Source organism: Echiichthys vipera (assembly GCF_963691815.1).
Source record: "Echiichthys vipera genome assembly, chromosome: 14".
NCBI lineage: Eukaryota > Metazoa > Chordata > Actinopteri > Perciformes > Trachinidae > Echiichthys > Echiichthys vipera.
The window spans coordinates 29,978,211-30,122,389 of NC_139839.1; the positions used below are offsets into that span (position 1 = coordinate 29,978,211).

General features: G+C 40.0%; 2 protein-coding genes across 2 annotated transcripts; both read right to left on the minus strand.

Moving 5' to 3' along the window:
- Positions 1–24,350: 24,350 nt before the first annotated feature.
- LOC310956355 (uncharacterized protein) lies at positions 24,351–86,599 on the minus strand (the record flags this gene model as incomplete). The annotated part of the gene is made up of 8 exons (XM_083926552.1): positions 83,867–86,599; positions 82,227–82,477; positions 77,637–77,930; positions 62,031–62,324; positions 54,687–54,980; positions 49,179–49,472; positions 44,592–44,882; positions 24,351–24,552 (listed from the first exon to the last, which is right to left on the minus strand). The coding sequence occupies exons 1-8, from the start codon at positions 86,285–86,287 to the stop codon at positions 24,351–24,353; spliced, it is 4,341 nt and encodes a 1,446-aa protein (XP_083782678.1). The 5' UTR covers positions 86,288–86,599.
- A 10,518-nt stretch (positions 86,600–97,117) lies between these two features.
- Positions 97,118–107,449, minus strand: LOC310956356 (uncharacterized protein; the record flags this gene model as incomplete). The annotated part of the gene is made up of 4 exons (XM_083926553.1): positions 107,387–107,449; positions 107,213–107,280; positions 97,825–99,683; positions 97,118–97,123 (listed from the first exon to the last, which is right to left on the minus strand). The coding sequence occupies exons 2-4, from the start codon at positions 107,238–107,240 to the stop codon at positions 97,118–97,120; spliced, it is 1,893 nt and encodes a 630-aa protein (XP_083782679.1). The 5' UTR covers positions 107,241–107,280; positions 107,387–107,449.
- Positions 107,450–144,179: the final 36,730 nt, after the last annotated feature.

Consider the following 144,179-nt stretch of genomic DNA (forward strand, 5'->3'; position numbering starts at 1 on the left):
GGAGGAAGCTGGAGGCCAAACTCCAGCAGAACAATGTGAGATATGTGTGGACTGGTATGAAGCAGATCACTGGGTGTAAGATGAGTGGCAGACAGTCATCAGGCAGCCTGGAGAGGGCAAACGAGCTGAACAGATTCTTCAATAGGTTCTGCTCACAGCCTTCTGTCGTTTTACACCAAAATTCATCACATATCACCTATTATGGAATTAACACATTATGCCTAATTTTATTGTGATGCCCCACTGGATGCATACATAAATGCAACATGGCTTTTCAAATGTAAACACAGTCTTTGGAAATAAGTTATTGAAAAAAGTGACATTCATTTATTTGTTTGTGTTTTTAGAGAGATATTTTGCCTCAAACAAAATTACAGACAACATCACAACAAGGAAGATGCATAGCTTCAGTCCAGAGTAGTAATCAAACTTAGTTTTCTTTTTCCAGACTGAGTAACGACCGAGCCGTAACTTGGCAAATAATACAATCAATAAATTAGCATTTAAGCTCAACATGCTAACCTGTATTGGATCTAACGGATACAGCACCAGAAATTAGCTTCTCAACGTGACTGTAAACAATGCTGTGCAATTCGGGTCAGCACTGGTCTGAGAAATACTTGCGCCTGGGCACGAGATAACGGGGCTCGAGGAACTCCACACGTTTGGTGAATCCGGCATCTTGAACGATAGAAAAAGGTTTTTTTCTCGGTGTCGGCTGTTGCTTCTGTTCATCACTTTGCTGCACAGATGTAGCGAATAACTCCGCATGATTCTTCTTGAGGTGAGTGATCAAATGTGATGTATTAAAGGAAGACGCCTTGTTTCCTCCTCTCATAACTAACGCCTTGCAGTCATTGCAAAGCGCACATATACTGTTAGGAGGTGACACTTGGAAATACTTCCAAACCACGGACATCTCATGCACCGGGAGAGCTGAAGCTTGTTAGCCACGGTTAGCAACCTACGAGTCTAGCGTGTTGTTGTTGTTATACGTCATCAAGCACGCGCCTGTAAACGGCCCGTGTTGCATTCAGGTACACTCGGAAATGCTGAAGCCCACAGAACTAACATCGGTTGTAAAAAACCTGCTACCGATAATTCCCGATATTACATTTTTAACTCAATATCGGCCGATAATATCGGTGGGCCGATATTATCGGACATCCCTATTTGGCACCAATCAAAATGTGATGCGCCAGAAGGAGGCGTGGCATTCACGTTTCACTGAACGTCGTAGCATTGGTAAGTCCGTCACGTTTGTGTACTCAATTTATGTGGTTATGTTGTGTTTTGTGCGTGAGCTATCACGGTGATTGTCTGCAAATCATGTGTGACTAAGTTAGTTCAGTTTGACGTTTAAGTTACAACTCAGTTGGGAATGCCACGGAGGTCGTATGTTAACTATCAATAAGGCACTAAGGTTAGCGCACATGCTAACACGTTTTTTATTTATGCTATCTTGACAAAAAAATGCTCCCTTATGTGATTTTGTGTATTTCCGTCAGTATTAGGACATCTGTTAACTATTTATTTTAGTAATAAACAGGTGAAAATGCACTGTAAGAACTTAGAGAGCGCATTTTGATACTTAATAATTTCTCAAATACAGAGCCCTGATAGTTTTAATTAGTGTTAGTGTACTCATAACTTTTGTAGGCACACGTTTCATTTCTCTTTTTATTCTTTTGATAATTTACTCTACATTTTGCTAAATTTTTATTTTTAGTGGCAATAAGTAACATTTATGGAAGTGCAACTAATCCTGCTTCATTTTTTTTTATTTTCCAGGTCTTTGTACATCAAAAAAACTCTCTTCATATATCACAAATCCAACGGTTCTTTTAAGAGCCATTTTCTTTATCCTTCTCCCTGTTACACTAATTTAATTTTCTGAGCTTTTGCTTTGTCATTTTGTCTCTTTGTCTTTGTCTTTACTTTGACTGTAGCCTTTGTTTGTTTTTCTGGTTGTTAGTTTCTTCTCTCTCTCTCTCTCTCTCTCTCTCTCTCTCTCTCTTTTTCTCTCTCTCTCTCATCTAAAATGGCATCTGGGCCATTTATTGACTTATCAATCACTGAAATGTACACTTCTACACATAACTGAAAAGGATGTGTGTGCCTGAGTATAGGCAAATGTATCACCTTATTCTTTTTACTTTTAGCCTCCGAAAAGAAAACAGAAAGGGACTAAAGTTTCCAGAGTTGCCTTTAGGAAGAGGGACAAGAATGGGAACATTATAGCTCAAAACTTTAGGAAGAATCGATCTGGTCAGTAAAATATAATACAGTTATACTGTTAATCACAAGTTGGTCAGCAGTAATGTTTTCTACATTTTGTTTTGTGTTTATAGTTAAACCTTGTGGCGCTAGGAAGCCCCCAGAAGTGGAGGAGTTGCTGACAGATGACATTCCTCAAGATGTCCTAAGTCTTGGTACGCATATTGACATCTGATAGCTTAAATAGCTTAAAGACGACCTTTATGTTTCCATTTAAAAATGTGAAATTTAGGCAACTGACTAAAGTAGTGGCTGTGATTTTTTATGCACATGCAGTAACAAAGCCATTTTGGAAATTACTTTTCTGTCTTTAAATACACTGTCCTTTACATCAATTTTTGTGTTTTTATTATTTTAGATCAACATCTTCAGAGACTAAGTGGAGGAGACACCCACAATATCAGCATGGACAAGAAAACAGTTAATGTCTGAAAAAGAATTCAGAGCTGCAATGCCAGAGCTCTTGAATTCGAAATTGGGCGCAGAGACTGTAACTTCACATTGCTGTCAGCAATGTAAAACAGCTGATGCTGGTTGGTGTGTAGTCAGAAAAGGGTAGGCTTGACACGGTACCAGATTGCAAAATTTTTCTGAATTTTGATATTTTCTGGGGGGTTTTGTGTGTGTGGATACAACAGGAAGACAGAGAGTCTGCACAAGACCCTGGCAAAAAGATTTTTCAAAGTAAGAAGTCTCTACTGCAAGTTAACATTTGTCATTTCATGGTTACTTTCTGTGGGCTTGAATACTGGCATCACAGGTTAAAGGAGTGACAACTTTGTTCAGCTCATGTCCTGTGACTGGTGTGGTGTGGAGGCATGGCAGAGCCATATGCTGGTTGGCTGCTGGCTTGCTGGATCGCTGTGTTTTTGTGCTGCATTGGCTACAAAAAATGAGCAGAACAATGGGCTTATGGTCCACTGACTCACTGCTACTGAGTTTTAACAGTCCCTTCTCCTCACACCTTCCCGCTCTGAAGAACATCCTCCCAACTAGCTGTGGCACACTTGACGGCCCCACTGGCGTGTGTTTTCATCATGACAACTCACAAAAATCACCATTAAGTGTTTTTGACATCAAATGACTGCAGCAAACAACTCAATGTCCTTTCTATCCAATTAGCATTCTTATATACGTATTGCATTCTTTCACCATAAAATAGCCTATGTTATAACAAGGAAATAATTGTTTCATGAGGCACATAGTCTCTTTTGAGGACATACTTTTAAGAATATCCTCATAAATTTGTGCTTGAATGTTTTGCATGTTGTCATTTAGGTTTTTCAATCATGATTAGAGATACACTCACTGATATTGTCCCCTTTTTTTTAAAATAACATATTTTGTCTGATACTATGAAATACTTTTGGTGTATTAAATTCCAATAGATAGTTGTCCTACATCTTAAGCCCCTGTCACACATGCACTGCAAACCTGAAACTATCTGAACATTTCCTGGTACAGCTGTGTGTGTACACAAATATCGGATTCAGTCGGATCGGGCATCAAATGGAGTTTACCCTCCCAGCTTAATAGTGCAAAGACTGGGTAATTCCAGAGTGTGCACATGTGTGAATACAGCTGCACGCTCCCCTTGCCTAAACCAAACTAAGTAGTTACACTAAGTGTGAACACATCTAAGTGTGTGCTGCATGTGTGAAAGAGAAACTCGGGACTATCTCCGGACCTGATTCTCTGACATTATTCTGGGTTCAAATGTGAAAACATCTTTATTCTCTTATCTCTAATGCCCTATGTTAACATACCTTTTTACGGATCACACCATGACTTATCTATGTTTGTTTGTTTTTTTAAACATTCTAAATGGACTAAACAGAGAGCAGAAATCGAAGGAGCTAATCTTGAGAGTCTCAAGCAGGAGCTCAACATCTCTCTGGAGGACACGGAGGAATGGGTGTGTGACGTCCAGCAGTGGGCAGCCACTGGTATGTGTTATGGTCACGGGTGTATAGATTTGGTAGTCTTGCCATACATTTCGCTATATGTTTTACAGTACTATTTTTTTATGGTCAATTTTGCTTGTTTCTGTTTTTCAAAAGAGACATGTAGCTCATAGTAGTAGTACTTGGGAGCTGGCCAGGTAAATTCCACTTGATGTCCAGTCTGACTGGATCAAATATTTGTGTTTTCACATACTGATTGTCTAGATCATTTTATGTTTGCAGTGTATATTTGAAAGGGGCTTAAGTGTTTTACTTTTGTCCCATCTGTTCTCTTTTCCAAAACAGTGGTGAGTCTTCGCCTGAAGAGGCGACTTTTTGACCAGGTTATGCTGGTCAGGCCTATGGAAGAGGAAAAAGTTATAATTGTGAAGGAGATGACCCAGCATTGCCAGTACCTGAGAAAGGCCTTGGACAAAGTATACAGCTTCCTTCGTCACACTCAAGAGAATATCACGAAACATAGTATGGTATGTAGTAGTACAGTCTCAGAGCTGGGCAGACAATCTGCATTTTAATGTTCATAAAGAGTTGCCTTATTTTCTATCTAATTATTATTATTATTATTATTTTTAAATTTTATTTTAGCACCTCCCAGAGAGCTGAGAGAAGAGGGATACAGGGGGCTGCTCTGTTGTCTGCTGCACAAGACTTAGAGACTTAGACTTAGACAAACTTTATTGTCATTCACACACATTTTCATGTATACAAACGAAATTCCGTTGCAAGGCTCCAGAAACCACCAAAAAATATACAATATAAAAGGTAAATATAAAATATAAAAGGAGGCAAGATATATACATATCTACAACAAATAAAATATAAAATAAAATAAAATATAATATAACATCTAAGTTGACAGCTGTTTGAGTGAGTATTAGCAGCAGAATATTAAGTATAAATAATAAATAAACAGTGAACGGTGAATATAAACAGAGAGTAACAGAATGGAATGAGGTAGTGCATAGTGTCCAGTAAAGTGACGCAGTGTCCAGTAAAGTGACAAGTGAGTGTGTGTGTGAGGGGGGGGGGGGGGTTATTTGGAGTTTAAAAGCCTTATTGCGTGGGGGATGAAGCTGTTGTGGAGTCTGGAGGTTCTGCTCTTGAAGCTGCTGAACCTCTTACCAGAGGGCAGCAGGGAGAACAGAACATGATGGGGGTGAGAGGGGTCCTCGATGATGGACTCTGCCCTGGTCAGGCAGCGTCTGCGTGCAGTCTCCTGGATGGCAGGAAGAGCTGTACAGATGATACCCTCCGCTGTTCTCACCACTCTATCTACACATTTCCAGTCTGAGGCGTTGCAGGCCCCAGACCAGAGAGAGATGCAGCTAGTTAAAATGCTCTCTATTGTCCCTTTGTAGAAGGTGGTGAGAATGGGAGGGGGAAGGAATGCTCTTCTCATCCGACGCAGAAAGTGCAGACGCTGCTGTGCTCTCTTCACGAGAGCAGAGGTGTGAAGGGACCAGGTCAAAGTGTCGGTAATCTGCACCCCCAGGAATCTGGTGCTACTGACCCGCTCCACTGCGGCGTTATTGATGAGGAGGGGGGTGTGACTGGGCTGTTTTTTCCTGAAGTCAACGACGATCTCTTTTGTTTTGTTGACATTCAGGATCAAATTGTTCATGTCACACCAGTCCACCAGATGTTTCACCTCCTCTCTGTAGGCCAGTTCGTCGTTGTCCCTGATGAGGCCCACCACTGTCGTGTCGTCCGCATACTTAATGATGTGGTTTGTGCTGAACCTGGCACGGCAGTCATGGGTCATCAGGGTGAAGAGCAGTGGGCTCAGGACACAGCCCTGGGGGGAGCCTGTGCTGAGGGAGATGATGCTGGAGGTGTTTCTGCCGACCCGCACAGACTGGGGCCTGTCTGTGAGGAAATCTAGCAGCCAGTTGCAAAGGGGGGTGTTGAGTCCAAGGGGGGCCAGTTTGCTCACCAGATGCTGGGGGATGATCGTGTTAAATGCTGAGCTGAAGTCCAGAAACAGCATACGCACGTGGGTGTTATTCCTCTCCAGATGATCCAGGCTCAGGTGGAGTGTAGAGGAGATGGCGTCCTCTGTGGAGCGATTGGAGCGGTAAGCAAACTGGAGCGGGTCAAAAGAGGAGGGGAGTTTGGAGATGATGTGGTCCTTCACCAGCCTCTCGAAGCACTTCATCATGATTGGAGTCAGTGCAACAGGGCGGTAATCATTGAGGGATGAGATTGTGGGTTTTTTGGGCACAGGTATGATGGTGGCAGTCTTAAAACAGGAAGGGACGACAGCAAGTGACAGCGAGGTGTTGAATAGATCCGTAAGGACGTGAGCCAGCTGGTCAGCACAGTCTTTGAACACCCGACCCGGTATGTTATCAGGGCCCGCTGCCTTCCGCGCGTTGACTCTACTCAGTGTCCTCCGGACCTCAGCTGTCTCAAGTCTGAGTGCCTGTTCATCGGGGTGAGGTGGGGATTTCCTCGCAGGAGTGTGGTTACGAGCTTCAAACCGACCAAAGTAGAAGTTGAGCTCGTTGAGGAAGTCTGTGTTGTCGTCGCAGGGTAGAGGAGCAGCTTTGTAGTCGGTAATGGTCTGGATGCCTTTCCACATGCGCCTGGTGTTTGTCGGGTCGTGGAAGAATCCCTGGATTCTCTGACCATAGGCACGTTTAGCTATTCTGATGGCACGGTTCAGGTTGGCTCTGGCTGATCTGAGCGCCTCACCGTCCCCGGACTTGAACGCTACATTCCGTGCCCTCAGCTTAGCACGTACCTCATTGGTCATCCAGGGTTTCTGATTAGCCCGTGTGGTGACAGACTTAGTGGCAGAGACATCCTCCATGCATTTCTGGATGTAAGCCGACACAGATTCAGCATACTCCTCCACATCGATGGTGTTGTCTACAGTTGCAGCTGTCTTAAAGATGTCCCAGTCTGTGCACTCAAAACAGTCCTGTAGTGCTGACACAGATCCCTCAGGCCAGACCCTCACCTGCTTCACAGTGGGTTGTCCTCTGGTGAGCAGGGGCCTGTATAAAGCACAAGCTGCACATTCTGCAGCAGAAACTGAGCGCAGTCACCAGCACTTACACCCATTTTGACACTGAACCCTCCTTTTTCATGTTGGAGGAAGACAATGAGGACGTTTAAGAGGACAGTGACCAGGAGGACAACAGCACTCCAGATATTTCAGAGGAAGAAATGTAAAGCCTTTGAGGCTGGGATTCAGTTGTGGACATAAGGCTGCAGGCCGTGTGCCTTTTACATATTCACAGCTGTGATGATGTTCAGCACAACATCACTCCCTCTCGTGTGATATTGCTTTTATACATCCTTTCTACAAAGCACCAGACTGGAACTGGACTGTGGCTAAGCAACACATAACCATTTGTCTGTGCAATAGCTTGATACTTTGTGTAAGCTGGAAACTAACTGTTGTATAAAGTTAACATAACAGGTGACGAAAGTTGTGCTCAGTTTCGGGCAGAGTGCTGTACTTGTTACTTGTGGAAGTTCAGTAAATGGCTGCATTTATGTAGTGCCTAGTGCTGGACAGTGTGACCAATTATTTGTTTAAATATTTTAAAGATTCTTTAAGTTTTACAGTATATCACAGTGGGATGTGTTTTATTTTGCATGAGAGTGGCATATTCTAATGTGAGTACATAGAATATAAAAACATAGCGTTTTGAAATGTAACATTATTCGTGTCACAAAATGTTGTGCCATGGTGTTCCGGTTCATCCAGTATACCGGTGGCTCATTCAAATATTACTGTTATTACAAACGAGGTATTTTCATACATCTAACATGTCTGGAGATAATCTTTAAAAATATTGTATTTTGTATGTAATAACAACGTAGACATGAAGAATTAAGCCTCACAAATAAATGTCTAATCTACAGCTTTGTCTAGTGAATGTTTATGATATATTATTTATGAGTTATTACAAAGCGAACAAATAGTTGGAATGCACAGATGCATCGTTTTCTATTGTTGCTATGGTGGTTGCCACGCACGCTGCGGAAGCCGGATGTGGCTATAGAGACGGAGCCAGTCCGCTGCATGCAAAGCCTAATTTACTTAAAACTAATAAATATTGTTCAAACACCTAGCATCTGGACTGTTTCTTAACATAAAGACCATATATATGAAGAGAAATCAGGAGTTAGGCTATATTCAATATTTAAAGTATACGGCACATTATTTACTACCCTTTTTGCAAACCAGAAAACTGCATACCTATTTCAAGAATACATCTTTACTTTTTGTTGACATAGATCATCTTTATGTAATCTAAATACTAATCCAGCTGTTCTAGATATATGATATATGTAATATATATATATATATTATTTTTTTTTGTGAACCCATTTATTTACAAACCGGAAGAACTACAGAAAACTACAACTATGGCAGATAGTAGTACTTAGCGTTATTGCACGGCTCATTGGAGTTTAAGGGCATAGTTAACACATTGATGTAATCAGATTTTTAAAATCAAATTATTTCATAGGTGAAAATTAATTTGACCCATAATTGACGAAACCCAAAATTGTTGATTGTACTCATGTTATAGCTGGGGTCAAGAGCTCTCTATAACAGTTGGTCCCATTTCTGTATTTCTTTTTATTGCAGAATTATAAGCCCTCAAACAGGCCCTGATGTCAAGGTTCAAAGTTCATTATTATTAATTATTATTATAAACAGGAGCCATGTAGAATATTAATACTAACATATTGTTACTCCCCAGGTCGAGACCTTTCCAATGATGTATTTGGTTTAGCTCTACAGCTAATTTTTTATTTTTTCATGTCATGGACTCAGGTCATCCAAACCCTACATCCAGACAGCACTTTGAAGGCTCTACACATAAAAGTTTGTTTGTTTGTTTGTTTGTTTCTTTGTTGACTGACATGAGTCACCTTCATATATCACAATATTCACTGTGTACATGTTATTATTAGCCAATGCAAGCATTAAGGATGATGTTTTATGTATGACGCACAAATGCCACGCGCGTGCGCGCGCACACACACACACACACACACACACACACACACACACACACACACTCACTCACTCACTCACTCACTCACTCACTCACTCACTCACTCACTCACTGTCAGGTTTAAGCAACCTAAAACACCCAAAACTTAACAAAAGAGAGAAAGACAAGAGTTATTTTACTTGCAAGGAGAACGGACAGAGATGTGTTCAGCTACAGTCTCCTACCGCTCTGAGGTAATCTCTGCCGGACCCATGATTTTATTGGCTTTTGGTGGTTACAATGTTTACAATGAATTACCATTCTTAAGGTGAGGGTCACATAGCTGCAACTCAAGACATATGGACAATTCATTGTCTTTATGACTTTACAACTCTAAAGAAGCCTTAAAACATGTCTTGTCATTAATCAGTTGAGCAGGGTCTGTGTTTTCACAGACCCCCCCCCCCCCCCTTTTTGGTGACTCCTCAACAGTCACGCTTATCTGATTTCCTTGACCTGCATCCACTCAGCACGAATTGGCTATACACACACACCAAGTAATGTTAGTTTAAATGTAAAGATAATTGGAGTAAATATGGGATTACTTTATGTACAATTATTCTAACATTTCCCTCCTGTTTATCACATATTTGCTCAAATTCTCACATCACTTTCAGTCAGCCACGTGTTTGATTTTCAGCTGTAAGATCATTTTCATGAGCACAAATACATTTACACTCAGAAGTTTCTTAATACATGTCAGAGTCATAGTCAGTTGGATCAGGACACAGCTTCGTCAAATCAAAAGGAGTTTCCTGGTTGTCGTCATCTTTGCTTTCATCATCACTTCGGGGATCGCTGTCAAGCAAAGGATACAGCTGCTCCATTTTGTTCTTCATGGACGAAATAGCTGTAGTAATGAGACGGTTAAGCAAAGCACACATACAGGAAACACAACCACATCCACACAAGGTTAAAATTGCAGCAAAAACTGCTATTGAGACTAGGATAGAGGACACCAAAGTTCTATACTTCCCAAAAGCATCTATCCAGGAGTCCCACATAGTGGTACAGACTCCAGAATGCTCCTTCATCTTACTGTTGAGAGTACGGAGCCCTGCTACGGCCTTGGTGAGGCTGCCATCAGCAGCAGTGTTGTTGGGGATTTAAATGCAGCACTGTTCACCGAACATTGCACATACCCCTCCTTTCTCGGCCAATAGCATGTCCAGGGCTCTTCTGTTTTGGAATGCCATGAGGGAAGTTGCAGCTAATTGATCATGAACTGCTTCGAACCCACTTTGTCTCCAATTACCTAGCTTTTGCACATTGTAGTGGATGTAATTGATTCTGTCAACGTTCTTGTTAACTGTACAACACAAGCAAAAAATAGATTCAAAACCATTAGATATCTGATCGGCTTCTTTATATTCCTCTTGCACCCCTCGTGGAACACCTATATCATCAATGTATGTTGGATCTCTTACATCTATCATTTTGCAGATCTTTTCACACTGTTCAGGCATTTCGTTGGATCGAGTAGCTGCTAAATCTGCAGCAGACATAGGATGAATAGATATTGGCAAGAGCAATGTTATGAGAGCACAGTATCCCGTCATATCTTTCGGTAATTTATCAAACAATCTCTCGTCACCACTGCACCAGCAGATGTCGCTCTGTGACACAGATTTATATTGTCCATCTATGGGCACAATTACTTGACACCATTCTTTTGAGAGATTGCCTAGTCGTTTTTCTCCTTCTGTCATGTTTATACATGTAAAGTTGCATGGTGCTACTTTTTTAGAAAACATTACTTTCTTAAGGTCGATCGCAGTGATCGGGAAAATTGAATCCCAGTATCTACAATTTTCCCTAGGATTTGTGTTATTCATTATGTCAGCTACACATATTTGGGGAATTATAGGTGGGATTATTTGTAAGAGGGGTCTAGGACTCATACATGCTACACAATTCTGTTTAGACATGTTAGCAGCTTGTTCAACCATTAATAACCAATTGGTATTATGTCCAGATACCCCTGTTGCCGCCTGAAACCATTCATCTGGAGTATACGCTACTGTAGGTTCTCCAAATGCAAGAACTCCTTGTTCACTACATTTATACATGCATAGACTTATTAGGAACAAAGGATCATTATTATTAAACAGAGAGATGTCACTCAGCAATAAATGGCATCTCCTAACCATCTTTGGATCATTTTGGCTAAATCTCCTCTACTTGGTTTGGTGTCTTATAAACGCTTCACTGACTTTCAGGTCTATCCAGCCTCTGTACGTCTGAATCAACCCTATTATCAGATTTTGCTCACTCCCCTAACGGAGTCTTTAACCAAAATGATCCTTTTGCAGTGTGTTAAATGGATCCACGTTAATCATTCTGCTATTTTTACTGCTGTGGGGTTTGTCAGCAATACGTGACAGACCCTTCACACTTAGGTGAATAAATACCAATGTTTCTTTTTACGATTCTTATTAACACCCAGTCTCCCAGTTCCACCAGGTGGAGTTCCTGCTGGGGGACAGAAAGGTTTTTCATTAGTTTGTTTCTGTTTTTGTTTTTCCAACATGGACCTCATCTAATCAGCTAATTTAACCTCATCATCCATTTCCCATTAATATTTAAATTGGGGTAGTCTATATGGTCTTCCAAACAACGTTTCATAAGGTGTCAATCCAGAAGTACAGGTAATGTTTATGTATAATTTCACTAAATCTAAACATTGTGTCCACGGTCTTCCTGTTTCTTCAATGCACTTCTTAAACTATTTTAATCGTTCAGTTAATTCTTTCTACTAGGCCAGCACTTTGTGGTTGGTAAGCACAATCATTCTTCAGATCAATATGGCACATTATCACAATCTTCTTTACTATCTGGTTTACAAAATGAGTTCCGTTATCACTATAGATTTTCTCACGTATCCCGTACCTGGAAATGATGTCTTTACAGAGTGCCTTTGCCACTGTCAAAGCATCTGGATGTTTAGTTGGAAAAAGTTCAATCCATTTAGAAAATGCATCTATTATGAATGGACTACTTTTTCCCACTTTTTCCTTCACTTTGGTTTAATTCTATAAAATCCATGTGGATTATTTGGAACGGATATTTAGGTGTAGGAAACCTTCCTTTACGCGGTCTTAGATTACCTTGTGGATTGTGCCTGGCACACGTCAGACATGCTCTACAGAAAAAAATTTTTTGAATAAGAGTTAAATCCATAGGTAGTATAATATTGGTGTATCTGCCCTACCATCCCTCCTGTTGAGACATGTGTTAACCCATGGCTCAATATTGCCGGCCATTTATACAAGTTTCTTGGTAGGATAGGTTTGTATTCTAGTCATATATATGTTGCCTTGTAATTTTGCTCCATTTTTTTTTATCCAAACTTCTCTTTTAGTTTGTGGACTTTGTTCTCACATTTATTTTAAAGTAGTTTGATCTAGAGTTGTGCATTATTGCACTGTCAACACAGTTGTGTCACCTGTTGCTGCAGCTTGTGCTGTTTCGTCTGCAAATGCATTTCCTAGGGAAACACTATCTGTGCCAGACGTATGTGCTGCACATTTACATATTGCTAATGCTTTTGGAAGTTGCACCGCTTTCAATAGATTTGTTAAAAGTTCAACATGTGTTACTAGTTTCCCTGTTTTCATGCCTCTGTTCTTCCAATATTGTGCAAAAGTATGAACTGTAGCATATGTATATTGACTATCAGTATAGATAGTTACTTCTTTGTTTTTCATTAATTTACATGCTTCAATTAGGGCTATTTATTCAGCAGCCTGTGCTGAATAATATGATGGCAGTTGTTCTGCTTTTAGCACCGTCGTGTGTGTTACAACTGCATCTCCTGTCAGGGTTTTACGTAGTTCATTCTTTTTAGAAGAACCATCTACAAATATCACTTCTCCTTTTTGTAATGGTTGGTCTCTCAGATCGGCTCTGCTTTAAGCTGTCTGTTTTGCTAGTTCCTGGCAATCATGTTGTACACAATCCTCTAGGAGGGGTAACAACATAGCAGGATTCAGAGTTGTACATCTTTCAATGGTCAGATGGGGTTGTGACAGCAAAGTAGACATGCAAGACAGATGTCTAGCCGGTGATTTGTCTCCATGTTGTTGAGCTAATACAGAGGTCACAAAATATCCTTTGCAATCTACCATTTGAACAAAGGGTTTCCCATAATCTGGTAATGCTAGTGCTGTGCTAGATACCAAAACTTGTTTTATTTTACAGAATGCTTCTTCAGCCTCTGCATTCCAGCATAATGGGGATGTCATTTTTAGATCTTCTTCATACATTTATTTACTCAAGGGTGCTTTTATTTCTGCATAGTTAGGCACCCAAGTTCTACAATAATTTGTCAATCCTAAAAATGACATCATCTATTTTTTCAGTCACTAGTTTGGGAGCTTGGAGGATTGCAGTTTCTCCTGTCTTCCACTATTGTTCGTCCTCCTGCACTAAGATTGTGTCCCAAGTATTTTATCTGTTCTTTTCACATCTGCAGCTTGTTCTTTACTTGCTTTGTGACCTTCTTCAGCTAAATATTTTAGGAGTCTCCATATCAGGGGAGGCTTGTAAAATATCATTTACATACAGGAGCACTTGGCTTCCCCCTGGAGGTTGGAATTTAGCCATACTTGCACTCATCACTTGACAGTAAATAGTTGGACCCTCAGTCTTGGGAAGGTCTGGTATATGTGTATCTTTTCCCCCCAAAGGTGAAGGTGAACCAGAATTGACCTTTTTTTTTTATTTTATTTTTTTTACTGGCACCAAAAATAATATTTTACTGATATCTACTACAGTGAACACTTTTGCATCTGGTCTTAAAGTATTTAGCAGCGTATGAGGGTCAGGAACACACGGAGCTCTTTGAATTACAGCATTATTTACTGCTTGTAAATCTTGCACCATGCGCTGGAAAAATAGGAGTGTTGCAGGGGGAGTCTTCGCATATAATTATTACTCCTGCAGCAATTAAATCCTCAATTACAGGTTTTATTCCCTCTTGTGCATCCTGTTTTAATGGATATTGTCTCACACATGGTCTGTACTCAGTTTTAGGTCTTATTTGCGCTGATAATGCTCCTTTTACTTGTCCCACATCAGTTGGTCCTTTAGACCATAATTTATCTGGAACACTTTTTTAGCAGTTCTTCCTCATTTTCCACTAACATAATGTTTCACTGAGCTGTTTGGTCCAGATGAGTACCTCCCTGTACTGGTACTGTCCAAAACAATGCTTTTCTGGTCAGACCTGTATTTGAGCTATACCACGTGTTCACTGATGTGGCAATCCAGTCTGTTGCACTCTCCCCCATTTGCACTATTTTACCCAAATCTTTCCATTGTTGATTTTTTATTTCATATAGGGAGATGTGAGGTGGGGTCCACATCCGATACAGGTTGGAATTTTCACCAGACTGCTGTACTTTCTGAATCTCCATACAAATAAGTTACAGTGATTTTAGCAGGAGTGTTTTTCCCTAGTTTAGCTTCGTATTCTCTATCTGGTCCAGGTGTAGGTATACGTGCTAGTCCTAACAACAACAAGCGTCTCTGCCCAAAAGGTTGACTGGACATTCTGGAAACATTAAGATGGACAGCTGACAAGACAGTCCAGATGGATCTGGGTCTCTTATCCACATGGGTTCTGTCTCTGGCACCTGAGTCAGCTTCTCACTGGCAGATCTCACAGTGACACTTGTTTGATTTGTTTTAAACCCTGGTAACCACATAGTATATTGTAATATAGTATGTATCTGCGATACAGTACTCTTATTATAGTTTATATTTTGTATTTTATATTGTATTTTATTCATTCTTTATTATTAATTTTTTTATTTATGTTACTTCTGATTGTTTTGTACCGCTGCTACAATGACCTTATTTCCCCTCTGGGATAAATAAAGTTATCTATCTATCTATTTATTTATCTATCTATTCATCTATTTATTTATCTATTAGTTATCTGCAGGTAGTCCTGCAGGCACCTATGTCACATAAAAAGGTAAAAGGTTTACCGTTCACATACAAAATGACCTCTGGTTTTATACTATGCATATAGAGCAGGTCCTGATCATTTAACAGCACTTCCCCTGTGTCCCTGTCTTTTTCGCTCTCTCTGAAACCTCCTCTACCCCTACCTTCTAGGTAGTAAATCTCCTCTTCCTGTCCTGTCCTGACATATCCCTGCACTACGACCTTTGGCCCTGCAGCAACCATTGGCTTTGCAGCAGCTCCTTTTTCTTCACTTTCCTCATCCCTATGTCTCTCCTTTCTTCCTGTCCGTATCCTCATACCCTTCTTGTTTCATCTTTATGGGATTCTTTTTGGTCTTTGTTTTTTTTTTAATTGCATCTTGTAGTGCAGTTATTTTTTGTGTGTTCGGCCGGCCTTCAAATTTTTACTGTTTTATCCATTTATTTATTTAATTTTATCAGGATCCTGTTTTTTCTATGACATTCCAATCTTTAATTAACAGTTCATCTTTTAGTTCGATTTTGCTTCCCCCTTTTTCCATTTTTGAGATTTTGGTCCAGTCCTATTAACACATAGGGTGTTCTAAAATCTGGTTTTAGTCAGTAGGGTAGCGATTAAACTACCTTTTGTGGTAACTCTCACTTCAACTCTTTCGAGTGGAGAATTCTTGCCTTTGCATCCACAATAGGCTCGCTACTTGTATTCCTACTGTTTTGCATGAGGTAAAATACCTAGTGGTATTTTGATCTCCAATTACACTCACATTCACACAATTTTACCGTTTTTTTCTTCTGAACTTTTAAGACGTCCGGACCCCACTTGTCCTTTTACACAGAGCTTTCGGGTCTCTGTCTCCCAGTGGGTTTAGCGTCACAGGACCCCGCCGTCCTTTACACGGAGTTTTTAATTTTCATTTATTATCATTTTTTATTTTTATTTTTTGTTTTATTTATTTTTTTGCGGACCTCCGTTGCCTCTACGGGATTTAAGTGATCGCTTTTACCTGATAGTGTCTAGAATTGTCAGGGCTTTATACACGCAATGATCCTCAGTCATTCGTCAGCTTTTTAAGTGAAAATTCACTCACCACTGTGGCACCACTGTTGTCTTTCCCCTTCACGGATTACCGTCAGCCGTCGGATCCCAGCGGGTGAGCTGATTTCCAGTCCTGGAAAAGGATCTTAAAAGACTCACTCTATGGAGTCTGCCGTGGCCACGGTCTTTCCTGGAGTCCCCCACACCCGCTGGAATCCTTCAGGCGTGTTGGTATCCGGCTCGAAGGACCAAATAAATGTCAGGTTTAAGCAACCTAAAACACCCAAAACTTAACAAAAGAGAGAAAGACAAGAGTTATTTTACTTGCAAGGAGAACGGACAGAGATGTGTTCAGCTACAGTCTCCTACCGCTCTGAGGTAATCTCTGCCGGACCCATGATTTTATTGGCTTTTGGTGGTTACAATGTTTACAATGAATTACCATTCTTAAGGTGAGGGTCACATAGCTGCAACTCAAGACATATAGACAATTCATTGTCTTTATGACTTTACAACTCTAAAGAAGCCTTAAAACATGTCTTGTCATTAATCAGTTGAGCAGGGTCTGTGTTTTCACAGACCCCCCCCCTTTTGGTGACTCCTCAACAGTCACGCTTATCTGATTTCCTTGACCTGCATCCACTCAGCACGAATTGGCTATACACACACACCAAGTAATGTTAGTTTAAATGTAAAGATAATTGGAGTAAATATGGGATTACTTTATGTACAATTATTCTAACACTCACTCACTCACTCACCTACTCACTCACTCACTCACTCACACACACACACACACACACACACACACACACACACACACACACACACACATACACACACACACACACACACACACACACAGTGCTTTATTTAATGATGTAGATCAAATATCCTCAGCAACATATTACAGTTTTTCTCCATTGCTAAGACACATTTCTTGAAAGCTTCTCTCCTTTTCTCTAAACTGTGAACACAAACCCCAATTTTCAAGCTACATTCACAAAACCTCAGACTCTTCTTGCAAAACCAAACTTTCACCTCAAAACAGCTTTGTTGTCAAATCGTGCCCCAAGTCAATCAAAATTAAAAACACTACTGAGCAGCCACTAAACACTACATAGAAAAATAGAAAACACAATGCTCAGGACATGAAGCTGAATGCATGTTGCAAAACAAAAAAACTTGCATTTAGCACTTTACACAACTTTAGTACAAAAAACAAGGATCTTTTGCATTTACAGTACACATATTATTTGTTCAAAACAAACAGAAACCGTATGCATTTGCCACTTGTGTACAGTTCGGCATTGTCCTCACGGACCATATCAACAATTAGGGTCTCTTGGTGTGGGGAGAACATACCTGTCCTCACACCCTTATGTGGCAGTCTTTCAATTCTACAAAAAGAGAACATGCAGTTACAAAAAATATACATGGAATACTAGGCCTACAGACAGTTAGACTAACCCTCCATTACAATACTACAGTACATTGGCACAGGGATGTACTGAAACATATATTTACTTACAGTATATACTGTGGTACAGTATATACTGTAATATGCCATACAGTAATTTGCTCTCAACATTTACATACTGTACTATAATGTCAAAAAAGACCTGGGGCCTCATGTACTAAGAATTGCTTGGCTTTCTTACTAAAACATGGCGTACGCTAGAATCCAGAAACTGGCGTAAGCACAAAAAAATTCAGATGTATCAATGTGTGCGTACGCATGGATCCAAGCACTTTTCCTTTGTACATCCCAATCAACGTGGAATTGAGCGCACATGCAGAAGTGCTAAACTCCTCCCTGTCCACGCCCCCATTTAAATATGCAAATCAATGTAAATAGGGCCTGCACCGGGGATTCCCTCTCTGCACTATCAGATTTAAACGATGAGTAAAGGTAAGAAGCGCAACTTCAACGAGTCTAAGCTCGAAATTTTATTAAATGAAGTGGAGACCGAAGAGCGGTTTTATTTGGTAGCCTCTTTACAGGGATAAACACAAAGAAAAAGACATTTCTGGGGAGTGTGTGTGTGAGGCAGTGAACGCTGTTGGGTCGGAGCAGCGCACAACCACTGAAATAACTAAAAAAATGGTCCGACGTGAAGCGGAGGATTTCGGCCCACCGCCAAAGTATCACCGCAACGGGCGGGGTGACAGGAGGGGAGGAACTGACCCCCTTTGACCAGAGAGTGGCGGCTATTGTGGAGGGAACAGCTCTAAGCGGAGTTGTGGGGGGCCATGAAGGCGACACAGATCATCCTCAAGGTAAATGTGTTAAACTCAGAAATGTCATTATACTAGGCTGCTCACATTACACATGCTCGTGCGTTAAGTTGCCAGGATATAAACACATTGACTCATGTTTAATTACTTCATTTTTTTAAATTATTATTTCTCAATAGACGATGAGACAGGAGAGGGCTCCTCCCTCTGCACCGTGCGCCCTGGCGTCTCCACCGGCACCTCCAGCACCTCGCGCCCCGGCGACTCCACGCCAGCTGACGTCCGCCCGACTGGCCGTGTCCTTTCACAAGCTGTGCTGGAATCACAGGAGGAAATATTGAGAGCCATCCGTGGCGTCAGTGATCTTCTAGATCAAATTGTCAATGCACTGGGAGATATTTATCATGCAATAAATGCACGTACTAAGTAAATCGTGTCCTTGCCTCTTTACATCATTGAAATCAGACGCTGACGGGCCCGTATCGCTTTGCGGGGTGGGTCGAGGTTGACGGGTCCGGCATCCGGTTCCTCCGGTGTGGGGGGGGGGGGGGGGGTGCTCTGGCAGTGGTATGCCATGGCGGTGTGCCAAGTTGTGCAGGACACCATAGGCCAGCACGATGCGGCACACCTTCTCAGGTGTGTACAGCAGCACCCCGCCCGACCTGTCTAGACAGCGCCAGCGCCCCTTCAATAGGCCAATTGCCCTCTCCACCACTGCCCGAGTTCGGGAAAGGCGGTCGTTGTATCTCCCCTCTTGGTCGGTGCCGGGGTTAGTGAGAGGGGTCAACAGCCACGTTCTCAGGGGGTAACTATATATATATATATATATAAATCACACTACTGTTCGCGGGAAAACAAACAGGACAAAATAACTGCATTACAAGGATTGACAAGACTGATCCCACTTATATTAATGACTGCAGAGGTTCCAACTTTACGCACGCGTTTATTGAGACGAATAATGAACACAAGGAGACATTCTTTTTTCACCAGGGAAAAAAACAAATACACATATTTGAATGCGCGTGTCCAAACGGGCATTGTGCTGGTTTAAATTCGGGGCGCATTAAACGGATAAATGATTTACTCACCGAGAAGCCACCCATCGCGCACCGTGCCAGCCTCCAACCTGTTACCTACCATGCTATTGTTTAGATTGAACGAGTCATGCGTTGCCAGAAATCCCAGAGTGGTCAGCACCTGTGTGGGAATGGACAACCCCTGGCTCCTGGGCGTGTGTCGTTCTAAGTCTGGCCGCGGCTCCGCGCACAGCTCCAGTAACACTGGCCTCGGCAACCCGAAACGACTCATGAGCCAGTTGTCGTCATTTGCAAACAGATCTTCCCGCTCTCTAAACACCCTCTCACGGCTGACATAACCATTTGCGATGTCTTCTAACAAGGCCAAGGCTGCCATTGTTAATTCCATTTTTTATTAAATTGCGCATGCTTTTATATCCTTCTCCTTATTTTATATCCTTACGATTGCAAACACGTGTGTGTTAATTGTCCATTAATGTGTCGCTGATGCGCACATTACACTGAGGATGAATTGTTTTCACATAACTAACAGTTTCCCAGCATCACCTCTAAGTGTCGCCAACGAAACAATAGCTGTAGAAACGTGCGTACGCCAGCCATGAAGTTTGCGTGGCGCACCGCACATTTCCACGGTCATTTCACTTTTGATACATCCGAACGTTGGCGTGGAAAATGGCGTACGCCACGTTTTTGTGCGTACGCAACATTGATACTGTTACACCTCTGAGCTGGCATTGGAGCTAGTCACAGAGACGCAACAACACAGAGTCCACGTCTGTGTAAATGGGAAATTTGTATGGGGGGAAAAAAATTGTAAATTTAGGTTTAATTTGACTAAAGAATGTATTGCCAGTATGAATCTTTTTTTCTTCATGTTTTTGGCCAAGTTAAATCTTGCAGTTTTGTGCCGTTTTATGAGGAATGTTTTTTTCTTAGATTGCATTAGACACCAGTCCAAAACTGAGAAAATTGTGGCGTTCACTTTTATAAGGTGATACAATTTTGAATCATTTCACATTATAGTGATATTGCACAGGGGGTTTCTTGATTATGTTATATACTGTGAATTTATTTCAAGTCCAATGCACAATACTGCCCAAAACATTTGACTGCTATGTGACTTGCTTGACCCTCAGACTTTGCTGTCCCTTATTAAATTGCAGTTAAAGTTGAAGATATTTTACTATTTTTATTAGTGGATTTTCCTCATCTACAGTAAAATAAACTTAAGAACATACACACCATCCAGAGCAAGGCAGCCACTGCACCAACACCTCGGCACGGTCCTTAAAAAAGAAAGAAAGATATAAGGAACAATAAGTGTGTGACACTTGATTAGAGCACAAAACAGTTTGCTGTACAATAACATGTCCACCACTATGGAATCAATCAAGATTCATTATTCCGCATCAAATTGTGGAAGGACACAGTTAAAGACTGATGGGTAACCAGGTCTGCATTTTCATCCTAAGCCATGTTGTTCACATGTTAACAAAGAAAAAAAGACTTTGCTTTGCTATATGCAGAAATATGTTGCAAAGGCAGTATTTCAAAGGAGTCTTGAAAATATAGCATGCACTGTGTACATTACCGCTAAGAAGACTTTCATAAATCCTCTTAATTGTAATAAGGGCATTCCTGGCATCTTCAGTGTCCATTTCCCATGGACAGACACACTCGGCTGTAAACCCATCTGGAGTTCTGCTGGCAAGGAGGATGGGATGTCGATTGTGGAGCTGAAACAAAACTGGCAAAAAATCACAAGACAGAAAATTGGATACATAAATGGAAGGTCATAATACATAAAAAAATATATTTTATGCTTTGATACCTATGCATATAAGCTATACATTGAGACTCAGAGTGTGGTCACTATAAACTGTTTTAGTAGCAATGTAAAAAACAAAAAACCTTGGTAACAAACACAGCTATTCCAATTCAGTGTGAGACAAGGGAAGCATCACATGCTTCAATATCTAAAAACACAGCTAACGCTACAAACTATCCAACTATTCATGGTATCTAATCATAACAGAAGTAGTCTCAGGACACTTTTCATAAAGAGCAGGTCAAAACCACACTATAAGATATCAAATACCTTCAGATATGCGTTAAGGAACAACTTCCGAATTCTAATCCCGAATGTAAATGTTCATTTTCAGGATATTTTATCCAAAATTGATATATAGCAATGTGTTTATATATACGCAATAACAGCAGGCTCTGATCTAGTAGTACATAACCCTGTTCACCAGTGACTTAGGGCGCACTCACACTGTCCTTCCGCACCGCGCCTCGGGCTTTAGGGTACTTGTCCCCCCTCCCTCTCCCCCCGCGCCCTATGCCCGTTTGTACTCACACTGCCTGGGCCTCGCGCAAATTCTTCACATGTCACATGCATTGATTGACGTCATCGTCATGCGTCTCTTTGTTTACAAATCTTTCCATAGACCTCGGAGTTTTTGTGCGTCTTGTCAGACTGTTTTTGAATATTTTCATCGACCAAATCTGCAGTAAACACTCCACCTCCGCATCACACCACCGTAAACCTTTTGCCACCATTGTTGTTGTTGTTAAATGTCCGCGCATGGTCCGTCCTTCTATTTACTATGTCCGAACAGGCGCACATAAATGACGTCAGAACCGCCATAGGCATCGTGCTTGGCTCGTACATGTGCAAACGGCCTCTACAAAAGCCCACCTCTCTCAGACGGGCTGTGGACGGCCCACTGGCCGCAGTTATACCCGCAGCGGGTGTACTCACACTGGTCAAACGCACTAGGCTTTAGCCGAAAAAACAGTTTTGGCCCGGTGCGGAAGGACAGTGTGAGTGCGCCCTTAGGTAGAGTGAAAACAAGACAACAAGACAAGACAATTGGGAGTGGTACAGTAAATCAAGAATTCAGGATTGTCTTGCACAATAAAACCATCTTTGTTTTATTGTGCAAGACAATCCTGAATTCTTGATTTACTGTACCACTCCCAGTGTACCACTCCCAGTGTTAAATTGCTGCAAAAGCAAATAATGTAAGAGAAATATAGCAATGCAAATGTAAAGATCAGCAATTAATTACTTATTATTTATGACAACTGTCTGAAAGTCATACATTTTGTTGATGCTGCAGTTTTTTTTTGTGTGTTTCCAATCATGGCCAAATTTCTTCTTTTGATTTTCTAATTTTTTTTTGTAAGGCTGCTTGGCCCCGCACTGCTTACACATCTTGCTGGCCACACCAATCGTTTCCTTGCATGTGATGCATTGTTTTTGAGTAGGCATCTGGAGACAGAAACAGAAATAAGAAATGAGAACACTGCATGCTGTGTTACCAGTGAATAATAAATTAACACAATAAATACAGTGCTCTTACATGTTGGCCTTCAAAGAAAACTGCTACAGCATAATACTACTCAGGACCTGTGTCCCCAAATTAGTTTTGTTTCCCAAGTCAATTTATAAAAACTGTACATGTGATAGTTTCTTGAGGGCTCTAGAAGGTAACAATAAATGCTTGTTATGAATTAAGAAATACCTATAGACCTTTTCAAAGATGTAAACTTAAACATTCCAAAACAGTCCTAGTTTATTTCTTGCAGTGTATGTGAATGACACCAGCTGACAGGAAGTAAACAAGGAACAAGGCTGTTGCCTAGCAATGGAATTCCGTTGAAAAGGTCTATTGAAAACAAAATATGTTAGGTGGTATATTAACAAATGCATTCTTCCTTAAAACATGCACAAATAGTCACAAACATAGTAAATGGGTCACATATTTGACGGTACACCTGTTTTGTCTGTCCTCTACCGTGTCTTATGTATTCCTGGCTTTGCACCTGTACGTGTCTTTACGTAATCTAGGGTGTCTAAAAATATATTTTAATCTCAACTAGACAGCCTGATTAAGAGAAAAGATTAAATCTAAAATACATAACATTTTAGCTTACCATTTCATATAACGTAAGACTAATTGGGAGCGTGTAAACGCATATAGCGTTAAACACCTAAAACAATAACGATGAGCGATCTCTTTCAATATTTAATATTAGCTATTGTGAAAACGGATATTTATACAAAGCATCATCAAAGTTAAATATTACGTTAGCGGTTGTCCGCACTAGCTGACTAGCTTTATTGCCTAGTTAAATGAATGTTAACTGAGCTCTTAAAACATTATACAGCCAATAATAATCTAGTTTCTATTACATTAATAGACGGCGAAAGGACATAGAATGCAATGATTTACACATTTGATCGTTCTCAAATCGTTTTTAGCACTATTTATTACTAGCTACTTACCTTTAATAGTCCGTGTGTCAAGCGATGAAAAAAGATGTAATCAAATAGACCCACAATGCACCATGGACACATGCGAAAAGAGGCATACGTCCTGCCTACGTTCAAACCCGACGCAGGGGGCTTTCAACTCATTATAGGACTTCCCTGAGCTTCAAATATAAACGTTTAAGGAGAGCCCAAAACTTCAAATATGGACGTTTAAGGAAAGCCCTATGCTTCAAATATCGCCGCGGACGGGCTTACATTGGAATGAGTTGAAAGCCCTCTGCGACGGGTTTGTACGTTTAAGGAGACCTTTTTAGTCCGTAACTAACGCCAAAGGCCCCTGACCAATCGTCAGTTTTTGACGCGTTGGGAGTGAGACTGTGTTGGAAGTGAATGTAGGTGTCTTCCTTTGTGGAGGCCACAGGGGTGTCCTGCACTGGGTTCACATCTACACCGTTCAAATCTCTAACACAAATAGTCATGTATGGATTGATGCACTGCCCTGCATCCTTCAACCCAATTTTTCAATCTTTAGTGTAAGCACCTACTCCTGCATCCTCCTCCAGTTCCAGGTTCTCCTCTTCAGCTGCACGTCAAAGGGAAATTCTTTGTTGTAGGTCAGAATAGTTTGAATGATGATTTCCAGTTTCCTCAGCTCTTCTAACTTTAAGTCCTCCGTTGACTGTGTGCACTGCAAACTAGCACTTCTCATCTCCAGGCATGTGGCAATCTTACCTAGAGGTTTTCTGTGATAGAAATTTGCAATATTCATAAGCCTTGCTTTCTTGTTATTGTGAACCTGTTGTTCCAAACTTGTTTTGCTGAATCATTACTCTCCTTTGCTCTTTAAATGTGTTTGCCTCAATTGAACTGAAAAAACCCAAATGGACTAGCTAAGTTTCACAGGGGCTCAGACAGCCTAGAACAAAGTTCCTGCGCAAACAACTGAACAGTGCCTGTGCGTCATTCCACGTCTAGAGCACATGGAAGCTGTGTATTAAAAGGCCTGCTAAACTTCAAGAAGTTGAAGACTCTGAAACCAACCTTGTACTCAGCTGAATAGTATTGCATGACTCTGTCTGTTTGACTGTCAGCCTTTTTGTTGGCCTGTGTAATTGTTGACTAAACCTGTTCCTTATTAAATCATTTCCCTAAATATTCCTGGTTCGGAGGCCTCGCCCACTGAGGTCAAACACGGAGAGAAGGAACGCAGGTTAGAAAATAAACTTTTCTGACACACAGATCGGCATCCTGACATCCGAGATGGAGCAAAATAAAGATGTGCTTTTAGTCAGTCTTAAGTGTGGAATAAAAGGGGCCCATAAAAACGCTGTATGGAAAAGAATAACGGAGGCGGTCAAACCGAAGCAGCGCTCCACTGTGACCCGAGTGCGCCTGTGCGCACTGTTGGACAGGTGTAACCAAATTAAAAGCACACACCTTTGAACATATGAATTGCAAGAAAAGCTGGGATTATATTTTGGAAACGCTGAGTCAAATACATTCAACTTGCTCAAAAGATCCATTTCATTCATTTTGTAATTATGGCTGCAGCATATTTCCACAGAACATACAAAAAGGTGTTGTTTTGTGTTCGCTATTATCCAAGTTTGTGATTTTAAACTCTTTAAAATAGTTTAAAGACTGTAAGTAACCAATGTTCTGACCGTTGTGGGTTAGCTGTATATAAACTACTCCTTTAGGTGGAAACAACAGCCTTCTGATCCAGAATATCACCTATAATGCAAGGGGGTGCATTTCAAGGTAGGGGTGCTGAATACGGCACAACACCGGCGCTCTTGCTCTGTAGCGGGGTTTCCCGTCGGGGTTATTAGGTATTCCGTAAGAGAATACCTTTGTCACCTAGAACCATACCAAGATGTTAATCATCTGATACCTTGTTTGATTTAATGCATTTATCTAGCGTAACCACTAACCGAGGAGATGAGTTTGGCTCTGCAGTGCGTCTTGCTGCAGCCACGCGCCGACACATTCATTCATTCATTCAATGAAAAACTGCCGAGCTGCTTTGAAATATAAAAGAATCGTGTGTCCCCACCTGGCCACCACGTTTAAAAGCGACAGCTTGCCATCACAAATCACCTGTACATTTATCTAGTGGTAGTTTTTGCGATTGATGAATGCGTAATCATTCATGGATGGTGCCTTCAGATGCACATGAGTACAATCAATTGCTCCAACCACAATTTTGATTTTTTTTAAAATTCGTTTTAAGAATCCGTTTTGATCTGTTCTTAATATGTGACTGCTTATGCTTAATGACAGCTGAGGTTTATTCATTATTTTCAGACAGATTTTGCTGTGCTGCACCACAAATACACAGGCTCAAATTTGTGTACACGATCTCAGACCAGACGTGAGATTTGATCGTAGCTCACGCTCACGTCCAAATTGATAAATGCTGACGTTTGCCAGGAAATGGTCGTAAGCACGTTTTTCTGCCGTATGTTCGTTTGATAAATGAGGGCCACTGTGTCTCAGAAAGATGCAGAAAAACTAGTCCATGCATTTGTTACTTCTAGGCTGGACTACTGCAACTCCTTATTATCAGGCTGCTCCAATATGTAGCAATATGAAGAGGAGGAGACACAGACCGGCTGTACCGGCGATCGTCATGGGAAACGTGAGGTCTCTGGGATAAAAGACGAGCTCGCCGCGCTGATAAAGGCTCAGAGGGAATATCGTGAGTGCAGTGTGTTGCGTTTCACGGAGACATGGCTTCACTCACACATCCCGGACCACAGCGTGGCGATTCCCGGCTTCAGCACTGTTCGGGCGGACAGGAACGTGACAAGCAGCGGAAAGAAAAGAGGAGGAGGGATTGCACTGTACGTGAGTGAGAGGTGGTGTAATCCCGGGCATGTTCACGTGAAGAAATATCTTTGTACCCCGGACATTGAATTGTTGACTGTGGGGATGAGGCCTTATTATTTGCCCCGGGAATTCACGTCTGCCATCATGATCGGTGTGTACGTTCCTCCTTCAGCTGATGCGGCGCTGGCCTGTGACGTCATCCACTCCGCTGTTGCCCAGATACAGACGCTGCATCCTAATGCAGTTATTGTCATCACTGGGGATTTTAAAGACGTCTCACTGGATAAAACCCTTCCAACATTTCACCAGTATGTTGACTGCCACACCAGAGACTGTAACACACTGGATCTGTTGTATGCAAATACTAAGGATGCATACAGTCCCACAGCCCTCCCACCTCTCGGAAGATCTGACCACAACCTGGTTCTGCTGACCTCTAAGTATATTCCCCTTGTTCAGCGGCAGCCTGTCCACACTAGGAGCGTGGGGAGGTGGACTCAGGAGGCTGCTGACGCACTACAGGACTGCTTTGAGTCGACAGACTGGGATGCACTTGTTGAGCCACATGGAGAGGATCTGGACAGCATGACCGACTGCATCATAGAATACATTAGGTTCTGTGAATACACCACCATGCCAACCCGGACTGTACGCCCTGTACGCCGCTTCCCTAATAATAAGCCGTGGATCACCAAGGACCTGAAAGCCCTTCTTAACAAGAAGAAGAGGGCGTTCAGGTCTGAAGACAGGGAAGAACTGAGGAGAGTGCAGCATGAACTCAGGGATATGCTGAGGACCTGTAAAGACGTCTACAGGAGGAAGCTGGAGGCCAAACTCCAACTGAACAATGTGCGGGATGTGTGGACTGGTATGAAGCAGATCACTGGGTGTAAGGTGAGCGGCAGACAGTCATCAGGCAGCCTGGAGAGGGCAAACGAGCTGAACAGATTCTTCAATAGGTTCAGCTCACAGACTTCTATCGTCTCCATGACACCTCCAGACCCCCACACACCCTCACTGCCCCAAATGCTTCCTCCCCTCCCCTCTCAATCCCCTGCTGTGAGCTCTCCTGTGCAGCACCTCTCCTCCTCCTCCACCTCTTCCTCCTCCACCTCTTCCTCTTCAACCTCCTCCTCCTCTGCCTCCTCCTCCTCTGCCTCCACCTTCACCTCCTCCTCCACCTCCTCGTCCTCCACTGAAGACACCAGCAGCCTCCCTGGCATGACTGTGACTGCAGGCCAGGTTAGGAGACAGCTGGAGAGACTCCACCAGCTTAAGGCTGCAGGCCCTGACGGTATCAGCCTCAGGATCCTGAAGACATGGGCCAGCCAGCTGTCGCCTGTCCTACAACATCTCTACAACCTGAGCCTTGGTCGGGAGAGAATACCAGTGCTTTGGAAGACTTCCTGCCTGATTCCTGTTCCAAAGAAGTCGACACCATCAGACCTCAATGACTGTCGACCAGTGGCCCTCACATGTTACGTCATGAAGGTGCTGGAGAGACTAGTTTTAGTCAACCTGAGGCCGCAGGTGAGAGCCCTGCTAGACCCTCTGCAATTTGCTTACCAGCCCCACTTGGGAGTTGATGACGCTGTCATCTACCTGCTGCAATGAGCCCATTCGCACCTGGATGGTGGAGGAGGTACTGTAAGAATAACATTCTTTGATTTCTTTAGTACTTTTAACACCATTCAGCCACTGCTACTGGGGGAGAAGCTGCAGGCGATGGGAGTGGATGACACAATGATCTCCTGGATTACTGACTACCTGACAGGCAGGCCACAGTTTGTCCGTATGGGCAGTGTTCTGTCTGATGTGGTGGTTAGTGATACAGGAGCTCCACAGGGGACTGTCAGCAAGACCAGAGAGATGGTGATAGATTTCAGGAAGAAGAGGATGACAGCTTTCCAACCTCTGTGCATTCTGGGAAAGGATGTGGAGGCGGTGGAGGATTACAAGTACCTGGGTGTTACCATCAACCACAGACTGGACTGGAGATCTAACACTGAAGCTGTTTACAAGAAGGGGATGAGCAGAATTTACTTCCTGAGGAAGCTGAGATCCTTCAACGTGTGCAGCAAGATGTTGGAGATCTTTTATCAGTCTGTGGTGGCCAGTGTACTCTTCTTTGCTGTGGTTTGTTGGGGAAGCAGCATTGGAGCCAGTGACACCAACAAACTCACAGGCTGGCTCTGTGATTGGCTGCAAACAGGACACTCTGGAGGCTGTGGTGGAGAGGAGGACACTGAAAAAACTGTTATCCATCATGGATAATCCTCTCCACCCTCTCCAAGTCACACTGGTCAGACAGCGGAGCACCTTCTCCAGAAGGCTGCTTCAGCTTCGCTGCCGTAGCAACAGATACAGGAAATCTTTCCTGCCACAATCCATCACTGTATATAATAACTCTCTCACCTCTGCCTGACAGAAAACTCTGCTCTCTCTACTGTTTTTTTTTTGTATATATTATTATGGTTATAGTATATTTTGCATATTTTGTTGTATAAATTATTATTGTTTATAGCACACTGTATACATACACTATGTATATATTGGATTCTATTTATGTTATGTACAAAGTGTTTATTTGCTGACCCAATACTGCTGTTACAAAATAATTTCCCAGTCTGGGATCATTAAAGTAATTCTATTCTATTCTATTCTAAACTATAACATTTGTAGCCATAAAAACACCACCAGTGGTATGTCTCGTTGTATTGTAGCTGCTATTGCCACTACTCATCATTGACCATGTTTGCCACCATAATAATTATCATTGTCATAAACTATCACCTTAGCTGTGCTTGTTTCTACTATTCTGCTGTATTAACTGCCATAACATATAAGTCATATTCACATTATTATAGATATTATTATAGTTACTGTTACGCTTTGGTTTCTTGCATTTCTGGAAGTGTGTCTGTTTGTCTTTCTCTGTCCATTTTTCCACCTTTTCTCTCTTTCTCTCTACCTTTCTTCCTCCCCAACCGGTCAAGACAGATGGCCGTCCTCCACAGAAAAAAAGCAGCTATTTTTGCAGTCCTTGGGGGAAACCAGACTGTTCCTATGGATATAATATAATGGATACAACTATGAACTGTGGGTGGCAGTGAAGTGCCTTTAGGCATCTGTTCTGCCAGAAATCCAGAAGAAGAAGAAGAAAGCTGTCTGTGAAGAGTGAAGTGTATCACGGTCTGATATAGCGGAGATTGGGCAGCACCTGTACGGCTACTGAGGTTAAATCACTGACGGTCTGATCTCACTACAACACAACGGGTATTTTAAGAGCCACACACTTCCTCTGAGAGCAGTAGGCTGAGCCGGGGGTTAGCTTGGCTGCTACCTGCAATAGATGCGATGAAGCGATGATCAAAAATGTGACAAATTTGAGCAAGCGACACGATACTCGCGTTCCGGGCGATTTAATCGCCTCCATCACTTTTGGTGTGGATGCTTGGTTACTCCCTCTGTCTTTCTATCTCCCTGTCACAGTGATGAAAAGTGCCCTGCAGAAAGCGTTTCCTGCCACAACTGTCACAGAATGGGACACTGGGCCAGAGTATGTCGCAGCAGGTCAGTGAATGAGGTCACAGGGACAGAGGGTGTACTCACATTGTCTAACCGTACCATGCCCAAGCACGTTTCACGCTAAAGTCTAGTTCGTTTGACCAGTGTGAGCATAGGCGCGGTACGCTTGCCGGCCACGGTCCGTTTAGGAGAGGTGGGCTTTTGTAAAGCACGTTTGCACATTAATGAGCACGAGCGTGCGCACGTGTACAAGCATGAGCACGAGGCCTACAACGGTTCTGACGTCCTTTTATGTGCGCCTGTTCGGACATAGAAAAAAGAAGGACGGATCATGCACGGACATTTAAACAATGGAGTGTTTACTGCAGATTTGGTCAGATGAAAATATTCAAAAACAGTTGGACAAGACGCACAAAAACTCTGAGATCTATGGAAAGATTTGTTAACAAAGCGACGCATCGCGATGACGTCAATCAATGTGTGTAACGTGTTACGGCGTGATGACGTATAGGCAGGCAAGAAACATTCCGCCAAGGCCCTGGTAGTGTTAGTACAAACGGCCCTGTCCCGCGGGGGGGGGGCAAGTACCCTAAAGCACGGGGCGAGGTACGGATGCACAGTGTGAGTGCGACCTGAGAGAGATGAGCAGACCTCTTATTCCCTGGGTTCAGTGTGTGATGCTAATGAGAAAAGTGAACAGTGGACTGTGCAACTACAAGTTCATTCCTCTCCAGTAGAATTTAAGGTTGACACGGGAGCTGATGTCACTGTCATAAATGAGGGCACGTTTCACACACTAACCCCTGAGAGAACACACACAACCTGACATTCCTCTGGACAGCCCTGGAGGTGAGCTGCTGCGTCTGTGTCTGTGGATCAGGAAAAGGCCTGGGTGACACCAGTAGTTGTTTCTAAAGAGTGTGTGACTCCAAGGTCATACATCATCAACCCACCACAAGGAGCAGTGTTGAGGTGGAACCGCTGCCATCTCCGGGCAGATCTGTCTTAACAACCTGCCCAAAACACCCTACTTTTAGCAGCTGAGAGTACAGGAGTGATTTCTCAGCCAGAGACTGTTTCTTCTAGTCCGAAGGAAGTCACAAGCCTCTCACACACCGCTGCACAGACATCAGGACAGTATCGAACCAGAGCTGGATGACTGTGCAGACTAGTCAACAGGCTAGTCCTGTAGACAGATACTGATGTGTCAACCATACGGCCTTCGGGGGGATTGGGGAAACAGAAGGACTCAAAAAAACGAGAGAGAGAAAGACAGTTGTTTATTTATTTAGTTATTGATAATAACTTTAAAGGGGGATATGTCATATATAGTTTTAACTTTAAAGGGGTAGATGTCATATGTAGTTTATGTAATGGGACTAATGTTGTCATAGCAACTGGAACATTGTAATGCAGAGCAGTTAATGTATTGTTGCCTTGGTTCCGGAAGACGCTTTTCTTATGCCGGTTTGTTTAGATGTTTGTGCCGTTATTAAAGTGAATATTAAAAGATCAAGCTGAACCTCAATCATTTTACAGTGTCCAATCCTGCTACTCCTTGTTTTGGGTTTCTCTCTGCTGTAACACACCTGAGTCTAAGGAGAGCATTAGACTCAGGTGTATTGGAGCAGAGAGAATCCTAAAACATGCAGGACAGTAGCTCTCCAGGAGCAGGATTAGGCATGTACTACTACAGTCTTTTTACTGCTAATACTAATACTAATACTACTACTGCTAGCCAATTTCTATTTTTACTATTTTTGTCCTTAGCATGGGGATTTGCACCAAGTACCAGAAAGGTAAAAGTCAAGCCCACAGTTAAAATATCTTGTGGAATTTTCTAGTTTTGCTTCTTGATCTAGTTTTTCTAAGGACAGTGTTCATCATATAATGATTTAAATATTATCAGGAATGTTTCATATACTTTGCTGGTGTCATTCTCTTTAAACACTTGTTTCCATTGCTGCGCATCTCTAGTACACAGAGCAAGCACACACAAGGAAACACATCTCTTTCTGGATGCAAAGAAAGACCACCGTATATGTGGAAGTGTGTTTTCCCCTTCCAGTGTCATGAAAATTATGCACATAGACCATTACAGACAGCATTGTAGGAGAAGAAGGAAAGGTCCTATGACTTTGATTAGGCTAATTCATTCTTCCTTGTTAAAAAGGGCACCACGCTAATATCTACAGGATTTTATTAAACTTTGGCGAGGGTATAATACCTGTTAAAGTATAATAGGTTACTTTTTATCAACTTCTCATCAATTGTTATATCAATCTATTTGATTAATCTCAGTCTTAATGATGGTTCTCATACAACAGTGACCGCAAGATTCTTTGCAAAAATGAAATGAAAGATCACAGACAACATGGGTTCTTGGTTATTTACAAAAATCTAAATATGTATATATACATAAATAAACAGAATTGAATAGGTTATAACATGAAATGGCACACAAAGAGAATAACACAGGAAATTAATGGGCTATGGCAAAGCTATGATATGGAAATACTATTTCTAATCATACCTTTATTGAAAGTAAAGTTTAACATCAAATGGCCAGTGGTCAACAGATCTGCCTATAAAGTTTACCAATTTCAAGTCATCTCACCAGACACTCAGCTTTGAAGAGGGATAATCCAAGAGGAAGGAGAGTCGTGTCTCACGGCTGCAGAGGAGCTTCCAGGCGTGCAGAACATGGGGTCTCTCCTGAGGTGCAGGGCTGGCAGAATCAAGTCGTCAGAGGTGCAGGCAGCAGGACTGGTTCGTCGAGGATTTGTCAGAGGCCGAACAGGGTTTCACACGACAGTCTCTTGAGGGGGGGCGCTGAAGGCCTTTGGCAACAGGGAATTCAGTTCCCAGAGTTTAATGGTTATTCTGGATAACTAAATCCTCAGCTTTTAGCCACACAAAGGATCTTTCTGGATTCCTCAGCAGGGACAGCTTGATTTAGGTGGATTAGAGTCAGTTGGTCATTTTTTCAACCTCTCTGCGAATACTGTATTTAATATTAACTTTAAAGGCTAACTTAAAACTGTTGAATAAAGCTTAATTTAACCGGCCAAGATAAAATAAGGTTGTCTCAAATAACACAAGCACTAACTTAAAACAACGTTTGACTGATTAAAAAAAACAACATTATATTATATTATATTATATTATTATATTATATTGTACATAAAAAATATTATATCAATCAAATAAAACACTGAACTTCTTTGAAACTAAGCCTGGCAGAAAATTACTTGTAAAAGATAAAGACAAAACTAAATTAGATAAATGTTACAAAAGAAATCACTGTACAATGGAGAAGATACACGACAACTAAACACGACAGCTTGGGTCTGCTATCTTTAAATCCAGTTTTCAATGTGTGGCTGGAAGGGGGGAGATGCATTCCTTTTAACGCTCAAACTGGAAGAAACACCCTCTTTCTTTTCTCTTTATTCTCAAAGAAGAGATCAGTTTTCACTACTTTTAACTGACTCTTAATATTTAAAACGAAAATGAATATGGCTAATCAATAAACATTCAAACAAATGTAACCTTAACAATATTAAACCATTCAGGAATAAAATTAACTTCAGAATTAAGCATCAGTTTGGGGCGGCAGTAGCTCAGTCCATAGGTGACTTGGCTGGGAACCGTAGGGTCGCTGGTTCAAGTCCCTGTGTGGACAATATATGGAGCGTGGACTGGTGGCTGGAGAGGTGCCAGTTCATCTCCTGGGCACTGCCGAGGTGCTGTTGAGCAAGGCACCGAACCCCCAACTGCTCGGGGCGCTGGTCACTGGCAGCCCCCTAGCTCTAACATCTCTCCTCAATTGCATGTAAAGGTCCTGGTTGTGCATGTGTGTATTTCGGGCCTGTGTGTGTGTAACATGTATGATAATAAGAGTGAAAATTGAATTTCCCCGTGTGGGATAAAAATAAAGTAATTCTTCTTCTTATTATTATTATTAATAAGCACAGTAACACAATGTGAACTTTAGTGAAGTAGTTGTTATGGAAATTCCACACATTCATAATAACAGTAACACATTCATATGTTAAAATAATCTGTAGTAATTCTGTGATGGTAATCTAAACATATTTTGATAACCTGTTCAAATATAATTCTCAATGATAATAAACAGGATGATGGCCTAACACATTCGTATAGACTGGGACAAACCTAAAATAAAGTAATTATTTTAGATTTTACCTTCTTCATGACCATATTATAGTATTATGTTTAAACCTTCATATTTCTTTACAGATTAATAAACTTTTACATCATAACACAGTTTACACTTAATTCAGTTGTATTTTAGAGCATACAAAAGTGTGTCTCGTTTGGTCTTCAGTTAAGTAGTCCCACAGGTTGTTCTCAGTGAGAAGGAAAGTTGGAGTCTCCAGAGAGCAATAAAACTCTCACTTTGGAGAAGAAAGAGGGAGAGAAGGGTCTCTTGTTCATTAGCAAACAGGTTAATCTCACTTTTTGACAATGTCTGTTTATGCAACAGCATAACTATTACTCTTTTGGTAAGGGAGTCTCACAAAAAGCGTTATTTATGAGCTGACGTTACTCTACTAGAGCTGACCTTTAACATGTTTCAGTTCCTCGTAAAGGTCAAAGGGTCAAGAGAGTTGAGTAGGCCATAGCTGGGCCAAGTACAGAGAGAGAGAGAGAGAGAGAGAGAGAGAGAGAGAGAGAGAGAGAGGAAGTTTAGGAGCGAGAGAGATTAAGGCCCATGCGCAGTTTCCTGGTTGGCATAAGGGGTTTCTGATATATCAGACTAGTATTTAGGGGTCTCATCACAAGTGGTGTCCCCTCCTCGTTGCCGAGACGAAAGGGCACTAAGGATGTACACCGTATGTATAGTTAGTGAACTGTGGAAGAGACTGAAGAAGAATGTACAGAGATCAAACCAGAGCAGTGTGAGAAACTGATGATGTCCTGTGGGCACAGATGTGCTGAAGTCAATCAAAGCTGTGGCCTCTACATTTCCTACTCATTTTTTAATCCTATAGCCCGAATAAAACATTGTTGAAATCTTTTCTTCTGACACAATGGTAACTGTTCTCTAATTTTGATCACTGTTTTTTTTTTTTTTTTTACAAAATAAAGGTTTTTGGTGAAAAACATGCTAGTACAGCAGTGGTATAACCACAGTGGATATCCTATCAAATTCAACAACAATAAAAAAATAACAATACTTCAGAATAAATCAGTATTAATACTTTATCTAATTTTGATCTCAAGTGTATAACATAGGTATAGTCGTTTTTTTAGACATTTAAATACGAAAATGTTACATATTATATTTTAAAATTAGCTCTGACCTTGAGTCCAGTAGAGAGATAAAATCAACTTGTTGGAACTTATCTATAACCTAATGTTAATGGTCTCTCATCAGAGGTACACCTCCTAGTCCTGGTGTGTGAGACATGCAAGTGAATTGGGATGTCTGACATGCTTGCGGTCTAGACACTAAACCCAGAATCAATAGCTGAAAAGTTACATATTACAACTGTTACATTTACATCCCTTTTCTTGTGAAATTCTCATTTTACCATATCTTAAATTATTATATTATTTGAATGGTAATAGTTTAACTGGGGAAAAAAATGGTTTATAATGATAGTGCACAGTAGTAGACTGATGTAATTTATGTTAATGTTAGTAACAAACAACTTGTACAAGTAAATAAATACGCTTACAGAAAAATGTTGGAATGATATGGACAATTTTATTTGACAAAGAAAGTTTTTTTTTCAAACAAATAACTGATTTAACACATTTAGTTTTCTGAAATAATTGTGACAAAATGAGGTAAACAAATTAATACTTTTAAAAACAGCAAGAAAAACAAGCCAGTAGTGGCAACAACAACAAAAAATAAGTTTCTAAATATTAAAGATTTTCTGTAATTAAGTGTAACTTGATTCTTAAATTTAATTGATTGCAAATAATATTGTGATATGAAGGACTGCTGTTTGGCAAACTCCCAAACGAAAAGTTAAGCGCTCACTTAAAAAGGTTTACATATACTATTAAATCTTATTTTGCTTACAAATAATGCATATGAACATGGTGTAATACCCAGCAAAGGTAAAGCATTTTTCAAGACGTACAGGCCTCACACATAAAACATTCTGATATGTAGAAATACCTTGACATTTTGAGTTATTCATATTACTTTTTGTGAAAAGAGTAGTTTGATTTTACTTCAGCAATTCTTATATATTAAGAAAAAAATAATTTTAAGATAACTGGGGTTACATACATAAAACTGTATAGATTCAAAACTAAAATTGTGTACGCACAAAGACAGAAATTTGAATGCATCCTTTTTGTCAGAGTTATAAAGTTGTGTGTATGCAGCTTGTTGTGGAAATAAGTGCACGTCTACAAGCTTTATTTCAGCAGTTCACCATAAATTGGTGTTTTAATGGGCTTAAACACATATAAAATATTGTGTCCTGCTCCCTTACTCATTAGAATAGTCAATAAGAAACATGGTGAAGAACGCAATTTCATCATTCCTCATGTTTCTGCAAACCATCATTATGGTAAAATCTCAAAAAAAATAATTATTAAATATCTGATGGATGGCCAATGACTCAGTCATAGCGCTTCAGGATCAAATGAACCATCATCTACAGGTAGATGATGGCTCAAATGTGAATAAATAATAAAATGAATCACAAATATCGATAATTTAAAATTAAGTTTATAAATTTGCCTTTTAAATTCTACAGATCACTGTATAGCCAGTATCTCAACTAAAACAATGTGTATGCCTAGTCTGTGGGAGGTGCACACAATCTCAACGTACGTAATAAATATCAGTTTATGAGGGAAAAGGCTTATGCATGGTTTTTGTGGGTAACCATCTTTTATACATACTCCCGGACTGCCAAAAAATTTGCAGTTTGCTGCCAATGTGACACATACTTGCTGAAATAAAAAAAATGAATGCTTGAAACTTGATTTGAATTTGAACTGATCATTACAGTGACAGAGAGCTATCTCTCATTTCTCCTCCTGGCAGAATTGCTTGCAGCAGGCACAGCACTTGCGGCAGCATTGACAGCAGTAATACCTGAGCTGACAGAGAGGTCCGCTGGATGTCTCTGGAGCTGCCTCACTTTCGTCTACCTTTATCTGCTGTTGAGACATTTTGGTAGAAGCTTGTTGTGTTTCCTGCACTCCTGCCTGGAATGTTTGATTAGCTTTGACACAAGTTGTCAGCATCCTAGACACTTGTTCTTTGACATAGAGTTTTTCAGTCTGACTGAACATCTGAACCTTAAATTTTTGGAGTGCTTTCTTGCAGTCACTTTTAGATGTCATATCCTTACCTAGTCCCTGTTTCATTTTCTTCTCCAATGGCTCCTTTTCTTTCTGTAGCCATGTTCTCTTAACAAACTGATTGATCACCTTTAGTCTTTTCTCAAGGTTGTTTCTCATTTCATGGCTAATCTGCTTCATCTGATCGATCTCCTTCCGTTCAATTTTTGTATCCTTCCAAATCTTTTGCAAACGATCTCTTATTATTATTTTCTCATCTGTAAAATAATCTTGCTCTGAAACTGACTCAGACAGCATTGCAAGCTTCTTTTTCTGTTTATATTTCAGTTCTTCATCCTCTGCTACAATCAGCAGACCCTTGCTCTCAGTTGTCAAGTATTTGCCTTTTCTTTCAATATCATGTTTATCTCCCTCTAACTGTAATAGATGTCCAATTTCTTCCATCTGGATGATGCTATCTGTTTGTAGAACAAACTTCTCATGTTCAAACTCTGTAAGGTTATAAACATTCTGTTTTTCAACATCTTGCTCCTGAAGCCATTCTTGTACAAACTGAGTTTGTACCGCTTTGTCAAGCTTTATTGTCACCATGTTTTTCTTCAATTTTTGTATCAGATAATAATAACCAGTAATCTCATTTTTCTGTTTATTAAGTTCATCACACTTATGTTCCAAAATTGAATTCAATTGGAGCATGCGTCCACAGTTTTGCCCTAATATGTCCATATTCTTTGTAAAGTCGTCATGTGTCCTTTGGTTAAGCTGTTTGAATTTTGCTCTCAGACTACCCATGATGTTCAAAGATCTGGTGAGCTTGTGCTTCAGCTCAGACAATTCTTCCTCCATCCTCTTCTTTTCATTCAACAACATTTCTCTTTCACTTTCAAGAGTCTGCATTTGACACAGTTCTTTCTCTCGGTTGATTTTATAAAAAATTACGTTATCTGTCCTCTTTTGTAGCTCAGACTTTGTGGCTTCTATTTTGTCTCTTTCTGTGTGAAGCTCAAGGGTCAGAAATTCAATCTTGGTTTTCTCTGAGTTTATCACTTCAAACTGGCTGTCTGTATGTTGTTTCTTCTTTTTTAGCTCAGACTTTGTGACTTCCATTTCGTCTTTTTCCTCTTTAATATCTTGTATCAATTGTTCTAATATGTCACTTTGTTTCAGGATGGCAGACCTCATGAGTTCAAGATCCAGTTTCTCTTTGTTCATCATCTCACCCTGTATATTCAGATTATAACTGTCTTGTTTCAGCTCTGCCTTTAGTTTGTTAAGATCTGGTTGGTCCAACTCAAATTTCTGCTTCCATTGATTTTCCATGTCTTTTCTTTGGACGAGCAAGTCTGACAGTATTTTCATCAGAATTTTCTTGTCTCTCTCTAACAGCTCAGTGTAACAAGCCATGTTGTCTTTCTGTACATCTAGAGCTGCAAGCTTTTCTTCAAATTCAGTGTGCAATCTTATTGCATCTTCATTGTTTTGTTCCATTCTGAAGATTTTGTTTTTCACGTCTTCGGTCATTCTTTCATTCAACTGTTGAAGTCTTTCCCTCAGAGTCTTCATTGATTTCATTGTATTCAAGAGTTGATCTTCTCTTATTTTCAGCTCTGACCTTTCTCCTTCCATTCTGTCTTTTTCGTTCTCCAGCTTTTGTCTGTCCATGTCAGTAATACTCTTGATCTGATTGAGTTCTTCTCTATTTCCACTGATAGTCATCATGGTAGCTTCAACCTCTTCTTCCTTCTTGTTGAGATCGTTTCTCAAAACTTCCAGTTCCTGTCTTTCTGCCAGTAGATTTCTCTTACTGGTCTCCAGCTCTTCTATTTGTCTTTTGAACTCTTCTTCCTTGAGTACTTGTTCTTCCTGTTTTAAGACAAACTTTTTCATGATTATCTCAAGTCTGTCTCTTGATGTTTGTAACTCAAGGGTTAGATGTTTAATGTTGTTTTTCTCTCTGTTTATCACTTCAAACTGGATGTCTGTATGTTGTTTCTTCATTTGTAGGTCAGACTTTGCGACTTCCATTTTGTCTTTTTCCTCTTTTATATATTGTATCAATTGTTTTAACATGTCACTTTGTTTTAGCATGACAGACCTCATCAGTTCAAGGTCCAGTTTGTCTTTGTTCACCATCTCAATGTGTCTATTCAGATTCTCTCTGTCTTGTTTCAGCTCTGCCTTTAATCTGTTAAGATCTGGATGGTCCAACTCAAACTTCTGCTTCCATTGATTTTCCATGTCTTCTCTTTGGACGAGCAAGTCTGACAGTAATTTCATCAGACTTTTCTTGTCTCTCTCTAACAGCTCAGTGTAACAAGTCATGTTGTTTTTCTGTACATTTAGAGCTGCACGCTTTTCTTCCAATTCAGTGTGCAGACTTATTGCATCTTTATTGTTTTGTTCCATTCTGAAGATTTTGTTTTTCACATCTTCGGTCATTCTTTCATTCAACTGTTGAAGTCTTTCCCTCAGAGTCTTTATTGATTTCATTGTATTCAAGAGTTGATCTTCTCTTATTTTCAGCTCTGACCTTTCTCCTTCCATTCTGTCTTTTTCGTTCTCCAGCTTTTGTCTGTCCATTTCAGTAATACTCTTGATCTGATTGAGTTCTAATCTCTCTCCACTGATGGTCATCATGGAAGCTTCAACCTCTTCTTCCTTCTTGTTGAGATCTTTTCTCAAAACTTCCAGTTCCTGTCTTTCTGCCAGTAGATTTGTCTTACTGGTCTCCAGCTCTTCTATTTGTCTTTTGAAATCTTCTTCCTTAAATACTTGTTCTTCCTTTTTTAAGACAATCTTTTTCATGATTATCTCAAGTCTGTCTCTTGATGTTTGAAACTCAAGGGTTAGATGTTCAATGTTGTTTTTCTCTCTGTTTATCACTTCAAACTGGCTGTCTGTATGTTGTTTCTTCATTTGTAGGTCAGACTTTGTGACTTCCATTTTGTCTTTTTCCTCTTTTATATCTTGTATCAATTGTTTTAACATGTCACTTTGTTTTAGCATGACAGACCTCATCAGTTCAAGGTCCAGTTTGTCTTTGTTCATCATCTCAATGTGTCTATTCAGATTATCTCTGTCTTGTTTCAGCTCTGCCTTTAATCTGTTAAGATCTGGATGGTCCAACTCAAACTTCTGCTTCCATTGATTTTCAATGTCTTCTTTTTTGACAAGCAAGTCTGACAATATTTTCATCAGACTTTTCTTGTCTCTCTCTAACAGCTCAGTGTAACAAGTCATGTTGTTTTTCTGTACATTTAGAGCTGCACGCTTTTCTTCCAATTCAGTGTGCAGACTTATTGCATCTTTATTGTTTTGTTCCATTCTGAAGATTTTGTTTTTCACATCTTCGGTCATTCTTTCATTCAACTGTTGAAGTCTTTCCCTCAGAGTCTTTATTGATTTCATTGTATTCAAGAGTTGATCTTCTCTTATTTTCAGCTCTGACCTTTCTCCTTCCATTCTGTCTTTTTCGTTCTCCAGCTTTTGTCTGTCCATTTCAGTAATACTCTTGATCTGATTGAGTTCTAATCTCTCTCCACTGATGGTCATCATGGAAGCTTCAACCTCTTCTTCCTTCTTGTTGAGATCTTTTCTCAAAACTTCCAGTTCCTGTCTTTCTGCCAGTAGATTTGTCTTACTGGTCTCCAGCTCTTCTATTTGTCTTTTGAAATCTTCTTCCTTAAATACTTGTTCTTCCTTTTTTAAGACAATCTTTTTCATGATTATCTCAAGTCTGTCTCTTGATGTTTGAAACTCAAGGGTTAGATGTTCAATGTTGTTTTTCTCTCTGTTTATCACTTCAAACTGGCTGTCTGTATGTTGTTTCTTCATTTGTAGGTCAGACTTTGTGACTTCCATTTTGTCTTTTTCCTCTTTTATATCTTGTATCAATTGTTTTAACATGTCACTTTGTTTTAGCATGACAGACCTCATCAGTTCAAGGTCCAGTTTGTCTTTGTTCATCATCTCAATGTGTCTATTCAGATTATCTCTGTCTTGTTTCAGCTCTGCCTTTAATCTGTTAAGATCTGGATGGTCCAACTCAAACTTCTGCTTCCATTGATTTTCAATGTCTTCTTTTTTGACAAGCAAGTCTGACAATATTTTCATCAGACTTTTCTTGTCTCTCTCTAACAGCTTAGTGTAACAAGCCATGTTGTCTTTCTGTACATCTAGAGCTGCAAGCTTTTCTTCCAATTCAGTGTGCAATCTTATTGCATCTTCATTGTTTTGTTCCATTCTGAAGATTTTGTTTTTCACGTCTTCGGTCATTCTTTCATTCAACTGTTGAAGTCTTTCCCTCAGAGTCTTCATTGATTTCATTGTATTCAAGAGTTGATCTTCTCTTATTTTCAGCTCTGACCTTTCTCCTTCCATTCTGTCTTTTTCGTTCTCCAGCTTTTGTCTGTCCATGTCAGTAATACCCTTGATCTGATTGAGTTCTTCTCTATTTCCACTGATAGTCATCATGGTAGCTTCAACCTCTTCTTCCTTCTTGTTGAGATCGTTTCTCAAAACTTCCAGTTCCTGTCTTTCTGCCAGTAGATTTCTCTTACTGGTCTCCAGCTCTTCTATTTGTCTTTTGAACTCTTCTTCCTTGAGTACTTGTTCTTCCTGTTTTAAGACAAACTTTTTCATGATTATCTCAAGTCTGTCTCTTGATGTTTGTAACTCAAGGGTTAGATGTTTAATGTTGTTTTTCTCTCTGTTTATCACTTCAAACTGGATGTCTGTATGTTGTTTCTTCATTTGTAGGTCAGACTTTGCGACTTCCATTTTGTCTTTTTCCTCTTTTATATATTGTATCAATTGTTTTAACATGTCACTTTGTTTTAGCATGACAGACCTCATCAGTTCAAGGTCCAGTTTGTCTTTGTTCACCATCTCAATGTGTCTATTCAGATTCTCTCTGTCTTGTTTCAGCTCTGCCTTTAATCTGTTAAGATCTGGATGGTCCAACTCAAACTTCTGCTTCCATTGATTTTCCATGTCTTCTCTTTGGACGAGCAAGTCTGACAGTAATTTCATCAGACTTTTCTTGTCTCTCTCTAACAGCTCAGTGTAACAAGTCATGTTGTTTTTCTGTACATTTAGAGCTGCACGCTTTTCTTCCAATTCAGTGTGCAGACTTATTGCATCTTTATTGTTTTGTTCCATTCTGAAGATTTTGTTTTTCACATCTTCGGTCATTCTTTCATTCAACTGTTGAAGTCTTTTCCTCAGAGTCTTTATTGATTTCATTGTATTCAAGAGTTGATCTTCTCTTATTTTCAGCTCTGACCTTTCTCCTTCCATTCTGTCTTTTTCGTTCTCCAGCTTTTGTCTGTCCATTTCAGTAATACTCTTGATCTGATTGAGTTCTAATCTCTCTCCACTGATGGTCATCATGGAAGCTTCAACCTCTTCTTCCTTCTTGTTGAGATCTTTTCTCAAAACTTCCAGTTCCTGTCTTTCTGCCAGTAGATTTGTCTTACTGGTCTCCAGCTCTTCTATTTGTCTTTTGAAATCTTCTTCCTTAAATACTTGTTCTTCCTTTTTTAAGACAATCTTTTTCATGATTATCTCAAGTCTGTCTCTTGATGTTTGAAACTCAAGGGTTAGATGTTCAATGTTGTTTTTCTCTCTGTTTATCACTTCCAACTGGCTGTCTGTATGTTGTTTCTTCATTTGTAGGTCAGACTTTGTGACTTCCATTTTGTCTTTTTCCTCTTTTATATCTTGTATCAATTGTTTTAACATGTCACTTTGTTTAAGCATGACAGACCTCATTAGTTCAAGGTCCAGTTCATCTTTGTTCATTATCTCAATGTGTCTATTCAGATTCTCTCTGTCTTGTTTCAGCTCTGCCTTTAATCTGTTAAGATCTGGATGGTCCAACTCAAATTTCTGCTTCCATTGATTTTCCATGTCTTCTCTTTGGACGAGCAAGTCTGACAGTAATTTCATCAGACTTTTCTTGTCTCTCTCTAACAGCTCAGTGTAACAAGTCATGTTGTTTTTCTGTACATCTAGAGCTGCAAGCTTTTCTTCCAATTCAGTGTGCAATCTTATTGCATCTTCATTGTTTTTTTCTATTCTGAAGATTTTGTTTTTCACGTCTTCGGTCATCCTTTCATTCAACTGTTGAAGTCTTTCCCTCAGAGTCTTCATTGATTTCATTGTATTCAAGAGTTGATCTTCTCTTATTTTCAGCTCTGACCTTTCTCCTTCCATTCTGTCTTTTTCGTTCTCCAGCTTTTGTCTGTCCATGTCAGTAATACTCTTGATCTGATTGAGTTCTAATCTCTCTCCACTGATGATCATCATGGAAGCTTCAACCTCTTCTTCCTTCTTGTTGAGATCTTTTCTCAAAACTTCCAGTTCCTGTCTTTCTGCCAGTAGATTTGTCTTACTGGTCTCCAGCTCTTCCATTTGTCTTTTGAACTCTTCTTCCTTGAGTACTTGTTCTTCCTGTTTTAAGACAATCTTTTTCATGATTATCTCAAGTCTGTCTCTTGATGTTTGAAACTCAAGGGTTAGATGTTTAATGTTGTTTTTCTCTCTGTTTATCACTTCAAACTGGCTGTCTGTATGTTGTTTCTTCATTTGTAGGTCAGACTTTGTGACTTCCATTTTGTCTTTTTCCTCTTTTATATCTTGTATCAATTGTTTTAACATGTCACTTTGATTTAGCATGACAGACCTTATCAGTTCAAGGTGCAGTTCGTCTTTGTTCATCATCTCAATGTGTCTATTCAGATTCTCTCTGTCTTGTTTCAGCTCTGCCTTTAATCTGTTAGGATCTGGATGGTCCAACTCAAACTTCTGCTTCCATTGATTTTCCATGTCTTCTTTTTTGACAAGCAAGTCTGACAGTATTTTCATCAGACTTTTCTTGTCTCTCTCTAACAGCTCAATGTAACAAGCCATGTTGTCTTTCTGTACATCTAGAGCTGCAAGCTTTTCTTCCAATTCAGTGTGCAATCTTATTGCATCTTCATTGTTTTGGGCCATTCTGAAGATTTTGTTTTTCACGTCTTCGGTTATTCTTTCATTCAACTGTTGAAGTCTTTCCCTCAGAGTCTTCATTGATTTCATTGTATTCAAGAGTTGATCTTCTCTTATTTTCAGCCCTGACCTTTCTCCTTCCATGTCTTTTTCGTTCTCCAGCTTTTGTATGTCCATTTCAGTAATACTCTTGATCTGATTGAGTTCTAATCTCTCTCCACTGATGGTCATCATGGAAGCTTCAACCTCTTCTTCCTTCTTGTTGAGATCTTTTCTCAAAACTTCCAGTTCCTGTCTTTCTGCCAGTAGATTTGTCTTACTGGTCTCCAGCTCTTCTATTTGTCTTTTGAACTCTTCTTCCTTAAATACTTGTTCTTCCTTTTTTAAGACAATCTTTTTCATGATTATCTCAAGTCTGTCTCTTGATGTTTGAAACTCAAGGGTTAGATGTTCAATGTTTTTTTTCTCTCTGTTTATCACTTCAAACTGGCTGTCTGTATGTTGTTTCTTCATTTGTAGGTCAGACTTTGTGACTTCCATTTTGTCTTTTTCCTCTTTTATATCTTGTATCAATTGTTTTAACATGTCACTTTGTTTTAGCATGACAGACCTCATCAGTTCAAGGTCCAGTTTGTCTTTGTTCATCATCTCAATGTGCCTATTCAGATTATCTCTGTCTTGTTTCAGCTCTGCCTTTAATCTGTTAAGATCTGGATGGTCCAACTCAAACTTCTGCTTCCATTGATTTTCCATGTCTTCTTTTTTGACAAGCAAGTCTGACAATATTTTCATCAGACTTTTCTTGTCTCTCTCTAACAGCTCAGTGTAACAAGCCATGTTGTCTTTCTGTACATCTAGAGCTGCAAGCTTTTCTTCCAATTCAGTGTGCAATCTTATTGCGTCTACATTGTTTTGTTCCATTCTGAAGATTTTGTTTTTCACATCTTCGGTCATCCTTTCATTCAACTGCTGAAGTCTTTCCCTCAGAGTCTTTATTGATTTCATTGTATTCAAGAGTTGATCTTCTCTTTTTTTCAGCTCTGACCTTTCTCCTTCCATTCTGTCTTTTTCGTTCTCCAGCTTTTGTCTGTCCATGTCAGTAATACTCTTGATCTGATTGAGTTCTAATCTCTCTCCACTGATGGTCATCATGGAAGCTTCAACCTCTTCTTCCTTCTTGTTGAGATCTTTTCTCAAAACTTCCAGTTCCTGTCTTTCTGCCAGTATATTTGTCTTACTGGTCTCCAGCTCTTCTATTTGTCTTTTGAACTCTTCTTCCTTGAGTACTTGTTCTTCCTGTTTTAAGACAATCTTTTTCATGATTATCTCAAGTCTGTCTCTTGATGTTTGAAACTCAAGGGTTAGATGTTTAATGTTGTTTTTCTCTCTATTTATCACTTCAAACTGGCTGTCTGTGTGTTGTTTATTCATTTGTAGGTCAGACTTTGTGACTTCCATTTTGTCTTTTTCCTCTTTTATATCTTGTATCAATTGTTTTAACATGTCACTTTGTTTTAGCATGACAGACCTCATCAGTTCAAGGTCCAGTTCATCTTTGTTCATCATCTCAATGTGTCTATTCAGATTCTCTCTGTCTTGTTTCAGCTCTGCCTTTAATCTGTTAAGATCTGGATGGTCCAACTCAAACTTCTGCTTCCATTGATTTTCCATGTCTTCTATTTTGAAAAGCAAATCTGACAGTATTTTCATCAGACTTTTCTTGTCTCTCTCTAACAGCTCAATGTAACAAGCCATGTTGTCTTTCTGTACATCTAGAGCTGCAAGCTTTTCTTCCAATTCAGTGTGCAATCTTATTGCATCTTCATTGTTTTGGGCCATTCTGAAGATTTTGTTTTTCACGTCTTCGGTCATTCTTTCATTCAACTGTTGAAGTCTTTCCCTCAGAGTCTTCATTGATTTCATTGTATTCAAGAGTTGATCTTCTCTTATTTTCAGCTCTGACCTTTCTCCTTCCATTCTGTCTTTTTCGTTCTCCAGCTTTTGTCTGTCCATGTCAGTAATACTCTTGATCTGATTGAGTTCTTCTCTCTCTCCACTGATAGTCATCATGGAAGCTTCAACCTCTTCTTCCTTCTTGTTGAGATCTTTTCTCAAAACTTCCAATTCCTGACTTTCTGCCAGTAGCTTTGACTTACTGGTCTCCAGCTCTTCTATTTGTCTTTTGAACTCTTCTTCCTTGAGTACTTGTTCTTCCTGTTTTAAGACAATCTTTTTCATGATTATCTCAAGTCTGTCTCTTGATGTTTGAAACTCAAGGGTTAGATGTTTAATGTTGTTTTTCTCTCTGTTTATCACTTTCAACTGGCTGTCTGTATGTTGTTTCTTCATTTGTAGGTCAGACTTTGTGACTTCCATTTTGTCTTTTTCCTCTTTTATATCTTGTATCAATTGTTTTAACATGTCACTTTGTTTAAGCATGACAGACCTCATCAGTTCAAGGTCCAGTTCGTCTTTGTTCATCATCTCAATGTGTCTATTCAGATTCTCTCTGTCTTGTTTCAGCTCTGCCTTTAATCTGTTAAGATCTGGATGGTCCAACTCAAACTTCTGCTTCCATTGATTTTCCATGTCTTCTCTTTGGACGAGCAAGTCTGACATTAATTTCATCAGACTTTTCTTGTCTCTCTCTAACAGCTCAGTGTAACAAGTCATGTTGTTTTTCTGTACATCTAGAGCTGCAAGCTTTTCTTCCAATTCAGTGTGCAATCTTATTGCATCTTCATTGTTTTTTTCTATTCTGAAGATTTTGTTTTTCACGTCTTCGGTCATCATTTCATTCAACTGTTGAAGTCTTTCCCTCAGAGTCTTCATTGATGACATTGTATTCAAGAGTTGATCTTCTCTTATTTTCAGCTCTGACCTTTCTCCTTCCATTCTGTCTTTTTCGTTCTCCAGCTTTTGTCTGTCCATGTCAGTAATACTCTTGATCTGATTGAGTTCTAATCTCTCTCCACTGATGGTCATCATGGAAGCTTCAACCTCTTCTTCCTTCTTGTTGAGATCTTTTCTCAAAACTTCCAGTTCCTGTCTTTCTGCCAGTAGATTTGTCTTACTGGTCTCCAGCTCTTCTATTTGTCTTTTGAACTCTTCTTCCTTAAATACTTGTTCTGCCTGTTTTAAGACAATCTTTTTCATGATTATCTCAAGTCTGTCTCTTGATGTTTGAAACTCAAGGGTTAGATGTTTAATGTGGTTTTTCTCTCTGTTTATCACTTCAAACTGGCTGTCTGTATGTTGTTTCTTCATTTGTAGGTCAGACTTTGTGACTTCCATTTTGTCTTTTTCCTCTTTTATATCTTGTATTAAATGTTTTAACATGTCGCTTTGTTTTAGCATGACAGACCTCATCAGTTCAAGATCCAGTTTGTCTTTGTTCATCATTTCAATGTGTCTATTCAGATTCTCTCTGTCTTGTTTCAGCTCTGCCCTTAATCTGTTAAGATCTGGATGGTCCAACTCAAACCTCTGCTTCCATTGATTTTCCATGTTTTCTCTTTTGACAAGAAAGTCTGACAGTATTTTCATCAGACTTTTCTTGTCTCTCTCTAACAGCTTAGTGTAACAAGCCATGTTGTCTTTCTGTACATCTAGAGCTGCAAGCTTTTCTTCCAATTCAGTGTGCAATCTTATTGCATCTTCATTGTTTTTTTCTATTCTGAAGATTTTGTTTTTCACGTCTTCGGTCATCATTTCATTCAACTGTTGAAGTCTTTCCCTCATAGTCTTCATTGATGTCATTGTATTCAAGAGTTGATCTTCTCTTATTTTCAGTTCTGACCTTTCTCCTTCCATTCTGTCTTTTTCGTTCTCCAGCTTTTGTCTGTCCATGTCAGTAATACTCTTGATCTGATTGAGTTCTTCTCTCTCTCCACTGATAGTCATCATGGAAGCTTCAACCTCTTCTTCCTTCTTGTTGAGATCTTTTCTCAAAACTTCCAGTTCCTGTCTTTCTGCCAGTAGATTTGTCTTACTGGTCTCCAGCTCTTCTATTTGTCTTTTGAACTCTTCTTCCTTGAGTACTTGTACTTCTTGTTTTAAGACAATCTTTTTCATGATTATCTCAAGTCTGTCTCTTGATGTTTGAAACTCAAGGGTTAGATGTTTAATGTTGTTTTTCTCTCTGTTTATCACTTCAAACTGGCTGTCTGTATGTTGTTTCTTCATTTGTAGGTCAGACTTTGTGACTTCCATTTTGTCTTTTTCCTCTTTTATATCTTGTATCAATTGTTTTAACATGTCACTTTGTTTTAGCATGACAGACCTCATCAGTTCAAGGTCCGGTTTGTCTTTGTTCATCATCTCAATGTGCCTATTCAGATTATCTCTGTCTTGTTTCAGCTCTGCCTTTAATCTGTTAAGATCTGGATGGTCCAACTCAAACTTCTGCTTCCATTGATTTTCCATGTTTTCTCTTTTGACAAGCAAGTCTGACAGTATTTTCAACAGACTTTTCTTGTCTCTCTCTAACAGCTCAGTGTAACAAGCCATGTTGTCTTTCTGTACATCTAGAGCTGCAAGCTTTTCTTCCAATTCAGTGTGCAATCTTATTGCATCTTCATTGTTTTGGGCCATTCTGAAGATTTTGTTTTTCACGTCTTCGGTCATCCTTTCATTCAACTGTTGAAGTCTTTCCCTCAGAGTCTTCATTGATTTCATTGTATTCAAGAGTTGATCTTCTCTTATTTTCAGCCCTGACCTTTCTCCTTCCATTCTGTCTTTTCCGTTCTCCAGCTTTTGTCTGTCCATGTCAGTAATACTCTTGATCTGATTGAGTTCTAATCTCTCTCCACTGATGGTCATCATGGAAGCTTCAACCTCTTCTTCCTTCTTGTTGAGATCTTTTCTCAAAACTTCCAGTTCCTGTCTTTCTGCCAGTAGATTTGTCTTACTGGTCTCCAGCTCTTCTATTTGTCTTTTGAACTCTTCTTCCTTAAATACTTGTTCCTCCTTTTTTAAGACAATCTTTTTCATGATTATCTCAAGTCTGTCTCTTGATGTTTGAAACTCAAGGGTTAGATGTTCAATGTTGTTTTTCTCTCTGTTTATCACTTCAAACTGGCTGTCTGTATGTTGTTTCTTCATTTGTAGGTCAGACTTTGTGACTTCCATTTTGTCTTTTTCCTCTTTTATATCTTGTATCAATTGTTTTAACATGTCACTTTGTTTTAGCATGACAGACCTCATCAGTTCAAGGTCCAGTTTGTCTTTGTTCATCATCTCAATGTGCCTATTCAGATTATCTCTGTCTTGTTTCAGCTCTGCCTTTAATCTGTTAAGATCTGGATGGTCCAACTCAAACTTCTGCTTCCATTGATTTTCCATGTCTTCTTTTTTGACAAGCAAGTCTGACAATATTTTCATCAGACTTTTCTTGTCTCTCTCTAACAGCTCAGTGTAACAAGCCATGTTGTCTTTCTGTACATCTAGAGCTGCAAGCTTTTCTTCCAATTCAGTGTGCAATCTTATTGCATCTACATTGTTTTGTTCCATTCTGAAGATTTTGTTTTTCACGTCTTCGGTCATCCTTTCATTCAACTGTTGAAGTCTGTCCCTCAGAGTCTTTATTGATTTCATTGTATTCAAGAGTTGATCTTCTCTTATTTTCAGCTCTGACCTTTCTCCTTCCATTCTGTCTTTTTCGTTCTCCAGCTTTTGTCTGTCCATGTCAGTAATACTCTTGATCTGATTGAGTTCTAATCTCTCTCCACTGATGGTCATCATGGAAGCTTCAACCTCTTCTTCCTTCTTGTTGAGATCTTTTCTCAAAACTTCCAGTTCCTGTCTTTCTGCCAGTAGATTTGTCTTACTGGTCTCCAGCTCTTCTATTTGTCTTTTGAACTCTTCTTCCTTGAGTACTTGTTCTTCCTGTTTTAAGACAATCTTTTTCATGATTATCTCAAGTCTGTCTCTTGATGTTTGAAACTCAAGGGTTAGATGTTTAATGTTGTTTTTCTCTCTGTTTATCACTTCAAACTGGCTGTCTGTGTGTTGTTTATTCATTTGTAGGTCAGACTTTGTGACTTCCATTTTGTCTTTTTCCTCTTTTATATCTTGTATTAAATGTTTCAACATGTCGCTTTGTTTTAGCATGACAGACCTCATCAGTTCAAGATCCAGTTTGTCTTTGTTCATCATTTCAATTTGTCTATTCAGATTCTCTCTGTCTTGTTTCAGCTCTGCCCTTAATCTGTTAAGATCTGGATGGTCCAACTCAAACCTCTGCTTCCATTGATTTTCCATGTTTTCTCTTTTGACAAGAAAGTCTGACAGTATTTTCATCAGACTTTTCTTGTCTCTCTCTAACAGCTTAGTGTAACAAGCCATGTTGTCTTTCTGTACATCTAGAGCTGCAAGCTTTTCTTCCAATTCAGTGTGCAATCTTATTGCATCTTCATTGTTTTTTTCTATTCTGAAGATTTCGTTTTTCACGTCTTCGGTCATCATTTCATTCAACTGTTGAAGTCTTTCCCTCATAGTCTTCATTGATGTCATTGTATTCAAGAGTTGATCTTCTCTTATTTTCAGTTCTGACCTTTCTCCTTCCATTCTGTCTTTTTCGTTCTCCAGCTTTTGTCTGTCCATGTCAGTAATACTCTTGATCTGATTGAGTTCTTCTCTCTCTCCACTGATAGTCATCATGGAAGCTTCAACCTCTTCTTCCTTCTTGTTGAGATCTTTTCTCAAAACTTCCAGTTCCTGTCTTTCTGCCAGTAGATTTGTCTTACTGGTCTCCAGCTCTTCTATTTGTCTTTTGAACTCTTCTTCCTTGAGTACTTGTACTTCTTGTTTTAAGACAATCTTTTTCATGATTATCTCAAGTCTGTCTCTTGATGTTTGAAACTCAAGGGTTAGATGTTTAATGTTGTTTTTCTCTCTGTTTATCACTTCAAACTGGCTGTCTGTATGTTGTTTCTTCATTTGTAGGTCAGACTTTGTGACTTCCATTTTGTCTTTTTCCTCTTTTATATCTTCTGTCAATTGTTTTAACATGTCACTTTGTTTTAGCATGACAGACCTCATCAGTTCAAGGTCCAGTTTGTCTTTGTTCATCATCTCAATGTGTCTATTCAGATTCTCTCTGTCTTGTTTCAGCTCTGCCTTTAATCTGTTAAGATCTGGATGGTCCAACTCAAACTTCTGCTTCCATTGATTTTCCATGTCTTCTCTTTGGACGAGCAAGTCTGACAGTAATTTCATCAGACTTTTCTTGTCTCTCTCTAACAGCTCAGTGTAACAAGTCATGTTGTTTTTCTGTACATTTAGAGCTGCACGCTTTTCTTCCAATTCAGTGTGCAGACTTATTGCATCTTTATTGTTTTGTTCCATTCTGAAGATTTTGTTTTTCACATCTTCGGTCATTCTTTCATTCAACTGTTGAAGTCTTTCCCTCAGAGTCTTCATTGATTTCATTGTATTCAAGAGTTGATCTTCTCTTATTTTCAGCTCTGACCTTTCTCCTTCCATTCTGTCTTTTTCGTTCTCCAGCTTTTGTCTGTCCATGTCAGTAATACTCTTGATCTGATTGAGTTCTAATCTCTCTCCACTGATGGTCATCATGGAAGCTTCAACCTCTTCTTCCTTCTTGTTGAGATCTTTTCTCAAAACTTCCAGTTCCTGTCTTTCTGCCAGTATATTTGTCTTACTGGTCTCCAGCTCTTCTATTTGTCTTTTGAACTCTTCTTCCTTGAGTACTTGTTCTTCCTGTTTTAAGACAATCTTTTTCATGATTATCTCAAGTCTGTCTCTTGATGTTTGAAACTCAAGGGTTAGATGTTTAATGTTGTTTTTCTCTCTGTTTATCACTTCAAACTGGCTGTCTGTGTGTTGTTTATTCATTTGTAGGTCAGACTTTGTGACTTCCATTTTGTCTTTTTCCTCTTTTATATCTTGTATTAAATGTTTCAACATGTCGCTTTGTTTTAGCATGACAGACCTCATCAGTTCAAGATCCAGTTTGTCTTTGTTCATCATTTCAATGTGTCTATTCAGATTCTCTCTGTCTTGTTTCAGCTCTGCCCTTAATCTGTTAAGATCTGGATGGTCCAACTCAAACCTCTGCTTCCATTGATTTTCCATGTCTTCTCTTTTGACAAGAAAGTCTGACAGTATTTTCATCAGACTTTTCTTGTCTCTCTCTAACAGCTTAGTGTAACAAGCCATGTTGTCTTTCTGTCCATCTAGAGCTGCAAGCTTTTCATCCAATTCAGTGTGCAATCTTATTGCATCTTCATTGTTTTTTTCTATTCTGAAGATTTTGTTTTTCACGTCTTCGGTCATCATTTCATTCAACTGTTGAAGTCTTTCCCTCATAGTCTTCATTGATGTCATTGTATTCAAGAGTTGATCTTCTCTTATTTTCAGTTCTGACCTTTCTCCTTCCATTCTGTCTTTTTCGTTCTCCAGCTTTTGTCTGTCCATGTCAGTAATACTCTTGATCTGATTGAGTTCTTCTCTCTCTCCACTGATAGTCATCATGGAAGCTTCAACCTCTTCTTCCTTCTTGTTGAGATCTTTTCTCAAAACTTCCAGTTCCTGTCTTTCTGCCAGTAGATTTGTCTTACTGGTCTCCAGCTCTTCTATTTGTCTTTTGAACTCTTCTTCCTTGAGTACTTGTACTTCTTGTTTTAAGACAATCTTTTTCATGATTATCTCAAGTCTGTCTCTTGATGTTTGAAACTCAAGGGTTAGATGTTTAATGTTGTTTTTCTCTCTGTTTATCACTTCAAACTGGCTGTCTGTATGTTGTTTCTTCATTTGTAGGTCAGACTTTGTGACTTCCATTTTGTCTTTTTCCTCTTTTATATCTTCTGTCAATTGTTTTAACATGTCACTTTGTTTTAGCATGACAGACCTCATCAGTTCAAGGTCCAGTTTGTCTTTGTTCATCATCTCAATGTGTCTATTCAGATTCTCTCTGTCTTGTTTCAGCTCTGCCTTTAATCTGTTAAGATCTGGATGGTCCAACTCAAACTTCTGCTTCCATTGATTTACCATGTCTTGTTTTTTGACAAGCAAGTCTGACAGTATTTTCATCAGACTTTTCTTGTCTCTCTCTAACAGCTCAATGTAACAAGCCATGTTGTCGTTCTGTACATCTAGAGCTGCAAGCTTTTCTTCCAATTCAGTGTGCAATCTTATTGCATCTTCATTGTTTTGGGCCATTCTGAAGATTTTGTTTTTCACGTCTTCGGTCATTCTTTCATTCAACTGTTGAAGTCTTTCCCTCAGAGTCTTCATTGATTTCATTGTATTCAAGAGTTGATCTTCTCTTATTTTCAGCTCTGACCTTTCTCCTTCCATTCTGTCTTTTTCGTTCTCCAGCTTTTGTCTGTCCATGTCAGTAATACTCTTGATCTGATTGAGTTCTTCTCTCTCTCCACTGATAGTCATCATGGAAGCTTCAACCTCTTCTTCCTTCTTGTTGAGATCTTTTCTCAAAACTTCCAATTCCTGTCTTTCTGCCAGTAGATTTGTCTTAATGGTCTCCAGCTCTTCTATTTGTCTTTTGAACACTTCTTCCTTGAGTACTTGTTCTTCCTGTTTTAAGACAATCTTTTTCATGATTATCTCAAGTCTGTCTCTTGATGTTTGAAACTCAAGGGTTAGATGTTTAATGTTGTTTTTCTCTCTGTTTATCACTTCTAACTGGCTGTCTGTATGTTGTTTCTTCATTTGTAGGTCAGACTTTGTGACTTCCATTTTGTCTTTTTCCTCTTTTATATCTTGTATCAATAGTTTTAACATGTCACTTTGTTTAAGCATGACAGACCTCATCAGTTCAAGGTCCAGTTCGTCTTTGTTCATCATCTCAATGTGTCTATTCAGATTCTCTCTGTCTTGTTTAAGCTCTGCCTTTAATCTGTTAAGATCTGGATGGTCCAACTCAAACTTCTGCTTCCATTGATTTTCCATGTCTTCTCTTTGGACGAGCAAGTCTGACAGTAATTTCATCAGACTTTTCTTGTCTCTCTCTAACAGCTCAGTGTAACAAGTCATGTTGTTTTTCTGTACATCTAGAGCTGCAAGCTTTTCTTCCAATTCAGTGTGCAATCTTATTGCATCTTCATTTTTTTTTTCTATTCTGAAGATTTTGTTTTTCACGTCTTCGGTCATCATTTCATTCAACTGTTGAAGTCTTTCCCTCAGAGTCTTAATTGATGACATTGTATTCAAGAGTTGATCTTCTCTTATTTTCAGCTCTGACCTTTCTCCTTCCATTCTGTCTTCTTCGTTCTCCAGCTTTTGTCTGTCCATGTCAGTAATACTCTTGATCTGATTGAGTTCTAATCTCTCTCCACTGATGGTCATCATGGAAGCTTCAACCTCTTCTTCCTTCTTGTTGAGATCTTTTCTCAAAACTTTCAGTTCCTGTCTCTCTGCCAGTAGATTTGTCTTACTGGTCTCCAGCTCTTCTTTTTGTCTTTTGAACTCTTCTTCCTTAAATACTTGTTCTGCCTGTTTTAAGACAATCTTTTTCATGATTATCTCAAGTCTGTCTCTTGATGTTTGAAACTCAAGGGTTAGATGTTTAATGTGGTTTTTCTCTCTGTTTATCACTTCAAACTGGCTGTCTGTATGTTGTTTCTTCATTTGTAGGTCAGACTTTGTGACTTCCATTTTGTCTTTTTCCTCTTTTATATCTTGTATCAAATGTTTTAACATGTCACTTTGTTTTAGCATGACAGAACTCATCAGTTCAAGGTCCAGTTTGTCTTTGTTCATCATTTCAATGTGTCTATTCAGATTCTCTCTATCTTGTTTCAGCTCTGCCCTTAATCTGTTAAGATCTGGATGGTCCAACTCAAACTTCTGCTTCCATTGATTATCCATGTTTTCTCTTTTGACAAGCAAGTCTGACAGTATTTTCATCAGACTTTTCTTGTCTCTCTCTAACAGCTCAGTGTAACAAGCCATGTTGTCTTTCTGTACATCTAGAGCTGCAAGCTTTTCTTCCAATTCAGTGTGCAATCTTATTGCATCTTCATTGTTTTTTTCTATTCTGAAGATTTTGTTTTTCACGTCTTCGGTCATCATTTCATTCAACTGTTGAAGTCTTTCCCTCATAGTCTTCATTGATGTCATTGTATTCAAGAGTTGATCTTCTCTTATTTTCAGTTCTGACCTTTCTCCTTCCATTCTGTCTTTTTCGTTCTCCAGCTTTTGTCTGTCCATGTCAGTAATACTCTTGATCTGATTGAGTTCTAATCTCTCTCCACTGATGGTCATCATGGAAGCTTCAACCTCTTCTTCCTTCTTGTTGAGATCTTTTCTCAAAACTTTCAGTTCCTGTCTTTCTGCCAGTAGATTTGTCTTACTGGTCTCCAGCTCTTCTTTTTGTCTTTTGAACTCTTCTTCCTTAAATACTTGTTCTGCCTGTTTTAAGACAATCTTTTTCATGGTTATCTCAAGTCTCTCTCTTGATGTTTGAAACTCAAGGGTTAGATGTTTAATGTGGTTTTTCTCTCTGTTTATCACTTCAAACTGGCTGTCTGTATGTTGTTTCTTCATTTGTAGGTCAGACTTTGTGACTTCCATTTTGTCTTTTTCCTCTTTTATATCTTGTATCAACTGTTTTAACATGTCACTTTGTTTTAGCATGACAGAACTCATCAGTTCAAGGTCCAGTTTGTCTTTGTTCATCATTTCAATGTGTCTATTCAGATTCTCTCTGTCTTGTTTCAGCTCTGCCCTTAATCTGTTAAGATCTGGATGGTCCAACTCAAACTTCTGCTTCCATTGATTATCCATGTTTTCTCTTTTGACAAGCAAGTCTGACAGTATTTTCATCAGACTTTTCTTGTCTCTCTCTAACAGCTCAGTGTAACAAGCCATGTTGTCTTTCTGTACATCTAGAGCTGCAAGCTTTTCTTCCAATTCAGTGTGCAATCTTATTGCATCTTCATTGTTTTTTTCTATTCTGAAGATTTTGTTTTTCACGTCTTCGGTCATCATTTCATTCAACTGTTGAAGTCTTTCCCTCATAGTCTTCATTGATGTCATTGTATTCAAGAGTTGATCTTCTCTTATTTTCAGTTCTGACCTTTCTCCTTCCATTCTGTCTTTTTCGTTCTCCAGCTTTTGTCTGTCCATGTCAGTAATACTCTTGATCTGATTGAGTTCTTCTCTCTCTCCACTGATGGTCATCATGGAAGCTTCAACCTCTTCTTCCTTCTTGTTGAGATCTTTTCTCAAAACTTCCAGTTCCTGTCTTTCTGCCAGTAGATTTGTCTTACTGGTCTCCAGCTCTTCTACTTGTCTTTTGAACTCTTCTTCCTTGAGTACTTGTTCTTCTTGTTTTAAGACAATCTTTTTCATGATTATCTCAAGTCTGTCTCTTGATGTTTGAAACTCAAGGGTTAGATGTTTAATGTTGTTTTTCTCTCTGTTTATCACTTCAAACTGGCTGTCTGTATGTTGTTTCTTCATTTGTAGGTCAGACTTTGTGACTTCCATTTTGTCTTTTTCCTCTTTTATATCTTGTATCAATTGTTTTAACATGTCACTTTGTTTTAGCATGACAGACCTCATCAGTTCAAGGTCGAGTTTGTCTTTGTTCACCATCTCAATGTGTCTATTCAGATTCTCCCTATCTTGTTTCAGCTCTGCCTTTAATCTGTTAAGATCTGGATGGTCCAACTCAAACTTCTGCTTCCATTGATTTTCCATGTCTTCTTTTTTGACAAGCAAGTCTGACAGTATTGTCATCAGACTTTTCTTGTCTCTCTCTAACAGCTCAGTGTAACAAGCCATGTTGTCTTTCTGTACATCTAGAGCTGCAAGCTTTTCTTCCAGTTCAGTGTGCAGACTTATTGCATCTTTATTGTTTTGTTCCATTCTGAAGATTTTGTTTTTCACGTCTTCGGTCATTCTTTCATTCAACTGTTGAAGTCTTTCCCTCAGAGTCTTTATTGATTTCATTGTATTCAAGAGTTGATCTTCTCTTATTTTCAGCTCTGACCTTTCTCCTTCCATTCTGTCTTTTTCGTTCTCCAGCTTTTGTCTGTCCATTTCAGTAATACTCTTGATCTGATTGAGTTCTAATCTCTCTCCACTGATGGTCATCATGGAAGCTTCAACCTCTTCTTCCTTCTTGTTGAGATCTTTTCTCAAAACTTCCAGTTCCTGTCTTTCTGCCAGTAGATTTGTCTTACTGGTCTCCAGCTCTTCTATTTGTCTTTTGAACTCTTCTTCCTTAAATACTTGTTCTTCCTTTTCTAAGACAATCTTTTTCATGATTATCTCAAGTCTGTCTCTTGATGTTTGAAACTCAAGGGTTAGATGTTCAATGTTGTTTTTCTCTCTGCTTATCACTTCAAATTGGCTGTCTGTATGTTGTTTCTTCATTTGTAGGTCAGACTTTGTGACTTCCATTTTGTCTTTTTCCTCTTTTATATCTTGTATCAATTGTTTTAACATGTCACTTTGTTTTAGCATGACAGACCTCATCAGTTCAAGGTCCAGTTTGTCTTTGTTCATCATCTCAATGTGTCTATTCAGATTCTCTCTGTCTTGTTTCAGCTCTGCCTTTAATCTGTTAAGATCTGGATGGTCCAACTCAAACTTCTGCTTCCATTGATTTACCATGTCTTCATTTTTGACAAGCAAGTCTGACAGTATTTTCATCAGACTTTTCTTGTCTCTCTCTAACAGCTTAGTGTAACAAGCCATGTTGTCTTTCTGTACATCTAGAGCTGCAAGCTTTTCTTCCAATTCAGTGTGCAATCTTATTGCATCTTCATTGTTTTTTTCTATTCTGAAGATTTTGTTTTTCACGTCTTCGGTCATCATTTCATTCAACTGTTGAAGTCTTTCCCTCATAGTCTTCATTGATGTCATTGTATTCAAGAGTTGATCTTCTCTTATTTTCAGTTCTGACCTTTCTCCTTCCATTCTGTCTTTTTCGTTCTCCAGCTTTTGTCTGTCCATGTCAGTAATACTCTTGATCTGATTGAGTTCTTCTCTCTCTCCACTGATAGTCATCATGGAAGCTTCAACCTCTTCTTCCTTCTTGTTGAGATCTTTTCTCAAAACTTCCAGTTCCTGTCTTTCTGCCAGTAGATTTGTCTTACTGGTCTCCAGCTCTTCTATTTGTCTTTTGAACTCTTCTTCCTTGAGTACTTGTACTTCTTGTTTTAAGACAATCTTTTTCATGATTATCTCAAGTCTGTCTCTTGATGTTTGAAACTCAAGGGTTAGATGTTTAATGTTGTTTTTCTCTCTGTTTATCACTTCAAACTGGCTGTCTGTATGTTGTTTCTTCATTTGTAGGTCAGACTTTGTGACTTCCATTTTGTCTTTTTCCTCTTTTATATCTTCTGTCAATTGTTTTAACATGTCACTTTGTTTTAGCATGACAGACCTCATCAGTTCAAGGTCCAGTTTGTCTTTGTTCATCATCTCAATGTGTCTATTCAGATTCTCTCTGTCTTGTTTCAGCTCTGCCTTTAATCTGTTAAGATCTGGATGGTCCAACTCAAACTTCTGCTTCCATTGATTTACCATGTCTTGTTTTTTGACAAGCAAGTCTGACAGTATTTTCATCAGACTTTTCTTGTCTCTCTCTAACAGCTCAATGTAACAAGCCATGTTGTCGTTCTGTACATCTAGAGCTGCAAGCTTTTCTTCCAATTCAGTGTGCAATCTTATTGCATCTTCATTGTTTTGGGCCATTCTGAAGATTTTGTTTTTCACGTCTTCGGTCATTCTTTCATTCAACTGTTGAAGTCTTTCCCTCAGAGTCTTCATTGATTTCATTGTATTCAAGAGTTGATCTTCTCTTATTTTCAGCTCTGACCTTTCTCCTTCCATTCTGTCTTTTTCGTTCTCCAGCTTTTGTCTGTCCATGTCAGTAATACTCTTGATCTGATTGAGTTCTAATCTCTCTCCACTGATGGTCATCATGGAAGCTTCAACCTCTTCTTCCTTCTTGTTGAGATCTTTTCTCAAAACTTCCAGTTCCTGTCTTTCTGCCAGTATATTTGTCTTACTGGTCTCCAGCTCTTCTATTTGTCTTTTGAACTCTTCTTCCTTGAGTACTTGTTCTTCCTGTTTTAAGACAATCTTTTTCATGATTATCTCAAGTCTGTCTCTTGATGTTTGAAACTCAAGGGTTAGATGTTTAATGTTGTTTTTCTCTCTGTTTATCACTTCAAACTGGCTGTCTGTGTGTTGTTTATTCATTTGTAGGTCAGACTTTGTGACTTCCATTTTGTCTTTTTCCTCTTTTATATCTTGTATTAAATGTTTCAACATGTCGCTTTGTTTTAGCATGACAGACCTCATCAGTTCAAGATCCAGTTTGTCTTTGTTCATCATTTCAATTTGTCTATTCAGATTCTCTCTGTCTTGTTTCAGCTCTGCCCTTAATCTGTTAAGATCTGGATGGTCCAACTCAAACCTCTGCTTCCATTGATTTTCCATGTTTTCTCTTTTGACAAGAAAGTCTGACAGTATTTTCATCAGACTTTTCTTGTCTCTCTCTAACAGCTTAGTGTAACAAGCCATGTTGTCTTTCTGTACATCTAGAGCTGCAAGCTTTTCTTCCAATTCAGTGTGCAATCTTATTGCATCTTCATTGTTTTTTTCTATTCTGAAGATTTTGTTTTTCACGTCTTCGGTCATCATTTCATTCAACTGTTGAAGTCTTTCCCTCATAGTCTTCATTGATGTCATTGTATTCAAGAGTTGATCTTCTCTTATTTTCAGTTCTGACCTTTCTCCTTCCATTCTGTCTTTTTCGTTCTCCAGCTTTTGTCTGTCCATGTCAGTAATACTCTTGATCTGATTGAGTTCTTCTCTCTCTCCACTGATAGTCATCATGGAAGCTTCAACCTCTTCTTCCTTCTTGTTGAGATCTTTTCTCAAAACTTCCAGTTCCTGTCTTTCTGCCAGTAGATTTGTCTTACTGGTCTCCAGCTCTTCTATTTGTCTTTTGAACTCTTCTTCCTTGAGTACTTGTACTTCTTGTTTTAAGACAATCTTTTTCATGATTATCTCAAGTCTGTCTCTTGATGTTTGAAACTCAAGGGTTAGATGTTTAATGTTGTTTTTCTCTCTGTTTATCACTTCAAACTGGCTGTCTGTATGTTGTTTCTTCATTTGTAGGTCAGACTTTGTGACTTCCATTTTGTCTTTTTCCTCTTTTATATCTTCTGTCAATTGTTTTAACATGTCACTTTGTTTTAGCATGACAGACCTCATCAGTTCAAGGTCCAGTTTGTCTTTGTTCATCATCTCAATGTGTCTATTCAGATTCTCTCTGTCTTGTTTCAGCTCTGCCTTTAATCTGTTAAGATCTGGATGGTCCAACTCAAACTTCTGCTTCCATTGATTTACCATGTCTTGTTTTTTGACAAGCAAGTCTGACAGTATTTTCATCAGACTTTTCTTGTCTCTCTCTAACAGCTCAATGTAACAAGCCATGTTGTCGTTCTGTACATCTAGAGCTGCAAGCTTTTCTTCCAATTCAGTGTGCAATCTTATTGCATCTTCATTGTTTTGGGCCATTCTGAAGATTTTGTTTTTCACGTCTTCGGTCATTCTTTCATTCAACTGTTGAAGTCTTTCCCTCAGAGTCTTCATTGATTTCATTGTATTCAAGAGTTGATCTTCTCTTATTTTCAGCTCTGACCTTTCTCCTTCCATTCTGTCTTTTTCGTTCTCCAGCTTTTGTCTGTCCATGTCAGTAATACTCTTGATCTGATTGAGTTCTTCTCTCTCTCCACTGATAGTCATCATGGAAGCTTCAACCTCTTCTTCCTTCTTGTTGAGATCTTTTCTCAAAACTTCCAATTCCTGTCTTTCTGCCAGTAGATTTGTCTTAATGGTCTCCAGCTCTTCTATTTGTCTTTTGAACACTTCTTCCTTGAGTACTTGTTCTTCCTGTTTTAAGACAATCTTTTTCATGATTATCTCAAGTCTGTCTCTTGATGTTTGAAACTCAAGGGTTAGATGTTTAATGTTGTTTTTCTCTCTGTTTATCACTTCTAACTGGCTGTCTGTATGTTGTTTCTTCATTTGTAGGTCAGACTTTGTGACTTCCATTTTGTCTTTTTCCTCTTTTATATCTTGTATCAATAGTTTTAACATGTCACTTTGTTTAAGCATGACAGACCTCATCAGTTCAAGGTCCAGTTCGTCTTTGTTCATCATCTCAATGTGTCTATTCAGATTCTCTCTGTCTTGTTTAAGCTCTGCCTTTAATCTGTTAAGATCTGGATGGTCCAACTCAAACTTCTGCTTCCATTGATTTTCCATGTCTTCTCTTTGGACGAGCAAGTCTGACAGTAATTTCATCAGACTTTTCTTGTCTCTCTCTAACAGCTCAGTGTAACAAGTCATGTTGTTTTTCTGTACATCTAGAGCTGCAAGCTTTTCTTCCAATTCAGTGTGCAATCTTATTGCATCTTCATTTTTTTTTTCTATTCTGAAGATTTTGTTTTTCACGTCTTCGGTCATCATTTCATTCAACTGTTGAAGTCTTTCCCTCAGAGTCTTAATTGATGACATTGTATTCAAGAGTTGATCTTCTCTTATTTTCAGCTCTGACCTTTCTCCTTCCATTCTGTCTTCTTCGTTCTCCAGCTTTTGTCTGTCCATGTCAGTAATACTCTTGATCTGATTGAGTTCTAATCTCTCTCCACTGATGGTCATCATGGAAGCTTCAACCTCTTCTTCCTTCTTGTTGAGATCTTTTCTCAAAACTTTCAGTTCCTGTCTCTCTGCCAGTAGATTTGTCTTACTGGTCTCCAGCTCTTCTTTTTGTCTTTTGAACTCTTCTTCCTTAAATACTTGTTCTGCCTGTTTTAAGACAATCTTTTTCATGATTATCTCAAGTCTGTCTCTTGATGTTTGAAACTCAAGGGTTAGATGTTTAATGTGGTTTTTCTCTCTGTTTATCACTTCAAACTGGCTGTCTGTATGTTGTTTCTTCATTTGTAGGTCAGACTTTGTGACTTCCATTTTGTCTTTTTCCTCTTTTATATCTTGTATCAAATGTTTTAACATGTCACTTTGTTTTAGCATGACAGAACTCATCAGTTCAAGGTCCAGTTTGTCTTTGTTCATCATTTCAATGTGTCTATTCAGATTCTCTCTATCTTGTTTCAGCTCTGCCCTTAATCTGTTAAGATCTGGATGGTCCAACTCAAACTTCTGCTTCCATTGATTATCCATGTTTTCTCTTTGGACAAGCAAGTCTGACAGTATTTTCATCAGACTTTTCTTGTCTCTCTCTAACAGCTCAGTGTAACAAGCCATGTTGTCTTTCTGTACATCTAGAGCTGCAAGCTTTTCTTCCAATTCAGTGTGCAATCTTATTGCATCTTCATTGTTTTTTTCTATTCTGAAGATTTTGTTTTTCACGTCTTCGGTCATCATTTCATTCAACTGTTGAAGTCTTTCCCTCATAGTCTTCATTGATGTCATTGTATTCAAGAGTTGATCTTCTCTTATTTTCAGTTCTGACCTTTCTCCTTCCATTCTGTCTTTTTCGTTCTCCAGCTTTTGTCTGTCCATGTCAGTAATACTCTTGATCTGATTGAGTTCTAATCTCTCTCCACTGATGGTCATCATGGAAGCTTCAACCTCTTCTTCCTTCTTGTTGAGATCTTTTCTCAAAACTTTCAGTTCCTGTCTTTCTGCCAGTAGATTTGTCTTACTGGTCTCCAGCTCTTCTTTTTGTCTTTTGAACTCTTCTTCCTTAAATACTTGTTCTGCCTGTTTTAAGACAATCTTTTTCATGGTTATCTCAAGTCTCTCTCTTGATGTTTGAAACTCAAGGGTTAGATGTTTAATGTGGTTTTTCTCTCTGTTTATCACTTCAAACTGGCTGTCTGTATGTTGTTTCTTCATTTGTAGGTCAGACTTTGTGACTTCCATTTTGTCTTTTTCCTCTTTTATATCTTGTATCAAATGTTTTAACATGTCACTTTGTTTTAGCATGACAGAACTCATCAGTTCAAGGTCCAGTTTGTCTTTGTTCATCATTTCAATGTGTCTATTCAGATTCTCTCTGTCTTGTTTCAGCTCTGCCCTTAATCTGTTAAGATCTGGATGGTCCAACTCAAACTTCTGCTTCCATTGATTATCCATGTTTTCTCTTTTGACAAGCAAGTCTGACAGTATTTTCATCAGACTTTTCTTGTCTCTCTCTAACAGCTCAGTGTAACAAGCCATGTTGTCTTTCTGTACATCTAGAGCTGCAAGCTTTTCTTCCAATTCAGTGTGCAATCTTATTGCATCTTCATTGTTTTTTTCTATTCTGAAGATTTTGTTTTTCACGTCTTCGGTCATCATTTCATTCAACTGTTGAAGTCTTTCCCTCATAGTCTTCATTGATGTCATTGTATTCAAGAGTTGATCTTCTCTTATTTTCAGTTCTGACCTTTCTCCTTCCATTCTGTCTTTTTCGTTCTCCAGCTTTTGTCTGTCCATGTCAGTAATACTCTTGATCTGATTGAGTTCTTCTCTCTCTCCACTGATGGTCATCATGGAAGCTTCAACCTCTTCTTCCTTCTTGTTGAGATCTTTTCTCAAAACTTCCAGTTCCTGTCTTTCTGCCAGTAGATTTGTCTTACTGGTCTCCAGCTCTTCTACTTGTCTTTTGAACTCTTCTTCCTTGAGTACTTGTTCTTCTTGTTTTAAGACAATCTTTTTCATGATTATCTCAAGTCTGTCTCTTGATGTTTGAAACTCAAGGGTTAGATGTTTAATGTTGTTTTTCTCTCTGTTTATCACTTCAAACTGGCTGTCTGTATGTTGTTTCTTCATTTGTAGGTCAGACTTTGTGACTTCCATTTTGTCTTTTTCCTCTTTTATATCTTGTATCAATTGTTTTAACATGTCACTTTGTTTTAGCATGACAGACCTCATCAGTTCAAGGTCGAGTTTGTCTTTGTTCACCATCTCAATGTGTCTATTCAGATTCTCCCTATCTTGTTTCAGCTCTGCCTTTAATCTGTTAAGATCTGGATGGTCCAACTCAAACTTCTGCTTCCATTGATTTTCCATGTCTTCTTTTTTGACAAGCAAGTCTGACAGTATTGTCATCAGACTTTTCTTGTCTCTCTCTAACAGCTCAGTGTAACAAGCCATGTTGTCTTTCTGTACATCTAGAGCTGCAAGCTTTTCTTCCAGTTCAGTGTGCAGACTTATTGCATCTTTATTGTTTTGTTCCATTCTGAAGATTTTGTTTTTCACGTCTTCGGTCATTCTTTCATTCAACTGTTGAAGTCTTTCCCTCAGAGTCTTTATTGATTTCATTGTATTCAAGAGTTGATCTTCTCTTATTTTCAGCTCTGACCTTTCTCCTTCCATTCTGTCTTTTTCGTTCTCCAGCTTTTGTCTGTCCATTTCAGTAATACTCTTGATCTGATTGAGTTCTAATCTCTCTCCACTGATGGTCATCATGGAAGCTTCAACCTCTTCTTCCTTCTTGTTGAGATCTTTTCTCAAAACTTCCAGTTCCTGTCTTTCTGCCAGTAGATTTGTCTTACTGGTCTCCAGCTCTTCTATTTGTCTTTTGAACTCTTCTTCCTTAAATACTTGTTCTTCCTTTTCTAAGACAATCTTTTTCATGATTATCTCAAGTCTGTCTCTTGATGTTTGAAACTCAAGGGTTAGATGTTCAATGTTGTTTTTCTCTCTGCTTATCACTTCAAATTGGCTGTCTGTATGTTGTTTCTTCATTTGTAGGTCAGACTTTGTGACTTCCATTTTGTCTTTTTCCTCTTTTATATCTTGTATCAATTGTTTTAACATGTCACTTTGTTTTAGCATGACAGACCTCATCAGTTCAAGGTCCAGTTTGTCTTTGTTCATCATCTCAATGTGTCTATTCAGATTCTCTCTGTCTTGTTTCAGCTCTGCCTTTAATCTGTTAAGATCTGGATGGTCCAACTCAAACTTCTGCTTCCATTGATTTACCATGTCTTCATTTTTGACAAGCAAGTCTGACAGTAATTTCATCAGACTTTTCTTGTCTCTCTCTAACAGCTCAATGTAACAAGCCATGTTGTCGTTCTGTACATCTAGAGCTGCAAGCTTTTCTTCCAATTCAGTGTGCAATCTTATTGCATCTTCATTGTTTTGGGCCATTCTGAAGATTTTGTTTTTCACGTCTTCGGTCATTCTTTCATTCAACTGTTGAAGTCTTTCCCTCAGAGTCTTCATTGATTTCATTGTATTCAAGAGTTGATCTTCTCTTATTTTCAGCCCTGACCTTTCTCCTTCCATTCTGTCTTTTTCGTTCTCCAGCTTTTGTCTGTCCATGTCAGTAATACTCTTGATCTGATTGAGTTCTTCTCTCTCTCCACTGATAGTCATCATGGAAGCTTCAACCTCTTCTTCCTTCTTGTTGAGATCTTTTCTCAAAACTTCCAATTCCTGTCTTTCTGCCAGTAGATTTGTCTTAATGGTCTCCAGCTCTTCTATTTGTCTTTTGAACACTTCTTCCTTGAGTACTTGTTCTTCCTGTTTTAAGACAATCTTTTTCATGATTATCTCAAGTCTGTCTCTTGATGTTTGAAACTCAAGGGTTAGATGTTTAATGTTGTTTTTCTCTCTGTTTATCACTTCCAACTGGCTGTCTGTATGTTGTTTCTTCATTTGTAGGTCAGACTTTGTGACTTCCATTTTGTCTTTTTCCTCTTTTATATCTTGTATCAATTGTTTTAACATGTCACTTTGTTTTAGCATGACAGACCTCATCAGTTCAAGGTCGAGTTTGTCTTTGTTCACCATCTCAATGTGTCTATTCAGATTCTCCCTATCTTGTTTCAGCTCTGCCTTTAATCTGTTAAGATCTGGATGGTCCAACTCAAACTTCTGCTTCCATTGATTTTCCATGTCTTCTTTTTTGACAAGCAAGTCTGACAGTATTGTCATCAGACTTTTCTTGTCTCTCTCTAACAGCTCAGTGTAACAAGCCATGTTGTCTTTCTGTACATCTAGATCTGCAAGCTTTTCTTCCAATTCAGTGTGCAATCTTATTGCATCTTCATTGTTTTGTTCCATTCTGAAGATTTTGTTTTTCACGTCTTCGGTCATCATTTCATTCAACTGTTGAAGTCTTTCCCTTATAGTCTTCATTGATGTCATTGTATTCAAGAGTTGATCTTCTCTTATTTTCAGTTCTGACCTTTCTCCTTCCATTCTGTCTTTTTCGTTCTCCAGCTTTTGTCTGTCCATGTCAGTAATACTCTTGATCTGATTGAGTTCTTCTCTCTCTCCACTGATGGTCATCATGGAAGCTTCAACCTCTTCTTCCTTCTTGTTGAGATCTTTTCTCAAAACTTCCAGTTCCTGTCTTTCTGCCAGTAGATTTGTCTTACTGGTCTCCAGCTCTTCTATTTGTCTTCTGAACTCTTCTTCCTTGAGTACTTGTTCTTCTTGTTTTAAGACAATCTTTTTCATGATTATCTCAAGTCTGTCTCTTGATGTTTGAAACTCAAGGGTTAGATGTTTAATGTTGTTTTTCTCTCTGTTTATCACTTCAAACTGGCTGTCTGTATGTTGTTTCTTCATTTGTAGGTCAGACTTTGTGACTTCCATTTTGTCTTTTTCCTCTTTTATATCTTGTATCAATTGTTTTAACATGTCACTTTTTTTTAGCATGACAGACCTCATCAGTTCAAGGTCGAGTTTGTCTTTGTTCACCATCTCAATGTGTCTATTCAGATTCTCCCTATCTTGTTTCAGCTCTGCCTTTAATCTGTTAAGATCTGGATGGTCCAACTCAAACTTCTGCTTCGATTGATTTTCCATGTCTTCTTTTTTGACAAGCAAGTCTGACAGTATTTTCATCAGACTTTTCTTGTGTCTCTCTAACAGCTCAATGTAACAAGCCATGTTGTCGTTCTGTACATCTAGAGCTGCAAGCTTTTCTTCCAATTCAGTGTGCAATCTTATTGCATCTTCATTGTTTTGGGCCATTCTGAAGATTTTGTTTTTCACGTCTTCGGTCATTCTTTCATTCAACTGTTGAAGTCTTTCCCTCAGAGTCTTCATTGATTTCATTGTATTCAAGAGTTGATCTTCTCTTATTTTCAGCCCTGACCTTTCTCCTTCCATTCTGTCTTTTTCGTTCTCCAGCTTTTGTCTGTCCATGTCAGTAATACTCTTGATCTGATTGAGTTCTTCTCTCTCTCCACTGATAGTCATCATGGAAGCTTCAACCTCTTCTTCCTTCTTGTTGAGATCTTTTCTCAAAACTTCCAATTCCTGTCTTTCTGCCAGTAGATTTGTCTTAATGGTCTCCAGCTCTTCTATTTGTCTTTTGAACACTTCTTCCTTGAGTACTTGTTCTTCCTGTTTTAAGACAATCTTTTTCATGATTATCTCAAGTCTGTCTCTTGATGTTTGAAACTCAAGGGTTAGATGTTTAATGTTGTTTTTCTCTCTGTTTATCACTTCCAACTGGCTGTCTGTATGTTGTTTCTTCATTTGTAGGTCAGACTTTGTGACTTCCATTTTGTCTTTTTCCTCTTTTATATCTTGTATCAATTGTTTTAACATGTCACTTTGTTTTAGCATGACAGACCTCATCAGTTCAAGGTCGAGTTTGTCTTTGTTCACCATCTCAATGTGTCTATTCAGATTCTCCCTATCTTGTTTCAGCTCTGCCTTTAATCTGTTAAGATCTGGATGGTCCAACTCAAACTTCTGCTTCGATTGATTTTCCATGTCTTCTTTTTTGACAAGCAAGTCTGACAGTATTTTCATCAGACTTTTCTTGTCTCTCTCTAACAGCTCAATGTAACAAGCCATGTTGTCGTTCTGTACATCTAGAGCTGCAAGCTTTTCTTCCAATTCAGTGTGCAATCTTATTGCATCTTCATTGTTTTGGGCCATTCTGAAGATTTTGTTTTTCACGTCTTCGGTCATTCTTTCATTCAACTGTTGAAGTCTTTCCCTCAGAGTCTTCATTGATTTCATTGTATTCAAGAGTTGATCTTCTCTTATTTTCAGCCCTGACCTTTCTCCTTCCATTCTGTCTTTTTCGTTCTCCAGCTTTTGTCTGTCCATGTCAGTAATACTCTTGATCTGATTGAGTTCTTCTCTCTCTCCACTGATAGTCATCATGGAAGCTTCAACCTCTTCTTCCTTCTTGTTGAGATCTTTTCTCAAAACTTCCAATTCCTGTCTTTCTGCCAGTAGATTTGTCTTAATGGTCTCCAGCTCTTCTATTTGTCTTTTGAACACTTCTTCCTTGAGTACTTGTTCTTCCTGTTTTAAGACAATCTTTTTCATGATTATCTCAAGTCTGTCTCTTGATGTTTGAAACTCAAGGGTTAGATGTTTAATGTTGTTTTTCTCTCTGTTTATCACTTCCAACTGGCTGTCTGTATGTTGTTTCTTCATTTGTAGGTCAGACTTTGTGACTTCCATTTTGACTTTTTCCTCTTTTATATCTTGTATCAATTGTTTTAACATGTCACTTTGTTTTAGCATGACAGACCTCATCAGTTCAAGGTCGAGTTTGTCTTTGTTCACCATCTCAATGTGTCTATTCAGATTCTCCCTATCTTGTTTCAGCTCTGCCTTTAATCTGTTAAGATCTGGATGGTCCAACTCAAACTTCTGCTTCCATTGATTTTCCATGTCTTCTTTTTTGACAAGCAAGTCTGACAGTATTGTCATCAGACTTTTCTTGTCTCTCTCTAACAGCTCAGTGTAACAAGCCATGTTGTCTTTCTGTACATCTAGATCTGCAAGCTTTTCTTCCAATTCAGTGTGCAATCTTATTGCATCTTCATTGTTTTGTTCCATTCTGAAGATTTTGTTTTTCACGTCTTCGGTCATTCTTTCATTCAACTGTTGAAGTCTTTCCCTCAGAGTCTTTATTGATTTCATTGTATTCAAGAGTTGATCTTCTCTTATTTTCAGCTCTGACCTTTCTCCTTCCATTCTGTCTTTTTCGTTCTCCAGCTTTTGTCTGTCCATTTCAGTAATACTCTTGATCTGATTGAGTTCTAATCTCTCTCCACTGATGGTCATCATGGAAGCTTCAACCTCTTCTTCCTTCTTGTTGAGATCTTTTCTCAAAACTTCCAGTTCCTGTCTTTCTGCCAGTAGATTTGTCTTACTGGTCTCCAGCTCTTCTATTTGTCTTTTGAACTCTTCTTCCTTAAATACTTGTTCTTCCTTTTTTAAGACAATCTTTTTCATGATTATCTCAAGTCTGTCTCTTGATGTTTGAAACTCAAGGGTTAGATGTTCAATGTTGTTTTTCTCTCTGTTTATCACTTCAAACTGGCTGTCTGTATGTTGGTTCTTCATTTGTAGGTCAGACTTTATGACTTCCATTTTGTCTTTTTCCTCTTTTATATCTTGTATCAATTGTTTTAACATGTCACTTTGTTTTAGCATGACAGACCTCATCAGTTCAAGGTCCAGTTTGTCTTTGTTCATCATCTCAATGTGTCTATTCAGATTCTCTCTGTCTTGTTTCAGCTCTGCCTTTAATCTGTTAAGATCTGGATGGTCCAACTCAAACTTCTGCTTCCATTGATTTACCATGTCTTCTTTTTTGACAAGCAAGTCTGACAGTATTTTCATCAGACTTTTCTTGTCTCTCTCTAACAGCTCAATGTAACAAGCCATGTTGTCGTTCTGTACATCTAGAGCTGCAAGCTTTTCTTCCAATTCAGTGTGCAATCTTATTGCATCTTCATTGTTTTGGGCCATTCTGAAGATTTTGTTTTTCACGTCTTCGGTCATTCTTCCATTCAACTGTTGAAGTCTTTCCCTCAGAGTCTTCATTGATTTCATTGTATTCAAGAGTTGATCTTCTCTTATTTTCAGCCCTGACCTTTCTCCTTCCATTCTGTCTTTTTCGTTCTCCAGCTTTTGTCTGTCCATGTCAGTAATACTCTTGATCTGATTGAGTTCTTCTCTCTCTCCACTGATAGTCATCATGGAAGCTTCAACCTCTTCTTCCTTCTTGTTGAGATCTTTTCTCAAAACTTCCAGTTCCTGTCTTTCTGCCAGTAGATTTGTCTTAATGGTCTCCAGCTCTTCTATTTGTCTTTTGAACACTTCTTCCTTGAGTACTTGTTCTTCCTGTTTTAAGACCATTTTTTTCATGATTATCTCAAGTCTGTCTCTTGATGTTTGAAACTCAAGGGTTAGATGTTTAATGTTGTTTTTCTCTCTGTTTATCACTTCCAACTGGCTGTCTGTATGTTGTTTCTTCATTTGTAGGTCAGACTTTGTGACTTCCATTTTGTCTTTTTCCTCTTTTATATCTTGTATCAATTGTTTTAACATGTCACTTTGTTTTAGCATGACAGACCTCATCAGTTCAAGGTCGAGTTTGTCTTTGTTCACCATCTCAATGTGTCTATTCAGATTCTCCCTATCTTGTTTCAGCTCTGCCTTTAATCTGTTAAGATCTGGATGGTCCAACTCAAACTTCTGCTTCCATTGATTTTCCATGTCTTCTTTTTTGACAAGCAAGTCTGACAGTATTGTCATCAGACTTTTCTTGTCTCTCTCTAACAGCTCAGTGTAACAAGCCATGTTGTCTTTCTGTACATCTAGATCTGCAAGCTTTTCTTCCAATTCAGTGTGCAATCTTATTGCATCTTCATTGTTTTGTTCCATTCTGAAGATTTTGTTTTTCACGTCTTCGGTCATTCTTTCATTCAACTGTTGAAGTCTTTCCCTCAGAGTCTTCATTGATTTCATTGTATTCAAGAGTTGATCTTCTCTTATTTTCAGCTCTGACCTTTCTCCTTCCATTCTGTCTCTTTCGTTCTCCATCTTTTGTCTGTCCATGTCAGTAATACTCTTGATCTGATTGAGTTCTTCTCTCTCTCCACTGATAGTCATCATGGAAGCTTCAACCTCTTCTTCCTTCTTGTTGAGATCTTTTCTCAAAACTTCCAGTTCCTGTCTTTCTGCCAGTAGATTTGTCTTACTGGTCTCCAGCTCTTCCATTTGTCTTTTGAACTCTTCTTCCTTGAGTACTTGTTCTTCCTGTTTTAAGACAATCTTTTTCATGATTATCTCAAGTCTGTCTCTTGATGTTTGAAACTCAAGGGTTAGATGTTTAATGTTGTTTTTCTCTCTGTTTATCACTTCAAACTGGCTGTCTGTATGTTGTTTCTTCATTTGTAGGTCAGACTTTGTGACTTCCATTTTGTCTTTTTCCTCTTTTATATCTTGTATCAATTGTTTTAACATGTCACTTTGTTTTAGCATGACAGACCTTATCAGTTCAAGGTCCAGTTCGTCTTTGTTCACCATCTCAATGTGTCTATTCAGATTCTCCCTATCTTGTTTCAGCTCTGCCTTTAATCTGTTAAGATCTGGATGGTCCAACTCAAACTTCTGCTTCCATTGATTTTCCATGTCTTCTTTTTTGACAAGCAAGTCTGACAGTATTGTCATCAGACTTTTCTTGTCTCTCTCTAACAGCTCAGTGTAACAAGCCATGTTGTCTTTCTGTACATCTAGATCTGCAAGCTTTTCTTCCAATTCAGTGTGCAATCTTATTGCATCTTCATTGTTTTGTTCCATTCTGAAGATTTTGTTTTTCACGTCTTCGGTCATTCTTTCATTCAACTGTTGAAGTCTTTCCCTCAGAGTCTTCATTGATTTCATTGTATTCAAGAGTTGATCTTCTCTTATTTTCAGCTCTGACCTTTCTCCTTCCATTCTGTCTTTTTCGTTCTCCATCTTTTGTCTGTCCATGTCAGTAATACTCTTGATCTGATTGAGTTCTTCTCTCTCTCCACTGATAGTCATCATGGAAGCTTCAACCTCTTCTTCCTTCTTGTTGAGATCTTTTCTCAAAACTTCCAGTTCCTGTCTTTCTGCCAGTAGATTTGTCTTACTGGTCTCCAGCTCTTCCATTTGTCTTTTGAACTCTTCTTCCTTGAGTACTTGTTCTTCCTGTTTTAAGACAATCTTTTTCATGATTATCTCAAGTCTGTCTCTTGATGTTTGAAACTCAAGGGTTAGATGTTTAATGTTGTTTTTCTCTCTGTTTATCACTTCAAACTGGCTGTCTGTATGTTGTTTCTTCATTTGTAGGTCAGACTTTGTGACTTCCATTTTGTCTTTTTCCTCTTTTATATCTTGTATCAATTGTTTTAACATGTCACTTTGTTTTAGCATGACAGACCTTATCAGTTCAAGGTCCAGTTCGTCTTTGTTCATCGTCTCAATGTGTCTATTCAGATTTTCTCTGTCTTGTTTCAGCTCTGCCTTTAATCTGTAAAGATCTGGATGGTCCAACTCAAACTTCTGCTTCCATTGATTTTCCATGTCTTCTTTTTTGACAAGCAAGTCTGACAGTATTTTCATCAGACTTTTCTTGTCTCTCTCTAACAGCTCAATGTAACAAGCCATGTTGTCTTTCTGTACATCTAGATCTGCAAGCTTTTCTTCCAATTCAGTGTGCAATCTTATTGCATCTTCATTGTTTTGTTCCATTCTGAAGATTTTGTTTTTCACGTCTTCGGTCATTCTTTCATTCAACTGTTGAAGTCTTTCCCTCAGAGTCTTCATTGATTTCACTGTATTCAAGAGTTGATCTTCTCTTATTTTCAGCCCTGACCTTTCTCCTTCCATTCTGTCTTTTCCGTTCTCCATCTTTTGTCTGTCCATGTCAGTAATACTCTTGATCTGATTGAGTTCTTCTCTCTCTCCACTGATAGTCATCATGGAAGCTTCAACCTCTTCTTCCTTCTTGTTGAGATCTTTTCTCAAAACTTCCAGTTCCTGTCTTTCTGCCAGTAGATTTGTCTTACTGGTCTCCAGCTCTTCCATTTGTCTTTTGAACTCTTCTTCCTTGAGTACTTGTTCTTCCTGTTTTAAGACAATCTTTTTCATGATTATCTCAAGTCTGTCTCTTGATGTTTGAAACTCAAGGGTTAGATGTTTAATGTTGTTTTTCTCTCTGTTTATCACTTCAAACTGGATGTCTGTATGTTGTTTATTCATTTGTAGGTCAGACTTTGTGACTTCCATTTTGTCTTTTTCCTCTTTTATATCTTGTATCAATTGTTTTAACATGTCACTTTGTTTTAGCATGACAGACCTCATCAGTTCAAGGTCCAGTTTGTCTTTGTTCATCATCTCAATGTGTCTATTCAGATTCTCTCTGTCTTGTTTCAGCTCTGCCTTTAATCTGTTAAGATCTGGATGGTCCAACTCAAATTTCTGCTTCCATTGATTTTCCATGTCTTCTTTTTTGACAAGCAAGTCTGACAGTATTTTCATCAGACTTTTCTTGTCTCTCTCTAACAGCTCAATGTAACAAGCCATGTTGTCTTTCTGTACATCTAGAGCTGCAAGCTTTTCTTCCAATTCAGTGTGCAATCTTATTGCATCTTCATTGTTTTGGGCCATTCTGAAGATTTTGTTTTTCACGTCTTCGGTCATTCTTTCATTCAACTGTTGAAGTCTTTCCCTCAGAGTCTTCATTGATTTCATTGTATTCAAGAGTTGATCTTCTCTTATTTTCAGCTCTGACCTTTCTCCTTCCATTCTGTCTTTTTCGTTCTCCAGCTTTTGTCTGTCCATGTCAGTAATACTCTTGATCTGATTGAGTTCTTCTCTATTTCCACTGATAGTCATCATGGTAGCTTCAACCTCTTCTTCCTTCTTGTTGAGATCTTTTCTCAAAACTTCCAGTTCCTGTCTTTCTGCCAGTAGATTTGTCTTACTGATCTCCAGCTCTTCCATTTGTCTTTTGAACTCTTCTTCCTTGAGTACCTGTTCTTCCTGTTTTAAGACAATCTTTTTCATGATTATCTCAAGTCTGTCTCTTGATGTTTGAAACTCAAGGGTTAGATGTTTAATGTTGTTTTTCTCTCTGTTTATCACTTCCAACTGGCTGTCTGTATGTTGTTTCTTCATTTGTAGGTCAGACTTTGTGACTTTCATTTTGTCTTTTTCCTCTTTTATATCTTGTATCAATTGTTTTAACATGTCACTTTGTTTTAGCATGACAGACCTTATCAGTTCAAGGTCCAGTTCGTCTTTGTTCATCGTCTCAATGTGTCTATTCAGATTCTCTCTGTCTTGTTTCAGCTCTGCCTTTAATCTGTTAAGATCTGGATGGTCCAACTCAAACTTCTGCTTCCATTGATTTTCCATGTCTTCTTTTTTGACGAGCAAGTCTGACAGTAATTTCATCAGACTTTTCTTGTCTCTCTCTAACAGCTCAGTGTAACAAGTCATGTTGTTTTTCTGTACATTTAGAGCTGCACGCTTTTCTTCCAATTCAGTGTGCAGACTTATTGCATCTTTATTGTTTTGTTCCATTCTGAAGATTTTGTTTTTCACGTCTTCGGTCATTCTTTCATTCAACTGTTGAAGTCTTTCCCTCAGAAACTTCATTGATTTCATTGAATTCAAGAGTTGATCTTCTCTTATTTTCAGCTCTGACCTTTCTCCTTCCATTCTGTCTTTTTCGTTCTCCAGCTTTTGTCTATCCATGTCAGTAATACTCTTGATCTGATTGAGTTCTAATCTCTCTCCACTGATGGTCATCATGTAAGCTTCAACCTCTTCCTCCTTCTTGTTGAGATCTTTTCTCAAAACTTCCAGTTCCTGTCTTTCTGCCAGTAGATTTGTCTTACTGGTCTCCAGCTCTTCCATTTGTCTTTTGAACTCTTCTTCCTTGAGTACTTGTTCTTCTTGTTTTAAGACAATCATTTTCATGATTATCCCAAGTCTGTCTCTTGATGTTTGAAACTCAAGGGTTAGATGTTTAATGTTGTTTTTCTCTCTGTTTATCACTTCAAACTGGCTGTCTGTATGTTGTTTCTTCATTTGTAGGTCAGACTTTGTGACTTCCATTTTGTCTTTTTCCTCTTTTATATCTTGTATCAATTGTTTTAACATGTCACTTTGTTTTAGCATGACAGACCTTATCAGTTCAAGGTCCAGTTCGTCTTTGTTCATCGTCTCAATGTGTCTATTCAGATTCTCTCTGTCTTGTTTCAGCTCTGCCTTTAATCTGTTAAGATCTGGATGGTCCAACTCAAACTTCTGCTTCCATTGATTTTCCATGTCTTCTTTTTTGACAAGCAAGTCTGACAGTATTTTCATCAGACTTTTCTTGTCTCTCTCTAACAGCTCAATGTAACAAGCCATTTTGTCTTTCTGTACATCTAGAGCTGCAAGCTTTTCTTCCAATTCAGTGTGCAATCTTATTGCATCTTCATTGTTTTGGGCCATTCTGAAGATTTTGTTTTTCACGTCTTCGGTCATTCTTTCATTCAACTGTTGAAGTCTTTCCCTCAGAGTCTTCATTGATTTCATTGTATTCAAGAGTTGATCTTCTCTTATTTTCAGCCCTGACCTTTCTCCTTCCATTCTGTCTTTTCCGTTCTCCAGCTTTTGTCTGTCCATGTCAGTAATACTCTTGATCTGATTGAGTTCTTCTCTCTCTCCACTGATAGTCATCATGGAAGCTTCAACCTCTTCTTCCTTCTTGTTGAGATCTTTTCTCAAAACTTCCAGTTCCTGTCTTTCTGCCAGTAGATTTGTCTTACTGGTCTCCAGCTCTTCTATTTGTCTTTTGAACTCTTCTTCCTTGAGTACTTGTTCTTCCTGTTTTAAGACAATCTTTTTCATGATTATCTCAAGTCTGTCTCTTGATGTTTGAAACTCAAGGGTTAGATGTTTAATGTTGTTTTTCTCTCTGTTTATCACTTCCAACTGGCTGTCTGTATGTTGTTTCTTCATTTGTAGGTCAGACTTTGTGACTTCCATTTTGTCTTTTTCCTCTTTTATATCTTGTATCAAATGTTTTAACATGTCACTTTTTTTTAGCATGACAGACCTCATCAGTTCAAGGTCCAGTTTGTCTTTGTTCATTATTTCAATGTGTCTATTCAGATTCTCTCTGTCTTGTTTCAGCTCTGCTCTTAATCTGTTAAGATCTGGATGGTCCAACTCAAACTTCTGCTTCCATTGATTTTCCATGTCTTCTCTTTGGACGAGCAAGTCTGACAGTAATTTCATCAGACTTTTCTTGTCTCTGTCTAACAGCTCAGTGTAACAAGTCATGTTGTTTTTCTGTACATTTAGAGCTGCACGCTTTTCTTCCAAATCAGTGTGCAGACTTATTGCATCTTTATTGTTTTGTTCCATTCTGAAGATTTTGTTTTTCACGTCTTCGGTCATTCTTTCATTCAACTGTTGAAGTCTTTCCCTCAGAAACTTCATTGATTTCATTGTATTCAAGAGTTGATCTTCTCTTATTTTCAGCCCTGACCTTTCTCCTTCCATTCTGTCTTTTTCGTTCTCCAGCTTTTGTCTGTCCATGTCAGTAATACTCTTGATCTGATTGAGTTCTTCTCTCTCTCCACTGATAGTCATCATGGAAGCTTCAACCTCTTCTTCCTTCTTGTTGAGATCTTTTCTCAAAACTTCCAATTCCTGTCTTTCTGCCAGTAGATTTGTCTTAATGGTCTCCAGCTCTTCTATTTGTCTTTTGAACACTTCTTCCTTGAGTACTTGTTCTTCCTGTTTTAAGACAATCTTTTTCATGATTATCTCAAGTCTGTCTCTTGATGTTTGAAACTCAAGGGTTAGATGTTTAATGTTGTTTTTCTCTCTGTTTATCACTTCCAACTGGCTGTCTGTATGTTGTTTCTTCATTTGTAGGTCAGACTTTGTGACTTCCATTTTGTCTTTTTCCTCTTTTATATCTTGTATCAATTGTTTTAACATATCACTTTGTTTTAGCATGACAGACCTCATCAGTTCAAGGTCGAGTTTGTCTTTGTTCACCATCTCAATGTGTCTATTCAGATTCTCTCTGTCTTGTTTCAGCTCTGCCTTTAATCTGTTAAGATCTGGATGGTCCAACTCAAACTTCTGCTTCCATTGATTTTCCATGTCTTCTTTTTTGACAAGCAAGTCTGACAGTATTTTCATCAGACTTTTCTTGTCTCTCTCTAACAGCTCAATGTAACAAGCCATATTGTCGTTCTGTACATCTAGAGCTGCAAGCTTTTCTTCCAATTCAGTGTGCAATCTTATTGCATCTTCATTGTTTTTTTCTATTCTGAAGATTTTGTTTTTCACGTCTTCGGTCATCATTTCATTCAACTGTTGAAGTCTTTCCCTCAGAGTCTTAATTGATGACATTGTATTCAAGAGTTGATCTTCTTTTATTTTCAGCTCTGACCTTTCTCCTTCCATTCTGTCTTTTTCGTTCTCCAGCTTTTGTCTGTCCATGTCAGTAATACTCTTGATCTGATTGAGTTCTAATCTCTCTCCACTGATGGTCATCATGGAAGCTTCAACCTCTTCTTCCTTCTTGTTGAGATCTTTTCTCAAAACTTTCAGTTCCTGTCTTTCTGCCAGTAGATTTGTCTTACTGGTCTCCAGCTCTTCTTTTTGTCTTTTGAACTCTTCTTCCTTAAATACTTGTTCTGCCTGTTTTAAGACAATCTTTTTCATGATTATCTCAAGTCTGTCTCTTGATGTTTGAAACTCAAGGGTTAGATGTTTAATGTGGTTTTTCTCTCGGTTTATCACTTCAAACTGGCTGTCTGTATGTTGTTTCTTCATTTGTAGGTCAGACTTTGTGACTTCCATTTTGTCTTTTTCCTCTTTTATATCTTGTATCAAATGTTTTAACATGTCACTTTGTTTTAGCATGACAGACCTCATCAGTTCAAGGTCCAGTTTGTCTTTGTTCATCATTTCAATGTGTCTATTCAGATTCTCCCTATCTTGTTTCAGCTCTGCCTTTAATCTGTTAAGATCTGGATGGTCCAACTCAAACTTCTGCTTCCATTGATATTCCATGTCTTCTTTTTTGACAAGCAAGTCTGACAGTATTGTCATCAGACTTTTCTTGTCTCTCTCTAACAGCTCAGTGTAACAAGCCATGTTGTCTTTCTGTACATCTAGAGCTGCAAGCTTTTCTTCCAATTCAGTGTGCAATCTTATTGCATCTTCATTGTTTTTTTCTATTCTGAAGATTTTGTTTTTCACGTCTTCGGTCATCATTTCATTCAACTGTTGAAGTCTTTCCCTCATAGTCTTCATTGATGTCATTGTATTCAAGAGTTGATCTTCTCTTATTTTCAGTTCTGACCTTTCTCCTTCCATTCTGTCTTTTTCGTTCTCCAGCTTTTGTCTGTCCATGTCAGTAATACTCTTGATCTGATTGAGTTCTTCTCTCTCTCCACTGATGGTCATCATGGAAGCTTCAACCTCTTCTTCCTTCTTGTTGAGATCTTTTCTCAAAACTTCCAGTTCCTGTCTTTCTGCCAGTAGATATGTCTTACTGGTCTCCAGCTCTTCTATTTGTCTTTTGAACTCTTCTTCCTTGAGTACTTGTTCTTCTTGTTTTAAGACAATCTTTTTCATGATTATCTCAAGTCTGTCTCTTGATGTTTGAAACTCAAGGGTTAGATGTTTAATGTTGTTTTTCTCTCTGTTTATCACTTCAAACTGGCTGTCTGTATGTTGTTTCTTCATTTGTAGGTCAGACTTTGTGACTTCCATTTTGTCTTTTTCCTCTTTTATATCTTGTATCAATTGTTTTAACATGTCACTTTGTTTAAGCATGACAGACCTCATCAGTTCAAGGTCGAGTTTGTCTTTGTTCACCATCTCAATGTGTCTATTCAGATTCTCCCTATCTTGTTTCAGCTCTGCCTTTAATCTGTTAAGATCTGGATGGTCCAACTCAAACTTCTGCTTCCATTGATTCTCCATGTCTTCTTTTTTGACAAGCAAGTCTGACAGTATTGTCATCAGACTTTTCTTGTCTCTCTCTAACAGCTCAGTGTAACAAGCCATGTTGTCTTTCTGTACATCTAGAGCTGCAAGCTTTTCTTCCAATTCAGTGTGCAATCTTATTGCATCTTCATTGTTTTGTTCCATTCTGAAGATTTTGTTTTTCACGTCTTCGGTCATTCTTTCATTCAACTGTTGAAGTCTTTCCCTCAGAGTCTTCATTGATTTCATTGTATTCAAGAGTTGATCTTCTCTTATTTTCAGCTCTGACCTTTCTCCTTCCATTCTGTCTTTTTCGTTCTCCAGCTTTTGTCTGTCCATGTCAGTAATACTCTTGATCTGATTGAGTTCTTCTCTCTCTCCACTGATAGTCATCATGGAAGCTTCAACCTCTTCTTCCTTCTTGTTGAGATCTTTTCTCAAAACTTCCAGTTCCTGTCTTTCTGCCAGTACATTTGTCTTACTGGTCTCCAGCTCTTCCATTTGTCTTTTGAACTCTTCTTCCTTGAGTACTTGTTCTTCCTGTTTTAAGACAATCTTTTTCATGATTATCTCAAGTCTGTCTCTTGATGTTTGAAACTCAAGGGTTAGATGTTTAATGTTGTTTTTCTCTCTGTTTATCACTTCAAACTGGATGTCTGTATGTTGTTTATTCATTTGTAGGTCAGACTTTGTGACTTCCATTTTGTCTTTTTCCTCTTTTATATCTTGTATCAATTGTTTTAACATGTCACTTTGTTTTAGCATGACAGACCTTATCAGTTCAAGGTCCAGTTCGTCTTTGTTCATCGTCTCAATGTGTCTATTCAGATTCTCTCTGTCTTGTTTCAGCTCTGCCTTTAATCTGTTAAGATCTGGATGGTCCAACTCAAACTTCTGCTTCCATTGATTTTCCATGTCTTCTTTTTTGACAAGCAAGTCTGACAGTATTTTCATCAGACTTTTCTTGTCTCTCTCTAACAGTTCAATGTAACAAGCCATGTTGTCTTTCTGTACATCTAGAGCTGCAAGCTTTTCTTCCAATTCAGTGTGCAATCTTATTGCATCTTCATTGTTTTGTTCCATTCTGAAGATTTTGTTTTTCACATCTTCGGTCATTCTTTCATTCAACTGTTGAAGTCTTTCCCTCAGAGTCTTCATTGATTTCATTGTATTCAAGAGTTGATCTTCTCTTATTTTCAGCTCTGACCTTTCTCCTTCCATTCTGTCTTTTTCGTTCTCCATCTTTTGTCTTTCCATGTCAGTAATACTCTTGATCTGATTGAGTTCTTCTCTCTCTCCACTGATAGTCATCATGGAAGCTTCAACCTCTTCTTCCTTCTTGTTGAGATCTTTTCTCAAAACTTCCAGTTCCAGTCTTTCTGCCAGTAGATTTGTCTTACTGGTCTCCAGCTCTTCTATTTGTCTTTTGAACTCTTCTTCCTTGAGTACTTGTTCTTCCTGTTTTAAGACAATCTTTTTCATGATTATCTCAAGTCTGTCTCTTGATGTTTGAAACTCAAGGGTTAGATGTTTAATGTTGTTTTTCTCTCTGTTTATCACTTCAAACTGGCTGTCTGTATGTTGTTTATTCATTTGTAGGTCAGACTTTGTGACTTCCATTTTGTCTTTTTCCTCTTTTATATCTTGTATCAAATGTTTTAACATGTCACTTTTTTTTAGCATGACAGACCTCATCAGTTCAAGGTCCAGTTTGTCTTTTTTCATCATTTCAATGTGTCTATTCAGATTCTCTCTGTCTTGTTTCAGCTCTGCTCTTAATCTGTTAAGATCTGGATGGTCCAACTCAAACTTCTGCTTCCATTGATCTTCCATGTTTTCTCTTTTGACAAGCAAGTCTGACAGTAATTTCATCAGACTTTTCTTGTCTCTCTCTAACAGCTCAGTGTAACAAGTCATGTTGTTTTTCTGTACATTTAGAGCTGCACGCTTTCCTTCCAATTCAGTCTGCAGACTTATTGCATCTTCATTGTTTTTTTCTATTCTGAAGATTTTGTTTTTCACGTCTTCGGTCATCCTTTCATTCAGCTGTTGAAGTCTTTCCCTCAGAAACTTCATTGATTTCATTGAATTCAAGAGTTGATCTTCTCTTATTTTCAGCTCTGACCTTTCTCCTTCCATTCTGTCTTTTTCGTTCTCCAGCTTTTGTCTGTCCATGTCAGTAATACTCTTGATCTGATTGAGTTCTTCTCTCTCTCCACTGATGGTCATCATAGAAGCTTCAACCTCTTCTTCCTTCTTGTTGAGATCTTTTCTCAAAACTTCCAGTTCCTGTCTTTCTGCCAGTAGATTTGTCTTACTGGTCTCCAGCTCTTCTATTTGTCTTTTGAACTCTTCTTCCTTGAGTACTTGTTCTTCCTGTTTCAAGACAATCTTTTTCATGATTATCTGAAGTCTGTCTCTTGATGTTTGAAACTCAAGGGTTAGATGTTTAATGTTGTTTTTCTCTCTGTTTATCACTTCAAACTGGCTGTCTGTATGTTGTTTCTTCATTTGTAGGTCAGGCTTTGTGACTTCCATTTTGTCTTTTTCCTCTTTTATATCTTGTATCAATTGTTTTAACATGTCACTTTGTTTTAGCATGACAGACCTCATCAGTTCAAGGTCCAGTTTGTCTTTGTTCATCATCTCAATGTGTCTATTTAGATTATCTCTGTCTTGTTTCAGCTCTGCCTTTAATCTGTTAAGATGTGGATGGTCCAACTCAAACTTCTGCTTCCATTGATTTTCCATGTCTTCTCTTTGGACAAGCAAGTCTGACAGTAATTTCATCAGACTTTTCTTGTCTCTCTCTAACAGCTCAGTGTAACAAGTCATGTTGTTTTTCTGTACATTTAGAGCTGCACGCTTTTCTTCCAATTCAGTGTGCAGACTTATTGCATCTTTATTGTTTTGTTCCATTCTGAAGATTTTGTTTTTCACGTCTTTGGTCATCCTTTCATTCAGCTGTTGAAGTCTTTCTCTCAGAGTCTTCTTTGATTTCATTGTATTCAAGAGTTGATCTTCTCCTATTTTCAGCTCTGACCTTTCTCCTTCCATTCTGTCTTTTTCGTTCTCCAGCTTTTGTCTGTCCATGTCAGTAATACTCTTGATCTGATTGAGTTCTAATCTCTCTCCACTGATGGTCATCACGGAAGCTTCAACCTCTTCTTCCTTCTTGTTGAGATCTTTTCTCAAAACTTCCAGTTCCTGTCTTTCTGCCAGTAGATTTGTCTTACTGGTCTCCAGCTCTTCTACTTGTCTTTTGAACTCTTCTTCCTTGAGTACTTGTTCTTCCTGTTTCAAGACAATCTTTTTCATGATTATCTCAAGTCTGTCTCTTGATATTTGAAACTCAAGGGTTAGATGTTTAATGTTGTTTTTCTCTCTGTTTATCACTTCAAACTGGCTGTCTGTATGCTGTTTCTTCATTTGTAGGTCAGACTTTGTGACTTCCATTTTTTCTTTTTCCTCTTTTATATCTTGTATCAATTGTTTTAACATGTCACTTTGTTTTAGCATGACAGACCTCATCAGTTCAAGGTCCAGTTTGTCTTTGTTCATCATCTCAATGTGTCTATTCAGATTCTCTCTGTCTTGTTTCAGCTCTGCCTTTAATCTGTTAAGATCTGGATGGTCCAACTCAAACTTCTGCTTCCATTGATTTTCCATGTCTTCTCTTTGGACGAGCAAGTCTGACAGTAATTTCATCAGACTTTTCTTGTCACTCTCTAACAGCTCAGTGTAACAAGTCATGTTGTTTTTCTGTACATTTAGAGCTGCACGCTTTCCTTCCAATTCAGTGTGCAGACTTATTGCATCTTTATTGTTTTGTTCCATTCTGAAGATTTTGTTTTTCACGTCTTGGGTCATCCTTTCATTCAGCTGTTGAAGTCTTTCCCTCAGAGTCTTCATTGATTTCATTGTATTCAAGAGTTGATCTTCTCTTATTTTCAGCTCTGACCTTTCTCCTTCCATTCTGTCTTTTTCGTTCTCCAGCTTTTGTCTGTCCATGTCAGTAATACTCTTGATCTGATTGAGTTCTTCTCTCTCTCCACTGGTGGACATCATGGAAGCTTCAACCTCTTCTTCCTTCTTGTTGAGATATTTTCTCAAAACTTCCAGTTCCTGTCTTTCTGCCAGTAGATTTGTCTTACTGGTCTCCAGCTCTTCTATTTGTCTTTTGAACTCTTCTTCCTTGAGTACTTGTTCTTCCTGTTTTAAGACAATCTTTTTCATGATTATCTCAAGTCTGTCTCTTGATGTTTGAAACTCAAGGGTTAGATGTTTAATGTTGTTTTTCTCTCTGTTTATCACTTCAAACTGGCTGTCTGTATGTTGTTTCTTCATTTGTAGGTCAGACTTTGTGATTTCCATTTTGTCTTTTTCCTCTTTTAAATCTCGTATCAATTGTTCTATGTCACTTTGTTTCAGGATGGCAGACCTCATCAGTTCAAGGTCCAATTTCTCTTTGTTCATCATCTCAATTTGTCTATTCAGATTCTCTCTGTCTTGTTTCAGCTCTGCCTTTATTCTGTTAAGATTTGGTTGGTCCAACTCAAACTTCTGCTTCCATTGATTTTCCATGTCTTTTCTTTGGACAAGCAAGTCTGACAGTATTTTTATGAGACTTTTCTTGTCTCTCTCTAACACCTCATTGTAACAAGCCATGTTGGCTTTATGTACATCTAGAGCTGCAAGGCTTTCTCCCACTTTAGTGTGCAGTCTTATTACATCTTCATTGTTTTGTTCCATTCCGAAGATTTTCTTTTTCACGTCTTCAGTCATCCTTTCATTAAGCTGTTGAAGTCTTTCCTTCAGAGTCTTCATTGATTTCATTGTATTCAAGAGTTGATCTTCATTTTTTTTCAGCTCTGACCTTTCTCCTTCCATTCTGTCCTTATCATTCCCCAGCATTTGTCTGTCCATGTCAGTACTACTCTTGATCTGATTGAGTTCTTCTCTCTCTCCACTCATGGTCATCATGGCAGCTTCAACCTCTTCTTCCTTCTTGTTGAGATCGTTCCTCAAAAGTGCCAGTTCTTGTCTTTTTGCCAGTACACTGTTCTTTTGAAAAGAATTTGGACCTTTTGTAACTGTTGTCATCCTGGACTCCTTTTCTCTTCTCAACTTTAGTTTCAGGATTTCCAGTTCATCCCTCTCTCTGTTTATCCTTTCCAGACACTGGGCGAGCTCTTTCTTCCTTTTCTGTGTCTCCCTCTTAAGGGCATCTTTCTCTCCTTTGACATCATCCCACAACTTTTTGACTTCCTGCTTTTTTTGAATGATTGTTCGGATTATCTGTTGATTATCTCTTTTTTCAATCCCCAACTCAGACTTCAACACTTCCATCTCTCTTCTTTCTCTTTTAACTTCTGCTTGTGTCATTTCAAGCACCTGTATTTGTTTTTGAATATCGTCCCTCATGTTGACCATTTTATCCATATCTGAATTTGTTTGTATTGTAATTTTTCCAAAGTTTGTCTTCATCTGATATTTTATTTGGCTCATTTTATTTCTTACAGTCTTGTTCTCAGATTGTAATACTTTGAGTCCTTCTCTTTGTTTCCCTAAATAAACATTTACATGTTCCAGAATTCCCATGTCCCTCCTTATTATTTCCAAATGTACTTGAATCATTTGTCTCATGTTTTGAAGGTCAATGGAATCTGTGGCTTTTGAGCTTGATACTTGGACAAGAGTAGTCTGCTCTTTGAATCTCTGCCTCACCTCAGTCAGTTCCTCCTTCTGCCCTTGGAGTTTTATCCTCAAAATGACTGACTCATCTTTCTCTCTCATGGTTTTTTCCAGTCTTTGGTGTAATTCCTTTTTTCTCTTTTTGGTCTCTCTCCTCAGTACTTTCTTTTTTATTTCACTGTCCTCCTGTTTTTGCATGCTTTTTCTAAATATCTGTTCCCTTTGTTTTGTCTTTATTTCCACGTCTGACATCAGCAGCTCTATTTCTCTTATTTCTATTTGGGTTGTTTGTATTCTGTCATCAAGCTCTTGTTTATGTCTTTTGATGCTTTCCTTTGAATGGTTTGTTTCACGTATTTCTGCCTTTCTCTGTTGCCTTTCTATTTCCACATTCTCCTTCTCAACTTGAATCTTTTGTTTTCGCATTTCAATGTCTTCCCTGTCTGTCTTTTTTTTAACTTGAACACTTATAATAGTTTTCAGTTGTTCAATTTGACTCTTTTTCTGATCCAAACTGTTCTGTGTCAGTTTTACATCCTTCTCCAGTTTCTCCTTTTCTGAGGCATTCTTAACTTTTGCCATTTTCTCCAACACATGCTCAGTTACTTCAGCTTGTCGCTGTATTTTTATTTTTAAAATATCCAATTCATCTTTCTCTCTCAAAGTTTTTTCTAACCTCTGATCCAGTTTTCTTTTCTGTTTTTTCGCTTCGGTTTTAATCAATCTCATGTTTGTCATTTCTTCTTTCAGATGCATTTGACTTTGCCTCATTACAATTCTTACCAATTTCAAATGCTCTTGGAATTGTTTCATGTCTCGTAGCAACCCTTCAATGTCACAGTTTTCATCCTCATGATCTTTGTCGATATTACTTTCTTCAGCTTGGTCTTCAAATTCAAGTTTTACTTGTCTTATGATTTCTTGTGTTCTATAAATCTCTGCCCTAAGTCTTTTTATATCAACACCTCTTGTGTCCTTTTTATCCAAACCTCCATCTGTCTCCTCAGCATGAGCCTGTATATTCTCTCTTGACTCTTGAATTTGCTTCTGAGCATCATCAATAACTTTTTGTTTTACCTTACTGCCATTCTCCTGTTTTTGCAGTTTCACTTTGTATTCAACAATTTCATGTTCGGAATAATTGGTGCTTTGCCTGTCTGTGATTTGTAGCCCAATTTTAGTCTCTGGTTTCTGGCTTTGCAGGTCATTTATTTCCATAATGAGCCTATGAATCTCTTGATTTTTTCCTTCCATATTGTCCATAGCATAGTTTATTTGCCCACTTATTTTCTTCTCCCTCTCCCTAAGACTGGAAATCTGCTCTTCTGCTTTTTCTATTTTTCGAACATGTATCACAAGTTCTGTCTGATCTTCATGCATTAATGTTTCTTCATGAATTTCTGTCTGCATTTGTAAGAAAACATTTTGCCCCTCCGTGTCCACTGCACAAACATGGAGTTCTTGTCTCTGTTCGTACTCTGAATGCAAATGCTCCTGTTCTTCTCCCCTTTGATACTGGTCTCCTGATGTTATGGATTGTTGTAAAGACGTGATTTCTTTTGTAATTTCATCTTCTACTCCTTCTTTGTCTGAAGAAATGTCAAATGGTTGACCATCCACAGGTACTCTGTCTGTTTCTTTCTGTGGTTCTTCAAGTCTAGATGTATTCCCTGAAAGAGTCGATTTGATTGTAGATTCAGCCAATATCCATTTTTTGACCTGAGTTTTCATGGAAGTCATCTTAGCCTTCATAAAAAAGAAATAATTTTCATTGTGTTATTATTGTTGTCCTTGAGTAAATACAACTGTGTGCAAAATAGACACTCACACTATTTAGTTTAATTTAATTTAATTTGAATTAAGGATATAGTGGCGCAGTCATGGGTGTTGTAGTTCGGTGGGCTGGGGATCTCATCACTGCTTTTTGCAGATGATGTGGTCCTGATGGCATCATCGGTCATGACCTTTAGCACTAACTGCCTGGTCGTTCCTACCCTCACCAAAGGTCATGAAAGCTGGGTCATGACCGAAAGAACGAGGTAACGGGTACAAGCGGCGAAAAAATTGGTTTTCTCAGGAGAGTGGCTGATGTCTCCCTTACAGATAGGGTGAGAAGTTCAGCCATCTGTGAGGAACTCGGAGTAGAGCTGCTGCTCCTTTGTGTAGAAAGGAGCAAGTTGAAGTGGTTCGGACACGTCCAGCTGGGAGGAAGCTTCAGTGAAGAACTAGGACTAGGTGGATATTCTGAATGTGTTTATTTTTTGCCACATGTACATAGGCAAGGGGAAACTATGGCATACTGTAACATTATATTTTTCATCATGTTTAAAGTGTTGACATACGTCAGTAAACCAATACCCAGCTAGTCTGGAATGTATGGATTAATGGTTGGATGGATGGATGGTTAAAAAGAGATTTAATGAAAACATCTGAATAGGTTTGAAGTTAAGATGCAAGATGTAATGAAATGGAACAATGATGAGAGGTACTTTTTGAGGTGGCTGTGCTCGAAATCCTTTTCGTGTCATTTTGAAACCAAGCCCACATCGAGGGGGAAATAATAATACAAGATTTGCACAAAGTTGAGTCATATTAATAGGTCAAAGGATGAGTCTTGTGATAGTCTACATGTTTTGAACTCTGAACAAAAACCACTTGTAGGCCCAATTCAATAATGTGTAGAGCTCCACTGTTCAACGCTTCAATGAGCCACGCTGTTGAACTGGGTGACATGTTCTTTAATTACCATGAGAACACACACACACACACACACACACACACACACACACACACACACACACACACACACACACACACACACACACACACACACACACACAGTCAGTGGCCAGCCTCTTCTGATGTAGAGCAACTTTCCTGCCTCACGGTGGCAGCTGGACCCTGTACACGACTTCACCCAGCCCTCTCCAGGACCCTGCAAGGTCCCACCCATACACTGTCCAGCTTTAGGCACCTGCCTATTTTCCTCTGTGGACTGTAAACCCAGACCAACTCTCTGGCTTTGAAATGATGAAATGATGTTTTGCCCCAGCACTCTGCAACTGGTTTCTGGCAAACTTAATTATGATTTATGTTTTATTATGAAGGCTATTTATTTAAGTGTTTTAGAGACTGGGAAACAACCTTATTTTCCTGCTAATTCACACAAAAGATATATATTTGCAATCTCTCTCTTCCACCTCACTGCAGCCTGCGTGTGTATGCCTACAGTCTATAGTGTGCATGGAGTTTCGCTGTTGTTGAAAGCGAAAGCGAAAGTTGTCAAGAACATCAAGCAGTGGACCAACAAAAGCATCATCACACTCCAAGGATGCTTTGAATCCACTGACTGGGACAACCTCCTGGCCCCCTCTGATGACATTAATGAACATGTGGACACTGTGTCATCGTACATCTCCTTCTGTGTGGACAACATCATCCCCTCCAAAACGGTTACTATCTACCCCAACAACAAACCCTGGATCACCAAAGAGCTCAAGGAGATCCTCAACAAGAAGAAAAGGGTCTTCTTCACCGGCTCCGAAACGGAGAAAAAGGAGGTCAACAGAGAGGTCAAGCATGCCATAAAAACTGCCAAGCTGGAGTACAAGAACAAAGTGGAGGAGTGCTTCACGCAGGGTAACCTCCGCTCAGCCTGGCAGGGACTCAAGAACATGGCTGCTGTGAACACTGCTGCCAGCAACACAAAAACCATCCAGGTTACAGGCAGTAGCTCTTCATCTCTCCCCAACAACCTTAACTCTTTCTACACAAGGTTCGAGCAGGACAACACCACCCAGCTGGAAGAAGCGATGTCCAAGCTGAAGCCCAGTGACTCAGCAGCTTTCACCTTCAGCGCAGAGGACGTGGTGAAAGCCCTCGGGAAGACAAGGGAGAACAGCTCAGCTGGCCCAGACAACATCAGCGCCCGCGTCCTGAAGCACTGTGCTGAGCAGCTAGGGGGTGTGTTTCAGACCCTGTTTCAAAGATCCATGGACAGCAGCATAGTCCCCCAGCAGTGGAAACACTCAACAATTATCCCCATCCTCAAGAAGAGCATCGCAAATGTCTGAATGACCTCCGGCCGGTGGCCCTCACCTCTCTTGTGATGAAGGCCATGGAGAGGATCATAAAACAACACATCATCAGGGAAACCCACTCCCAGATGGACCCGCTCCAATTCCTTATCAAGCTGGCAGGGGCGTTGATGATGCAAAAACCTTCATAATAGACACTGTTCACAAACACCTGGAGCGCCCCAACACCTCAGCCAGACTCCTGTTTGCAGACTTCTCCTCTGCATTTAACACCATGCAGCCCCACATCCTGGCTGACAAACTCTCAGCCCTCTTTCATCTGGACCAACAGCTAATCCTGTGGATACTGGACTTCCTGACCAACGGTTCACAGAGAGTCCTGGTCAACAGCACCTTCTCCGACCTCCAACACACCTCAACCGGCTCCCCTCAGGGCTGTGTGCTCTCACCTCTGCTCTTCATCCTCTACACCGATCACTGCAGAACCACACACCCTAACTGTCATCTGGTGAAGTACGCTGACGACACCGTCCTCCTGTCTCTGCTGTCAGGCCAATCTCATCACCACGGACCAGCTCTTCAGGAGTTTGTGGAGTGGTGTGACAGCTCCTGCCTGGAGCTGAATGTCAACAAAACCAAAGACATGGTGGTGACCTTCTCCAACAAGCAGAGGGAACTGGCTGCATCAGCAAACACCGTGATCCATGGGAAGCCTGTTGAAGCAGTTGAGGAGGACCCCTCTCATGCTCTCTTCTCAGCGTTCGAGTGGCTCCCCTCAGGATGCCGTCTTCGCTGTCCCTGCTGCAGGACACAGAGGAGAAGAGCAACCTTCATCCCCAGGGCTGTCCAGCTCCTCACCTCCTGACCCCTCTGACCATCCCCCTCCCTACTCTTGACACCCTCCCCTGGACACTTCACCCCCCCCCCCCTCCCTGGACACCATCAACCCCCCTCTCCTCCCCGGACATCCCTCCCTGGACACCATCACCCCCCCCCCCACACACACACACACTCCAGACACCCTCCCTGGACACCTCACCCCCCTCTCCACCCTGGACATCCGGTCTTATATTGTATCCATCATAGCACTATGGTCACTTTATTTTTCAGTATTCATCTGGTTATACAGAGCTAGCATATATTTAGACTGCTGTTTTCCTGCCATGCACCACCATCACTTTATTATTTAGTATCTGCATATATCACTTTATTATTTAGTATCTGCATATAGCTTAAAGTTATATATTATATTTATACTCTATTACTGCACTATAGTTCTGTTACGTCTGCTCATTACATATATGTATCATGTCTGATCACGAATGAATCCGATCACTGTCCACTTATATCTTTTCTGCACTACAGTTCTGTTTATACCTGTTTCAACAGTCTACTGCATGTTTACATCATATACACCCGTTCACATGTCTGCTTACATCTGATACACGCATGTCTTTCTACATCTCACGCCGACGATGTTCTATGTATCCAACTGTGACTTGTGTGTGTTCAACTTGTACTAACATCTAGACACTTTCCTCTCTGCTGTTCTTTGTATCTAACTCTGTGACTGGATTCTAACCTTTACTAAAACACTAACATCCTGACACTTATTCTAACCTGTACAAACACACTAACATCCTGACACTTATTCTTCTTTTACACTTTATTCTTGTTGATAGGTTAAAATGTTTTTGTATAGTTGCATTGACGTTATTTGCTGCTCTGTGTGCCCTGAATTACCCCCTGGGGACAAATAAAGTTTTTTGAATTGAATTGAATTGAATTGACATTCTGGTTGGTGCTGAATTCTGAGATACGCTGATCAGTGTCGTAATATGATGTTAAATAATAGTGCTTATGGTCCAGCTGCAGTATTGTTATTCCCTTGTTTTGTCAGGCACCTGGCCTGGTTAAAGATTGTCCAAACAAACATTATAATTATTATTATCTAGTTTATATATATATTATACTAGAGGCACTATATATGATATATATAGATACTTTCAGTCAAATAAATAGGCATTTCTGCAGAAAAAGGGAAAAGGTGGGTATAAGTATATGATTATTCAGTTACAAGAAGTTACAATTGAAGTTCAAAAACAGACATAGCTTCATGTTTGCCTTCTCTGTCAATTATGTAAACAAACAATAGTGCGCTGACAGGACTTTATGGTGCATTTAAGTGCGGCTTTTGACCTGCAACAAGTGGATTCCACAACAACAATAAACAGAAACAGGTAGATGGGAAAAAGAGCCGCTGGTCAGGTGACAGAGATGCTTCTCTTCGTAAAGAAAAATCTACCATTAATGTTCAAGTGACTACATTAAGCCTCTAACAACAACAACAACAACAACAACAACGACAACAACAACAACAACAACAAGTTAGCTCCGTGGTATAACTCACAAACCCGTGAATTAAAACAAATATAGCGAAAGTTGGAAAGTAAATGGCGCTCCACTAAACTGGAGGAATCTCACTTAGTTTGGCAAGAAAGTCTTAAAACCTATAGGAAGGACCTCCGTAATGCCAGAGCAGCCTATTACTCATCTTTAATAGAGGAGAATAAGAACAATCCTAGATTTCTTTTTAGCACTGTAGCCAGGCTGACAGAGAGCCACAGCTCTATTGAGCCATGTATTCCTATAACCCTCAGTAGTAACGACTTCATGACCTTCTTTAATGACAAAATTATAACTATTAGAGACAAAATCAACTCGCTTGGCACTATTTGTTCATCAAACCCAGGAACCTTACAAACTGTACGACCTGAAATATTCTTGGACTGCTTTTCTACAGTCGACCTTAACAAATTAACCTCTACTATTTACGCATCAAAACCTTCTACTTGTCTTCTAGACTCTATTCCAACTAGGTTACTTAAAGAAGTGTTACCTTTAATTAGCACTCCTGTATTAGATATGATTAACATGTCTTTATCAGCAGGTTATGTACCACAGTCTTTTAAAGTAGCTGTAATTAAACCTCTTCTTAAAAAGCCCAGTCTTGATCCTGAGGTACTGGCCAACTATAGACCTATATCTAACCTTCCTTTTCTCTCTAAGATCCTCGAGAAATTAGTTGCCAATCAGTTGTGTGACTTTTTACATAATAATGAGTTATTTGAGGATTTCCAGTCAGGATTTAGAGCAAATCATAGCACTGAGACAGCACTGGTGAAAATTACTAACGACCTTCTAATAGCTTCAGACAAAGGACTTGTCTCTGTACTTGTCTTACTAGATCTTAGTGCTGCCTTCGACACTATTGACCATCACATCCTGCTACACAGACTAGAGCATCTGATCGGCATTAAAGGAACCGCACTGAGCTGGTTTAAGTCATATTTATCAGATAGATCTCAGTTTGTACATGTTAATGACAAATCCTCCATGCACACTAAAGTTAATCACGGAGTCCCACAGGGTTCTGTCCTTGGACCGATTCTTTTCACCTTATATATGCTTCCCTTAGGAATTATTATAAGGAAGCACTCCATAAATTTTCATTGTTATGCTGATGATACACAATTATATTTGTCGATCAAACCAGAAGAAACCCATCAGTTAGATAAACTTCAAATGTGCATTAAGGAAATAAAAAGCTGGATGACCTGCAATTTTCTGATGTTAAACTCAGACAAAACTGAAATTATTGTACTTGGCCCCAAAGGCCACCGAAACTCAATAGCTAAAGATATTGTTACTCTGGATGATGTAGTGTTGTCCTCCAGCACCACAGTAAGGAATCTGGGTGTTATTTTTGATCAGGATATGTCCTTCGATTCTCACATAAAACTAACAACAAGGACTGCATATTTTCACCTGCGTAATATTGCAAAAATTAGGAACATTGTGTCTCAGAAAGATGCAGAGAAACTTGTTCATGCATTTGTTACTTCTAGGCTGGACTATTGCAATTCCTTATTATCAGGCTGCTCCAATAAGTCTGTTAAGAGTCTCCAGTTGGTCCAAAATGCTGCAGCTCGTGTACTAACTAAAACAAATAGAAGAGAACATATTTCTCCTGTATTAGCTTCTCTGCACTGGCTACCTGTAAAATCTAGAATAGAATTTAAAATCCTTCTCCTTACGTACAAAGCTCTTATTGGTCAGGCTCCGTCGTATCTTAAAGAGCTCATAGTACCATATCACCCAACTAGATCTCTGCGCTCTGAGAATGCAGGGCTACTCGTCGCTCCTAGAGTCTCCAAAAGTAGAATGGGAGGCAGAGCCTTCAGCTACCAAGCTCCTCTCCTGTGGAACAAACTCCCAAATGTTATTCGGGAGGCAGACACTGTCCCCTTATTTAAAAGTAAACTTAAAACTTTCCTTTTTGATAAAGCTTACAGCTAGGGCTTACGATAAGACTTTATTCTGCTTAATGATGCTGCTATAGGCCTAGTCTGCCGGGGGATAATACTTTTCCTGATACTCTGAGCTTCTCTCCTCTCTGTCTGAATCATTCATGTCCCATCAATGCATGTTATTGATTCAGCTTCTTCCCCGGAGCTGTTTGTGCTTTGTCGTCTCGCAGGTCTCTGCTGATCGTGGTGGTGCTTGCTGCCGTGGTCCTACATGACGCTTCCTGCTGCTATTGTCACTGTTACTCATATATACTATCACTAGTTTAATAAACTATAAAATTTGTAGCTGTATTGTAGCTGCTATTGCCACTACTCATCATTGATCATGTTTGCCACCATAATTATTATCATTTTCATATTCTGTCACCTCAGCTGTGCTTGTTTCTACTATTCTGTTGTATTAACTGCCTTAACATATACGTCATATTCACATTACTATAAATATTATAGTTACTGTTAGGCTTTGCTTGCATCTCTGGAAGTGTGTCTGTCTGTCTCTCCCTGTCCATCTGTGTGTCTTTTCTCTCTTTCTCTCTCCTTTTCTTCCTCCCCAACCGGTCAAGACAGATGGCCGTCCTCCACAGAGCTGGGTCTGTCTGACGTTCCTGCCTGTTATAGGGAAGGTTTTCGTTGCCACTGTACTCTACAGAGGAATTGTTGGGTCTATGTAAATCATAAATAAGTCATTGAGTGTGGTCTTTACCTACTCTGTAAAGTGTCCTGAGATAACTTTTGTTATGATTTGACACTATAAATAAAATTGAATTGAATTGAATTGAACAACAACCTAAAGATGCCTTCTAGTCCTCCAGTTGCTGCTTTTTCTTTTTTTGTGGAAAAGCACTGTAGCACAAATCATAAATCATCAAATATTTATACTAATTGGTTTTATACATACGTTATATTTTTTTTCAATAGTTCGATAAAAGAATGAAAAGTTCCAAAAATGTTTCTGTATGCTATGAATTATAGTTCTAAGGAGGTGGGATTGGATTTGTCAAAAATTGGTATCGGCAGGTTAAACTCTCTACAAAACTGGCAATCTGAATCGGCCAAGAAAATTGCAATTGGTGCACCTCTATATTTATCCTATTTACACAATGGCATTTCATTTCAGACTCTACGTGGTCGTGCATTTACATTATGCATACATGCGCACTCCCATCACCGGACAGAATTATATATATATGTCAGAAATATATGTTTCGTCAACAACCTGAAATGCAGACAAACATATGTCCAGCAGAACCCTGTTGAGATGGGCTGACTTAGGTCGGTTAGTCCGGCAACTAAATCCAATATTAGCCTCGGCCAATGCTTTATCTGACAACACAACCTGTGAGTGTTCCTGTCCTCCACAGACAGGGTTGATAACTGTTTATAACGGACATACAGATTTAACTCTTCATGAGGAGAGGAACCACTTAGGTCAGGTGCGCTGCTGCACGGGTGGCAGTGAAGGTGAGGGGCCTCGACGGACCAGACACGGGCAGCAGAGGCTGGCTCTGGGGACGTGGAATGTCACCTCTCTGTCGGGGAAGGAGCCTGAGCTTATGCGGGAGGTGGATCGCTACCTCCTCCTGGATAGGGGTTGGACCCTATTTCTTCTCTGGAGTTACCCAGGGTGTGAGGCGCCGGGCGGGTGTTGGGATACTCACAAACCCCCGGCTGAGCGTCGCAGTGTTGGAGGAGTGGGACGCTTCCTTACGCCTACAGTAGGGGGGAAAACTCTGACTGTTATTTGTGCATATGCACCAAACAGCAGTTCAGAGTATTCGGCCTTCTTGGAGACCCCTGAATAGAGTCCTGCATGGGGCTCCAGTAGGGGACTCCGAAGTTCTGCTGGGAGACTTCAACGCCCATGTGGGCAATGATGGACACACCTGGAGAGGCGGGATTGGAGGAACGGCCTCCCTGATCTAGTCACAGATTGTCTATAACTAACACCATGTTCGAACATAAGGATGCTCATAAGTGTACGTAGTACCAGAGCACCCTAGGCCAAAGGTCGATGATCGATTTTGTGATCGTATCATCTGATCTGACGCCGTATGTTTTGGACACTCAAGTGAAGAGAGGGAAAGAGCTATCAACTGACCACCATCTGGTGATGAGTTGGGTAAGAGGATGGGGGAAGATTCTGGACGGACCAGGTAAGCCCAAACAAGTAGTGCGGGTGAACTGGAAAAGTCTGGAGGAGGCCCCTGTCCAAGAGATTTTCAACACACACCTCCAGTGGAGCTTTTCTGGCATCCCTGTGGAGGTTGGGGGCATTGAACTGGAGTGGGCAATGTTCAAAGCTTCCATTGCTGAAGCTGCAACGGTGAGCTGTGGCCTCAAGGTCTCAGGTGCCTCAAGGGGCGGTAACCCTCGAACACCGTGGTGGACACCGGTGGTCAGGGAAGCTGTCCGACTGAAGAAGGAGGCCTTCCGGGATCTGTTATCCCAGAAGACTCCGGAGGCAGTTGCAAGGTACAGGCCAGAAGGACTGCAGCCTCTGCTATGTCAGAGGCAAAGCAGCGGGTGTGGGGGGAGTTCGGAGAAGTCATGGAGAAGGACTTTCGGGCGGCACCAAGGTGCTTCTGGAAAACCATCCGACACCTCAGGAGGGGGAAACGGGGAACGGTCGTAAGCTGTTTACAGTAAGGACGGGAAGCTGGTGACCTCAGCCGATGAGGTAATTGGGCGGTGGAAGGAGCATTTTGAGGAACTCCTTAATCCAACTAACACGCCCTCTTTTGTAGAGGCAGAGCTGGAGGCTGATGGGGAATCATTGTCAATATCTCTGGCGGAAGTCACTGAGGTAGTCAAACAACTCCACAGTGGCAAAGCCCCAGAGATTGATGAGATTCGTCCAGAAATGCTGAAAGCTTTGGGTTTGGAGGGGCTGTCTTGATTGACATGTCTCTTCAACATTTCGTGGAAGTTTGGGACAGTGCCAAGGGAGTGGCAGACTGGGGTGGTGGTTCCCCTATTTAAAAAGGGGAACCAGAGGGTGTGTGCAGATTACAGGGGTATCACACTACTCAGCCTCCCTGGTAAAGTCTACTCCAAGGTGCTGGAAAGGAGGTTTCGTCCTATAGTCTTCACTCTCGCAAGGATCCTAGAGGGGGCCTGGCGGTATGCCCATCCAGTCTACATGTGCTTTGTGGATCTGGAGAAGGCATATGACCAGGTCCCTCGGGAGATACTGTGGGAGGTGCTGCGGGAGTATGGGGTAAGGGGGTCACTTCTGTGGGCCATCCAATCTCTGTACACCCAAAGCGAGAGCTGTGTCTGGATTCTCTGCAGTAAGTCAGATTTTTTCCCGGTGGGGGTTGGCCTCTGCCAGGGGTGCGCTTTGTCACCAATCCTGTTTTTGATTTTCATGGACAGGATATCGAGACGTAGTCGTGGTGGGGAGGGGTTGCAGTTTGGTGGGCTGGGGATCTCGTCTCTGCTATTTGCAGATGATGTGGTCCTGATGGCATCGTCGGTCAGTGACCTCCAGCACTCACTGGATCGGTTCGCAGCAGAGTGTGAAACGGTTGGGATGAGGATCAGCACCTCCAAATCTGAGGCCATGGCTCTCAGCAGGAAACCGGTGGACTGCTTTCTCCAGGTAGGGAATGAGTCCTTACCCCAAGTGAAGGAGTTCAAGTACCTCGGGATCATGTTCACGAGTGAGGGGGCGATGGAGCGTGAGTTTGGCTGGAGAATCGGAGCAGCAGGGGCGGTGTTGCAGTCGCTCTACCGCACCGTTGTGATGAAAAGAGAGCTGAGCCGGAAGGCAAAGCTCTCGATCTACCGGTCAATCTTCGTTCCTACCCTCACCTATGGTCATGAAAGCTGGGTCATGACTGAAAAAACGAGGTCAAGGGTACAAGCGGCCAATATGGGTTTTCTCAGGAAAATGGCTGCAGCCATCCGTGAGGAACTCGGAGTAGAGCCGCTGCTCCTTTGCGTTGAAAGGATCCAGTTGAGGTGGTTCGGGCATCTAGTAAGGATGCCCCCTGGGTGCCTCCCTAGGGAGGTGTTCCAGGCACGTCCAGCTGGGAGGAGGCCTAGGGGAAGACCCAGGACTAGGTGGAGAGATTATATCTCCACACTGGCCTGGGAACGCCTCAGGATCCCCTAATTAGAGCTGGAAAATGTGACCCGGAAAGTTGTCCTTTTGATGTTATAATAATAAGAATATAAAATATATCAATATGTAAACACGTTTTATTATAATAGCTTAGTATTGTATGCACCATTAAAAAGGAATGTTTATAGGTTTTAGGCATTGACATTGACCACTTAAAATGTCAACCAGGAATGTATGAACGATTTATCATGTAGTCTCAGAATGTGAGGTAAGGAAAATGAGGAAGTCAAGTGTACATTATCTGTCATGTGTGTGTCATTCAGATGATTCTAATGGTATAAACAAATCCTGGGGCCATTGTTCGTTATAATGAATACGGTTGTGCTTTTCTGCTATGACATACTAAAATGTGGAAACTGCTCATTAGTGTCCCAAGATTACAAAGGTTAAACAAAGAAAAAAAGATGAATTTACCTTGTACTTTTTGACCTCTTCCTTGCTCTGATCTATCTGTCTTTGGGCTTGGAGCATCTCCTCCCTGGTGTTGTTCATTTCTGCAGCAGCTTTTTCTATGCTAGCTTTTATCTCACCCAAAGTCAGAATTGTAGTTATTGTATCTTCCAGTTTCTGTTCAACCTCCTCCTTGTGACGTTTAATCTTTACTTTCATGATTTCTAAGTCATCCCTTTCTTTCATGGTCTTCTCCAGCCGTTGGTCAAGCTCTCGTCTCTTTTTTTTAACCCGAAAGTTCATCCATTGGAGTTGGCTCTTTTCTTCAGTAAAGTCCCTCCGACTTTGCTCGTTATCTCTGCCAGAGTTCACCTTAATATTGGTGCTTGGGTCAATGTTGTCCTCCTCAAATTGATTTTCTTTGTGTTCTGTTATGTCTTTGGTTCTGCTCATGCTCTGCTCATCACATCTGTCCACCTCCAGTGCCTGCTCTGACCTCTGCTCTTCAGTCTTATCTCCTCTTTCCTGAATGTCTTGTTTAGTACATTCAGTTTCTTCCGTCATCTTGCTGAACTCTTCCTTCTTTCTCCTGCTCATTCTTATCATTTTTACCAGGTCATTTTTCTTTATTTCAATCTCAGAGTCCAATACATCCATCCCTCTTATCTTTTTCTTTGTCAATTGTAACTTGTTGTCCAGCTCCTGTTTTTGCATTTCAGTACTCTCCCTCTCACACTTCAGTGCATTCCTTTCTGCTTTAGCAAACTGTCTTTCTCTCTCTATTTCTTCTCTTTCAGTCTGGATTCTACTCTGGATTTTTTGTACCTCATCTCTTTCAGATTGGACCTCTATCAACTTGTTCTCTATGTTTTGTTCTTGCCTCTGCATCTCTGTTTCCGACTGTGTTACGTTTGTGCTCACACCTGTATCTTTTCTTTGCTTTTGAGAATCAGATGTAATGTCTGTCTTTAGCTCCTTTTTCACAGTCACTTCCTGTTCTTGTTCACTGTCTTCCAGCAAATACCAAAGTTTCTCCATCTTCTGCTGGATTCTGCTGAGTCTCATCTTCACTGTGCCAAATGTCTTTCTCCTTTCTCTGCCTTCCATCTCTGGAAATGCAGCTTTCCACATTTCAACAGCTCCTTGAGTTTTTATCTTGTTGATAATAACATTCATATTGTGTTTAACGTGTTTGATTTGATCTCTATGTCGTGAAATATCCTTCTTATTTCTCTTTAACTCTTGCTTTATGTCTGCCATGTGTTCTTCAATTTGTTCATTTGCCTGCTTTGCTTCATGCATTAGTTTCTTACTTTTGTTAAATAGACTCAGCAGACTGTCAGCCATGATGGCCTGCTCTCTTATCTGCTCCATTTGCTCTTTGGTTTCTTTACTTTCTAGTGGTTGTGTCTTACACTTCATCATTTCCAACTGGTGTCGCTCATTGATAAATTCAGACCTTCTTCTTTCCAGAGTTTCCCTCTCTTGGTAGATTTCATTCCACATTTGCAGAAGTTTAATTTTTTCTTGAGCGGCTTCTTCTTTATTTTCCTCAAGTTTCTCAATAACACTTTCCATCTCTAATCTCAGTCTTTTAATCAATAGGTGCTGCTCATGTTTTTCATGTGTCAGTCTGTCAATGTCCTCCTGCTGTTGCTTTGTATTTGTCTTCATGTTGTCAATTTCATTTCTCTCTCTTTGTGTCTCTTCCCAAAGTTGTTCAATCTCCCGCATGACTTGATATGTCAATTGTCTTTGTCTTTTAATAGTCTCCGTTTTGGTGTTTATGCTGATTTTTGTTTGTTTTTCTTCAACTTTCTTGCTGTTTTCCATCATCCACTTCTGTTCTGTTTGGGGCATCCTGCTGTTCTGTTTTCTTTGCTCTGTTGGTCAAGAAAATGGACAGAATATCACCTGTCACTTCACACGGCATCCTATATTGTGTTAAACCAGGCCAGAAAAAAATCTATTTAGACAACAGATGAGAAACAAGTTCAGAGCCAATTTAAAAACACATTTCCAACATGTTTATCCTCTTTAGTGAGACCAAAGAGAAGACAAGTATCAACATGTCATTTATCATCCACCAGGCCTCCTTGGCCGGTTCCTACAGACATGCTGGTCAGATACCTGGGGTCCGTTTCACAAAGCAGGTTCAACAAACTTTGAGTCTAACCCTGAACTCTGAGTTGATCTACTCTGAGATAGGAAACTCTGAGTTTTCGGTTCCAGAACAGCTGATTTGCGTTAGTTTGATCAACTCGGAGTAGTTTGACCTGGAGTTAAGCGCGTGCGCCACAAGTATAAAAAGACAGCATCAATGGAGCCCTGAATCGACGAGTCACCATGGCAACGGGGAAGAGGAGGGCTACGCTACCACTGAATTGGAAATATTAATGCGCTCATACAGGGAGTTTGAGCAGGGTTTTCGCCAAAAGTGTATCACCGCTGCAGCAGCAAAAGGGAGGGAGACGGCGTGGGAGAACATTGCTGCTCGGGTCAGTGCGTAAGTTTAAATGTAGTCCTGTTGCTATCACAATAATATCACGGGGGGGCTGCTTGAGTGGTAGTCTATTCATTTATTTAATTTAGGTGCATTCCCACGGGGGAGAAGCGCACTTGGCAGCAGCTTAAGATGAAACATAAAAACAGTATTCCAACAGGTAATCTGCTGGGATGTGAGAGCATGACTTTGGTTGTTAATGTTGGAAATGTAAGGACGGATGAGGTTGTGTATGTAAATGATGGACTGTGACATGAAACGGTGTTGTGCCGTATTCAGCACCCCTGCCGTGAAATGCACCCCATCGCATTATAGGTGATATTCTGGATCAGAAGGCTGTTGTTTCGACCTATAGGAGTAGTTTATATACAGGTAACCCAATCAAAAGCACACACTTTTGAACCTATGAATTGCAAGAAAAGCTGGGATTATATTTAGGAAACGCCAAGTCAAATACATTCAACTTGCTCAAAGGATCCATTTCATTCATTATGTAATTATGGCTGCAGTATATTTCCACAGAACATACAAAAAGGTGTTTTTTTGTGTTCGCTATTATCCAAGTTTGTGACTTTAAACACTTTAAAATAGTTTAAAGACTTTAAGTAACCACTGTTCTGGCCGTTTAGTTATATATATATATATATATATATATATATATATATATATATATATATATATATATATATATAAGACAGCCTTCTGATCCAGAATATCTCCTATAATGCGAGGGGGTGCATTTCACGGCAGGGGTGCTGAATACGGCACAACTACTACGGTACCGCTGGAAATGCAAGGACGTCTATGCGGGGTCTGATAATCATCTCCCGACGAATATTTAATCTCTGTGCAGTAATGCTGCACCTTCATCCACGGGATCGTTATCAAAAGGACATGCCATTGTAGTGGAAATAGTCGCCACCTAATATAACTTATAATGACTGATTTTTGCAATGAATTTCTGAAAAAACAGACAACAGAACTATACTACGCCAAAACTTGCCTGCTGACTGAATGAATGAGGAAATCAAATACCGTGTGTGGCTGAAAGAGGGCGGAGACAGAGAGAAACTCAAGGTTTGCTGAGAAAAACCTGGTCCCGACCAGGTTAGGTTCAGAGAGCAAGTTACCATGGTAACTGACAGAGAGTTTAAGTTACCTCTCTTTGTGAAACAGGCTAGAGTTACCCCTCTTTCTCTGGTTTGAGTTTTGTGAAACGGAAAACTCAGAGTTTCCCTCATTTCAGGGTTCACAGACTCAGAGTTTTCACTAAACCTGCTTTGTGAAACGGACCCCTGCTCTACAGCAACTCTTCAAAATGCAGTCAGACACGGGCACACACACACTCACACACACACACACACACACACACACACACACACACACACACACACACACACACACCGTCACACACGCACATGCACACGCACACACACACACACACGCACACACACACGCACACACACACACTAGGGGTGGAACAGTTCACGATATCCACTGTTCATACGATTCATATCACGGTTCGGTTGTTTTTTTCCATTTCTTTTAGATTCTAAAAATACCATGTATTAGATCTATAGCCTAATAATTCTATTTTTTTAATCAGATATTCTTAACAACATGTCATGCAATCATGCAAAAACTGAAATAATGAGGCAGCTTGTTTATGGATTACTGTAACAAACTTAATTTAAAGTGAAGTAAGATTTTGAAACAGTTGGAGAGACATTGCTGAATTTACGTGTTTATATATTTATTTGGCAAAAAGGTAAACAATTGTTTGCATTCTGGGTAAGAATATACACACACTATACACTATACATTATCAAATCTTAAAATAGGTTATCTTTCACTAAAATACGCACAAACAGCATCACTGAACTGATTGAAATAGGCTACAGCAGGGCTATTCAATTAATTTGGAATTGGGGCCTTTTGACGAAAATTATCCTAAAAGAGGGGCCGGAAAAATATGAGCATCACATTAATGGATATTGTAAAACAAGGCAGCGACATATGAGTACATATATTGTCTTTATTTTATCAATGTAAAGTCATGAAATCAAAGTGCAACAAGCTTGTCAAAAAACAATTAAATGAACAAACCAGAGTTAACCAGAGGTCTTCACTCAATTATTGGACTAAAGTACAAGTTTGAGGCTCTTGTCCTTTAATTGAGTATTGTATTTTCATGCTACTTTATAGTTCTACTTCACTAAAAATCAGTGGAAATATTCTACTTTTTACTCCACTACATTTATCTGATTACTTCAGTTACTAGTTACTTTACCAGGCTTACAAGCACATATGAAACATTAGTTTATTCATCAAAAACTGGACTGACAAAATTAAACTAACGTAAATGCAGAGTAGCAGGATTTTTTTTGAAAAAAATGCCTTATTAACTTATCCTCTTTACACTCAGATATGGCTGCAGAGTAAACACAGGCTTCACAGTGACAGAAACCAAAACTTCTCTGTCTATTCTCTGGTGAACTGACGGTTTTCTGTGACAACCTTTCTTTTTTTCAGAGTAGAAATAGATATTGCAGTGGGGATTTAACCACAGATTTAACCAGACTGAAAGATTGAAAACAACAACAACAGAGCGCATGGAGCAAGTCCCCCAGCGGTATTTGACGTGCTGAGACGGTAGCGCTGAGATGAAAAGACAGTGGTCATGAAGGCTTACGCTGTCCGAACGGGACAGATTTTTTTAAATAAACCTATTCAACCCCTAACACACACGCACACACCTCCACAGTGTTCATTATTTTGACCAACACTCACAAGAACTAACAGCTCACATCACCTGGGGTCCGTTTCCCAAAGCAGGGGCCCGTTTCACAAAGCCGGTTTAGTGAAAACTCTGAGTCTGATAACCCTGAAATGAGGGAAACTCTGAGTTTTTCGTTTCACAAAGGGAGGTAACTCAAACCAGAGACAGAGTGGTAACTCTAGCCTGTTTCACAAAGAGAGGTAACCTAACCTCTCGGTCAGTTACCATGGTAACATGCTCTCTGAAACTAACCTGGTCGCGACCAGGTTTTTCTCAGAAAACCTTGAGTTTCTCTCTGTCTCCGCCCTCTTTCAGCCACACACGGTGTTTGATTTCCTCATTCATTCAGTCAGCGGGCGAGTTTTGGCGTAGTTTAGTTCTGTCGTCAGTTTTTTCAGAAAATCATTGCAAAAATCAGTCAGTAGCCCTACATTAGAAGTTATATTAGGTGGCAACTATATCACCCGTGGATGAAGGTGCAGCATTACTGCACAGAGAATTAAATATTCGTCGGGAGATGATTATCAGACGTCCTTAATATACTGCAGCCATAATTACAAAATAAATTAAATGGATCTTTTGAGCAAGTTGAATGTATTTGACTTAGCGTTTCCTAAATATAATCCCAGTTTTTCTTGCAATTCATAGGTTAAAAAGTGTGTGCTTTTAATTGGGTTACCGGTATATAAACTACTCCTATATAGCCTTCTGATCCAGGATATCATCTATAATGCGAGGGGGTGCATTTCACGGCAGGGGTGCTGAATACGGCACAACACCGTTTCATGTCACAGTCCATCATTTACATACACAGCCTCATCCGTCCTTACATTTCCAACATTAACAACCAAAGTCATGCTCTCACATCCCAGCAGATATTGTGTGTTGCGCTGCGTTTTTTTGCAAATGGGAATTTTTTTATACAACATATAAAACAGCCACTTACAGTAATTTTTACTTTACAATGTAAAACATGCTCAAAATGAGGCGTCACCATGAGATTGTGTCGATGTTTTACCTGTTTGAAAAATGTTTTTATGTTTCATCTTAAGCTGCTGCCAAGTGCGCTTCTCCCCCGTGGGAAGCACCTAAATTAAATAAATGAATAGACTACCACTCAAGCAGTCCCCCTCTGCGATATTACTGCGATTGCAACAGGGGCCTGTTTCACAAAGCAGGTTCAAAAAACTCTGAGTCTAACCCGGAACTCTGAGTTGATCTACTCTGAGATAGGAAACTCTGAGTTTTCGGTTCCAGAACAGCAGATTTGCGTTAGGTTGATCAACTCAGAGTAGTTTGACCTGGAGTTAAGCGCGTGCACCACAAGTATAAAAAGACAGCATCAATGGAGCCCTGATTCGACGAGTCACCATGGCAACGGGGAAGCGAAGGGCTACGCTACAACTGGAATTGGAAATATTAATGCGCTCATACGGTGAGTTTGAGCAGGTTTACACCGCTGCAGCAGCAAAAGAGAGGGAGACGTGCGGGAGAACATTGCTGCTCGGGTCAGTGCGTAAGTTTAAATGTAGTCCTGTTGCAATCACAGTAACATCACAGGGAAACTGCTTGAGTGGGAGCCTATTCATTTATTTCATTTAAGTGCAACCCCGCGGGGGAGAAGCGCAGCTTAAGATGAAACATAAAAACATTTTTCAAACAGGTAAAATCTCAGCACAGTCTCATGGTGACGCCTCATTTTGAGCAGGTTTTACATCGTAAAGTAAATATTACCGTAAGTGGCTGTTTTTTATACAACATATCAATGTTGTATAAAAAACTCCCATTTGCAAAAAAAACGCAGCGCAACACACAATATCTGCTGTGATATGAGAGCATGACTGGCTGTTAATGTTGGAAATGTAAGGAGGGGTGAGATGGACTGTGACATGAAACGGTGTTGTGCCGTATTCAGCCCCCTCGCATTATAGGTGATATTCTGGATCAGAAGGCTATATAGGAGTAGTTAATATACCGGTAACCCAATTAAAAGCACACACTTTTGAACCTATGAATTGCAAGAAAAGCTGGAATTATATTTAGAAACGCTGAGTCAAATACATTCAACTTGCTCAAAAGATCCATTTCATTCATTTTGTAATTATGGCTGCAGCATATTAAGGACGTCTATGCGCGGTCTGATAATCATCTCCCGACGAATATTTAATTCTCTTTGCGAAATGCGTCACCTTCATTCACGGGATCGTTATCAAAATGACACGCCATGGTAGTGTAAATATTCACCACTTAATATAATTTCTAATGTAGGCCTACTGAATGACTTTTATACGTTGTATACAAAAACTCCCGTTTGCAAAAAAACGCAGCGCAACACAGAATATCTGCTGTGATATGAAACGGTACCGCTCAAACAGAGAATTGCCTGGAAATGCAAGAACATCTATAATCTATAGTTTGATAATCATCTCCCGACGAATATATAATTATCTGCGCAGTAATGCTGCAGCTTAATCCACGGGATTGTTATCAGAAGGACACGCCATGGTAGTGAAATAGTCGCCACCTAATATAACTTCTAATGACTGATATTTGCAGTGATTTTCTGAAAAAACAGACGGAACTATAGCAGAACTATACTTCGCCAAAACTCGCGTGCTGACTGAATGAATGAGGAAATCAAACACCGTGTGTGGCTGAAAGAGGGCGGAGACAGAGAGAAACTCAAGGTTTTCTGAGAAAAACCTGGTCCCGACCAGGTTAGTTTCAGAGAGCATGTTACCATGGTAACTGACCGAGAGTTTAAGTTACCTCCCTTTGTGAAACAGGCTAGAGTTACCCCTCTGTCTCTGGTTTGAGTTACCTCCCTTTGTGAAACGGAAAACTCAGAGTTTCCCTCATTTCAGGGTTAACATACTCAGAGTTTTCACTAAACCTGCTTTGTGAAACAGGCCCCAGGACTACATTTAAACTTATGCACTGACCCGAGCAGCAATGTCCTCCCGCACCGTCTCCCTCTCTTTTGCTGCTGCAGCGGTGATACACTTACGGTGAAAAACCTGCTCAAACTCTCCGTATGAGCGCATTAATATTTATAGTTCCAGTTGTAGCGTAGCCCTCCGCTTCCCCGTTGCTATGGTGACTCGTCGAATCAGGGCTCAATTGATGCTGTCTTTTTTTACTTGTGGTGCACGCGCTTAACTCCAGGTCAAACTACTCTGAGTTGATCAACCTAACGCAAATCTGCTGTTCTGGAACTGAAAACTCAGAGTTTCCTATCTTAGAGTAGATCAACTCAGAGTTAAGGGTTAGACTCTTTCTGAAGGCTTTCTGAAACGGACCCCTGCAAAACTCAAAACACAGCAGTGCAGTAAAATACTACCATTAAACACCAAAACAGAAATTAGAAAAGTTTCATCTTTACAATTTGAATAGTTTCCGTGAATTCACACAAATCAATATTTGATTTAATGGCAATAATAAAATTCTTCTCTATATGAGTGTTATGTGGTTGTATTCACTTTTTGTTTAACATCAAGGCCATCACGGGAGAAATTGTGTGAATTTCTTCAGTAGCCATATTGAAATATATTAAATCTAAGTTGATTATTTACAACATGATGAAATAATAATCATTCCAAACACAGCTGTGATGTTGATTAGAACCTATTGACAAATACAGTAGAGAGGGAGGACTAGAACCCTCATATACTGTACAGTATGAGTGATTGAGTGATTACTGTATACTGTATATGTTGTACATTTTCTTTTTGCAGTCCTGGAATTTCATGATTTTTTTAGTTTGTTTCGATTTTTTTTAACAAGCAAATTTCTTTATGCAAATATGTCGAATGAAGGATATTTAAGCAACTTGTAGTTTTTCTGGTTCATTCTTATATAATGGCAGTTTAATACAGTATTACAGTAAAGTAAAAATGTGTTATTCTTATTTTGAAATATTGATATATGTTAAATTATTCAAATTTCAAAGCCAAAAGTTGCAAACAGCTGCAACATGTTTTGCAGTACAATCTAAACTAATGGCAGTTTGTGGTAAAAACCAACAGCATGTTTACCATGTTATCACTATTCATGGCTACAGTATAAGAACACATGTATGTTTATTGTTAAGAACTAAACACTGTAATTTTGAGGTAAATAAATAAACTTACCATGTTCTCTTAAATGATGTGCTTCCATATTACAAATTAAAAACTGGTGTTCCCCATGAGATCACAGGCTTGAGAAGGAATGATATAAAATAAGAATTTAGAAAATTATAGAACATTTAGCACACATTATGTATTGAACCATTGTAATTTTACATTTTATCTTTTTTTTCCTACCTTATAGAAGTCCTAGAAGACCAGGTACATGTCAGTGAGTCTTTTGAGTGCTGTGCTTGTCTGCATGTTCAACTCTGTGGAGATCTGTGGGGAAGAGGCATCTTCAAAACATGGTTTATCTCTTCCATCCATGTGTTTGTTGATCATCAGGCTGTGTTAGAAGTGATAGAAGTGACACTCAGTAAGTGGTGAATGATTGGAGGGTGGGTGATGTTTGGGTGGTGAAACATCTTGCTCTGTGAGTCTGGTCTCAGCTGATAAGGGTTGGGTGTTTCCCTTGGCTCTCCTGATGTTCACTAAATAATCAGGCAGGCAGTGGCTCCTGTACATGTATATTCTCTTAAAAAAGGTATGTTTTTTTTTATATTTTCCAAGTGACATGATTTCTTGAATTTATAGCATATGTAAATATGGTAGAAATTACATTAATTAATCATTTTTCATGAAACCTTTGGCTAATATTATATTAATCATTTTCACAACTACTGAAACATTACAGTTCCCCCCCCCCATCATTCCCATCAACATCTCCTGAATCTAGGGGAGCTCAATTTCTCAAAACGGAGTTTCTCACACTACGGAAACATTTGTTACAGTTATCGGTCAATACTGGAGTCACTTTTTAAAAAACTCTTCATACAATCTGCATTACAAACATGCATCTTGACCAAACAGTTAAACTCACCTCCAAAACTCAGTCATACCACCAAAACACTTCAAACTTGTTTTAAAAGGCGTGTTTCCATTGGCCCTGTAGAGTGGCCTCCAGGAAAGTTTCATTCCACACCCTCTCAAATGGCCGTTCACTCGCCGTGTTTCCATTACAAAAAAAAGGCCCCAGAGGGATTTAGGAGACTTTGGAGGTGACGAATTACTCTGAATGGGTTTAGATCGCTGGTGAACAGCTGATCAGTGATACAGCAGCAAGTTCTTCCTCAAGAGAAATACAGAATAGTTGTAGTTTGATTTAAGGTGGCCTGTATGATTCACAACGTCAACTTATGTACAAGTAACATGGAAGAAAACACTCCACCTTAAAGATTTGAGGCACTGTTAAAGTATTTGTTGACAGACAGGCTGTCACCCCGCTGCAGTACGGTGTGTGTGTGTGTGTGTGTATGTGTGTGTGTGTGCGTGTGTGCGTGTGTGTGTGTGTGTGTGTGTGTGTGTGTGCGCGTGTGCATTTGTGTGTAAATGGGAGAGAGAGAGAGGTATGGAGCATGCAGCAAAGGAGCACAGGTCGGAATTTCAATCCAGGATCCGTACACAGATCATTTTCTGTGCTGTGTTCTTCTACACGACTGGATAAAAGTGTTTACCACACTTCGCCGTGTTGTTGTGGCGTCTGTGTGATCAAACGTCACATCATCAATCAGCAACCGGGTATATCTCAGGGGAGAAAAGAGACCCTGTTCTCTGATAGGGCCTCTTTCGATTCGATCAAACGGCCTCCTGAGCGACTCAAATGCAAATTAGGGGACTTTTTGGCGAGATAGCCCCTCCTCATTCAGGGTAGTCCACCATAGTGGAAGTTTACACCTTAAATTAGCTCACTGGACCTAAACAGTGTCAACAATTCTCACTCAGAAAGCACAAATTGTCACATATTACACTTTGACATTAGTGGGGGCTGGGAAAGGGGGTAAGCTCAATTTTCTGGCCTACATCATAAATGTGTTTGTTTATTTATATGTAAATTTTACCCTTTGTTTCTTTTCTGTGATCTGTGATCTTGTCGTACCAACTAGGCGTCTTTTCTAGGGACTTGACCAGAGTCCTCTCAATAGCCAGCAGAGCTAGGCTGCTTGAACGGCCTTGGCCTAGCTGGAGCTTCTTTGCGAGGCTACTGTGAAGTGTGACCGACTGTGAGTGAGTTCTTCCAGCATGACAACGAGCCAAAACACACCGCCAGAAAAACAACACAAAAACTACTTGATGAAATGTGTAAATTACCCTGGAAAATTAATTTTTTTATCTGTTATTATTTCAGGCTGTAAAACAAAAAAAGTGACTATTTAAAAAAAGTATTATGTCTTTCTATAAGCACTGTATGTTTGTCCCTGGGACTCAAGGAGTCTGCCCTGTTAACGTCAGCCTCCTAGCCCAGTTTTCAAAACATCCACTGATGCACTGACTTGGACACATCATCAGTGTTGTTTCCTGGAAGAAGAAGAAGAATTACTTTATTTATCCCGCACAGGGAAATTGAATTTTTTCACTCTTATTATTATACATGTTACACACACAGGCCCGAAATACACACATGCACAAACAGGACCTATACATGCAATTAAGGAGAGATGTTAGAGCGAGGGGGCTGCCAGTGACCAGCGCCCCGAGCAGTTGGGGGTTCGGTGCCTTGCTCAACAGCACCTCGGCAGTGCCCAGGAGATGAACTGGCACCTCTCCAGCCACCAGTCCACGCTCCATACATGGTCCACACAGGGACTTGAACCAGCGACCCTACAGTTCCCAGCCAAGTCACCTATGGACTGAGCTACTGCTGCCCCTATCACTGGGCGTTTCAGGTCTCACAACCGACACCTTTTCAAGGCGACCTGACTCAGGCTGATCAGACCCCGGTGTTCTACTGCCCCCACTGCTCTCCCCTTCTCAGCAAAAGCCATCTGGACGCTTTTTCTGCAGCCTCAGCGTTGCTCTTCATGGCTCTCTTCCGGTTTGCCTCTGTTAGGCCTTGCTCAGGGAGTGGCTGGCAAATTCCCGACTGCCCACCTCCACTGGCATGCATTTGGTCCTCCAACCGTTCCGCTGGCATTCCTCCACCAGCTCCTAGTACTTTTCTATTTTTCTCTCCTGTGCTTCCTTTATCCTCTCCTTCCATGGAACTGTCAGCTCTATAAAGAACAGCTGCTTTGTAGCCTCAGAGACCAGGATGATGTCTGGCTTCAGCTTGGACTGGGCGATGTTTGAAACTCAGATGAGTTTCAGCTTGCTGGACTGCCTCTGCTGCCCTCAACTTCCTCCCTGTCCTCACCACAATTCCTGCCCCGGACACTTTGGTGTCTCTGGATCCTGAGTACTGCAGGTGTTCCTGTGCCCGTGCCACGATAAACTCTTCTCTGACAGAAGGGAGCCTGTGCTTGTGAGTGTTCCCATACAGCCCAATGCTGCTTAAGTTGCGTGGTAGACCCAGCCATCTGCGAAGATAGCTGCTCACTCTTTGCTCGAACTCTTCATCCATTGTCATAGGGACCTCTTAAATGAACAAAGGCCAGGGGATTCTGTAGGATTTCATGCTGGTGTATCCAGGCTTTGAATCTTCAGGGGAGCCCTGACTTGTCCACCATCCTCAGCAAGGCCTCCGGGTCAGCACTGGTAGCCTTGATGGAATCTCTGTCATTCAGGCTGCAGTTAAAGACCTTCCCAAGGCTCTTTACAGGCTTCTCAGTGACTGATGGGATCAGTTTTTCTCCCAACCTGAAGCGGAATTTGTCAGTGATCTTCTCCTCTTTCAGAACCTGGACTTTGCAGGTGTAGTAGGTTGGAAAATGCCTTATGTTTAGTTTTTATTTAAACAGAAATCCCCTCTATTTTTTTGTAATAATTGAAGCATTCTAACATTGTTAATACGGACTTTACATCAGGTGCTGTGGAACCGCTAGGGAGACTTTAGCTACAAGCTCTGGTCATGCGCAGCTCAGAAATAAACAAGCTCTGGCATGAGAGAGAGGCTAACTTTGGTCCTCTCTCTAGTGATCCACAGAGCTACAGTGTTTAAATCTCATGGTTACGCAATGCTCCCTAGCCTGAGTATCCTTTGCTGCTGCTCCAGATTGCCCCTAGGTCTGGTGCCGGTAACAATTGGGGGCTCGCCGGGATGATCTAGCGTCATTGCCTGGTGAAGTGGGTGCAGAGAGGACGTCAACCTGTGTCCAAAGCGTCAGGGAAGGCTGCAATCCAGTGCGTCATCCAGAGAGCAGAGGCCACCTGTGTAACGTCATAATGGCCACTGTCACCCCTCGGTGGACACTGATCTTCGAGATCCAGAAGAGACTTTCCGATTTGAGTGCAAGTCAGCTACTGACACTTGCAAGCGCAATTGATGACGATGGCGCAGCTCATGACATTGAAGACCTGAGTGAACTAGAACTGTATGACCTGATTGTTGACTACATAAGAGGATGAACAAAAGATATTCAGAGATATGTTGTATGATGTGTTTGCTAAAGAAGATTCAGACATTGGTTGCATCCCAAACTTAAAGCTGAAAATCCACCTAAAGGACAACACACCAGTCCAAACGTCCTACAATTCAGTTCCCAAGCCCTTGTACAAAGAGGTAAAGGTATATGTCAAGAACCTGCGCGACCATAACTGGATCAGAAAGTCCACCTCGCCCTATTCGTCTCCAGTGGTCTGCTTCAGAAAAAAAACCCAGAGTTTATGTCTGTGTGTTGCCTTTCGGAGCTTGAACCGCAAAACCATCCCAGACCATCACCCTCTTCGACGCATCCAAGACCTGTTTGATAACCTGGGAGGCTACTCGTGGTTCTCAATCCTCAAACAAGGCAGTGCTTACCAGCAGGGCTTTGTCAATGAAATTTTCCAACACCTGACCGCCTTCAGCACGCCTTGGGGGCTATACGAGTGGATCCGCCTCCCCTTTGGTCTTACCAATGCCTCAGCAGCATTTCAAGTCCTGGTTGATCACTTTACTCGCTTTGCCCAAGCCTACCCAACCAAGAACAAGTCAGGCAGAACAGTTGCCTAGAGATCTTTTATGACTTTATTCCACGCTTCGGGTATCCTGAAAAGTTACGTCATGATCAGGGACAGGAGTTCGAGAACAACCTCTTCCAGAGACTACACCAGCTGGCGTGAATTGCCCACTCTCGAACTACCCCCATCATCCCCAGGGGAATCTCGTTGAGCGTGTGAATAGGACACTTCTGCAGAGGCTTCGCACTCTGCAACAGGAAAAAAAGGCTGAGTGGAAAGACCACTTACCCCACATAGTCCATGCGTACAACTGTACGAGACACATCAGAGTAACAACAGTCGGACAGTGGAACAGGAGTCTAAACCTTATGATGCCGAGGAGGAATATATATATTGCCTCAGGACCATACCTGTATACGAAATGAATAAAGTCCGACCCCCAATGCCTCAGTCCCTGCCACACAGTGAACTCAGTGTTGCCGCTCCAGACTTTCAGCCAATGAGAGGAGTAACAGAGACGGCTCAAACGCAACAGCCACATGAACCTGAACCCACTGGTTATCCAGACTATCTCAGTTGTCAAAACACCCTCTCATGCACTGACTTGGACACGTCATCAGTGTTGTTTCCTGGAGTCACTTGGTGTTTCGGGTCTCACAACAGACACCCTCTTCCAGGCAACCTGACCAAGGCTGACCCTGGCTTGTGTCCAAATAGAGTTCTACTGCCCCCACTGCTCTCCCCTCCTCAACCAGAGCCATCTGGACGCTTTCTGTCAGGTTAAAGCAACCTAAAACATCCAAAACATAACAAAAGAGAGAAAGACAACAGTTATATGTTTTACTTGCAAGGAGAACGGACAGAGATGCGTTCGGTTACAATCTCCTACCGCTCTGTAACACACTCTGCCGAGCCCTTTCTTTTTATTTCCTTTAATTGGACCTTAGTTACAATATGAGTTATAGCTGTAAGAGAGAGAGGACACACAACTGCAACTCTTCAGATGTTGCTCAATTCATTATCTTCATGAGTTACAGTTCTGAGGGAGAGGGGGCACATGTTGCTCGTCCTTGAAACATGTTCTGTCTTTAAACAGATGAGCAGTTTCTGTTTTTGCACAGATACCTCTTTGGTGACTCATCAGGAGTCATGCTTATCTGATTTCTTCTACCTTCAAAACAACTCTGCACAAATTGGCTATACACACACACCAAGTAAGGTTAGTTTACATGTAAAGGTAATTGGAGTAAATATGAGATTACTTTATGTACAATTATTCTAACATTTCCCTCCTGTTTATCACATATTTGCTCAAATTCTCATATCACTTTTAGTCAGCCACTTCTTGTTTGATTTTTTTTAGCTGTAAGATCATTTTCATGAGCACAAATACATTTTCACTCAGAAGTTTCTTAACATAATACTAGAATCATAGTCTGTTGGATCAGCATACAGTTCCGGCAAATCAAAAGGAGTTTCCTTATCGCCGTCATCATTACCTTTATCATCACTTTGGGGATCGCTGCCAAGCAAAGGATACAATTGCTCCATTTTGTTCTCCATGGGTGAAATAGCTGTAGTAATGAGATGGTTAAGCAAAGCATGCAGACAGGGAACACAACAGCATCCACACAAGGTTAAAATTGCAGCAAAAACTGCTATGGAGACTAGGACAGAGGACACCAAAATTCTATACTTCCCAAAAGCATCCATCCAGGAGTCCCACATAGTGGTATCGACTCCAGAGTGTTCTTTCATTTTACCGTTGAGAGTACGGAGCCCTTCTATGGCCTTAGTGAGGCTGCCATCAGCAGCAGTGTTGTTAGGGATGAAAGTGCAGCACTGTTCACCGAACATTGCACATACCTCTCCTTTCTCGGCCGATAGCATGTCCAGGGCTATTCGGTTTTGGAATGCCATGAGGGAAGTTTTATCTAATTGATCGTGAAGTGCTTCGAAACCACTTTGTGTCCAATTCCTAGCTTTTGCACGTTGTAGTGGATGTAATTGATTCTGTCGTTCTTACGGAAGAACGACAGAATCTTTACTTTACTATACACCACAAGCAAAAAATGGATTCAAAACCTGCAGATATCTGGTTGGCTACTTTATAATCATCTGGCACCCCACTTTTTTAGAAAACATTGGTTTCTTAAGGTCGACCGCAGTGATCGGGAAAATAGGATCCCAGTAATTACAATTTGCCCTAGGATTTGTGTTATTCATTATATCAGCTACACATGTTTGGGGAATTATAGCTGGGATTTTTTGTAAGAGGGGTCTAGGACCAATACACACTAAACAATTCTGTTTAGACATGTTAGCAGCTTGTTCAACCATTAATAACCAATTGTTATTATGTCCTGATACCCCTGTTGCCGCCTGGAACCATTCATCTGGAGTATACGCTGCTCTAGGTTCTCCAAATGCAAAAACTCCTTTCCATTTTCCTGCCGGAGAGTCCTGTGGTTTAGTTGGTGCACTTTCATGTTCACCACAATTATACATGCATAGACTTATTAGGAATGAAGGATCAGTGCTGGAAGATCATCCCCATAATAGAAACAGCCAGCATTGGTCTCCTGTTCCCCTATAGTCAGGAGGGAACAATGTTTTCCCCTCTGTGAGGTTCACTGTTATTATTAGTTTGTTATCCTTTCCAGGATCCTTTAGGCTAACTATATTCCTATGGTATGTAGCCCATGCTGTGGTGGTGTAAGTACTCCAGTCTTGGTTATCTGGATCATCTACCAACGTGTCCCACCTTCTGTTTTGTTGGTCATTAGTCATGTACCACTGCGTATAACCTGTTCCGGTATGTCCTTTATGTGAGAGTCTGCCTACTGGGATGACTATTGTGGATGTTTGGTTTGCTGGTAAATATATTTGAGGAATGGAGTAGTGCATTTGCGTCATTTTCACCTCACAGTCAGCCTTTGTGTTTACCCTTCCACGTTTAGGACGCTCTAAAGCTGAGGTTGTTATATTTTGATTTAGTCTAGGTGGTTCCCATAGGTACCACATGAACAGGATCATTATTAGGTTAGGAGATGCCACCCAGCAACGGATGGCATCTCCTAACCATCTTTGGGTCATTTTGGCTAAATTTATCTCCTCTACTTGGTTTGGTGTCTTATAAACGCTTCACTGACTTTTGGGTCTATCCAGCCTCTAAACGTCTGAATCCACCCTATTATCAGATTTGGGTTCACCTCCCCTAGCGGAGTCTTCGACCAAAATGACCCTTTTGCAATGTGTTAGATGGATCCACGTTGATCTTTCTGCTATCTTTACTGCCGTGGGAGTTGTCAGCAATACCTGATATGGCCCTTCCCACTTAGGTGAATACCAATATTTGTTCTTTATGCTTCTTATTAGCACCGAGTCTCCCAGTTCCACTAGTTGCTGGGAGACAGAGGGGTTTTCGTTAGTTTGTTTTTGTTTTTGATTTTCCAACATGGACCTCATATAATCAGCTAAATTAGCCTCATCCTCTGTTTCCCATTGATTTTTAAATTGGGGTAGTCTATATGGTCTTCCAACGTTTCATAAGGTGTCAATCCAGAAGTACATGAATGTTTATGTATAATTTCTGTAAATCTTAACATTGTGTCCATTGTCTTCCTGTTTCTTCAATACACTTTTTAAGTCTGTTTTTAATAGTTCCGTTCATTCCTTCTACTAGGCCAGCACTTTGCGGGTGGTAAGCACAATGATTCTTTAGATCAATATGGAACATTATCCCAATCTGGTTTACAAAATGAGTTCCATTATCAATATAGATTTTCTCAGGTATCCCGTACCTAGGAATAATGTCGTTACAGAGTGCTTAGTTGGAAAAAGTTCGATCCATTTTGAAAATGCATCTATTATGACTAGACAATACTTTTTCCCTTCGCTTTGGTTTACTTCTATAAAATCCATGTGGATTATTTGGAATGGATATTTAGGTGTAGGAAACTTTCCTCTACGCGGTCTTAGATTACCTTGTGGATTGTGCCTGGCACACGTCAGACATGCTCTACAGAAATTTTTTGAATAAGAGTTGAATCCATAGGTAGTATAATATTGGTGTATCTGTCCTACCATCCCTCCTGTTGAGACATGTGTTAACCCATGGCTCAATATTGCCGCCCATTTATACAGGTTTCTTGGTAGGATAGGTTTGTTGTCTGGTCATTTGAATATGTTGTCTTGTAATTTTGCTCCGTTTTTTATCCAAACTTCTCTCTCAGTTTGTGGACTTTGTTCTTGCATTTCTTTTAAGGTAGTTTGATCTAGAGTTGTGCACTCTTGCACTGTCAACACAGTTGTGTGACCTGTTGCAGCTGCTTTTCCTGTTTCATCTGCAAATGCTATTCCTAGGGAAACAGTATCTGTGCTGGACGTATGTGCGGCACATTTACATATTGCTAATGCTTTTGGAAGTTGGACTGCTTACAATAGATCTGTTAAAAGTTCAACATGTGTTACTAGATTCCCTGTTGAGGTTATCATGCCTCTGTTCTTCCAATATTGTGCAAAAGTATGAACTGTAGCATATGCATATTGACTCTCAGTATAGATAGTTCCTTCTTTGTTTTTCATTAATTTACATGCTTCAGTTAGTGCTATTAATTCAGCAGCCTGTGCTGAAGTGACAGCAGTTGTTCTGCTTTTAGCACCGTCGTGTGAGTTACAACTTCATATCCTGTCAGGTTTTTACCTAGTTCATTCCTTTTAGAAGAACCATCTAAAAATATCTCTTCTCCCTTTTGTAATGGTTGGTCTCTCAGATCTGCTCTGCTTTTAGCTGTCTTTTCTGCTAGTTCCTGGCAATCATTCTGTATACCTTTCTATGGGAGGGGTAACAACGTAGCAGGATTCAGAGTTGTACATCTTTCAATGGTCAGATGGGGTTGTGACAGCAAAGTAGACATGCATGACAGATGTCTAGCCGGTGACAGGAATGTCATATTTGTTTGTAGTAGTAGCACAGACACAGCATTTGGTACTTTCAAAACCAGTGGATGAACAAAACTATTGTAGCGCTTGTTTTTACAGCCGCAGAGGCTGCTATGACTGCTCTTACACAGTAAGGCAGTTCACATGCTACACTGTCTAGTTTAGATGAAAAATATGCTATAGGCTTCAATTTGTCTCCATGTTGTTGTGCAAATACAGAGGTCATAAAATATATTTTGCAATCTACCATTTGAACAAAAGGTTTACTATAATCTGGTAATGCTAGTGCTGTGCTAGATACCAAAATTTATTTTATTTTACAGAATGCTTCTTCAGCCGCTGCATTCCAGCATAATGGGGATGTCATTTTTAGATATTCTTCATACATTAATTTACTCAAAGGTGCTGTTATTTCTGCATAGTTAGGCACCCAAGTTCTACAATCATTTGTCAATCCTACAAAGGACATCATCTGTTTTTTAATCACTGGTTTAGGAGCTTGGAGGATTGCAGTTTTTCTGTCTTCCACTATTGTTCGTCCTCCTCCACTAAGATTGTGTCCCAAGTGTTTTATCTGTTCTTTGCACATCTGAAGCTTGTTTTTGCTTGCTTTATAACCTTCTTCAGCTAAATATTTTAAGAGTTCTATTGTGTCTTTTTTACATTTCTCCATATCAGGGGAGGCCAGTAAAATATCATCTACATACAGGAGTGCTTGGCTTCCCCCTGGAGGTTGGATTTAGCCATACTTGCACTCATCACACAATGCTTTTCTGGTCAGACCTGTATTTGACCTATACCACGTGTTCACTGATGTGGCAACCCAGTCTGTTGCACTCTCCCCCATATGCACTATATTACCCAGATCTTTCCATTGTTGTTTTTTTACTTTTATACAGGGAGATGTGAGGTGGGGTCAACATGCGATACAGCTTGGAGGTTTCATCAGACAAGGTTACACCTGCTACTGCTGTACTCTCTGTATCTCCATACAAATAGGTTACAGTGATTTTAGCAGGAGTGGCTTTCTCTAGCTTAGCTTAGTATTCTCTATCTGGTCCAAGTGTGGATTTGTACCAGAGAGTAATGTGTAGACCACTTTCTGTCATTTTATCTTGTGGTTTTTGAATTGTATTTCTGCCTTCAGCCATCAAGGCAGATGCTGTTTGGTGGGGAGGTTTGTTAGGCACTTCGAGGGTGTAATAGTATTGCAGCTGTCCTGTCCCTTGGAGAACAAAAAGGTTTCCATTCTTTAGTCCTGCTTTTCTTTTTAGCACAATCTGTCCCTCAGGTGTAGGTATTAGTGCTAGTCCTAACAACAACAAGCCGTCTCTGCCCAAAAGGTTGACTGGACATTCTGGAAACATTAAGATGGACAGCTGACAAGAAAGTCTAGATGGATCTGGGTCTCTTATCCACACTGGTTCTGTCTCTGGCACCTGAGTCAGCTTTCCACTGGCAGATCTCACAGTGACACAGTGATTTGGTTTAAACCCCCGTATTAGTTCTCTGCAGGTAGTCCTGCAGGCACCTGTGTCACATAAAAAGGTAATGGGTTTACCGTTCACGTACAAAATGACATCTGGTTTTATACTATCCATAAAGAGAAGGTCCTGATAATTTAACAGCATTTCCCCTGTGTCCCGGTCTGTTTTGCTCTCTGATTCTGCTTTTTGGGGAGCTGCCTCAGCTGGTGTATATGTTGGTCATGCTGAAAAATATTTATTTTCTGGGCAGTCTCTGGCTATGTGCCCCTCCTTTCCAAATGACCAACAGCCTGATGAATTTTGTCTGAAACCTCCTTTTCCTACTCCCCCTCCTCTCTGTCCTCTACAGTTTTGACCTCGCCCTCTGAAACCTCCTCTACCCCTACCTCCTTGGTAGTAAATCTCCTCTTCCTCGTCCTGAAAGAAAGTACTAACAGGTATCTTAGTGTTCTTTTCTTTTGTAACTTTTTCTGTGTGGAGGGCATGCTTAACATAGTCCTCCAAATTTCCTGTTGGTAGACCTATGTAATGTTTATTCACCCAGCAACGTAGTGCATCTTTGGTTCCTGCATGCAGGGCGTTTTTCAGTTGCTGTTGGAAAGGTCCATTTCCATCACCATTGTCTTCTAACCCACTGTGTGTTTTAAACACGGCTGTCATCCTGATTCTATACTCTTCAAATGGTTCATCTTCTTTTTGCTTTATTCTTTCTATTTCAGTGTAATTTGCTCTCTGTCTGAATCGGTGTGTGACTCTGTCAACTAGCCCCCGCACACGGTTGTTTAATTCCTGGCTACGATGAGGTAGGATTTGGCCTGCATCCATGGGATCCCATGTGCCCCGTACATGATGCCAATCTGTTTTTAAAGCAGCCATCCAGATTTGCTGCACTTCTTGCCCGTTCAAATGGTATGATTGCCTCAGATTCTCCATGTCTTGGACAAAATTAGGAACATCCTCCTTATGAGGAGTCACTCCCTTCCACAGCCTTTTTAACATCTTCCATGGTCCATGTTCTGTAAACCAGTATCGTTGGTGGTTGTCCACCTTCAGTGTTTTGATTTGCCACCTGAATCATTGGATACATTTCGGCCCCTTAGGAGAGTATTTTGGCCCTGGAGCAGATGGTGGTGGGGAAAATACATTTCCTATGGTTCGTGACCATGTAAGTGGGCCTGCCTTTCCTGCTCGCGTCTCTCACCGAGGTGTTTCCTCGTAATGTGGTGGAGACTCGGGTGATAAATCGGGATATAATCCCTGCACTATGACCTTTGGCACTGCATCAACCACTGGCTTTGCATCAGCTTCGTCTCCTTCACTTTCCTCATCTCTATGTCTCGCCTGTCTTCCTGTCACTGGCCCTGTCTCATCATCCTCCTTTCTATGAAACAACACCTCTTTTGCTTTAGCTTTCTCTACACTTTCAAGTATCTGTCTTTTACTTTTTCTGTCTCCCTCTTTTTATTGAATCCTCATACCCTTCTTGTTTAATTTTTTTGGGATTCTTTTTGGTCTTTGTTTTTATTGCATCTTGTAGTGCAGTTATTTTTTATATGTTCAGCCGGCCTTCAAATTTGTATTTTTTTATCCATTCATTGAGATGTTTAATTTTATCATGATCCTGTTTTTCTATAAACTTCCAATATTTACTAACAATTCATCTTTTGGCTCGATTTTGGTCCAGTCCTGTTAACACCTAGAGTGTTCTAAGAACTGGTTTTAATCAGTAGGGTTGCGATTAAACTACCTTTTGGGGTAACTCTCACTTCAACTCTTTCGAGTGGAGAATTCTTGCCTTTGCATCCACAATAGGTCCGCTACTTGTAGTCCTACTGTTTTGCATGAGGTAGAATACTTAGTGGTATTTTGATCTCCAATCACACTCACAATCACACTTTCATTCGCACGATTTTACAGGTTTTTCGGGTCTCTGTCTCCCAGTGGGTTTAACGTCACAGAACCCCGCCTCTCGTCATTAGTATTGCCTGTTTTTCTCCTGTAGTGTTTTGCGTTTTGTTTGTTATTGTATTAAATATTTGTTTGTACTTTTATTGTCCGTGTCTGCATTGGGTCCTCTCTTTTGTGTGTTGTCTCTGTCCAGCCATAACATGTACTGCGCGGACATGGAAATCGATCCCCTGGGTTTTTCCGTTCGTCACGCGGTTACTTCCCAGGGAGTACTGCTCGGTAAACATTCACAGACGCTGCAAGGAATCCTGGAGAGCCTCAGTCAGCTGCCTGCGTAGCTCGTTTGGAGACATGACAGGTAGGACCTCTCCTTGCTGCTCCTGTGAATGCTGAGTCACCCGCTACTACCGTGAGTACTCAACTCCCTCGTGAGCCCTATGTTCCTGCTCCAGAGCGTTATTGTGGTACATTGGGTGAATGTAGGATTTTTCTATTGCAATGCTCTCTGGTTTTTCGGTCAGCAGCCTCTCACATACGCTAACGATAGCACCAAGATAGCCTATGTGCTAGGTTTGTTGTCTGGTAGGGCTCGAGTCTGGGGAGCTGCGTTTTGGAATAACCCCCTGACTCGGCAGGCTACTTTCCAACAGTTCTCCAGTGAGATTATGTCGGTTTTTCGATCATCCTGTTTCTAATTGCGATTCCAGCAATCGTTTGCTGGATCTACGCCAGGGTTCAGCTTGTGCTGCTGATTACTCCGTTGAGTTTCGCACTTTAGCGGCAAAATTAGGATGGGATGATCAGACTCTTCAGAGTATTTTCTTTAAGGGGCTTAATGAGGAGGTTAAGGGCAGTTTAGTGGGCAGGTCTGAGACTGCTAACCTTGCTATAAAAATAGACAATGTCTACGTGAGAGGCGCCGTGAGAGGCGGACAGTTTGCCCAGTAACTCCAGGTCCTCTTACCAGTTTCCCCGAGCATACTTTCTTTGTACCTGTGAGCAACCGATTCCCCTCCCGCTCCAGACCAGGAGGAACCCATGCAGCTAAGGTCATAGCCACTTGACTCCCGCTGAACGTAAGCGGCGCTTTAGAGACCAATTATGTATTTACCTCGGAGCTCCCAATCATCAGATAGCCAACTGTTGCAGACGGTTAAACTGTCAGACTCATCAGTCACAGAAGTAAGTCTGTAAGTAAGAAGTAAGTCGTTTGGTTGTATTAACCTGGACATCATTTTGAGTTGTGAGGGCAGGGAATTTTTCCTTCATTTTCCTTTATTGACTCTTGGGCTGACACTAATATTATTGACTCTGAATTTGTTAAAGCTAATGCTATTCCGGTGAACCAGCTAGAGACTCCATTAATGGTTAATAGTCTCAGTGGGAGCGAACTCGCTCAGATTTCTGCGGGGACGTTGCCTTTAACCATGTCTCTAGTCTATTGCCTTCCACTAATGCTCCCGTAGTTCTTGGTCTCCCCTGGCTTATCACTCACAACCCGGTTATTGACTGGTTAATGGGTAGGGTTGTGAGTTGGAGTAGCAATTGCCATTCTTCTTGTCTTCGCTCAGCTCCTCCTAGATGTCCTAGTACTCCCATTTCCTCTCTACCTGATCCTCCTGACCTGTCTTTCCGTGCCTCCCGTGTATCATGATATCGCCGAGGTATTTAGCAAGGCTAAGGCGTTATCCTTACCCACTCACCGTCCTTACGATTGTCCCATTGAGTTGTTGCCCGGGTCAACGTTTCCCACTAGTCGTCTCTATAACCTGTCAGGTCCCGAACAGGAGTCTATGGAAACATACATTAATGACTCGCTTAAGTCTGGGATCAGTCTGCATTGACTACCGTGGTCTCTACAATATCACGGTTAAAACAAGTACCCCCTCCTGTTTATCAATTCCTCGTTCGAGCCGTTGCATGGAGCAACCATCTTCTCCAAGCTAGACCTCCGCAACGCATATCATCTTGTGAGGGTGAGGGAGGGGGACGAGTACTCCACTTTGAGTATCTGGTCATGCCATTTGGGTTAACTAACGCGCCAGCCGTTTTTCAGGCCCTAGTTAATGACGTACTTTGCGATATGCCTAATCACTCTGTCTTCGTGTACCTGGACGACATCGTGATTTTTTCCAAGGATTTGAACAAGCATGTGGTACACGTTCGTCAGGTTCTTCAGCATCTCCAGGGGAATCGTCTCTTTGTCAAAGCTGAGAAATGAGAGTTCCACGTCTCCTCCGTAACATTTTTTGGGTATATTGTAGAGAGTGGACAGGTTAGGGCTGAACCTGCAAAGGTCACTGCTGTGACTGAATGGCCGACGCCTACCTCAACTACAATGATTTTTGGGTTTTGCTAACTTCTACAGTCGGTTCATCCGTAACTACAGCCAGGTAGTTTCACCGATGACTAGGTTGACGTCCCCCTCTACTCCTTTTGACTGGTCTCCTGCCGCCAACAACGCCTTTCAGACTCTCAAGAAGCGTTTCTCATCCGCGCCTGTGCTAGTTCAACCTGATACTGCCCTTCAGTTCATTGTCGAGGTAGATGCTTTGGATCTGGGAGTAGGGGCGGTTCTTTCCCAGCGGGCAGTTTCTGATAATAGGGTTCATCCATGTGCATTCTTTTCTAAGAAGCTGTCATCCGCGGAGAGGAACTACGACGTTGGGAACCGGGAGTTACTAGCAGTTAAGCTAGCGTTAGAGGAGTGGCGACAATGCATGGAGGGGGCAGAAGTTCCATTCGTGGAAGGCCTGACCACAAAAACTTGGCCTACATTCAGACTGCCAATAGATTTAATTCCCGTGTTTTTGGGCATTTTAACCTTACGTTGACTTACATTCCTAGCAGTAAAAACTTCAAGCCAGATGCCCTATCTCTGCAGTTTGGACCAGCCAAGGAGGAAGAGTCCGGTGTGGATTATATCGTTCCCCCATCTTGTCTGATGGCAGCATTAACCTGGGAGATCGAATCTATCGTCAGACAGGCTCAACGTACTAACCCCGACCCTGGTGGTGGTCCACCAGGGCGTCTGTTTGTTCCTGCCGGCGTTCGCTCCCAGATGCTCCAGTGGGGTCCCTCTTCTCGTCTCTCCTGTCATCCCGGAATCACCAGGACCCTATCTCTTTTTCATCGACACTTCTGGTGGAAGACCATGGGTACGGATACTCGGGAGTTCATCCTGGCTTGCACCGTCTGCGCCCGGGGGGGGAAAGACTTCTCATCGCCCTCCAGCAGGTCTTCGCCGTCCTCTCCCGGTACCCGGTCGACCATGGTCCCATATTGCCTTTGATTTTGGTACTGGACCTCCTGTATCTCGAGCTAACGACACTATTGTCACCATTGTAGACTGTTTTTCAAAGATGGTTCACTTTGTCCCGCTTCCTAAGCTGCCGTCCGCCATGGAGACGGCACAGATACTGGTGGACCATGTCTTTCGCCTCCACGGAATTCCATAGGATATGGTTTCAGACTGTGGTCCCCAATTCACCTCCCGTGTCTGGAAGGCCTGGCCTTGGGAGCAAAGGTCAGTTTATCGTCGGGGTTCCATCCCCAGTCTAACGGACAAACTGAGAGGGTTTATCAGGACCTGGAGACCGCTCTTCGCTGCATCTGTGCCCGCAATCCCTCGACGTGGTCATCGCAGCTTTCCTGGGTCGAATACTCCCACAACTACTTGACCTGCACCGCTACAGGTATGTCCCCCTTCAAGGCCTCGTTGGGTTACTTACCCCCTCTTTTTCCGGCCCAGGAAGCTGAGATCGCTGTTCCGTCCGTCCTACACCATCTCCGGAGAGTACGTCGGATTTGGAGAGAGACCCGAGGGGCCTTGCTTCGGACGGCGGAGCAGAACCGTAGGATGGCGGATCGCCATCACATTCCTGCGCCTAAATACAGACCTGGACAAAAGGTTTGGCTAAACTCTCACGACATTCCCCTGAATGTCACATCTAAGAACCTCGCTCCTCGTTTTATTGGCCCCTTGGAGATTGAAGCTATCATAAACCCCAGTGCTGTCCGCCTGAAGCTTCCTGCTTCCCCTCAGGATCCATGTGTCCCAGTTAAAGCCAGTTACCACCAGCACGTTGTGCCCGCCTGCCATCACCCCTCCACCTCCCCGTACCGTTGGCGGTCATCCGGCGTTCACCGTGAGCTCCATTCTGGACGTGCGATGCCGTGGACAGGGGATTTCAGTAATTGGTGGACTGGGAGGGCTACGGCCCTGAGGAGAGGAGCTGGGTCTCCAGATCCCTCATACTGGATCCATTTCTGATCCGGGATTTCTACCGGGCCCACCAAGGGAGGCCAGGTGGAGCGCCTGGAGGCGCTCGTTGAGGGGGGTAGGGTACTGTCAAGACTCTGTTTTGTCAGTATCCTCCTCTCTTCCTTTTGTGTGAGTTTGTCTCCCTCTGTCTATGTTTCCCTGCATGTGTTCTTTCCTCTTGTTTCTGTCACCTAGGTCCAGTAGGCGTTTCCCCCAAGCTGCAGCCTGTTACGCTGATCACCAGAGCCACTACTTATACCCTGAGCTGACAGTGCAGAGCCGGACCGTTGTATTTCTTCATTGGTTAACTATTCCCCCGGATTGGCATTCCTTTTCTCGTCGTGGTTTAACGCTCCCCGTCGCTAAGTATTTTCTAATCGTGTTTGTTTCTGTTTCTCCGTAGTTTCCCGTGTTGCTGTTTCCTCGTCCGTCTCCCTGATTACTCGTCGTTCCTAGAATCTCCAAAAGTAGAATGGGAGGCAGAGTCTTCAGCTACCAAGCTCCTCTCCTGTGGAACCAACTCCCAAGTGTTATTCAGAATACATACACTGTCCCCATATTTAAGAGTAAACTTAAAACTTTCCTTTTTGATAAAGCTTACAGCTAGCTAAGCAATGTTGTTATCTTAAAGCTGATTTTGTTCTGCTTAAATATGCTACTATAGACCTAGTCTGCCGGGGGATAATACTTTTCCAGATACTCTGAGCTTCTCTCCTCTCTGTCTGTATCATTCATGTCTCATCAATGCATGTTACTAATTCAACTTCTTCCCCGGAGTTGTTTGTGCTTTGTCATCTCGCAGGTCTCTGCTGATCGTGGTGGTGCCTGCTGCCGTGGTCCTGCATGACGCTTCCTGCTACTATTATAATTTATAACCTTAGCTGCGCTTGTTTCTACTATTCTGCTGTATTAACTGCCATAACATATAAGTCATATTCACATAACTATAGATATTATTATAGTTACTGGAAGTGTGTCTGTCTCTGTCTTTGTGTCTGTCTATGTCTCTCTCTGTCCATCTGTCCGTCTTTTCTCTCCTTCTCTCTCCTTTTCTTCCTCCCCAACCGATAAAGACAGATGGCCGTCCTCCACAGAGCTGGGTCTGTCTGACGTTCCTGCCTGTAATAGGGAAGGTTTTCGTTGCCACCGTACTCTACGGAGGATTTGTTGGGTCTATGTTAAGTCATAGAGTGTGGTCTTTACCTAGTTTGTAAAGTGTCCTGAGATAACTTTTGTTATGATTTGGCACTATAAATCAAATTGAATTGAATTGAATTAAATCAGCTTGTACACAACAGTAACTAGGGAGATCATATAACAGGCATAACAAAGAGTGTTTAGGATCTGTTTTGTGTTACTGTCTATACTAATAAGCTATTGCATGAAACCTGATAGAAGCATATATTTAACACTGCATGTTAACAGGCTGAGCTTTAACCTCTCAACCGATGCAAATTAATTTTGGAAAACATGTGAATGTACATACAATGAATGGAGCAATTAACGGTGTAAATAGTGTTGTCTATTTGTGAGAGAACCACAGGGCACCAGGCTCTGGCTCAGAGATCCTGAGAACAGTAGGACCAGCTGTACATAGAGATCTTCTGGAAAAGTGGCACGAGCCAAGGAGGGAGGGTCCTTACACTGTGGTTCGAGGGACACCAACGGTGGTCCAAGTGGAGGGGAGCACAACATGGTACCATCTGAATCACTGCACCAGGGCCCGGATAGCAGCTGATCCAAAGAAAACAGAGTCAGGCTAGAGTATAAGCAAAACGCTGCCAATTCATCTGCTGACACTAATATGCTTTCAGATGTGGCAGAACAAGAACAAGAACAAGAAGCAGAGCTTTGGGGGGACCAGCGAGGAAGCAGCAGTGCCTGAAGGGCTGCATACAAATGATGACCCAGCCACGGCAGAATGCCGATCAGAGGCAGGAATCAGATGAGTATGATGCAACTACACAGGCGTTAAACACAAGTGTAAATCAAAGTCCAACCCATGACCCAGGAAAGAAAGTAATAGACAGAGAGTCAAGCCCAACTCAGGGTTTAGCTCAGAAGTTACCTATTAAAAAGGTGGCAGCTCCAACCAGAGCAGACATCTCAGAATTATATATATCATGAATAGAATAGAGTTTAGATGCTAAGGTCTCATACGCAAAGGCACAGTTAGACGTTCAGAGTCCTTTTGCAGTGTACCTACTCTAAAGACAGGTTATACACCCAATCTCCCAATAAGGAGCTTAGACCACCCATTTAGACAAGACACCTGCTTTAACAATCTTACTCCCTAAGGTTGAGTTCACTACTAGACCTGCATAACAACCAATTGAGCCTGACCTCCTCGGTCAGTGGAAATTAACTGAGATTTAATCCAAGGAACTTTAACCCTCACAATAACAATCAGCATGACAAATATGAACTACAGTCAAGGAGTTCGAGGCCAGTGAAGGATTTAGGTTAGGAGTGTGCTTCACACAATAGCTGGTATAAGTGGGCTTGGGAGCTCGAGAAATGACATCAAGTGAGTGTGTGGTTTGTGCAGAAGACCCTAATACTACCAACAGTCATCCCAGAGAAGTATAGCTTTCAGGAGTGTTTCAAGGCACAACAGGAGTGTAGAGAAGGTAACTTCCCGCCCATAGGATGAGCACCCAGAATTTTCATTTTTTATACAGCATCCAATGTAGGTTAATCTATGGATCACAACATAAACATTGCTTGTTAAAATCAGTTTTTTGTTTTGTTTTGAGAAGCATGTGTAGATTTTCAAAATACAGAATCCCAGAGTGAGCCCCCCACAGATTATAAAGTAGATACACTGGCTTAATATTACATTTTCGTCAGTGAATGATTTTCACAGACAAGCAGGAACGAGTCTGGAGTGCACATAGATAATGCAACTGTTAATCGTAAAACAACTTGGGTGTTATCTTGGTTTCCATATGCTAACATGACTCCCATTTTCCCGAATAGACCAGTGTGGTATGAGAATCCTGGCCCAATTACATGTGCTGAGTGAGCAGACATATCCAGTAGCGGTTAGCTATTGGATGTTTGGTGGTTTGGTAACATTTTTCCACCACGTTGCATCTGTCTTTGTACTTTAGTAAGAATGAAAATTCCAATACAGGTCATTTACAAGGGAGTAAGGGACTTAATTGGGATCAGAGGCCTACAGATACAGGACATAGGGGTAAAGAGGCAATATGTTCCAGAGTCACAGGGTCATTTATATGAGATAATGATCCCTAGACGTATCGCCCATGAGTTTAAAGCCAAGATAGGTCAGAGCTAGACAGAATCCATATTCCTCTTGGTAACGCCAAACAAGAATGTAGCATGGACAAATTACATTTATTATAATCAACAATGAACTACATGAACGAGGCCCTTAGTGGCTTAGGAGAACAACTTCAAGAAACTAGTAGGTTGGCTTGGCAGTGTAGACAAGCGTTAGATTGGATGTAAACTGAAAGAGACGGTATGTGCGGAATGTTTTAAGGAGAATGTTGCACGGTACACACAAACAACACTGCTCACGAGGGAGCGTTCTCAGTGGCAATGTCAAAACTTAAAGAATCAGGACAGGAAGTGAAGGAAAATGTAAACAAAGAATTTGGGATTTGTTGGATCTGAAACTCGGTCGTTTAGGAGCAACAACAGTTAAAGTAGCATTAATCGCATTCATTGCTTTGATCGTAGTTATTCGGTTGGTTGGTTGCACTAGCCCATATTGAGGAATGTCCTCACCAGAACTCTGCCAAACAGATGAATGTGACAGAGATGGAGTATCAGCTGAGCTGGTGATTGGGAAACCGGATTTGTTTCCTATACCTGATTATCTGAAGAACATAGACGACAGTGGGATTCCCTGCCAGGGGAACTGGTAACCACTTAAGTCTGACACCAATGAGTTATAAAGGGTTCTGAGTGCGAACTGAACTTCGTAACCTTTGCAGGATCGTGAACTTTGTGAGTTTCCTGCCATTGTGAGTTTCTCGCTGAGCTTTGAACTTTGGATCTAAACACCCATGAACGGTCATCTATGAATTTTGAACTTTTGAACATTCATATTTGAATTTTGAACTGTTAACTGTTTGAACTTTTTGGATTCCAACCTTGAACATCGAACATTGAATATTATCCCTTCTCCCTCGATATTAAAAAAGAGAAGAGGGGTGTTTTCATTATTCACATTTGGTTTAAGAATCATTTTCAGACAGCTCTCATAATAACAATGTATTACCTATAACTATAATGACAGGTAATTGATTAGTAATCAGGAGATGCCTTTTACATATTCTCACCTATATATTTTTAAGTCATCTTTTTACTTGTACATAATCATATAGTGTGAACTGAATATCTTGTGTGTGGGGATATGTGGAATGTGTTTGAGAAAGCCATTTTGATGAGACTTTGGGATTCAATCAAAGACCAGCATATTTTGATTTGTACTTTGATTTGTACTTTGATTTGTATCATCAACTAGTCCATCTGACTTGTTCTGATCTTGCAGCTATCATTCACAGTTAATTATTCCTCATTTTGCAGTATTACAAGTCACAACTATATGGATCTGATCACTTAACATTTAATTAGAGTCAACTTGGGTTTGTTCACCATACTTCATTTTTATCACATGCTAAATGGTTAATGTGAAGAAGTCAATGCAGCCGCTGCTCGCGCCTAGCGCAGTCGCCCATCATCCATGTTATGTCAAAACAGAGGCCAATAGGGACCATGCAGGACTTTTCTCTTACATAAAGTGATGAAATGATCAAGATGGTTATACGATGAAGTAATGAAGGCCGGAGGTTTTTCACCTGCATGAGCCACGGATGGCGAATTGATTTCACACAATAACACTTTTTCTGACAATTCTGAGGACAATACTTTTATGAGGGTTTAGGAACCCTCAGAGGGGGAATATGTGGAATAAAGTAAGGCTCTATCATTGAAAAAGTGTGTGTGCAACAAGAACAGTGGATAACAGGAAATAGAGGCCAATAAGATCATAACCTGCCAAGTGAATAACAGTACTATTTATGGGCATGTTTGATGACGTTCTGGACACACAAACACACTGGGAGAGTCTAGAAAGTGCTGGCCAGTAATAGGAGTGTATATATGAAATCATGGGGCGTGTAAACTTTGTCAACACATGAACATCAGTATAAAGTGAGAGACTGGAAGGAGACATTTTGGGACTTGTGTGACAGAGGTGTAGTAAGAGCTTGTGTCAATTTGTATTAATAAAAGTCCCCCATGATGGATGAGAAGGTCTCTGCTGACTCATTTATAGATCTTTCTATTTTTTATAATACATCAATCTGCAAAAGCCTCAGTACCAAACAAAAAAGGTTGTTTTTCGTTATAGCAGATTCGGTAGCTGTAATCAACTCCACTATGGGTAACTCTTTTGGTGCCATGGAAAAGTTCAAACCCTTGGCTAAGACCTCTCTCTCATATCTGTTAAGTGTTTCTTTCCGTGTCAGTGTCAGTTTTTTGCCTCCAAGTGACTTTTTCTGTGTTTTTGTCAATATTTCTGGATTGTAAGTTGTGAAATTTCTTTGTTTGTCTTTCTTTGCTCTTGTTGTGTTGAGATAGTTGTGCTTTCTGGGTGACATCCACAACTTTCTACATGATAAAAAAGGTACAATTGATGTCATTTTCTGTAGTGAGAGGTCTGCTTTCTCTTTAAGCCCTTCAATAGTGAAACTGACCTGTCTTATTCGCTCACTGAGGAGTTGGTTTTGAGCCTTTTCTATGATATTCTCCACTCTATGCCCTCTCATAGTTGAATTCAAGCATAGGCTAGTTGGTGTAAGCCTTTGCTGTTTGAATCTCAGACTAAACTGTTTATGTAATCTGCAATTTTCAGAGCCAACCTTTCATGCCCCCCCCCCCCCCCCCAAAAAAAAATGTTCTCATTGGATCTACGCGATTCACGTAGGTTACCTACTTTGGTTGGGATTTTCATGCCTGACAACAGCATAAATGCTGTCTTAGGAGATCATTTAAAACATGCCCCAGGAATGTCTGGTGGAGAGGTTTACAAGAAAACAAACCCAGAAAAAAGATGGCATTTGATACCCCTTAAAAGGCGTAATTTGCAACCCTCTCCTCTCCTCTTAGCACTGGAGTCAGTAAAAGTTAAAGTGAGTTTTTTTTATTAAGTTAGTTTCAGTGAGTTGACACCATTACATAAACTCAAAACATTACACCATCATTTATATGTATAGGTTAAACAGAAAGTTTGATAACATTTGGCCAAAACTGTCCATCTGGTGACACATCCGTTATAGCCCATCTCTCTTTATCAGTGGCCTGTCTGTCCTCTTGTAAAAATGTCTGTGAACTTTGCACATTTGGCAGCACTCTCCTCCAACACCTTTTTCCCCTCAATCTGGCCTCTTCCGCCCCTCCTGGCCTCTCCCTGTCTTCCATAATCACTTTAGGGATTAGCGAATACAGCATTATCTGTATTTGTATCTGTTTACCCTATGAATTATCCGTATCCAAACTCTGTGTGGGCGGGGCCTAACCTGGAAATGGGTCTCCCTGTCTTGAAATGGCCAGGGCTTTAACCAGTATGTTATTTTAAGCATGCAATTGATATGGTTGATCAGAAATAGTTATATTTATTCATATTATATATTATTTAATTTTTTTTAAATGAAAATAACAAAGAAAACCCCCCAGATCTCAAGTAATAAAAGATACATTGTCCCAAAAGTTAAAATGAATAGGAAAAAAAATGAATAAAAGGAGTGCACTCCTACCGCCCTGCACGAATGTCCAAAGGGGAGTATTGCGGGGGGTTGAGTAGCAACCAGGATGGTGATGGAGATGGAGATGGAGATCGACGGATGGCAGCAGACGAACCAAGGACTCAAAAAACGGTTGGGATTTCTATTGTTTACACAATTCACGTCGTCCTACTTGAACTCGCAGCACACCGATGATCGCTTCTGTCTTTCTGTCTTCAGTTTTCTGACTTCTAACTGTTTTTATGTTGTAAAACTGTTTTTAAACTCAAATTTTTCCAGCTTCTCACACAAACACACCAAGCTTTTGGTGGAGAGGGACTCGCAAAGATCGGCGCTGAGGTGAGATGCACCCTCCTGTCAGCTTTACGCTCACAGAAAACAGCGCGTAACAACTGCCACCTAACTTAAAGAGACAGTAACGCATTTACAGGTTTGTTTATAGGAGAAGATATTTGTACTGCTTCCCTCTCATGGAAAAATATAAATGAACTTCAATTTTAGAGAATACTTAACACATTAATACATATACAGATAATTGACTACAAACAACCTGGGGTTAAACTAACCTTGGTTACACTGGGCACATTACCAACAGTGGCATGATCTAGATTCCTTTATCTGAAACATACTCTATTAGAGCTCTTCCTGTGGGAAGCCCTGGTTCATTTGGGATCTTAACAATTTTTGTAATGTCGCCATTATCATGTATGAATATATGAATCATCAATGCCAGATACATAAAGGCAATTTTTTTTCAAGAAGATCTATTTCAGAGTTTTTTGTTTTTTTTCCTCAAAGATACAGTTTTAACCTATTTTAGCACTCTTGGTTCTAAGGTTTATTCTTTAGTTCAAGGGTCAACAACTGTTTTCAAATACTGCTATAACTCATGGCTAGCCCGCCAAGTTTGTAGCACTGCAATTGTTTACAGTAGCTAAGAACGGACTCTAGGTTCCAAAAAGCAGTATGTGACAAAAGGTTAATAATGAGACACCAAGACTGAATGGTAAGTTTTGAGCAGTGATTATTTTACAGTATATAGCATCCAAATATTAACTTCAAAACATTTGCCTAACTGTTAGTAAGTACCACTTCCCACTATTAACATCAGATGTAAAAAAAAAAAAAAAAGTAAAAATAAGGTATTTCCCCCTATTTTGTGGCACTGTGGTTTGTTTATTCCTATTTGAGTCAATAAAGTAGGCTACTTTTCTTTGACACAATTAAAGCTATTTGTTCCTTCTTTCTATTTCAGTTAACTAAAGTCTAAATTATAATTTTTGTTATTCTATTTAAGGGTTGGAATAACCTTCAAACAAGATTAAAAAAACAAAAAAAAAAACACAAGGTGAAGCAATGTAAAAAAAATATAAATTCACCAGTCAATAATATCTGGAATCAATAACAATTTTTCACAACACAATATTGAACAGTCTTTTCTAGGGTGTGGGTTTAGTCTTTTTCCTTCAATGTTAGCTCAAACGTGTTCGATGGCAGTGTTAGAAAGGCTTTTGGTCAAGTCTCTGCACTTCACAAGAAGCCCCACTGCTTGCTGCAGTCAATTTGGAAAGTTTTTGTCCTTCCACATGTCACGGCACATCCAGAAAGCGGCGACAGGGTTCTGCACACAGCAAGAGGCTCCGCACGCTGTCTTTCCAATGGGTAGCTCGCCATCTTGTTTCCTTGTCTTCATAAAAACGTCCACACACCCATCAAACTCCACGTTAAAAACCGACATGTTTATAACAGGGCAATATTAATAAACAGCTTAGGCCTGTGAATATTCTCATTTGTCCTGGTCATTGTTATCCCCAAAGCAATTTCAGTCAAAAGCAACTGGACTTGGTTATTTCTCTAGGAAGACGTTTCACCTCTAATCCAAGAGGCTTCATCAGTTCATGTATGCATCTGACCAGGCTGGGACTGGTCCAACTGGTGTGGAGAGCCAGGTATTTAACCTCTCACAAGTCAGATGATGTCACCGGAACCCTTTGTGCTCCAAGTGCCAACGACCGTCGTTAGAGTGACAGTCGGGAAGGAGGTTTCGACTTCGTTAGTGCTCTATTAAGTCTTAACGACAGAGTCTGACAGTCACAGGAGGCCATTTGTGAACAGCTGTTCTTTGAGGTTAGATTGTTAAATCCTGGGAAGGGGTGAAAGGGCTGCATTGTAAATTGGAGATGAGTGATGTCTCAGACCTTCTTCTCTGTTTAGCCATGGTTTTTCTACTTTTGCATATATGGCTTCTTTTACTCTTTCAAACCATCTGTCCTCTCTGTCAGGGATGTGGACATTGTTGTCATCAAAGGAGTGGGCTTTCTCCTTGAGATGTAAGTGAACAGCGGAGTCCCAACCTGAGGAGTAAGCTCTCCTGTGTTTTGCCATGCATTTATGCAGTGGTTGTTTTGTTTCTCCAATGTAGAGATCTTTAAATTCCTCATTGCGCTGGACAGCATAAAACAGATTGCTTTTGTGGGTGTGTGGTGTTCTGTCCTTGGGATGTACTACTCTCTGTCTGAGTGTGTTACTGGGTTTGAAATACACAGGAATGCTGTGTTTGTTGAAGATCCTCCTGAGTTTCTCTGATACCCTATTGTCACAACCTGGCTCAACAGTATGTGACAAAAGAGGGAGACCACAGTCTGTAAATAATTCAAAATGTTTTAATTAATCAAAGGAAATAAGCAACATAATTCAGTATCAGTTGTCAGTATGTATGCAGTGTCTGTGTGAGAATGTAAGTGTATGTATGTGGAAACAATATCAAAACAAATAATAATGTCGGTCAAAACAAATAATAATGTCAGTCAGTAGCATAGCTCCTCCCACCAATCTGAATCTTAGACGTAAATACAATGTTTACATTACTCTGGGTAACTTCGACATCAGGTTTCACCTTTATGCAAGTTCACACTCCCCACCATCTCCAACTTCAGCAACCATGGCGCCTGGAAGCAATTTAAGAAAGAAAACAGAGCCAGCAGAAGACAGGAAATATTCATGTTACAGAATTACAAAAGGTGCATGGGACAAAGCGTCCGCCATGATATTATCTTTGCCCTTAATATGTCTTATGTCCAAATTGTATGGCTGTAGAAACAGAGCCCACCGCATGAGCCTCTGATTTGGATTCTGCAGAGAGTTCAAAAAGGTGAGTGGGTTATGGTCAGTGAATACCACAATTGGTATTCCAGAGTCAAGATACACATGGAAGTGCTGCAAAGCCAAGATTAATGTCAGTGCTTCCTTTTCGATCACTGAGTAATTCAGTTGATAGGCGTTGAACTTTTTTGAAAAGAAGCTAACTGGATGGTCAATGCCTTGTTCATCAACTTGAAGGAGTACAGCACCTGCTCCAACATGCCTTGCATCCACCTGAAGTTTGAAGGGCTGATCCAGTGGGGGAGCTACTAAAACTGGAGCAGAACACAACAGAAATTTGACATTACAAAAAGCTTGCTGGCATGAGTCAGACCAAATGAATTTTGATTTAGCCTTCAGCAAGTCAGTCAGCGAAGCCACCACCGTTGAGAAATTGCTGCAAAAACAGCGGTAATACCCAACCAAACCCAAAAACCTCATCAATTATTTTTTAGTGGTGGGGACAGGAAACTCAATAGCCGACACTTTGGCATAAACAGGCCGCACATGACCCTGACCGACAACCTTTCCCAGATATGTCACAGTTGCTTTTGCAAATTCACATTTTGCCAAGTTTACAGTTAAATTGCTATCTGCTAGTCGTTCAAACAGAGCATGAATGCAACTTAGATGATCCTCCCAGGTATTACTGTATATCCCCACATCATCTAAGTATACAGCGCAACCTTTAAGTCCAGTAACGACCATATTCATGAGTCGTTGGAATGTAGCCGGTGCGTTCCGTAAGCCAAACTGTATATGAAAACAAGCCAGATGAAAGCAGATATTTCCTGAGGTCTTGGGGTTAATGGCACCTGCCAGTACCCTTTTAATAGATCGAATTTGCTCACATATTTTGCTGCACCAACTTGGTCAATACAATCCTCAACATGAGGAAATGGAAAGGAATCAGGCTTTGTTACAGCATTCACTTTGAAAAATCTGATAAGTCACCACGATGTTGCACAGATTTTCGCAATGAGCAGACATTGAGAAGCCCAACTGGAAGCAGAGGGTACGGCAATGTTGTTCTCAAGCATGTACTTAACCTCGCCATCTATTACGTTGCGCTTCTCCTCAGAGACTCGATAGAATCTCTGACGAATTGGTTTTGCATCGCCCACGTCAATGTCATGTTCAATAACATGAGTTTTTGAAGGTGTGTCACCAAATAAAGATGGATAACTCTTTATCAGTTCAGCCAACTCGGTACGCTTTTCAACTGTCAATTGAGCCAATAACACATCCAGATTTTGAAGTGATTCAGAATTCTTTAAACAGCCACGTAGTAAAGAATCATCAGGTGCCACCACATCTCCCCCCCCCCACTAAATGCTGATTGCACCACAGTACAAGCAGTCAAAACTGGACACACTTCTGATGAAGGGGAATCTGAGGAGCCAGACATAACCTGAGACGATTCACGAACCTAATATGGTTTTAACAAGTTTATGTGGCAAAGCTGGTTTCTTTTCCTGCGATCTGGAGTCTCAATTAGGTAGTTTTGTTCAGACAGCTGTCGCAGTACAGTATATGGTCCAACAAACTTTGCTTGAAATGGTGACCCCACAATCGGCAACAACGCCAGTACTTGGTCACCCTCACTAAATTGTCGCATATCAGAACGCCTGTCATAGAAATGCTTCATCCTAGCCTGAGATTTTAAAAGTTTCTGTTTTGCCAGTTGACCAGCCATATAAAGCCTGTGTCGGAAACCATTCACGTAGTCTATCAGGTTTGGAGGGGGATCTTCAGTAATCCACTCATCCCGAAGTACTGCCAAAGGTCCACGTACCATGTGACCAAAGACTAGGTCATTAGGACTGAACCCAGTACTCTCTTGAGAAACCTCCCTGGCAGCCAAAAGTAACCACGGTAAACCTTCTTCCCAGTCCCTGTCCATTTCTGTACAAAATGCTTGCAACAAAGACTTGAGAGTTTGGTGGAATCGTTCTAGAGCAGCTTGATGTTTAACTGCTTAAGAACTTGTGCAAACAAATGTGAAGAAAAATTAGACCCTTGGTCCCTCTGAATGATCTTTGTTATTCCAAATATGGCAATAAACTGAGTAAAAGCCTTGACTACAGATTTAGCTGTGATGGAACACAATGGATAGGCCGCTGGGTAGCTCGTAACCTGACACATCACGTTAATAAATACTCAGACCCAGATTTTGATTTAGGAAGACGCCCGACACAATCAATGATTAAATGTTCAAATGGGTTGCCCACGGCAGGGATTGGACATAGTGGAGCCAGCTTAATGGACTGATTGGGCTTACCTGTCACTTGACATGTATGGCAAGTCTTCATGTAAGCTGCAACATCACGCTTAAGACGAGGCCAAAAGAAGTAACGCAAAATATGACAGTAAGTTTTCTTGACTCCCAAATGCCCTGTCTGGTCATGAGAACACTTCAACACTTAATTTCGATACTTGGTTGTAACCACTATTTGGACAACTGAATCACCCACACAATCAGAACCCTGCGGCACCCATTTGCGGACCAATACCTCACTCTGCAGGAAATATCCAAAAGCTTGATTTTTAGCTTGAGTGCTAGGCTGCACCTGGTCAAACAATTCCCTCAGCGAAGTATCTGCTCGCTGTTCACTGATAAGCTCCTGCTGAGAAATAGAAAGAGATCCAGTGACATGCAAATCAACTTCCAAATCTCACTCTTCCTTCTGAACTGTATCTGAATCTGACTGATCTCTAGTCATTGCACGCGTCAAAGCACAAGCTGTGAAGACCTCAGGGAACTCTTGTTCATAGTCATCTGGTTCCTTTAGCAAAGGTGTAGACTTCACAGGTGGACAACCGTCAGCCCAGACACTATTTCCAGCCAAATCATTCCCCAAAATAACATCTACCCCGTCGATAGGCAAAGCAGGCCTGACCCAAATGTGGACATCCTTATCCACAAGGTCACAAGACAGTCTAGCTTTGTGTAAAGGAGAACATAGGACATTTAAACCCATTCCTCGTACAAGCACACAATCACCAGTATCTGATGCCTGGGAAAAGGGCAGCACAAAAGCCAGAATAAATGAATCCTTTGCGCCTGTATCTCTGAGAATTTTCACAGCCACTTTATTGTCACTACCAGCGAGAGAAACAAACCCATCCGATACAAAAGCTTCAAAGCCAGAATATTTCTCAGTTCAGGTTTAACTGAATCACGCAGCTCCTCAGAAACAACCGAAACTTTCATAACCTGAGCAGTGAGAGCAGCTGGTTTAACCTTTTTCCAACCCGAGTGATTTACCCTGTTTTTCAGTACAGGACACTCTGCTTTCCAGTGTCCCCTTTCATGGCAACAATTACACTCTTGACCAACACCAACTGAACGTGGAGCACGGTTCATTTTTGCAGACTCAGACCAAGATTTTGCAGACTGAAAAGCTTCAGAGGCAGTTTTTACACCCCGCTCAGCAATATGAGTGGCAACCTCAGGTGGAATACAGTCTTTAAACTGCTCTTGTATCATCAGGTCACATAGATCTTTGAAAGTAGTAACCTCCAACGCAGAACACCACCTGTTGAAGTGTTTAGTTAAGTCCTTTGCAAACTCAACATGTGACTGCTTATCAGACTTCCTCCAAGACCTGAAACACTGCCGATAGGCCTCAGGTACCAACTCATAAGCTTTCAATATTGCCTCTTTAACAGTAGCATAATTTTGACTTTCAATGTCACCAAGCGCTGAATACACTTCTTGGGCCTTGCCTGTCAATACAGATTGCAACAGAACTACACGGTCGGCCTCAGGCCAACCTCTCACATTGGCCACACGCTCAAAAAAGGGAAAAAAATGTGTCTGGGTCTCTCTCCTCAAACTTTGGTACTAGACACAAATTGCCCACAATATCAAACCTTTTCAAAAACTTTGTGAACCAGAGGCTACAGACTCTTCTAACCATCCAGTACCAGTATCACCCAATAGTCTACCTGCCTTAATGAGATCTAATCGCTAATCAACTCTAATTTTCCTTTTTTAATGACTGCCTTAGCCGTTCCTTTTCTATATCCAATTTAACCCTCTCTATCTGCAACAGCTCTTTTTGCTGCTCAAAAGTTAACGCTACCACAGTAGAACCTGCAGACGCAACATTGCCACTTAGACTCTGCAAAACATCATTTTCAATTAAAGCAGCCCTCAACGACCCTTTAATTTCCTCCTTCAACCGTTTTTCTCCAATGTCAATGTCATAATGCTCAACGAGCTTCAAGAGTTGCTCTTTCGTGCAACTATTCAAAAGTTCATCTGATGGAGACTGAACAAAACAATTTTGATTCCAGAGGTGCAGAAAAAAATTGAGCTTTCCCACTAACTACCTACGCAGAAACTTACTAATCTTAACCCTAGTCTTCATGCAGTTACTAACAGCAGGTATTTATGCACTAAAAACCACTTGGACCAGCAAGGCAACTGTAAAAACAGCGACCCCCTTAAATCCAGGGATGTGCCCCCGAGACAACTGCTCTAACAGTTTTCACTGCAACACTATCAAGATTTTTTTTTGAACAAATCCCAAAGGAGAAACGTTCCTTCATCCTACCAGAGAAAGCTCAAATTCTAGCATGTGCACAACAAATAAACACTGTCTCCATGGCCCTCAATTTCCAAAACGATCTCCAGCCTTAACCAAACTCACAACTGACCAAACTTAGCAATTAAAGATACCAAAACCCAATTCTAGAATGTTAAGTCAAAGTTCTACTTTGTTATGGTTATATCCTAGAATGTGAAGTCACAGTGGCCCAATGTTAAGTCGCAGTTCTAGAATATGAAGTCACTGTTTTACAATGTTAAGTAACAGTTCCAGGATCTTAAGTTACAATTCTAGAATGTTAAATCACGGTTCTAGAACGTGAAGTAAAAGTTTTAGAATGTTAAGTGACAATTCTAGAATGTTAAGTCACAGTTCTAGAATATTAAGTTACACTTCTCAAATGTCACATACCAGGTATGTTAAGTGAAAATTAACATGTCTTTTATATCCTTCATTATGCTATTCACTAGAGTTCATGTTAATCTGATCTTGGTAAAAGACATCATGGGACATTGGTTTCCAGAGAAGTTTACTTCAAGAATGTCAAGTCACAATTCTAGAATGTTAAAGCACAGTTCTAGAATGTTAATTAATAGTTCTAGAATGTTTAGTAACAATTCTAGAATGTTAAGTCACAGATCTAGAATGTTAAGTCAAAGTTCTAGAATTTAAAGTTACAATTCTCAAATGTTAAGTCATATACCTGTTATGTTAAGTGCACATTAACATATTCTATTCATCCTATATTATGCTATTCACTAGAGTTCATATCAATCAGATTTTGGGAGGTCATCATGGGACATTGGTTTCCAGAAAAAGTCAATGAAAGAATGTTAATTCACAATTCTAGAATGTTATCTTAATGTTCTAGAATGTTGACTAACAATTCTAGAATGTTAAAATCAAAGGTCTAGAATGTTGAGTCAGAGTTGTAAAATGTTTAATAACAATTCTTGAGTGTTAAGTTACAGTTCTAGAATGTTAAGTTACAATTCTCAAATGTTAATTCAGACACCTTGTATGTTGATAGACATATCATTGCTTTGATCCTGCATTATGCTATTCACTAGAGTTTATATTAATCTGATCTTGGTAAAGACATCATGGGACATTGGTTTCCAGAGAAGTTTAGTTCAATAATGTTAAATCACAATTCCAGAATGTTAAGTAACAATTCTAGAATGTTAAGTCACATTTCTAAAATGTTAAGTCAAAGTTCTAGAATGTTAAGTAACAATTCTAGAATGTAAAATCACAGTTTTAGAATGTTAACTCAAAGTTCTAGAATATTAAGTTACAATTCTCAAATGTTAAGTCACATATCTAGTATGTTATGTGCACATTAACATAGTCTTTTGATCCTTCATTATGCTATTCACTAGAGTTCATATTAATCTGATCTTGGTAAAAGACAATATGGGACATTGGTTTCCAGAGAATTTTAGTTAAATAATGTTAAATCACAATTCTAGAATGTAAAATCACAGTTCTAGAACGTTAAGTCAAAGTTCTAGAATGTTAATACAATTTCTAGAATGTTAAGTCAATGTTCTAGAATGTTAAGTCATAATGTTCAAGTCACATACCTGGTATGTTAAGTGCAAATTACCATATTCTATTGATCCTGCATTATGCTATTCACTAGAGTTCATAATAATCTGATCTTGGGAGGACATCATGGGACATTACTTTCCAGAGAAAGTCAGTTTAAGAATGTTAATTCACAATTCTAGAATGTAAATTCAAAGTTCTAGAATGTTAATTCACAATTCTAGAATGTAATGTCAAAGTTCTACAATATTAAGTTACAATTCACATATGTTAAGTCACATTCCTGGTATGTTAAGTGCACACGCACATATAATTGCTTTGATCCTGCTTCATGCTATTCACTAGAGTTCATATTAATCTGATCTTGGGAGGTCATCATGGGCCATTGGTTTCCAGAGAAAGTCAGTTCAAGAATGTTAAATCACAATTCTAGAATGTTAAGTCAAAGTTCTACTTTGTTATGGTTATATCCTAGAATGTGAAGTCACAGTGGCCCAATGTTAAGTCGCAGTTCTAGAATATGAAGTCACTGTTTTACAATGTTAAGTAACAGTTCCAGGATCTTAAGTTACAATTCTAGAATGTTAAATCACGGTTCTAGAACGTGAAGTAAAAGTTTTAGAATGTTAAGTAACAATTCTAGAATGTTAAGTCACAGTTCTAGAATATTAAGTTACACTTCTCAAATGTCACATACCAGGTATGTTAAGTGAAAATTAACATGTCTTTTATATCCTTCATTATGCTATTCACTAGAGTTCATGTTAATCTGATCTTGGTAAAAGACATCATGGGACATTGGTTTCCAGAGAGGTTTACTTCAAGAATGTCAAGTCACATTTCTAAAATGTTAAGTCAAAGTTCTAGAATGTTAAGTAACAATTCTAGAATGTAAAATCACAGTTTTAGAATGTTAACTCAAAGTTCTAGAATATTAAGTTACAATTCTCAAATGTTAAGTCACATATCTAGTATGTTATGTGCACATTAACATAGTCTTTTGATCCTTCGTTATGCTATTCACTAGAGTTCATATTAATCTGATCTTGGTAAAGACATCATGGGACATTGGTTTCCAGAGAAGTTTAGTTCAATAATGTTAAATCACAATTCCAGAATGTTAAGTAACAATTCTAGAATGTTAAGTCACATTTCTAAAATGTTAAGTCAAAGTTCTAGAATGTTAAGTAACAATTCTAGAATGTAAAATCACAGTTTTAGAATGTTAACTCAAAGTTCTAGAATATTAAGTTACAATTCTCAAATGTTAAGTCACATATCCAGTATGTTATGTACACATTAAAATAGTCTTTTGATCCTTCATTATGCTATTCACTAGAGTTCATATTAATCTGATCTTGGTAAAAGACAATATGGGACATTGGTTTCCAGAGAATTTTAGTTAAATAATGTTAAATCACAATTCTAGAATGTAAAATCACAGTTCTAGAACGTTAAGTCAAAGTTCTAGAATGTTAATAAAATTTCTAGAATGTTAAGTCAATGTTCTAGAATGTTAAGTTACAATTCTCAAATGTAAAGTCACATACCTGGTATGTTAAGTGCATATTAACATATTCTATTGATCCTGCATTATGCTATTTACTAGAGTTCATCTTAATCTGATCTTGGTAAAGACATCATGGGACATTGGTTTCCAGAGAAGTTTAGTTCAATAATGTAAAATCACAATTCTAGAATGTTAAGTAACAATTCTAGAATGTTAAGTCACAGTTCTAGAATATTAAGTCAAAGTTCTAGAATGTTAAGCAACAATTCTAGAATGTTATATCACAGTTCTAGAATGTTAAGTCAAAGTTCTGAAATGTTAAGTAGCAATTCTCAAATGTTAAGTCACATACCTGGTATGTTAAGTGCACATAAACATATTCCATTGATTCTGCATTATTCTATTCCCTAGAGTTCATATTAATCTGATCTTGGGAGGACATCATGGGACATTGATTTCTAGAGAAAGTCAGTTCAAGAATGTTAATTCACAGTACTAGAATGTTAATTAACGGTTCTAGAATGTTAAGTAACAATTATAGAATGTAAAATCACAGTTCTAGAATGTTAAGTCAAAGTTGTTTTATGTTAAGTAAACATCCTAGAATGTTAAGTTACAGTTCTAGAATGTCAAGTCAATGTTGTAGAAGGTTAAGTTACAGATCTAGATGGTTAAGACACAGGTCTAGAATGTTAAGTCAAAGTTCTAGAATATTAACTTTCAATTCTCAAATGTTAAGTCACATGCCTAGTATGTTAAGTACACACGGTCATATCATTGCTTTAATCCTGCATTATGTTATTCACTAGAGTTCATACTAATATGATCTTGGGAGGACATCATTGGACATTGGTTTCCAGAGAAGGTCAGTTCAGGAATGTAAAATCACAATTCTAGAATGTTATGTCAAAGTTCTAGAATGTTAAGTTACAGTTCTATATTGTTATGGTTATTTCCTAGAATATGAAGTCACTGTTCTACAATGTTAAATAACAGTTCCAGGATCTTAAGTTACAATTCTCAAATATTAAGTCACATACCTAGTATGCTAAGTGCACATTAACATATTCTTTTGATCCATCATTATGCTATTCACTAGAGTTCATGTTAATCTGATCTTGGCAAAAGACATCATGGGACATTGGTTTCCAGAGAAGTTTAGTTCAATGATGTTACATCACAATTCTAGAATGTTAAATCGCAGTTCTTGAATGTTCAGTCAAAGTTCTAGAATGTTAAGTAACCATTCTAAAATGTAAAATCACAGTTCTAGAATGTTAAATCAAAGTTTTAGAATGTTAAGTCAAAGTTATAGAATGTAAAGTAACAATCCTATAATGTTAAGTTATAGTTATAGAATGTTAAGTTACAATTCTCAAATGTTAAGTCACACACCTGGTATGTTGAGTGCACACGGACATATCATTGCTTTAATCCTGCATTATGCTATTCCCTGGAGTTCATATTAATCTGATCTTGGTAAAAGACATCATTGGACATTGGTTTCTAGAAAAGGTAAGTTGAAGAATGTTAAATTACAATTCTAGCATGAAAAGTCAAAGTTCTAGAATGTTAAGTCACAGTACTAGAATGTTAATTGACGGTTCTAGAATGTTAAGTAACAATTATAGAATGTAAAATCACAGTTCTAGAATGTTAAGTCAAAGTTGTTTTATGTTAAGTAAACATCCTAGAATGTTAAGTTACAGTTCTAGAATGTCAAGTCAATGTTGTAGAAGGTTAAGTTACAGATCTAGATGGTTAAGACACAGGTCTAGAATGTTAAGTCAAAGTTCTAGAATATTGACTTTCAATTCTCAAATGTTAAGTGACATGCCTAGTATGTTAAGTACACACGGACATATCATTGCTTTAATCCTGCATTATGTTATTCACTAGAGTTCATACTAATCTGATCTTGGGAGGTCATTATGGGCCATTGGTTTCCAGAGAAAGTCAGTTCAAGAATGTTA